Source organism: Perca flavescens, chromosome 11, assembly GCF_004354835.1.
Source record: "Perca flavescens isolate YP-PL-M2 chromosome 11, PFLA_1.0, whole genome shotgun sequence".
In the NCBI taxonomy this organism is placed as follows: domain Eukaryota; kingdom Metazoa; phylum Chordata; class Actinopteri; order Perciformes; family Percidae; genus Perca; species Perca flavescens.
The window spans coordinates 18,456,500-18,579,805 of record NC_041341.1 but is presented as its reverse complement, the minus strand read 5'-3'; the positions used below and the strand labels follow the sequence as shown (position 1 = coordinate 18,579,805).

The 123,306-nt window shown below is 40.5% G+C and overlaps 9 protein-coding genes across 15 annotated transcripts; 6 read left to right on the top strand and 3 right to left on the bottom strand.

Annotated features, from left to right (window-relative positions):
* The first annotated feature begins 704 nt into the window (after positions 1-704).
* Positions 705-3,206, top strand: LOC114564646 (helix-loop-helix protein 2). Its single transcript, XM_028592108.1, has 2 exons — positions 705-982; positions 2,388-3,206. The coding sequence occupies exons 1-2, from the start codon at positions 974-976 to the stop codon at positions 2,787-2,789; spliced, it is 411 nt and encodes a 136-aa protein (XP_028447909.1). The 5' UTR covers positions 705-973; the 3' UTR covers positions 2,790-3,206.
* A 3,047-nt stretch (positions 3,207-6,253) lies between these two features.
* Positions 6,254-28,941, top strand: LOC114564183 (vang-like protein 1). Of its 2 annotated transcripts, none has more exons than XM_028591410.1 (9): positions 6,254-6,393; positions 11,463-11,712; positions 12,734-12,905; positions 19,015-19,443; positions 20,109-20,284; positions 22,832-22,965; positions 25,354-25,504; positions 26,409-26,643; positions 27,135-28,941. In XM_028591410.1, exons 2-9 carry the CDS (start codon positions 11,642-11,644, stop codon positions 27,393-27,395), a joined length of 1,629 nt encoding a protein of 542 aa, XP_028447211.1. In that variant the 5' UTR covers positions 6,254-6,393; positions 11,463-11,641; the 3' UTR covers positions 27,396-28,941. The 2 variants fall into 2 exon arrangements, with proteins under 2 accessions (XP_028447211.1, XP_028447212.1); XM_028591411.1 differs by having other exon boundaries at positions 6,254-6,397.
* A 1,617-nt stretch (positions 28,942-30,558) lies between these two features.
* casq2 (calsequestrin 2) lies at positions 30,559-35,792 on the bottom strand. The gene is made up of 11 exons (XM_028591528.1): positions 35,235-35,792; positions 33,492-33,576; positions 33,258-33,358; positions 33,034-33,145; positions 32,495-32,568; positions 32,280-32,410; positions 32,130-32,175; positions 31,972-32,026; positions 31,254-31,354; positions 31,078-31,152; positions 30,559-30,989 (listed from the first exon to the last, which is right to left on the bottom strand). Exons 1-11 carry the CDS (start codon positions 35,469-35,471, stop codon positions 30,717-30,719), a joined length of 1,290 nt encoding a protein of 429 aa, XP_028447329.1. The 5' UTR covers positions 35,472-35,792; the 3' UTR covers positions 30,559-30,716.
* A 1,290-nt stretch (positions 35,793-37,082) lies between these two features.
* LOC114564572 (potassium voltage-gated channel subfamily E member 2) lies at positions 37,083-38,480 on the bottom strand. 3 transcript variants are annotated; one of them, XM_028591981.1, is made up of 2 exons: positions 38,446-38,480; positions 37,083-37,583 (listed from the first exon to the last, which is right to left on the bottom strand). In XM_028591981.1, exon 2 carries the CDS (start codon positions 37,581-37,583, stop codon positions 37,251-37,253), a length of 333 nt encoding a protein of 110 aa, XP_028447782.1. In that variant the 5' UTR covers positions 38,446-38,480; the 3' UTR covers positions 37,083-37,250. The 3 variants fall into 3 exon arrangements, with proteins under 3 accessions (XP_028447782.1, XP_028447783.1, XP_028447785.1); XM_028591982.1 differs by lacking the exon at positions 38,446-38,480 and adding an exon at positions 38,250-38,277; XM_028591984.1 differs by lacking the exon at positions 38,446-38,480 and adding an exon at positions 37,965-37,981.
* An 11,900-nt stretch (positions 38,481-50,380) lies between these two features.
* Positions 50,381-55,572, bottom strand: slc5a3b (solute carrier family 5 member 3b). Its single transcript, XM_028591271.1, has 2 exons — positions 55,287-55,572; positions 50,381-53,535 (listed from the first exon to the last, which is right to left on the bottom strand). The coding sequence occupies exon 2, from the start codon at positions 53,233-53,235 to the stop codon at positions 51,103-51,105; it is 2,133 nt and encodes a 710-aa protein (XP_028447072.1). The 5' UTR covers positions 53,236-53,535; positions 55,287-55,572; the 3' UTR covers positions 50,381-51,102.
* Positions 55,573-56,121: 549 nt separating this feature from the next.
* Positions 56,122-85,155, top strand: dop1b (DOP1 leucine zipper like protein B). Of its 2 annotated transcripts, XM_028591269.1 has the most exons (39): positions 56,122-56,308; positions 58,470-58,535; positions 67,318-67,495; positions 68,022-68,203; positions 68,307-68,477; positions 69,618-69,807; positions 69,975-70,073; positions 70,420-70,543; positions 70,619-70,728; positions 71,167-71,278; positions 71,410-71,530; positions 71,664-71,783; positions 72,103-72,211; positions 72,901-73,137; positions 73,229-73,539; positions 73,635-74,038; positions 74,143-74,414; positions 74,517-74,669; positions 74,844-74,944; positions 75,405-75,595; positions 75,686-77,279; positions 77,815-77,914; positions 78,011-78,202; positions 78,380-78,502; positions 78,610-78,744; positions 78,869-78,924; positions 79,013-79,117; positions 79,350-79,416; positions 79,517-79,676; positions 80,558-80,640; positions 80,733-80,842; positions 80,940-81,089; positions 82,100-82,161; positions 82,531-82,659; positions 82,787-82,923; positions 83,021-83,076; positions 83,167-83,310; positions 83,745-83,877; positions 84,792-85,155. In XM_028591269.1, the coding sequence occupies exons 3-39, from the start codon at positions 67,358-67,360 to the stop codon at positions 85,047-85,049; spliced, it is 6,939 nt and encodes a 2,312-aa protein (XP_028447070.1). In that variant the 5' UTR covers positions 56,122-56,308; positions 58,470-58,535; positions 67,318-67,357; the 3' UTR covers positions 85,050-85,155. The 2 variants fall into 2 exon arrangements, with proteins under 2 accessions (XP_028447070.1, XP_028447069.1); XM_028591268.1 differs by lacking the exons at positions 56,122-56,308; positions 58,470-58,535 and adding an exon at positions 64,161-64,408.
* A 4,103-nt stretch (positions 85,156-89,258) lies between these two features.
* Positions 89,259-100,659, top strand: morc3a (MORC family CW-type zinc finger 3a). Its single transcript, XM_028591270.1, has 20 exons — positions 89,259-89,822; positions 91,195-91,267; positions 92,181-92,313; positions 92,533-92,759; positions 93,047-93,203; positions 93,573-93,720; positions 94,082-94,210; positions 94,311-94,430; positions 94,537-94,634; positions 94,772-94,879; positions 94,963-95,091; positions 95,880-95,954; positions 96,136-96,178; positions 96,363-96,443; positions 96,566-96,686; positions 96,771-96,827; positions 96,895-96,982; positions 97,064-98,180; positions 99,532-99,734; positions 99,876-100,659. Exons 1-20 carry the CDS (start codon positions 89,784-89,786, stop codon positions 100,048-100,050), a joined length of 3,321 nt encoding a protein of 1,106 aa, XP_028447071.1. The 5' UTR covers positions 89,259-89,783; the 3' UTR covers positions 100,051-100,659.
* A 3,428-nt stretch (positions 100,660-104,087) lies between these two features.
* Positions 104,088-113,796, top strand: chaf1b (chromatin assembly factor 1, subunit B). 2 transcript variants are annotated; one of them, XM_028591188.1, is made up of 14 exons: positions 104,088-104,166; positions 104,576-104,725; positions 105,842-105,974; positions 106,134-106,254; positions 108,351-108,454; positions 108,611-108,707; positions 108,842-108,926; positions 109,320-109,413; positions 109,543-109,612; positions 109,705-109,796; positions 109,936-110,095; positions 111,074-111,643; positions 112,339-112,427; positions 113,271-113,796. In XM_028591188.1, the coding sequence occupies exons 2-14, from the start codon at positions 104,600-104,602 to the stop codon at positions 113,348-113,350; spliced, it is 1,821 nt and encodes a 606-aa protein (XP_028446989.1). In that variant the 5' UTR covers positions 104,088-104,166; positions 104,576-104,599; the 3' UTR covers positions 113,351-113,796. The 2 variants fall into 2 exon arrangements, with proteins under 2 accessions (XP_028446989.1, XP_028446987.1); XM_028591186.1 differs by having other exon boundaries at positions 104,099-104,189.
* Positions 113,797-115,592: 1,796 nt separating this feature from the next.
* Positions 115,593-123,009, top strand: si:dkey-229b18.3 (uncharacterized). 2 transcript variants are annotated; one of them, XM_028591877.1, is made up of 7 exons: positions 115,593-116,996; positions 117,351-117,424; positions 117,640-117,868; positions 118,791-120,760; positions 121,059-121,271; positions 121,629-121,770; positions 122,019-123,009. In XM_028591877.1, the coding sequence occupies exons 1-6, from the start codon at positions 116,651-116,653 to the stop codon at positions 121,731-121,733; spliced, it is 2,937 nt and encodes a 978-aa protein (XP_028447678.1). In that variant the 5' UTR covers positions 115,593-116,650; the 3' UTR covers positions 121,734-121,770; positions 122,019-123,009. The 2 variants fall into 2 exon arrangements, with proteins under 2 accessions (XP_028447678.1, XP_028447677.1); XM_028591876.1 differs by having other exon boundaries at positions 121,056-121,271.
* The last annotated feature ends 297 nt before the right edge of the window (positions 123,010-123,306 follow it).

Here is a 123,306-nt window from a genome sequence, read left to right as displayed (position 1 = left end):
AAGGCACTAGAGTAGCCTTTATTATATTTGGTGTCCATCTATTTTTTCTTGCTTGGATAAATGAGCTGTTTAGATATACAGCCCCCATTCCCTCACCTTCCTTCTCCAAACCCTGGTCCTCCATCAGCAATGGGCCCATTAAAGTGCTGCAAATGGAGAAAAAAAAAAGTGCTCTCATGAAATGAACAGCTTATAACCAAACCGAATGGTGTGCACAGATTACCAGATATTTACAGGGCCATTTAAAACTCTCATCACCAGCTCAGGCTTTACAGATATGACCCCATCTTTCTTCTGAATATACCTTTTTCTGGTTTTTATTTTTTCACGTTTAAATGGGCGGAACAGGTGGAGGCAATTTGAGACTATAACCCACATTTGACTCGATTTTCTTTAGACACAGGTGCTCGCTTGACCTTATACTAACAGGATCCAGGAAAAAATGGCGTCATTGGAAGTTGTTGCCCGTCTAGTAGACTATAATCAATGTACGTTCATAGACAACACGTTTGATAATAAGGTCACTGGGTTGAAACCTTTAGAATGAAACGTCTGCACCTCGAACCAATCTAACTAATAAAGCTCTGCGCACATAGGCGCGTTTCATCTGCAGGGAATGAAAGTGAAAGCTGAGTGGAGGTTTGGACAACAAATGCTCATTATCCCATTGTGCGTGTCGTCACTTCGCTCCAGGTTTATGGGGATATAGGGCTGTGTATCTTGCGCACAACCAGGCAAGGTTAGATGGAAGAAACATGCAGAGCAACAAGCCAGACTGTCACTTACTGAAGGATGTAATGTGCACCTGACACCATGACGGACAGGGAGGAGGACGAGCGGGGCTGCAGAGCTTTTTCGCCCACGTCCGGTTTTCAGCACTTTAATTCGACTGAACTACATCAAAACCAAGACAGCATGGAGGCTGAAGGGGAGATAACTTTATGTGAAATTCAGTTGGCTCAGTTTTTTTTTTATGTGCAAGGTAAGTTAAATGTAATGCGGTTTACTTCTCCTGCACTCCTGCGCAGTTTCAGAGGTTCGAGCTATTCTATAGGCTAGGTACAGATTGCAAGCTAAAATATTTACAATTTTAAAAAGCAAGTTATTACATTTTGAATGCAACAGGCTACTAATCTGCTGAATAAGAAGTTCAGCGCAGAAAATGAAGATATTCTGAGTTGGTAATGTGTTGTATAAAATGTCTTTTTCTTAGAGAAAATGCCTAAAAGTGTTGCATCTATTTCCAGTGTAGATTAAGTACCCATGGTCTCCCTAATGTTTGTTAATTCGATTGTTGAATTGTTATTAGATAACAAGAATAGATCGTTATTTTTACTAAATGGCTTGATTGAAAGTCGCGTTTGTTTTTGTAGCTAGTCTTGATATTGTTTCAGCACCTCGGACAGCGTCTGTCTCTGCGAGCAGCAAATTTGTGGATCTGCCACTAGGGGGCAGCACGAGTCCCTTATTTCAGGGTCCTTTGTCCCTTTTCCTGGGCCAAGTTTTACTCGAATAACTAAATCTGACTATCAAAAGAGCGGCAACCAGAGATGTGATGAACACAAGCAGATAGTTATCATAATGCAAATGTATTTTTTGGAATAGCCCATCATATAAATGTTTGTCTTATTACTAAAATAATATAGGCTAATGGTAGAGTAAATTGAGCACAGTTAACATTAAAGATTTGGGTCACCTTTAAAAGTAAAACCACAAGTTGTTTCAAGTTCAAAGGTCATGCAGTTAAGTATTGGCATCAAAATGTATTTAAAGTAAAAAAGTAAAATTACTAATTTTGTAGAATGGGCCATTTACAGAATAATTTTCTATATATCAAATATTATTTATGCTATTATATTATTCGATTATGATTAGTGATGCATTACTGTAATGTGTACATATACTTTAATATTGCAGCTGGCTAATATATATTTTATATATATTACCTTTTATATATAAAGCTGGGTAGCTTGTGAATTACCTACTGGGGATCAGACTTATTGATATAATATCATAATCTTGTTGATTATAGTTTGTATTATTAATCTGAATCTGGAAAGTAACTAGTTACTACAATTATCAGATAAATGTAGTGGAGTAAAAAGTGCAATATTTGCTTCTGAATTGTAGCAGAGTAGAAGTATAAAGCAGCAGAAAATGGAAATTCTCAAGTAAAGTACAAGTACCTCAAAATTGAGTGTGTGTATAATTTGCTACCATACATATATGCATTGATGTAGAGCACATGAGTTTTCGTGTATGAAATAAAATTCCCTTCCCTTCATTGCTTTTGTCCCAATTCCTGGTAATTAGTCATAAAGTTGAAACAGAATCATTCCCAAAGATCTCAGGATGTATTTTTTACTGACTTCTACTATTTTCTTTAGGATCTTTCCCAGTCTGAGTTCAGAAACATGATGCTCAGTCCTGACCATTCTGAGTCTGACCTGCCCTGGGGACAAGTTGACAGAGAGACCCTTCTGGACACTTTCAATGTGCAGTGTGGATCCATGCCAGCCAAACCTGATGATGGGGAGGGCAAGGCACGCTCTGTGCACGTGCCTGCCCTCAGCAGGGAGGAGAAGAGGCGGAGGAGGCGCGCGACAGCTAAATATCGATCCGCGCACGCCACCAGGGAACGTGTGCGCGTAGTGGCCTTCAACCTGGCGTTTGCGGAGCTGAGAAAACTGCTCCCAACACTCCCACCAGACAAGAAGTTGTCTAAAATTGAGATCCTGCGACTCGCAATTTGTTACATCTCCTACCTCAACCACGTGCTGGATGTTTAGGCTGTGAGGACCAACAGGAGTATGGACTGAGGCAGGAGGACTGTTTGTATGACAGCTGAATGATTTCTTGATATTGATACCAGAAGATTTGAGGAATGCCCTGTATATGGTTGGTTATGCAACACACTGTAGATTACAGTGTATCCTAGTTTTGGGAATATCACAATGATTTTTCATCATGGGAAACAGTTGTAGGACTTCAGGCTTAATGTCATTAAAAGGATGAAAAGAATGCAAATATTTTAAAAGCTGCTGTATATTATATTTCTGTAGCCAAACTACTAAAACATTGCAATGATCGACCTTAAATTTGCTGCCTTGTCTTTAGTTGTTACTTACTGTTAACACCAATTTGTAAATATATTTAATTCAATTACACAAAAATTTGTCTACTGGACATTTGTGTGCTTTAAGTAAATTGTGACAGCTCAAGAAATATTCAAGAAACATGTTTGATGCTGTTTTGATGCCAGTTATGTTGAAAAAGGAGTTTCTGATCTGATCTGTTGGCTGTATTAGATTTTATCTTAGAATGTGACTTCTGAAAGCTCTTTTTTTATTTCAAGTAAAGCCATTAAGAGATACTACCAAACAAGCTGTTCCTCCACCACATGGGAGAGGTCTTGGTATTTGTTGGGGTTTCTCTCCCTCTGGGTGGGGCAGGTGTTTCTCCAGAACTAAAACAACCATGTTATGGCCATCCATCTGCTTCCTCTCTGGGGACATACAAATGCTTATACATACAAATGAGGCAGTAATGTAAACATAAACAAGAAATGATAGTACTCATATTATGATTTTGGCTTTTTCCCTTTCTTTTCATTGTGTTATATATCTTTTTTGTGCACGTTATAGGTTTACAAAGTGAAAAAGATCAAAGTCCACCCCAAAGGGACTTGCCATCTTCCAGAGAAAACACTGTTCACAAACTGCTCCAAACAGATCTATTGTAGTCCAGCCTTTACTTCCGTGACGAACGTGCGTCACTTTGTAACACACGTTCTAATGCTCGTCTAGCTGCTAGCATGGCATGCCCTCACACTCTGCTTCTGACTGGCTAGTAGTCCTTACCTAGCTACTGTGTGACTCCCGACAAAGATGGAAAATATGGTGTTTTTTGATAATGAAACCATGTAAACCTATTCTGTTACAACTTCTAAATACAACTATGAACCTATAACCATAATATGAGCACTTTAAAAGACAAGATTTTGGCTTAGTGTTATGATTTGGTGAAGATTTGGATAAATACTTTTGGTAACTTTAGCCCAAAATATGTTAGCAAAACAGTTCCCACTCAACATTTTGGAATGGAACCTCCCATTATATTTTCTGAAGCTTTTAAAGGTTTGTTTACGTCAGTAGTGTCTGTAAAGCAGCAATTGGCCTTTTATGTAATTTTAATTAGTCGAGGATATGATGTTAGGTAACATTGAACATCTGTGGTCTTTCTCAGTGTTTTGACTATTACTGCCCCAGCTTTGCATATCACCAAAATATGGCATTTATATTTCGTAAGATTTCCATACAAACTCCTGCGTGTCCCTTTGATATCCCTCTCCATTTGTCAGACGCTGACTGTGCTCCTTCTCTCATCCCTTTATGCGAGTCTCTGCGGTGTAATGTGGCCCAAGGGGCTTGAGGTATTGTTCATGTCCACTCCAGCAGCACAAGTGACAGCCCTTTGTCCACACACTGCACATTACACACACTACACACTTGGTCTACACACTGGATACAATAGCTATGTTAGAGAGGAGAGGCCAAGACTAACATCAGATTTTAAGATAAATGGGGCAGGAAAAGTTGTAAAGGCCATACATAGATGGTTATTAATATTCAGTATAGATTTAGCCAATGTGGGTCAAATACTAAAACTAGGAAAGAACTGTAGGCTATTTAAGTCTGCATAGAGCTCTGTCACACATTACTGTGATTGGAAGGAGCAACACTGCCCTCTGAGGGACATTTAACTGTTAAAAGTTTATATTCACTTTTTTCTATATTTTAAATGGAATCTTTATTTATTTAAAGAGGTCTTTCCTAAAATGTATTTGAGACAAGTGTATGGGCATATGTATATGTACCACTAATGCCTGCATGCTCTACTGAGTCATTGTTGGTCATTACTTGATTCTTACTTGATGTAAGAATATTTATGCCATCATCTCATCAATTACAGTGTGTCACTTAAGTTTTTCTATCACGACCCAAGCCAAGTTATAGGTAGAGGTAGTTATTGCAGTTCATATGATATTCAAGGTTATAGCTGCATGTTTTGTTTGTGCCTTGAGCCATTGGAAACAGTGATTTGTTTGCATTGAGTAGCTGTCCTGGAGCGTTCAGTCATATTACATGAGATTCTTCAGCAGATGAAGTTTTCTGTTCAATTTCCAAAACAGAAATTTGATCTGTTGATGAAGTAAAAGCTCTAGAACAGCTACTGAATGAACCTTGAGGTGAGATTTTTTGTCAACTGCTGTTTTCAAGGTCAAAAATAAACTTTAAAACGCAACACAGCTAAATAGTGTTACTGCTATTAGTGTGGTTGTTTTTTCGCTCTTGATGTAGTGAACGTCTTTTTAACATTTAATGAAGTGTTGCAGTGCCACCTGTGGTCTACCTTGCCTTTTTTTTCTGGGTACAAATGAGACCCTTTTCGTAATAATTCCTCAACATTTTGTCTCTGCCATCTGGCCAGAGATTGAATGCCCTAAATGAACCAATTTATCCAAATCACAAGGAATTTGAGGTAGATTTTTGCCCTCCAAATATTTTGCTTTTAATAGTCTAACACTTTTTGTTTTGTTTTTGTTTTTTTTTAACACAAAACTCAAACTAATTACATCTACTGTCCTCATTCTCCATCACTGAAAAATCCAGATTCTATAAATATGCACATTTCAGAAGTTTACCAGCATGACAAAAGATGTCTCCTACTTCACTAAAAGGTCCCTCCTTAGAAAGTTTACACATTACACTTGCTTGAGGACCACAATGGAAATAAGTCTTGGACTTTACTGTGTTTTTATCCTCGATTGTATTTGATGTCCTTTTATCATGTGTAAGGCACTCTCTTACAATTAAATAAATCAAATCAAATCAAATTAAATTGCATAATTGGACCACATTGGCCTCCAAACTAGTTGTGATTTTAGGGAAAGAACAGATTTTAAGGTAAACTCAGAGACACGTTCCCACTTCAGCCCATGTGATCTTCGAATGTCTAACTCTGCACATACATGTAAGTGCACAGTGAAGCTCAAACACCAAGTAGAAGGAACAGTAAGCAGAACACATTTTTAATGGAGGGTATAGTATACTTAGATTCACAGGGAACATAAACCAACTTCCTGCTTATGGCAGGTAAAGGACGTCCTCTTGTGGGCTGCAACTGAAAATACTCATTAAAGGGCACTCTAGTGTATTGTACCTCCATGCTGCCTCCTTCTCTGGTACTGCTAACCACAATGGCCAGGCTCGTATGAGGGAGCTGCCCCTGTCAGTAGCACAGACGGCTCAGCAGCGCAGCGGCTCCAGATTCACCAGGACACTGACACCGAGACGCAAGTGGGGAATATGACACACATCGGAGAAAAGAAAGGTAGGTAAATGAACTGATTATCGTGATGCTGTCTTCATTACACCGGGTACATCTTTGCCAAACGCCTGAGACACAACCCCTCGCAGGAATTACTGATGAAGTTCAACGCTGCCGTCGTGAGAAAAAAAAATGGTTTCCTTCTCAACAGACAGATGTAGCCTTTAGTCATCCTAACCCATATTTGTCTGGGAGCTAACCTTGTAGTTTTTCTTTAGACACTGCCTCAGAGCCTCTTACGTAAATAAATAGATAGAATCAAAGTAATGCATAGGCTACATTATGGTGACCTACTGGGGTTAATGGTGTTCAGGATGTGACTGAAACCAGATCTATTGTAACCGAAACTGCAGCTGTGTAATAGAGAAGTAACATCACATCCCTATCTCTCTCTCAGACCCAGCAGCCTATGAAATAAAGGGCGTATAAGATGCAAACTGCCGCTGCAGGGTGATGGTGTGTATCGCCATCATCTGCAGCTGTCTGGAGAGAACACTGTGCACAGCTGGATGAGGCGTTACTATGACTGAAGCCGCTTCCCGTGCCTCCTGTGACCCTGTCGGTGCTGTCTTCCACAGTATCTTAGAGTCATGATGCTGCAGTGAAACTACAGTTATTTATTATTGATTAGTGCTGATAGGTCCTGTGCAGAGAGGTTTAAGGGCACTGTGAGGTATGGGAACCCCTTGAATAGATGAGTCATCCCCTGGAAGCTATTCTTGCCATGAATGATCAAAAGAAAGTGGTGTCAGCAGCAAGGCTTTTGTCATTGCTCTCTTTTAAACCATGTTTTTTTCTGCTTGGCAGGGCAGAGTGCCACAAGTGTAATGAGAAGTGGAGCTACCTTTAGGCTTCTGAGGAGCATTAGGCTCCTGCAAAGCTTGGATAGCACGCTACAATGCATGATGCAATGTAGAGTAGTGTACAGAAGTGTATTTACAGGCATAAAAGCACTGCTCTTAAAGTAGGAATGGACTGAGTTATCTTTCTCACAAGCTCACTCCTTCTCCCTCTACTGTACTTTTATTTAGTTCCACATGAGCGGATCGGGGGGGAGGGGGGGTTGCATTCCAGAGAACTGTGTCAGGTCTTAACTTTCTCCTTTTACTGTGGTGTGTCAAAGGTCACAGGTTTGATCTCTGCACATATCTGACAAATACCTTTGTGCCAAGAATCAAATGTCAGACTGTCAGCAAACAATGAAAGGAAAATACTCAGGAAACAAGTTCCTAATGACATCATATGTCCCGGTGGTAAGGCCCACAAAATAATTTCCATGGGAGTTTCATGTCGCTGCATCTTTGGCTCCGTTCGTGTGATTTTGGTCAGTTAACAGCGATTGTATAATGTGTTAATCTGCAGCTGTTCCCCTGGGTTATCTGCAGTTCATGGAGGGATTGGAGATTGTTATCACTATAAATAATATTGGCACACACTTGTCACCCATTATTTGATTTCAAAGAGGTCTTACCCAGTTTTCTGGACTGTGTTACTCACGTGTGTGTCTGTTTTTTTTATTTGCCACTTTCAAAGAACGTCTTTTATTTCACTAAAATAATATTTAGCTGAAGTGTTTTGTATGTAATTACATTTTGATAATCGGTTATTTATTTACGGCATGTATTTAGTAAAAGTGCCAACAATTCAGTGGTTCCAGGTCCTCAAGTGTGACTATTTGCTTTTTTCTTAATCTCCTGTAATCGTAAATTGAATACTAGGGGTGTGAATCTTCACTGGCGTCCCGATTCACTTATGATTATCCTGTCAACGATTCAAATCGATTAAATATCGTGATGCATCACGATGCGTCACCTCCTCAATATTATTATATATTGCTACACATGGTTTTCATCAACAAATTCAAGCAGTCAGATATATTATGAACTCCCCTTTTTTGTATCTGCTCTTAAAAAAAAGACACTTCCTAAATGTAGCGGAGGTTGAACACAGCAGACAACAGACAAAAGGCAATAATAATAATAATCGATTATGGTCTGTCACTGCATCGATGCAGAATCGTCCAGTGATGCAGTGATTTATTTCAACACCCCTATTGAATACTGTTGAAATTTCAACTGTTAGTTCAGATGATCGGTTGACTGTTTTTTAAAGAAAATAATCAGCAGATTAATCAAAAATGACAATAATCATTAGATTTGGCCCTAGAGTAATGTCTGCTGTAGGTATATGTTGTAGATTTGGGTAGCTTGTAGATTGCTTTGAAATTGTGAAACAAACGATAAAGAAAATAAACTAACAGCAGACTGCCAGCTGCTGCGTCTGGCTGATTATGGCAGAATGCCACCAGGGCAGGGAGCAAATGAAGAAACCAAGGCACGAGGTCTAATGGATGTGAGGGAGGGCACAGATGCCATGGTAACCAGGCCTCAACATGCTCTAGATGAGCTAAGAGGCTGATCTGCGCCATTTAGGATGCCAACATTGAATCGGATGCTTTAATGGAATCGCAAATTCCACACCTCTCTTTCTCTGCCCAGATTCAAGGCCAAAGTCTTTGCAGCCAAGGACTTTAAGCTAAAATCCCACATTCTCATCTGTTATTATTAACTGATGAGTTGCGGGGGAAAAGGCTAACCTAACCTCACCTAAAGAACCTAACCTATCAGATGTTAAAGCTCTCCCCATAGACTCACACATACACGTATTTGTTGCAATAGTGAAGCCTGGTTATATTCTCTTTTTGGAATAAAAAAAAAAAGAGTAAAATTATCTCACGTGTGCCTGAACCTCTGAGCCTATGTAGTTACAGTACAGTAGCTCCCACTGTGCAACAGCCTCCTTCCACTAAACAAACACGTTAATGAGTGTTTGTTTTACATTAGTGTCACTTTCTGCCCTTGTGAATCTCTTATCGATGCAGCCAACCAGAACGGTCTGCAGCGAAGCAACTACGCCTCGCTAGCAAATACATTTTCAACACAGTCCCTCACAGAGGACTACTGAATTTTTTGGATGGACCGACTCAGAATAAGCATGTATTCGCCCATCTTTGATGCACTTTGTTATGCTTTATTCATAGTTATCTGATGGTTTGTAACTGATAGTTGTTTTTACCCCGTGGCTGCGATTTTCCACATGGCCTGGTTCACTATGCCTCTTCATGCTCGTCTCGTGGATGAGTGGCTTCTCAGAGGAGTCATCCTGGCCCACATACCACTGCCATGCTCAGAGATCAGCACTCAGGGAGTTAACAGCTTTTATTCAAACCATTGCCTTATCCATTTAACCATACGGGCACTGGGTGTGATGAGAAGCCATTGTTTGCTCTTTGTGCCCTCACACTGTGAACCCCCCACACACACACTCTCACTACTCTCATACACACATAGCACAAATTTACTCTCAGCAGGGGTGATTGATTATTGCTGCTAGATGGGGCCTCCTGCCTCCGATGTTGCCAAGGCAACAGTGGACGCTCCAGATGTGGGTTAGAGATGAGAGATGTGACTTTCCTCTATCAAATCTCTGGTTTGAGCTTTGATGCTGATGAGTGGTATGTTCAAGTACAATATTTATTGAAGTCCTGCATATATATAAAGCTCTGCCTTGTTCAGCATATATTCCCCCTCTTTCAATAGCGGCTGTATTAGTGGAGACCAATGTCCTATTCGCTCTTAGAGAAACTATTCTTTTTGGCATCACACCATCATTTGCAAATTCTAGCTTTTGTCTGACACATGTAATTCAGCCAGTAGTGATATTATTACATCATTTATATGCGTATGTGTGACAGTCCTTGATGGAAATGATGTGGTTTCTCATATGCACGTCCCCATTTCCCATGACGGGTAAAGAAAGGATAGAAAAACGTTCAACCCCGTCTGTATCATCTGAATGGAAATCCGCTACATTGCAGTGTCTTCGTCTAACCATCATTTTCAGAGCATGATCTTTCTGCCGCTGCGTTCATTCACATCCTAATATGCTGAATGGGCTATTTTACTGTTTATATGCACCGTTGGCTACAGAGATAACAAATGGCCTGTAAATGACAGGAGGTAGAATAATCCCGGTTAGCAAAATGAGACTGGGCTGTGGATGGTGATTGGCAGGTGGTTGTTGGGACAACAGCTGGCAGACAGACAGAGTGTAGATTGAGGTCTAAATGAATGGTCATGCATGGTGAAGCCCTGAGTCGTCCTTATGCATCACACAACATACATTATTAAGGCCCAGGAAGTGAGTCTGTCCAACCTCATAATGACTTAAACAGGAGTGACAGGATGTATTGGTTTTTGGAACCTGATGGAAATTTAAATTTAATTCAAACATGGTATGAGTGGATTGCAGTATTTGTTTAATATAGCTTGATAGCACTTCTACAATATGCTATGATTACTTGTCATTATTTCAAATATGATATTTTGAAACACATTTCCTATAATATCTTCAATAGTGCTGGTTAAAAATGGTGGCACTGGCCTCTGTTTTCTCCCTGAAGGTCCTGCATTATGACTGTAGGATTTTGATGTAATTGTTAATTTAATCTATATTCAACCAGGAAATCTCCTGAGATGTATTATTTCTTTTACAAGAGAGACCTGGACAAAATGGCATAATTAACACATAAAAAAACACTCACACACACAATTACTTTAAGAGCGATGAATGAGAAAGCTTAACTTTTTAAAATATGTTGTAAATGTGGCATTTGAATGCCTGGTTTTGAGGCATTGTTTCCAAATAAAGTTTGTCTTGTACATTTTTTCAAGCCTAGTGTGCTGTACAAAAATGATGTTTTGCTAAATTCAGAACAGACTCTAAAGATAATATGGATAAATTATAACTGTTAGAGACAGGGGAAAGCAATTTACAGAGGTAGACAGGAAAATTATAGCTAGCTTTCCACTCCTAAAGCACAGATAATGAAAATGGTGATTACTCTAATATTTGATTACTGGTCATTCTGCTCTTATTTAAAATACATTGAATGATAATCAGCGCAACCCTGTGCAAAAATATATTGCCTGGCTAATATCTCTAATGCATTATTTGTCAGACATTGCAAGTTTTGATGCAAGACTCATAGCCTCTATCTCTCCATCTCTAAGGTCAATGTGGCTATTAAAGCAGCTCTCTGGGGTAGTTATCAGTCGCCGTGGATTCCTGAGGCCTGTCTCTATAGCAACCCATTCCTCCTCCTGAGTGCTGCTGCCAACTTACCCTCTTCACCACACGACAAATCTCTCCTCATCCCCCTGGCCAATCGCCGGACCTGAACTGCGTTGGAATGGACACTGAGTCGACCCACTCGGGCTACTCCTATCACTCCAGCCGCTCGGGGAGATCAAACCGACATGGGTATGTTTCCTGTCTGTCCGCCTTTCCATCTGCTTCTCAGCTGTATCTGTCTACCTCTCCATTTCCATGACATGGGTTTCCGCTAGATCACAGGCTGCCTCTTTCGCAGCACCTTTTGCTAAGGTATTTCATGTAATGACTTCTCTGCACATTGCGTTTGTTGTGTTTATCTTCAGTTTGAGCGGGCAACGGGTTGGTTGTGGGCAAATTAATCAGATGAGAGACTAAGAGAGAGACAGATCAGAGAACAAGCAATAGAATGAGACAGTTTGTGGATTAGGGTCGTCACAGTTGAGTGGCTCTAACCTATTTCAGTGATTCACTCGGTCTATCCTGCAAATGATAAAATAATTTGATCCCTGTCATGTCCATTCCTCAATATTTCCCTCCCTTTCCACCAGCGTTTTGCCAAGTAGGTCTGCAACTAGCAATTTCTTTTTTTAAATATTGAATAATCTGCCTGTTATTGTCCCTATGTGTTGTGTCAGAAAATGATTAAAAAAATAAGTTCCCCAGAGTCCACAGTAACATATTCTATGATTGGTCAGACAAATAATCCAAAACCCATAAATATTCAGTTTACTATCATAACATATCAGACGAAGAAAAGCAGCAGATTTTAAACACATTTGAGAAGCTGGAACCAGAGATTTCTTCTCTAAATGATAGCAAAGATTTAATTGTTGCCCATTCATTTTCTGCTAATCGACTTCTTCTTTCAGGTCTTGTTTTGTGTGTATATATGTATTTGAGTACTCATAAACAAGTAATTAACTAAATAAACTGAGCTTTGGATGAAGCAGGAAACTTGAATACATCAACTTCTCTTTGGCAAATTGTGAAGGCATTTTAACTATTTTCCGACATTTTATAGACAAAACGATTAATCAAGAAAATAATGTCCAGATTAATCAATAAAATGCATATGAGCACATGAGTGTATGTATTAATGATCTTAACTTGATGGGTCTAAATTGCTTTTGTACCGTGCTTCATGTTCATTGTGTTTGTTCAACTTTAGGGATCGAAGTCGCGAGCGGCACAAGGCCAGCAGCAGTAAAGACAGCAGTCGCTCTGAGAGGTCCGTTGTCATCAACCCCCCTGACACGCCCTCCCAGGACTCCCCCGTTCACAATGGAGATCCGCTGCCAGGAGAACCCACACCAGCAGCAGATCTGGGAGATGAGGCCCAGGTATTTTCCATGGAAGTGTACACAAAGCTGTTCACGTGACAAAAATGGGATGTTTAAACTGTGAAGGAATGCAAGCTGTTTGTCAGAGAAGTAATTCATTCCTAATACAGTAAATCAGAAGGCCCAGTAATCCTTCTACAGTATAAACTCGGCACCATGACCTTAAACTCTTCCTCTCAGCAGCTGGCTGCCCATTGCCACAGTGCCTGAAACATAATAACAATGGTGACAAGGGATCAAATAGGTCAGAGGATTAGCATTTCTCTTGTAGGCCTGTAGGGATTTGTACGGACAACGCTGTATTACAGTGTGTGTGTATATGTGTGTGGGTGTGGGTGGGTATAACTGTCATGCCTGATCGCTTTGAAAGCAGAGCAAATTGGTACCAGTCATTCCATAAAGCTGATCTTGGTGAGCTCTGCAAGCAATAGAGGTTTTTAAGTAGACACATGGAGGCAAAATGCTGTGATAATGCAACTCAAAGACAGAATGGATATTGAACCAAGTCAACACCGCAGGGATTAAAGATGCATTCAAATCGTGATCATTATTCAAAGTAGTTCTAATAAATACAAATATACTTGTGTTAGATGGAAGGTCTCACTCTTATATCTGTCAGCTATTGCCAGCAGTTGGTTAGCTTAGCTTGGCTTAGCTTAGCTTAGCACAAAGACTGCAAACGAGGAGAAACAGCTAGCCTGGCTCGATCCAAAAATAGATTAAAAAAAACAAACACTAATTAACAGGTCATATCTTATTTTAATCACAAATTTTTAATGTACAAAAACCAAAGTGTAAAAACAGCAAGTTGTCATATGCCAGACTTTTCTTTTGCCAGGAGCAGGACAGGATTTAGTTATATTATATAGGATATATTGTTCTTTAGCTTTGGACAGAGCCAGGCTAGCTGTTTTCATGCAAGTTAAAGAAAGCTGAGTGAGAAGCAAAAAGACAACCAAAGGAGGAGAAAATAATTACATATATATATATATATATATATATATTGCTCTGCCTTGGGCTCTCTTCACAGTCTTTCTGACCTACTTGAAATCTGTAGTAAAAAGAGAGCATTTTGTCATTCTAAGTACTGTTGGTTTGTGTGTAAGAGAAAAAGGAGAAAACGTGTGTGTATGTGGAGCGTACAAGCTGCCTGCAAAATATGTACTATAGAGTATAGAGTATTATTTAATGTGAATAGGATCTGAGCATGTCTTCAGCCAGACTTTCTGAGAATTTCGGAGAGGTCTGACCTATTTTGCTGTCTTGGCTCAGCATCCCCTTCTGGCTGGGCAGCCACATTCCACGATGTCATGTGAGTGTCAGCTTGTATCGTATGTTCATTGTCCGCAGTGTAAAGTAATCTGCCATTGTATTGCATTAGCCCTCCAGAAAAATGTGTCCAAATGGCACAGCAGCAGCAACATCATTACCACCACCAAAGTCCACCCCAGCCACTGTTTCTTTGGAGCAGCTCTGTTAGATGGCAGAGCTGCTGTAACACTAACAGGCTCCAGTGCAGAGATACATTCTCACAGACTGAGATTAGCCTTAACATCCAGCCAAACGCCACTTTGAGGAAAGCTGATATGAATAATCCTCCATGTTTACACGCATGGCTATGACATAAGGATACGGTCTTGGACCTCAGCTTCTGTGTATGTGTATGAGTCATAGAGAGAGTGCAGAGTCTGTTACTGAGACTGTCCATGCTTCTTTGTGAGACAGGCGCGGTGACTTTATGCCAGAAGGCAGCGGCTTCAATTCACAATGTTAGCTCTAGCAACACCAAAGCATATGGGGAGAAGCACATACTCTTGTTTTGGCATTTTTCCACTTTGCTTCTTAGCCCTTTCCATCGAATTGTTGTACGCACACACATACTTATAGTTGCTACACTCACATCGTTTAATGTAATGTAAAAATAACCACTCAATTAAAAGAATGGAGTAAATTGTAGGTAACCTGCCAGGCATGTTAAACTAATGCCAGTTGTTTTTGTCTCGTAACACCTATGACTCACTTGAACACAAACACATACACAGTGACACTAATACGTTTGCAAACACACTAATGTGCAAATGTCATTTTAACCTCCACCCAGGCAAGTGGGGCTTAGCCATTGTGTTTTGCAGTTGGCAGATTGTCTGGTTTCTGTATGTATGAGTCTGTGTGAACGCTGCTAATCAGTATGTTGTTGTTGTGTTGTGCTTTATGATGGTGGAACAGGCCTAACCATAATCCATATTCACCCTCTGCCAGATGAAAAGACTGCCAAGCAAGCAGCCATGTTGCCCGCCTCTCTCTCTCTCTCTCTCTCTCTCTCTCTCTCTCTCTCTCTCTCTCTCTCTCTCTCTCTCTCTCTCTCTCTCTCAGTAACCTTTCTCTGTTTCATTCTCTATCAGTGACTTACTTTTCCTCCTCGCTTTACTGTATGTAGAGATCAGGCCTGATTAGTGTGGCATTAATCTTTGGGATTAATCCATTGAGACTTAATGGCTGGTTCTACCTGTGTGTTAGCTCAATAAGTGATACAATGTTTCTCTCACTAAATGAAACATCAGCATGAAAGCTTGGCTGTATAAATGCCTTGGGGGTAATTGTTGAGGTGAATTAAATGTTCAGATGCTGATTTATAAGATCAACTATTAGGGTGCATATTTACCTGAACTGTCTCAAATGTCTGATTGAATTGTCCTTTTTCACAGTAGACATTTTGACTTATAACAAAGTCTTGCGTTGCCAGACCTATCTCCACAGCACTGCATCAGTGCTGAAGTATGGTCTGGCTACACCGCTTATCTATTATGGGATTGGGGGAAAAAATGCTCTGACTTGTTCGTATTTCTTTAAACCAATCACAACCGTCCTTGGAGGTGCTAAGCCCTGGATGCAGCCCTTGTAAAATAGATAGCGGAAAGGGGAAGGGCATTACGCTAGATGTCAGGCTTTATGCCAGCAACGTACATTTGTTAAGACAGACTACTAATAACATTAATGATGGCTCTGTTCTATTCAAGTGTCTAAGTGAGTCATGACAGTGAGCCAGCATGCACAATACCAGCGCTTGTGACGTGTACAAATTACTTCCTTGAAAAAGCCATATTGCATGTAGTTGAGCCTACAACACCAAACCATGTGTCACTTTTGGACATTTTTGTTAAATAGAGGAACATTTTATAAGTTAAATTTCATCTTCTTCCTCCTCTTTCAGCCAGCAAAAACATAATTGTGCCTTAGAGCTGACATCTGGTGATGAGTAACACAGACAGTCTGGTTTCTCTGCTGACTCTCAGCTTCTCTTGAGCTCTATCACCCCTACTGTGTTTAAGATACAGCCAAACCAGGTTTAGTCACTCTCATTTGCATATTTTTCTGCAGTATACAATACTGAGCTGATCTAAAGGACATTTATTGGGTGAAATAAACAAAAGCTTAATTTGGACAGAGGGTCAAAATTAAGTAAAAATACATATTTAGCCCACCATGCATACATACAAAAGACAACATCTATGCACAAGTAACAACTGAGCAACCTATCTGCTGATGAATACCCTGTAATGCTGCCAAAAGCTAAAGAACAGGTGAATAAGTTAAACTTAAGTGGAGATTGTTTCGTTAACTGCTGTTTCCACGGCTAAGAATGAAGTGTCAAGCTTAATGGGGTATTGGTTTTGTATTCATACTTGTTCTGCTCTTTCACAGAAGTGTGGAATGACGTTGATTGTTCGCAGAGGTGGGGAACCTGTTAACAGAGTTGGCTTAAAGGTCCCATGGCATGAACATTTCACTTTATGAGGTTTTTTAACATTAATATGAGTTCCCCCAGCCTGCCTATGGTCCCCCAGTGGCTAGAAATGGCGATAGGTGTAAACCGAGCCCTGGGTATCCTGCTCTGCCTTTGAGAAAATGAAAGCTCAGATGGGCTGATCTGGAATCTTCCCTTGACGTCATAAGGGGAAAGGTTACCTCCCCTTTATTTGCTTTGCCCGACCAGAGAATTTGGCCCACCCATGAGAAAGAGAGACATCATGGCTTTCAAACGAGCGAAGCAAGCCCCCCCCCCCCTCCTCAATAGCATTTAAAGCTACAGACACCGAAATAGCACATCCTAAGGAAAGCTCATTGTGGGACTGGCTCGTATTGGCTGTAATTTTGGGAAAGAGACTTCAGATACAGTATTAGGGGACCACTGAGGCATAGTTAAAAGCATCCAAAAAGCAGCATGTCATAGGACTTTTAAGATAAAAAGGGAGCAAAAGAGGAGACATGTGAGAGGAATAGAAATGAGATTGGATACTAAATGGAGTTGACACTGCACTTACCTCCCTTTTTACTTCTATCCCACACCTTAAACCACTGCCACCCTCCCTCTCTCCCTTCCCCTTCCTCTCCTCTTATCCTGCTTATTCATGTTTTGGCTCCTGTTGGCATCCCCTCCTCCAGCATGGCTGAGTTAATTAGCTATAAACAGTAATGGAGGGCAGAATTCATATTTATGCACCATATTCATGATGCATTTTCTTGATTGAAAATATGAAAACCTAATGTAAATTTTATATTTCACATTCCACACATAGCAGCGGGGTTCACTTAATATGCAAACATTACTGTAACTTCTTGCGGTAATAGGTACAGTTTACAGTGCGATACACACTCTAGACAGGTGAGAATTAATGTGACCATCTTCTGTCTGCGGTACCCAGCAGGTTCATCATGCCCATATGGCTCGAGTTTGGGGTTTAAGTGTGTGTGTGTGTGTGTGTGTGTGTGTGTGTGTGTGTGTGTGTGTGTGTGTGTGTGTGTGTGTGTGTGTGTGTGTGTGAACATGTGTGGACCCACGAAGGCTTATCTTTTCAGCTTGTCTTTTTTCTAGCCCTCATTCCTCTCTCTGCAGCTGCTGCTCCTGTGATTAGTTGTAGTTTGAGATATACTGTACAATGCAGTGACACTCTGGGGGAAAATGAGTGGCTAATTACCTGAATTAATGACAGGCACACAAAGAAATAACTGCCTCAGATTTGTCATTTATTTATACTCCCTGTCTCTCTTTCTTGGAAATCTTGGAATTTATGCTTAAAATGACCCTACTTGTTTGAAAGAAAATAATTGACTCTAATTTGCAATGATGGGCCAGGGCCTGGAAAGCTTCAGCTTTTGTTGTTTGTTTGTGTGTGTGTGTGTGTGTGTGTGTGTGTGTGTGTGTGTGTGTGTGTGTGTGTGTGTGTGTGAGACGTTACAGCACTACCTAACATGTCATCTTATATTACTTCAATGGGACATTGAAGGCCTGTCATAATGAGGCAAAACTCCAAGAAAATCAAACATCTCTGAATAGCCTGAAGGATGTGCTGTGTGCATGGTGCATATCTATAATTCGCTCATGCAAAGACAAGAGTAAAATAGGATAATTAAGGCATTGTTTCTTGTCAGTTTCAGGTTTCTATTTATCAATTGATTTGCCAGTTTCTCATTAATTCTACCCTGATTTGGCTATTTTGTCAGCCATTTTAAAATGACAAAGAAACATCTCTCTTACCTCTAGTGGTATCTAGCAATGCAGATAGATTTGGTTTTCTTCGCCCAGGTTATAAGATATCTGTCTCTGACATTTTCTCCTCTACCCCAATACAATACAAGGTGAACAACATTTAGTTTGTGCTCACAGCATTGAAAAATTATATTTAAAGCTACACTGGCCAATATTTTCAATTGATCAATTAACTCATGGGGTTACTCCTACAGAGTATTATCACCCAAATCTGTGCCCTTTAGCTCTGCAGAGCTTTTTAGCATCTTTCTGTTCATTGTTTTGGTTTTTTTCCAGACACAGCAGGCAGCTGTTTTCAGCCATGATAAATCCACTGCCCTGCACCTGCCCAGCACCACAAGGCAGACAGACAAAGTTAGCGACTAGCTGGTGAACATAGTTGAGCATTTAGCAACTAAAAGGAGGATGACTACTGTACTTACATTCATATGAATGGAAATGTTGCCCAGTGTCTGCTGGATGTACGAAAAGGAAGTGTTTTTCTTTCACTTTTTTTGTGTTATTTGGGTGAACACATTATGTGCCAACCCTCCCTTCAGCTTTCTTTCGTTCCTCCCTCAGGATGATAACTGGGGGGAAACCACCACCGCGGTGACAGGCACCTCAGAGCTGAGTATTTCTCAGGAGGAAGTGGTTGGACTGGGGAAGGGAATGCAGGACCGGACCGCAGGCTTCCGCCGTTATCTTCCCCTGGCTGTAGGCTCATGTGTGGGGCTGCTGGTGCTGGCCACGCCCCTGGCCTTCCTGCTTCTTCCGGCTGTAATGTGGCCAGACAGGCTGCAGGCTTGTGGCGCAGCCTGTGAGGGACTCTTCCTCTCCATCGCCTTCAAGCTCCTCATCCTCCTGTTGGCCATGTGGGCCTTGTTTCTCAAGCCAGGCCGGGCAAGCCTGCCCAGAGTGTGTGTGTACCGTGCCTTCCTTACCACACTTACACTTCTGCTCACCATGTCTTATTGGCTCTTCTATGGGGTCCGGATCCTTGATGCACAGGTGGGTTTGAGAGTGTGTCATTAGAGCATTAAAAGTATTTTTATGGCTTCAAAGATCTTATATATTTTTACTAAATATTTAAACAGTGTTGAGGCTGATGCATGGTGCATGTGGTTACCTAGAAATAATGCACAACCAATCAGAATCAGCCACTATCTGCAGCGACTGTATGATCATCTTCTAATGTTATCTCTTCTTATTTGCCCCTTTATTTTGGATTTCATTAATCTAAGGAAAAACATTTTTATTTTATTTTTATTCCTCCACACAAACATATCTATAATTGTGCAGTGTGCACATAAACATAAAAAGTTTATGTGCACATAAAAAGTATTTTGTGGTTTTACATATCTCTGGGGTTGTTTTTAATGTGGCATTTAGGTTGTTTTTAGATTGCAATCTTATTCTAATTAGCCATTTTAGTCATGATTTTGTAATCACATTTTTGTTTAATTCTAATTTTGTGGCATGTTTGCGTTATTTGTGGTTATTTTATTTGCCTGTAACTGGTTATTGCTGCCTATCTTGCTCTTGAAAACGAGATTCTTAATCTAATTTTTAATCTTCAGACTTTTCTGATTAAATATAGGTGAAATGAAATTAAAGAAGAGGGTTTTCATCCAGCAGTGAGTGTTTTCATTAAACCTATGATGTGGTCTGAGCAGGATGAGGACTACCATGGGATCGTCCAGTTTGCTGTGTCCCTCGTGGACTCCCAGCTGTTTGTCCACTACCTGGCTGTGGTGCTGCTGGAACTCCGCCACCTCCAGCCCTGCTACAGCGTGTGTGTCATCCGTTCCACAGACGGCGAAACACGTCACTACAACATAGGACAGCTTAGGTACGCAATCGCTGTTATTACGTACTCTAAGTGATATACATACAGTATATTCCTAATCCCTTTTATATCCTAATATTCCTATTCCTAATAAAAAGATGGATTAAAGAATAAACTATAAATACAAGCTTATTAGCATTTTACATGTGAACATGACTTTTCTGTACAGCACACATTCAGACACTCTCACTGGCACTTGGTTACAGTCATTACACTGTTGAAGTATGTTTGTAAATGGAGGCAAATGTCCACAGGGAAGACACAGGCAGTAATTGAGTTACTCATCAGCCTCCTGAAAATCGCTACCGTGGACTCGCTAGTAAGAGCGACCAATGTCCAGAAAATATAGATGAAAAGATGAAGTCTCGCACTTTTATTGAACTTCAGGACTACGTTGAAAAATGTGTTGATTCTGGATTCCTTCTCTTTATGCTATCTGAGCTCCACTCTTTGTATGTAAATCGACTTCAGAAACTGGGTGTCAGGAAGCAAGTCAACAAACCAGATTGAAAAAAATAATTTGCTTCAACGCTTTCCAGATGCAGAAGAACAATTTGATGGAAGGAATACAGTTCTTGTTTTCAAGGAGGGCATGAGAAATATGCTAAGGGAAGCTCTGAGGAAGAGAGATTTTAATGAAGACGCTCTCATCCTGGCAAAAGCTGCGAAGATTATTAGAAATGACATATTCAACCATACAGGCTTCAAATTCACTGGATCCTTCCCAGAAAGATGTCAAGAAACCTAATTTCAAGTCTCTTATCTCAATGATAATGAATGGCTCCACGTTGAAAGATCAAGAGAAATGTGAGTCTCGGGCTTGCCTCACAGTGGGACAAGGCATTCATTATAATATAAAGAAAAGGGCAACACCCACTGCTAGGATGACCAGACACAGCCTTGAACGTGAACCACTGCTCCCTATTTGCATAGGCCTTAATGTACATGTACAAACCAGAAGCAAGCAACTGGTCCAGCAATTAAACCAAATGGGTATTAGCATTTCATTTGACAGAGTTATTCAAATTGAAGACTGGCTTGCTAAAGCCACATGTGAACGCTTTGAAGTTGATGGTGTTGTGGTTCCAGCTTGTCTCCAGAAAGGGCTCTTCACAGTTGGTACCCTTGATAACCTTGACTATGACCCAAGTTCAACCACTTCTGTAGGCTCCTTTCATGGTACTGGATCAGCATGTTTCAGTTACCAACTAAGGATGACTGTGTTGTACAGAGACCACCCATTATGATACCACCTTTTGAAAATAAAAATAAAGCTCTTCCTGGCACTTTTGCCACTGTCCCTGCTGTAGCTCTGAAAAACACTTCTGTTTCAGTGCCAGAGTGTAATGTAGTTACAGCTATGGGCTTATTGGATTATGCAAGAGAAGAGGAAAACAACTGGGTCAATCATGCACTGCCCCTTCTAGAGAAGACAGAACTGGCCAGTGATGATGCAGTTGCTTGGTCTGCATATCATGCTTCTATGCAGCCATTGGTGGAAGACCCCCGAGCAAAATGTGACCACTATCAAGCACTGTTGATGTTCCATGCCTATTCAGGTTGTGATACAACATCTGCTTTAACTGGGAAGGGTAAGAAGTCAGTTTGGCGGGCCTGGCAAGCCTATGATGACCTGCAAATGTGGCAAAGCAAGTCTAGACTGCTCACTTCTTTGCATATGCAACTGTAACAACTCATAATTATCAATTACAGGACCAATAAAGATCATATTCCTAATACTTTAACGTGTATTGAGGCTTTAGTTATGTAAAAGTTCATAAACATAAATAAACATATAAAATGTTAACTTTGGGATTTATTTGAACACTTTATCTTGTGCAGCAACTTGAAAATCACTGTGTTTTTAAGCATATTTAATTAATAATGATATACTTCTAATATGACATGTTATAAAGTTTTTTTCGAGGGCTCCTAGGCCACAATTACACTATAGACCCTAAGGAAACACCATGCAAAATTTGGTGCTTTTATCACTTCGGTAACAGTATTTTCACACCACCGGACTACAGTCTGCTCAAGGCAAGCTATTCTTGGAGTTTGGGGGGAGGGAAGACAACGTGCCGGACACAGGCGCTCTTCCTTTGGATGTCTTACTTTGTATCTTTTTTAAATGAGTGTGTCGGCACGACTACGAGACAATGTGGTAATTAGATATGGTTTATATGAGGCTAGAAACCTAATAAATTCTTGAAAGGTTGAAACCTGAAATACACTACGGATACATATTTTATAAATAACTTCCAATAACTTTTGTGGAATCATTATAAGGCAAAAGAACTGATCAACAGAATCAACAGAACTACTTCTGTTTGTCTAATAACTCAATGTTCAGTGGATCCAAGGGCATTATTATTATTATCTTTATTTCTTATATAAGTCAGCCATTATGTAAAATGTATTTCTTTTGTCTATGAGTTTAATCTTACCTTCTCTCTCTCTCTCTCTCTCTCTCTCTCTCTCTCTCTCTCTCTCTCTCTCTCTCTCTCTCTCTCTCTCTCTCTCTCTCTCTCTCTCTTTCATCTCACACAGCATTCAAAAGGCTGCTCTGTCCATTTTGGAGTATTACTACAGAGACTTCCCACTCCATAACCCAGCCCTTCTCTCCGCCTCTAAGCACCGGGCTGCCAAACACCTGGCCGGGTTGAAGGTGTACAATGTGGATGGTTAGTCGCCTCATCTGTCCTATATTGGGGTTTCATTTGTTCACAAGGGCCTGTTTCACTTAGTCTGTGCTAGGTTTCAGATATACAGAGACCAATTTATTTTAAGCCTAAAAAGTTACAGCAGTATCCTTATCGGTAGGGTTGGACATCGTTTGAATTTTAACAATTCTGATTCCAATTCCGGTTCTTATCGATTCTCTATTCCGATTCTTTGAGGGCTGGAGTTGAAACGGGTCACATGCCTATTTTCACAAATAAGAGGAAAGTTTTATTTTGATTCAATGGTGGTTTGCAGTTTTACAGGACTTTTTCAACGTAAAATAAGCGATAATCGGATTTGAAATCAAATCCTAAACGATTCCAAACGATTCCAATAAAGAAACGATTCTATTGGAATCGTAATTTTTGAAACAATTCCAAGTAGGAATCGGTTCTCGATGCCCAATCCTAGTCGTCAGTCATTTCTGTTTGCCCAAAGAAACTACCCTGAGCCTTGCGCAGGATTGAATGTTTCTGGAGGTTTTTATGTTGGTACACTCTTAAATGAATTTTCTGTTAGGGAAGCTGTTGAATTCTTCCATAAGGCAAATGTTTTCTGTCAGACTGCAGGGAGCTGAGCGGTTAGATGTGGTTACTAAAATAGTCAAGAACTAGACAGCTTTGTTCAACAGATTAAACTGCAGGTCTGTCTGAAGTCTGATTATTCGTTAAAACTAAACCATAGTCAAAGTCTATCTCTGTGTGAAACAGGTCCCTGTTTTGTCTTCCGCTCCTTCTGTTTTCTTGTTATGATGTTTTCTTTTCCATCTCCATCTCTTCCATGAGCAGCTTTTAAAAACAAACTGAGAAAATACCTTTTGGACAGTAAGTACAGATAAAAGTCCTCAACATCCCTCTACGCAGCATTCTTTCACAGGAAGCCACTAATTTCACGGTTCAGTTCACTCCATCTTTACTGCACTCTGAAGCCACCGTCCCTGAAATAATGTATATATTGCATGTGTGGAAAGCACTGCTGCTACACATACACAAACACGAACACACACACACAAACTCCATCTGTGGTACTACAATGCTTCTGATACATTGCCCTGCACCCACATACACACATCCTGTAATGCCACATATTGCACTTCCTGCAATTAAAAGGGTCCTCCACTCAACACCCATAAATCCTACACCCGCTGCAAAGCACAGTGGATTGGATGATCTATGGCAGGGATGCAGTATGGGATATGGTGTCCTCATAGCACCTCCCATCTACCCCACCCCCTTCCCTATCAAAGTGCAGCGGAGAGGCCTCTAGGGGGCCATGGAATTTCAAGCCCTAAATAATTCATCAGAGTAACACTCATTCCTCACATACTCCCACATCTCTCCTTCCTCCCACTTAGCCTGTCTCCAGCTCGTCTCGCTCTCACTTTCTTTTTTTTACCCTTTCTTTTCATGTTTCACTTACTTCAACACCCACTCACCCCCCTCTCTCTTTCTCATTCACAGGCATTCAAAGTCACTCTTCTTATGGCATTAATATGTAGGCCAGGAAGTTAAAGAGGCTGGTGTTTACCCATATTTTCAGTGAAAATATTTACAATGCTCGCTGTGCAAATTATCTGACGGTATTCTTTCCACAGTATACACTAGGATAGTTTTTCATCAATTTTGTCATGGCTACATTCAGCTTCTCTTTCTCACCTGCACACACACACACACACACACACACACACATACACACACACAAACACATATGCAGATCAGATAATTAATGATTTATATCCTTACCTGACCTGCAGCGTTTACTCTCTATAACGTCCCCCAAACTGTACTGATCTTCATTAATATGGAGCAGACCTTACTCCCCCACAATAAAACCCCAGGAACTCTAATATACTGCTGTACAAGCTCCATTAGCTTTATGGGTTTGTCACACTAACCAGTAAATTCACAGATCAGACAAGAACCATGGGCTTTGAAGTGTAAAATAGTGAATATTTAATCAATCCAGCCATATAAATGTTTCTGCGTCAGTCTTTCTGAGGAGAAACATAGATGCTTCTAGTGGAAATTGCCTCTGTGAGTGCTATGATTAACATTCTCTGTGCCAGAGACACATGATCTGGGTGGATGCCCCAGATAAGTAACAAAGATTAACAACAACTCTTCTGAAATGTTTCTCAAACCTAGGAAATGGACATAATACTGGACAAAGAGGCTTTTTTATATTTATTGTTGTTTTATATTCTCCTCCCATCTGACCTTTGCTGTCCATGATTCAGATTGAGATATAGCCCATTAATTGGAGTCAAGGACCCTGATGGGGTCAGGTGCTACTTCCTCCTGCTTAAACTGATAAAACCAATTTTCCTCTGTCCTCTCCATTTGGTGCAGCTCCGGGGAACACAGCAGCAGCGCAGCCTGGTAATGGGAATCAGTCACGGGCTATGGTTACAGCTGCCGCCAAACGCAAAGACAGCGCCCACAATGAGCTGTATTATGAAGAGGCCGACTACGAGAGAAGAGTCCGTAAACGTAGAGCCAGGTGAGCCACGGAAAACAATTGAAAGCATGTCAAGCGGCTGCTTACTGATCTATAGCCAGAAATGTGAAAGCAATTTTGCACGGTCTGAAGGCACGTCAAGTCTGGCCATTAAAGGTTCCATTCCTAATGTGCTTTCAATGTAAGGGATGGAGGATGAAATCTACAGTCCGTGTTTGGTGCAAAAATGTATTCAAAAGATTATCTGAAGCTAATTTGAGATTCAGGAGTCTTGAGTTAGTCAAGTCAAGTGGACTGTTCCAAAGTTACAGTCGTTCTACAGTTACAGTGGATCTTCTAATGTCAAGTATAAACAGGAGGAATATACATCAAGACCAGTTTCAAAGTACATATGGGCAACTGACTATTGTCTTAAAATAGACTTAAAAAATGAAGAGCACTGTAATAAATGTTACTTAGTTATCATCTCTTATGCACAAAGAAAATTAAATCAGTTTAATAAACCAGGTGATCAACATTGTGAACGCCATATTTTATGTTGATTTTATTTTTTTTATTATGTGTTTATTTAACAGGGACCATACAAGCAAACATAGTTACAATACAAAGCCTGTAACTGATGCGCAGCATATAGAGTTTATAGCTAGTGCTAATTCTCAACTCTTGTCCCTGGTTGGGCATTTCTAAGAACATGATGAGGAGATTATTCTCCTGTAGTCTATAATAATATAAATGTATCCATAATTTTCCCCTCATGCTTCAGGGCAAATAAACTGAATGACAAAAAGCCATTACTTTAACAGATTTATATTATGTACTCCATGTATGAAAAGGGCTCAACAGTTTTACTGATACATTAGAGTGTTGCCCAATGGATTAAATATGAGTGTAGAGAGCCGACTGTAAGTCAACTGCTGTGTGTGTGTGTGTGTTCTCACTTTGTCAGGCTGGTGGTGGCTGTGGAGGAGGCCTTCACACATGTCCGTCGGATGAAAAAAGAGGATGAGCGTGGGACACCGTCTGACATCATGGATGTGCGTGAAGCAGCTCTGGCTATATTTCCCTCCATGGCCCGTGTGCTGCAGAAGTACCTCCGCACCACCAGGAGGCAGCACTGCCACAGCATGGAGAGCATCCAGAAGCACCTGGCTTTCTGCCTCGTTAATAACATGAGCCCTAAGGTGAGTTTGGCTTTGAACCTTGAAATATTTGAATACGTTTTTTTGTGGCCAGGTTAGCTCAGTTGGTGGAGCAGGCGTACATGTGTGGAGAATTTCACCTTGACGCAGCGGCAGCAAGTTCGACTCCGATCTGCAGTCCTTTGCTGCATGTCGTTCCCCTTCTCTCTCCCCTTTTATGTCTTCATCTTTCCTGTGGAATTAAAGGCCTGAAATGCCCTAAAAATGATATATATAAAAAAGAAAATAGAATAGATGTGTTTTTAATATTCCAAGCCACAGAAGTCAGTGTTTACAGGACTTAAACGATAATCCCAAGTTATTAATGTTCATACTTTTGGCCATCATGATATGATAACATTGTAGGCCTACTCACCAGTATCATTTAAACCATCAAACAGGTTTAAAATATAGTTCTCAGTATTGTGCCTTCCTAAAGTGGATTGTCTTGGTGAACATTGTTTTTTTATCATTGGCTGTTTCTGTGTGTCCAGGCGTTCCTCGAGGCATACCTGGCCCCTGGTCCGACCCTGCAGTACGGCCCTGAGCGCTGGATGGCAGACCAGTGGACTTTGGTCAGCGAGGCTTCTGTCACCGGCGGCATAAAGGAGGGGTCAGAGTTCCTGCTAAGATGTCTTGACTTTAGCTTAGCTGTGACTGTCAAGGGCATCCCGTACATCAGACTGACTGAGGAGTACATAGACCCCAAGTCTCACAAGTTTATACTGCTGCTCCAATCAGAAACCTCAGTTTAACGCAGTGGACCAGTGCTGCTGATCTGGACTTACAGGACTGTTACACATCTCCGACTGAATTTTTCAAACAATGACTTTTTGTACTGTTTTTTTTTTTTGTACTTTTGTTTATGTAATTTCCTCACAAAGAATATCTTTGTTTCCTTGTCTTTGTCCCGAGCAACATGAAAGGTGATCAAAGACAGAAAATGGGAGGGAGAATGCTTGGATTTCTCTGTCCTGACGTTTGCAGAACACAGTTCAGGTATTCCTCTATGCACGACAGATGACCCTCACAAATCTTCTTTTTCTTTTTATTTGCATGTGCCAGTGTGTGCCTGCGTGGGGGAGTTCATGATTTTTGAGCAGTGTGTGTGATTTAAGATGAAAATGCATGTGTGTTTTGAGTGTAGCGTACACTCAGGATCTGTCTAGACCTGTCTCTTCTTTTCGCCTTAGCGTTAGTGACTGGGACATTTGATATAACCTGAACCCTTTTTCTCCAAAACTGCTCTTTTAGTTTTTGCAACAATTATTTAACTGCCCTGTATTACAGATGTATGTACAGTATTTATATGTGAATATACTTTATCCTTCCAGACGTTTTATATCAAAATTGTGCATTGCTAGATTCTTTTTTTTTACCTTGTCAAAGATATGTTTTTTTACCTTGTCTGTCTGCGCTGTTTTTGTGGCGATAACTGTACTGTAAATAGATGAAACATGTTTGTAAATGTCAAAATCACTGGAATCTCTTGGACTGAGTGCAACCACAGTACAGCTGAATATAGATGGTTCTAGCCAATAGATTGTGAGGAAACACGTGACTACTTATTGTGTATGTACAGTCAAGTGTGTGCAGTGTACTGATCTTTTTGTAGGCCAGCAGAGAGAACGCTATTAGGTTTATGTGGGTGACCTTTTATATCTTGTGTTAAAACTGTTGCCTTTGTGCTGTTTAATTTTAAAACATATGCCACTGATTTTCATCTTTATTCATCATGAGGAGAGTGTATTGTTGCAGCACCCATCTGCATAATGTAAATCATGGAGCACAAGAAAATGCATAACTTGACCTAACCTAAAGGGATATTACTTCAGCAATTTCAAAACATTTAGGACATCCCTCCAAACTTCTCACCTAAATGAATAGTCACTTATTTCATGCTGGCAAGTGTTTAAACATGTGCTGCAAATGAATAATTTATTGTAAATTAGATCAACCCGGTGTCAGTATTTCTGCTGTCAGTATTTTGTCTCAGTATCACACTACTGCCACCTATCTGCAGCTACTGGAACAGGAACACTGTCCTGAGCTTCAATCAAACTGTTGATTCGTATGAATATTTAATCTGTTTCAAACCCTTTGTATTTATGAGAACTGTTATGTTGTAAATTTATATTTACACAAGTGTTACTGTGGTCAATGATGGTGTAGTTTTGTTTAGGCTTTTAGAGTGTTGATGGTTGTAAATAGTTCTTGACTACACGTGCCTCAGTTATACATATTTAGGATGTGCTCAGCATACATGTACAGTTTTCAAGTGTGTGTGTGTGTGTGTGTGTGTGTGTGTGTGTGTGTGTGTGTGTGTGTGTGTGTGTGTGTGTGTGTGTGTGTGTGTGTGTGTGAGAGAGTGAGAGAGAGAAGAAAGGGAACATAATGAAGAAAAGAGAGATTGTTTTTCGAAATACTTTGTCCCTGTCTTCTTTTATACAACAGAACATGTGAAATCACAGCAGCTGTGTCAAAGTCACATTTGTAAAAAAATAAATATTTGTATCGACCTTTTTACAGCATTTGATTGTTGTAATTTTATGTTACAATGATTGATACGTTTTAGCAGCCTTTCTAGTAGTTTAACTGTTAGTTAGTGTAGTCATGTAACTTTGTTCATGGATAGTAAGTTGTTAGTTAGAAACACATTTTTTTGTTGTGAAATCACAACATCCCACATTAAATGTTTTTCACCAGTGAAAGACAGAGCACCACGACCGGCTGAACCCCTCACAGCTACACATTCTAATGAATGAGTTCGTGTGATATCGTACAAAAAGTTATGCACACTAAAACGTTTGATATTATACAAAAACTAGGAGACTTCCAACTGGTGACATCGGCTACAGAGCGACAGTTGATAACTGTTTAAGCCGCAACAGAGCTTTGTGCCGCCGACTACAGTGCTCTGCATTGTGCTCCGTCAGGTCAGCGGTAGTTGGTGGTCTAGTTACCCCAGAATAGGTGACTGTGAGCTGGGTTCAGAGCACCACGAGCTACTGGTCATTTCGGCAGAGATACGGTTAAGTTTAGGAAAAGATCATGGTTTGTATTAAAACACTCCCAAGGAACACGCTTGTTTTCACCGGGAAGCGAACTCCAATCCCTGGCTCCTGAATGTTAATGCCCACCTATCCTCCTGTAGCAGTTAATGTGGTGCACACAGCAAAAAAGCATGTAAATCATACGAATTACAGTGCTTAACTTTTTGTAGCTTTTCAAATGTATGGTTCATGAGAACAGGCTGCTCACAGTCACCTATTCTTGGATTGAAGTTTTCACAATGTTATGGTTTAAAAGATGAAATAAATAAGTTAACAGAGATAGAACGACTTTAATAGTTTTAATATTAACAGTATTTAAAGGTGCCCTGCCACACGTATTTCATTACTTTGTGGTAATGTCTTAAGTTCTACCATGGACTCTGTAACATGTTTTGTGGAAAAAATGCCTTGGTTACCTTGTTTCAAGCCATTCTAGCGTGGTATAGAAAGCCTGCAGGAAGACTCACCTCGATTTGTGCCAGTTTTCATTAATATTCAACGAGCTAAGCTGCTTGACTCTGATTGGCTAACAGCTAGCCAATGAGAGCCTGGCTATCAGCATCCTTTACCCAGCGCAACTGGGCAAGCTCATGAATAGTAATGAGCTCAGGCAATATGATGTCAGACTGACCAGCTTTTTTAATTGGCCTGATTTCTCCGCTCATCTCTTTTCAGTGGCTAGAGCTGACAGAGGAGGTAGCAGTTCATTTTCACATGCACGACATAACACAAACACATATGGCCCTAACATATTTCAAAAAATACAAGTCTGGTCCAGAAACTTAAGTATGTACAGTCTGTATGTCTTTTATTTTAAATCCTAAAACCTATTCCAGGCTTATTTAAATAAAAAAATGACATTTTGGATATTAAATAGATTTATTATTATTATTAGTGGGCACATGTTCAGTACAAATTTGACATTGTTTGTGAAAGGTTATTTTACTGTCTGAAATCCATGGTAAACTCGGTCAGAAGTAAAAAACCCAGAAGAGTCCACATTTACTAGGATTGCACTATGAATTACTCATCGTCATCATCATCATCATCATCATCATCATCATCATCATCATCGTCATCGTCATCATCGTCCTCATTCTCACCATTATCCTCCTCATCATTGTCATCATTATCTTCATCATCACTACCGTCATCTTCATCATCGTCGTCATCGTCGTCGTCATCATCATCCTCAGTGTTGACTTTGCCAGAGAGTACATCCTCGATCCAGTCCTCCAGCTCATGGGCGCTGGGCAGATCCTCCTCGTCATCCATCTCCATCCACAGGCTGTCGGCCTGCTCACAGACAAAGAGGTCAAATAACGTCAGGAGAAACTCAACACAAAACGTTCATGTCACGCCAGACAGATTGTCGTAGACTCACATCTGTAACGTTGATAACTCCAATCTGTGGCCTGAACAGGTCCACCTTGAAGGTCTTCTCCCAATAGGGGATCAGCTGATGGGGGTCAGCGAAAAAAGAAAAGATGCCATTAGACCTCACATGCAAAATGTGAGCTAAATATCTAGCTACGTTTTCTTTTTCTTTTGACGGCTCACCAGGGGAAAGTCATCAGGGTCAATCCAGATGATGCTGAGCTCAGGAAGTTGGGTGTTGTCTCTTGCGACCTCCTTCAGAATCTCCAAGAACTCAAAACCATCTGGAAGCAAATTCCCACATCAATTGATACAACACTCTGCTGCCTAAGTATTGACTACTAGACCCACTAGGAGAGAGCACATTACAACCGATTTAAATAAACATTTTCACATTTAGAGAAATATGCTTAATCCTCGAGAGTTAGTACAATTCCATCACCTTCCATCTAATTCTTGGCAAGAAATTGAATAAGCATATCTCCCAAAATGTTAATATTAACTAACTATTGCTACAGTATAAAGCCAATCAGTTTTTGTATTGATAAGTTCTGCAAATTCTCTTACATTTTGTAATTCTTTATTGGGATGTTTTCTGAACATTATTATTACATTATTAGATTTTCAACATTACATTTAAATCTTGTTTTTAAATGTTTTCATTGCTTTATATATTTTTACCATTTCAATTGTACATGTTGCATTAGTCTCAAATTGTCTTACTGTTTTATTTTTAGCTTGTTAGTCACTAACCTGTATGAAAGGTGCAAATATTAATTGAATATCAGGACACAAGAGTTACTGAGCTAGTTGCTGTATAACTAAAGTGTGTAGATTGTTCTAGTCTCATGTTTATCCCCTCCAATAAAAAATAGTGGTACAGCACATAACAGGCCCTTACCGGGGTCCTCCTCCTCTGCAAAAGCCACAATGTGGATCCCCTCAATGTCATCCTCCTGCGAAGAGGCAGGGAAATATAAATGTCACATTACTATACGTGTCAGGGAAAATTAAATATAAAGTTGGTAATGTTGTCCGCAGCCAGCCAATCACACTCACCCAGGTCTCAAACATATCTTCTGCACGCAGCTTTCTCAGAGTTGGTCTGATGGCACAGAAAACACATTGAATGTTAGAGTATGTATTTATACAATATTGGTTAAAGACACATTTGTCTGAGTAATTAGTTCAACATTGCTCTTTGTTTACCGTCTGTGTTCGGTTATGAATTCCACAAGTTCCTCTTCAGAGTGAGGCTTGCCTGGGATGGTGACTGGCTCCTCCATGAAGGGCTCATAGAAATCTACCTCATTCAACTTCAGAGTCAGCTCCTTGGCCACCTGAAGCAACAAAGACAGATGACTCAAGAATAATAATGCGTCGTTTTTTTTATTTATTTATTTATTTATTTATTTGTTACTTACAGATTTATCAAATGTGGCAAAGAACTTAATATAGGGCTGGAACTGCTCTGCGGCTTCTTTAAATGCTTCGTAGTCTGAGGATGAAAAAGTAAATATACAGTGTTATTCAATTGTATTGTGTTCATTGTGTGTACAGGGTTTTGTTGTACTCTTGTTTTCCTGGTCACACATCTGTTTTGTGCTTTCTCTGGCTGTTGTATACATGATATTTGCACATAAGGGAGTGGAAATAGCTGAACTTTCACCTCCACTTAATGCTCCCACAGTTGGTGAGATGGGATGTCGCTGCAGTAAACTACTCTAGACTCAGTTCTTCTACAGCATGTGAGATGGGAGCAGGCAGTGGCAGCTGTGTGTGCAGCAGTGGTAAAAATGGATCCGTAAATCCGTGGGGATGAGGGGGTTAAAATGCACTCAAATTATAATGAAGGGCATGTGCCACATAAAGCCCATCACAGACCCAGCTAACAAGCAAAGTAAAAAAAAAAAAAAAAAAAAGTTTACAAACATCATTCATGCCATCAGCCTGACACACTCACGCTCAGAGTCCTCGCTCTTGAAGTAACCAATGAGGCGGATGTCTTCCTCCATCCTATCAAAGGCTCTCAGCTCCAGAGCATTTCCTATCACCTCCACTGGCTCCTCCAACAGCTAGAGACATACAGACAGAGTGAGAAGTACTGGGGTAAGCTTGTAACTTTGGCAAGACTGGTGTTGATTAGTGCCAGCAGCTGGGAATCTGCTTTTAAATCAGTCTACTCACATCCAACAAGAACTCCACCAGAACGTTAGCCGAAAGCAAGCCATCAAACTCAATCACCCGATCGGCCTTGAAAACATACACACTGCCCTCCTCCTCCAGGCCTGTGATTGAAGGAAATTACATGTTATTATATACATTTACAAACTACTCCTAAAGTTATATGACTTGATTAAGGGCATATTTTAGGAATTTAGTATCAATCAGATAAATGGTATGCTGCATTCATATACTCACCCAGTTTCTTTGCCACCTTTGCATCTTTGTGGGAGTCGACCATTCCAAACCCAATGTCCTTCACCTCCATAACCTGAGCTGCAAGCTGCAGCCAAAAAAGGAGAGCACAAAGGGCTAAATGGTAAGAGCAGGGTTGTAAAGAAACATAAGATGTAAAGAAACAAGACTAACATTATTCATTTTGGGTTCTGACTTCTGAGAACAACAATCACAGTTTAGTTGAAATATTCATAGAGGCAACTTTTGTGAATAAAATAAATTAATGGGAGCTTTACTGAGGTGTTGGGTATGGTCTTAAGAAGAAAAAAAAATACCAAAGTTGGCAATATGACAGAGGTGCTCAAGCTGCCCAGGGGCCACGGAGATACTGTTACATAATCACCCTGGCTGCCTTGTTCTAAATATAACCAAAGCCACAGTATATATAATTGTTCTGGCAATTGTTCTGTGAAGTACAGTAGTTGAGAACTATGAGACTCTCCTGCCGGAAATGATCCTTACACAGATGGAAAAAGCGTATTCAAAGTATGATAAATGTGCAGTGTTCAATGCACAGTAAAAGCCTGAGGGTATGACGTTAGGAACTCTATGCAGCAATGGTTTTCATGTTGTTCATGCACATGTGTGAGCATGCAGGCTGTGCGATTCATTTCTTGCCATTAGTTGCAAGCTATTTTACTGAATGTCAGTTGGTGGAAATAACATGCCAACAAACGTAGCAATGCACCAACAATGGTAGTGAAGAAGAAAATTGCTTGTCAGCAAACATGAATTTAAAAAATGCTATTTTTTTGTGTTTACAAGAAAACTCCACAGGGCACCTTTAAGTTATTTTCCATCAACTTCAAAAAGGAAGTAAACTGATCTCAAACGGTTTGTAAGGCTGCAAAACCATCTGCAAATATGTCAAATACTATCAGCTTTGATAAGTTAATCTTCGTACATGGATACTGCACCTGGGTGCCTGACTCTTTAGTAGCATGGCCCACCTGTGCTGTTTCAAATAAGTGAAGCTAATATCAGGACTGCACTGATATGGACTGGGCTCAGATTACCTCTGACAGATCAGAGAGCAAATGCCATGTGTAACATGAGACAGGGCACAGTGTGCACTGTTTCCTACTGTATGGGATTCAAACAAAGAGATTTATTTAATCTATCAACTAGATTTGTATTTAGCTGAGCCTGAATACAAAATAACTTATAGCTGTCTTTTACTGTTGCTTTGAACATCAGAGTCCACCAAAACACTACAATAAAGGAGAAGGTAGCTGTGCCTTCACATGTATTGCTCTAAAACATAATACACATGAGTTTATTTCTGCCAAAAGAGGAGAGCCACAGGCAAATTCGGAGTGACATATTTCTAAGGGATAGAAGCACACATTGATTTAAGGCGATAGAGGACACCTTAAGTGACAGCACTGCATCTTACTGGACTCATAGAGTACAAACATATACGCATTGACCTTGACGAAACTCGTCAACACATACAAACATTAAGATGGAGTATATCTAACCAGTTGGCACTCTGATTATTTGAGCACTAATGTGGAGTTATTATACTCTAAATCTTTTAAATGGGTCTGGTTAATTTGACTATTAGTGTCCTTTCCCACTGGCACCAAAACAAACTGTCCTTTCAATTACGTTTATGTCCTTGTATATGTATGTATCTCCTGTAGCAACAACTTTCCAACCATCCTGTTCCTCTACCTGCTTTTCCTCTTCTTAATACTTTACCTCCAACACCAACTCAGTCATCTGGTGTCGTTTTTGCAGCTCCTTGCTGTCTGGTATGGGCCCATGATAGAACATGCACACCATGCTGTGTTTCTTCAAGGCTTTCTTGTAGTTCCTGTCATTGATGTCTAGGACACGGTCTTTTCCGTCATACTGTGGGAACTCCAGGCCCTTCGCAGCCGGGGCCAGAGGCACAAGGCTCAGGCAAGGGAGCAGGAACAGGCACAGGGAGAGCATGGTCCAGAGCTACCACACACCCCCGAAAGTTAAAGTTTGGTTTTAGTCTGACAGTATAAAGCTGCACAATCTAAAAGGTCACCTTAGCCCCGTAGAAGGGTAGGAAAATTTAGGAAATGCTTCAGAAAATGTTGGGAGGTAAAAGTTGGTCCGTCAGTGGCAGTTCTCAAGCATCTCAAGCGGTTCAGAGAAATCCAACTTCTGCAAGCATCCTCAAGAACTAGCAACTGTTTCTCCCTCTGTGATCACTACTACACGCCTTCTCTCTGCAGACACAAAGGCAAAAGAGGAGTACTGCCAGGCCTGAGAGATACCAGGGGGGTGGATACCATACATAGCAGCGCTCGTCTGCCACTACTTGTGCAGGACAGGCCCATTTTTAGGAGCCCAGTTGTTTGAATGCTAAAAATAAAGCGGCAAGTGAGAAAGAGAGATAGCAAGGGGGGTTAATAGTGAGTACATTTCTTGCTCCCTGTGAGAGAGTCCGTGATGTAGTGGAGAGAGTTGAGCCCCAGAGATTTGGTGGGTTCAGTTATTTTGAGGTGTTTAAGTCTGTGAGGATGTTTGATTTGGTGAGTACAAAATGGTGGTGTATTTTAAGTGACAGCTTATGAGACAATCTGCCAACAGGTGTGCAAAGGGCAAATCAAATAATCTGCAGATGTGGTCTCATGATTTTAGCACGTGCAATGTCTGACTATAAAGTGAACATATTGTTTGATTTGTTCGATTGTCAGAATGCAATGTGCCTTCTTGATTTCTCAACATTTTTTCCCATTTTGCTCTTCACAAGCCTACACATTGACTCAGAGATATTCCTCATGAACTTTATATTTAATCTTCACATTCAATGATATTACACTATTGACAAATTCACAGCAGCTGCACCATGGATGTACAGCTGCACCTCTATTTTTGCCTCCCTCTTTAGTCTTCTTCATCTCCACTTTCAAGTACAATAGTTTTCTAGCTGCTTGGGAAGGAGCCTCTTCTGCCCTCTGCAGGTAGAAACCAAGTATGCTCTGATGACTAATGAGAGTTACAGCGCAGCTTGTGGAGGATGGTCTGGCAAAGCAAGACTAGAGTTACAGTAACACCACTCCTAAAAGTTTAAGATGTGCTAATGGTTCCAGGGTGTGCAGGGGATATATGAAAGAATCATGGAGTAGCTCAGCTTTTGGATAATAATACAACACACAAATAGGATTATAATTGGTGTGAGGTTGAATTTTAATATATTTATTGTCAATAGCCCTTTTTCACAGTAGGCGTGTTGACTTGTAATAGCATGAAAATCAGCAGTTTTTTACTAATACCATTAACAATGGCTTTGTTCTATTAAGGTGCCCCAAAAAGTAATGTCAGTGGAATGGAATTCAGCCATTTTTTATTTCATTATTTCAGGGTCACTATAATTTGTATTCATTTATAATTGTAATGAAATTCAATTTTATATAATGAACAGTGTCAAGTAACATTCTCTTTAAAATTAGGGTATGGGTACTTGATCTGACAGAGCCATGGCAAAAAGGTTGGGAACCTCTGCCCTCATGCCTTATTGATGCTGATGGATGAAAGATCGAGGTCTAAACTGCTGAACCACACGTTACATACACAATATTGATTAGATTTTATTATTATGGTTACAAATTTGACCAGCATGAAAAGCATTCACTGAAAAAAAAAAAGATATTGACTTGTGGAAATCTTTTATAGTTATGCTGATGCTGCTTCTGCTGATAATAATGATCTGCTGCGAATTAAATGTCTTTGCTTGCATTATACAGCTGCAAAGTTGTGGACGACATCACCCTGTTGTATCTGGGCAGTCCAGTCCTCCTTGATGTATTGGTGGTAGGGGTCATTAGAGTGCTCTCTCCTCTTGGATTTGACTGTGCTCACCAGTATAGCCACAAGAATGAAGGCAAACATGCCAATCATCACCGCCAGATACCAGATGACGTTCCTGAAGTTCTCCTCAGCCAGGGTCTTGTCCAAAGCGTTGGCTGCAGCTGTCATGTTATGCCTCCAGTTGTCCAGGTAATGACCCAAAGCACTGGTCAAGGACCCCTCCAGGTGAAGGGTCAGGTTGGACCAATCAGGTGCACTCATCTAGTTGGAGGAAAAAACAAAGGATGATTTGCTGCAATGTCCAGAAAGTTTAAGACAATTTCCACTTGTCTATGAAATAAATTAAGTGCATAGTATCCAAATTCCAAACTTAGACTTGTGCAAACTCAATTTAAGCACAAAAGAGAGAGAGAGAGAGAGAGAGAGAGAGAGAGAGAGAGAGAGAGATAGAAAGTAGATTTTGGAGTAAATAATTAATGTGCACATTTCACTGGAAAAAGACATAAATCCTCTGAAAGTATTTTTCTACACAACAAGATAGTCATAACTAAATAAGCAACAATTAGATTTAACGTTAAAGGTGCAATATGTAATATTGTATGTAATACTGGCAGCTAGCGGTTAAAATAGTTACTGCACTACCAATTCAAAATACTGGAGAGTCGTCTCCCCCCCTCCCTCGTGCCCAGACTCGAAGTTCACGGAGGTTGCCAGGCTGAGACCACAGCATTCACAACAATGTTGCTAGACGCTTTTCTCACATAGCCAGACATTACTCCACAGCACAGCCGAGTAGCTAACGGTAGATTCTGGCTATTTTGACAGTCATAAAAGCCCGTGCTCACGCGGAGCTCTGTAACCAACTGACAGACACACTTTTTCGGCTTAAAATGACAGTATGAACCGCTAAAAACACAACAACCTCACCGTCCTCTCCACACGCCAGTCAGGCACACTTCCTCAGCTTAGAATTACAATACGAAACGCTAAAAATACCACTACCTTGCCGACGGAACACACTTCATTGGCTTAGAATTACGGCAACAATCACTAAACACACTGCAAACTCAAAGTCCTCTCTTTCCAATTTACAGCCCCCCTCTCGTGGTTTAAAATAACTCACCGTTGTCGGCTGCAGCCGCTGAACTACACGTTGTAAACAGCCATGGGCTGCTTGCCTGGTCCTCCCGGTAACGTTAGCTAGCAGTTAGCATGGCGGCGTTAGCCAGGACCAGTCGGGATCACTTTACTGGCTATGTCTCAATTGTTTTTGCGAGTAACCAACTCGGTTACTCTAGCTATATAATTCAATGTGAGTACACAAATGTTGAAATGACAAAAAATGCCCATCCCTAGTAGCTGTGATAAATTAGCCTGAAGCTAATGCTTACCTGTTCAGGAGAAAATAAGCCAACTCTGCGTCCTTTTGGGCTCTAAGCTGTCTCCATCTTTCAAATACATCTCCAATATTTACCAGGGGGTTGTTACGTCTCTGGTCACGCAACTGTTAGAAACATGCTGTTTTCTTTTTTTATGTCATGTAGAATCAATCTCCGTTGATCCTGTTTGTTTGTTTGCTGCTTTCATGGCTGTACTACCGTTACAGCTGTAGCGTGCTGGGTTTACGTTTTTACAGGTATATCTGGCAACCCAGCCTGCCTGTCAAACTGGGCCGTTGATAACAACACACAGATCAAAACATAAACATAAATTCCGTCACGGAATGTAAATTTCAAAAAGAAAAAATACTGACATTAGCATTGTTGTCAGAAAAGATAGTATTTCATTTTAACATGTTTCCTAAATATCTGATGAGGCATTGGTGTCAATTTTGGATTTATTACAGTACAAATATTACATATTGGACCTTTAAGAAAAAAAACATTCTTAGGAGTTATTTAGTTATTTCTAAGAGTTTAACAATAATGTATAGGTTAGTCTTTAAAGCAGAAAGCAAATAGTAATAGAGCTCTAAAAAGCCAAATCATTAGGGCCCAAACTGATATTGAATTGCTTCAGTCATTTATGCGCAATTCTACAGTAAATCATTTAAATAACATGAGAAACAGGTTTAGCAGCTTGAATTTCATTTTATCATTTAACTAAACAGAAATGAAGAATATACTGTACCAACCGTCTGCCAGTTTTTCAAAGCCCGCATAATGAAATTGGTCACCTTGGGGTGAAAACAGAACAGAATAGCGAATTACTGACAGAGAGCCAGCCTGCAACAGTAAGAAGCAAAGTAATTAGCTCACAGGAACAAAGTCAACCACTGCTCATTCTTTGTTTACTTTTTTAATCTTTTCTCCCTGGCTAACAGTGGGTTTAGAGGTGTGTGTGTGTGTGTGTGTGTGTGTGTGTGTGTGTGTGTGTGTGTGTGTGTGTGTGTGTGTGTGTGTGTGTGTGTGTGTGTGTGTGTGTGTGTGTGTGTGTGTGTGTGTGTGTGTGGCGGGGGGAAAGATAGTGGGGCATGACCTTAAAAATGTTAGGCTTACAAAAAGTTAATGTAGCTGATAAAGAAAATTGAGTGCTGGAAGTCATTATAACCTGACACACACACACACACACACACACACACACACACACACACACATAAATATGCATTATTATCCATATCCAGCAACAAATGCAGGGCAGGACATTGAATAATTAAAGATTGACCTGACCAGTGTGTTAATCTGCCTGTAATTCCTCATCTGCCCACACAGAGTGCAAGAGGACAGTTATTGCTACTCTGTAGTAATTTTACTGAAGCTCTCCCTAGATGGCAGCAAAATGCAACATATTTTAGAGTCATAGTCACATGCACTTAAAAAATTGTATCAGAGAAATTAGTCAATGATTGCTTCATTATCAAATTATCAATTTAAGATTGTTTGTCTCCCTGTTCTATAAAAAAAGCAAATGTGTGCTATTTGGTTAAGTAAGGAATTGAAATGGGGTTTTCATTTGAGGTCAATTGAAATGATGTAGCGGTGTCAGTCACAACGCAGCACCGTTAAGTCATCAAAGATCCATTGTCTTGCTCAAGGACACTTCAGCATGGTATCTGCTGACAATAATGCTTGATACTTGATCCTGTGTTTGAAGGGCTGGTGTTTCATTCCCTGGAGTGTTTCTCTCTGCTGGAGCAGATGACTCCCACCACCTCTGATCAGTCCCAGATCATGTTTGTTTGTCCAGTGCCAGCGGGCGGCTCTGTAAAGTGAAACAAGAGAAAAATGGAACAGTATGCACAAAGAAACAGATGCACATACATACATATAAAGTCGAGCTGAAAATGAGCTTGGGACTGGTAAATTCACAACCTAAAGGAGTTGTGATGACGAAAGGGGTGAAACGTTAACAGCAAGACCCTAATTGGATGTGTGTGCATGTCTTGCAAATGTTTGAACTGTTCTATGCAAAAGAAAGTTTTGTAAGATAAAAAAGGGAATGTTAGTACATTGCAAATGCAAGACTCTCCTAATGCAAACCTTAGTATAAGGTGTCTTACGGAAATGAAAATTTGCATGTGCAAATATCAGGGCCTTTCCGTGTGGAGCTGGGTTATTGAGTTATTGTTTCCTCCCGGTGCCCTGATTTCCTCCCACCACCACTGTTTGTCAGGTTAGTGCTCCTGTCAATGCCCCTTGACCAAAAGGCTCTGGCAAAAAAGACTGGTGTTGGTCGCCGGGCGCCTGTGGTTGCCCCCTGCTCCTATAAAGGCCTATAGGATGGGTTAAATATGACTGATTTAATTATGTTTAATAATTAGTTATGTATAAAGTACAATCAGTCAGAGCAGTAGCAGACACATATTTTACAATGATAAAAGTAGAAATACCCTCATATATGCAATTAATGCAACATATTTAAATGTTGAGGGTAAAATTCCAGCTTTAAAGAATTATTCTGTAAAAAGTTTTTTATAACTTTCTAGTAAGGCACCCTTTAAAGGTCAGTAGGTAAGCCTTATAACACTAACTTTCTGTCATATTTGCTGAAACTGATCCTATGTTCGAGTAGAACTACATGAAGCAGGTAATCATAACCAATCAGGGCTAGGGGGGGTGTCTAACTGAGTGTCAATTACTGCTCATGCACACACATTCATTCTCCCTTGTGGGGGGGAGGGGCTCAGGAGACCGTTTTGGGCTTTAGCGGAAAGGGGGGAGGGACTGAGAAGTTGTTGATCACAATCCTACCTACGGCACCTTTAAAGGAAGGTATTTCCTAAGGTATATCCTAAGGCTTGTTTGTTTTTACAACCTGGCCCCCAAAAGTGGTTTTTAATAATGGATCATAACTGATAACCTGACTCCGCCAGATGGATTGCTTTGCGTTTGCTTGGCATATCCATCTGGGAACTTTCCGTTGGAGAACTTTTGGGAAGGGGCGAAGATACTGGTTAGCTGATTGGATAAATCATCTGTCTATCATCTGTCGATAGACGGGCCAAATCAACCAATCTGATCAAACTCTTGCCGAAACCAGTCGGGAGAAGAGCAAAAACATCTTTTCCTCCGAGAAAAGCCTCCAGTGCCGTTTTTTGCTCTTCTTTCAATGAAGGAATACTTTCTAATTTGGATAAAACTTGCGCGATAGCTACGCTCATCTCATCCACGGAAGCTGCCATGTTGTTTAGACTAACAAACGCTTCTCGTTGCGTCACACCTAAACCCGCCTCAAAACCAACACTGATTGGTCGGTCGTAACGGCTCCAAATTTTCTCTATCTCAAGATGCCAGACTGATCTGCGAGTGGAAAACTGGAGCTCGCGAGATCAGGACTGTCTCATAAGGCTACATAACTGATAAAAGCATTAGTTAACTATCAATAAAATAGTAAATTACAACTTATAAACTCTTTATAAAGGGTACCTTATTATCTTACCGGACAATACTTCAAAGCTGGATTAATTTTACCATCAACATACAAGAATTTAGAAAAATACATATATTTAGTTTATATAATTATGATACACATTATTCTGTTTAGATTACACTGTTCCAACTGGCTGTCCAGTGCTTAAAACTTCATAATTATGTTTGCAGATAATGTCATTTGTATATTTCTAGTTTTCTGTCAAATTAACTAGAAACTACAGACACAATTTAATAAATATAAGGATGTAGAATGTATAATACCAGCATTGTAAGTATATGCAGATACTTGATAAAGTACACCGAACATGTACAGCTCTTCCTGGTTGTAAACAAGTTAAGGACAGCAAAACTATGACGTAACTAACCTAAGGGCACCTGACATCATTCATCATCACAAGCCTGGCTGAATTAAACATCAGTGGTCAGAGACAGACCAGAACAGCAACGGAAACCCCCCAAGGCAAAGAGAGGGCAGTGCCACTGGAGCCAGTGAATCATAAACCCCCTGATAGGCTTGAATGTTACATAAACTCTGAAATGCAGATTCACACATATTGACCAGATATACTGTGCATACTTATTTACGCACACATAGGCAGGAACATGCTCATACGTAGTGTGTTTTTGTTACCTCATATGTTAAGTGTGTGTATGTGTGTGCTCGTGGTCATTTGGGTTATGTCATTCATAAAGCGTAAACACAACCAGTGAGTCACAGGAGTCAGGATACATGCTTATATAAACGAGTGAAAATAAAAATGATCATTGGTTGAAAGTTAGAATGAGACTTGTCCTGTTTCATCACATTCATTTGTTTCAGTACAGTCTGGGGTGTCTGGTAAGCCTGTACAATTTGTACATTTTGCATAGCTGAAGTGTTAAAAACAATGACATAATACAGGTGCAGTTTAGCATTATTGTACATACATTAGGCTACTTTCAATACTGGGAAAATACCATGTTTCTATGGTACATAACAACATGACATTGCGTCATCCAAGAAAATGCAAAACATTGTAGAAGGAGAATTCAGGTCCTGGAGGAGTTACCCAAGACAATAGGAAGAATGGAAATATTACTTGCTTTTTATTTTTCTAAAGCTGTGGCAATGAGTTCATAGTCCCATGTTATTAAGTGACCATGTGGGAAATGTCAGATCAGGATCAGTTTTCCTCATGCATTATGACTTGCAAGAATTAAATCTGTTGATAAAGTTTGCTTCATCACTTAATAATAATGTAAGCTACTGTTTTTTCTGCATCACATCAATAAGTCACTTTTTTTTTGAAGATCTTTATCAGAAGTTCACACTTAATATGTCTCTAGTCAAGAAACCATAAGGCCTTCTTATTGTTAAACAGTTATATTGTACATGTTTGTTAAGGTTATTGTGTGTTTCCTTGTAAGTGTTACTTAAATCATATTCTGACTCTGAAGAATGTTGTTGACATCAGCCAGTTTGGCCCAGACGAGAAAAGGCCTCAGCGGTGTATGCTTCATTGATTCTCATTTATAATGTCACAGCACTAGACACTATTCTTTTCGCTGTTATTAACAAGGGAGGGAAATGTATGGGGTTTCCATTTGCCATTGAAGCCCAATTCCATGGATTAAGGCCAGAATACCAGGCATGCCATCATAGTTTAGTCAGGGCTTTGCATAGGGAATGACTGGAATGCATTACTGGCAAAGTAATTAGGACATTACTACTTTTAATGTAGTTACAGTGAATAACAAAAGAAGAGCAAAAAAATGAGTTCATTGTGGTGGGAAATCAAACAAAAAAGCTAAGTAGGGTTACATATTAATTGGCTGGTTTTCACGTGCTCGGCCATGACCGGCGACCACAGGTCAGTCTGACATATGCCGATTTCATGCCGGTCAATGCTACAATTAACTGACAACATAAGTTATAGGAGTTACAGTTCTCAAGGACGCACACACACACGGACGCAAGAGCACAGTCTCTTTTTCCTTTCTCTCAACTTTTTGAATTAACCTGCAACATGTCAGCTGTTTGGAAATTCTTCAAGGTGTGTGCAGAAGATAACAAGTTTGCAATAAGCAACACCTGCAAGGAAAAAGTAGGGTGTGGAGGGACAACACCAAAAACCAAAATCTAAATTTTTTAGTTGGATATTGGATGTGAAAATAAGGAAATGGTTCTAACATTGCACTTTAGATGTGTGTGAATTTCCCACACCAGGGGTACTTTATATAGTTCTATTTTATAGTAATCCATTATCTGTTCAAAACATGTTCTATGTTCTGTGCAAAAGGTTCTATTAAAGAAAAGATAGAAAAGAAATATTTGTGTGTGCTGTAGAGTGGTTAGAAAAAATGAAATCGGAATCGGCTAAAATTGGTATCGGCTGGCCTAACTCAAAGAAAATTGGAATCAGCTTAGAAAGTTGTAATCGGTGCATCTCTAATACTGAGTGGATTATACTGGAGGGAAGGATGGGACATTTGCATTGTTCTATGAGATAAGTCAACAGGCCTGGCATCCAATTGTCCACCCCTGTACTGCCTAACTGCCACTTATCCCTTGTGAGCCAGCTATTAGCCTACATGAATGGTATTGCCTCTCTGTTGTCACAGACATATGGGGTTCAAGGCATTCTGACAAGGCAAAGTTGTCACATCCTCCCCATCTTGACAAGATGCAATGTGCACTCCCCTGGATGCAGCTGCTGGATCACAGAAGAGTGCATCACCACTGTAACACGTAGGCCTGACACAAATACAAAAGTGAAAGCACAAACATTAAGAAAACAGTTCAAATTAAGAAATTATACAAATAGGCTACCCAGACATAACATGCAAGCATTGATATAACTGATACCTTAGTAATATAGTTTTAAATGCAGCTACCTCTGTGTTATCTGTATATTTATTATTTTAATGGGGGGGGGGGGTTACTCCCCAGTCCATTGTACAACCACCACCTTCAAAAGAGAATAGGGTTAGGGTTACATTTTATTTCTTTGGATGGGGGTGGATGAAGTTTCCTAGGGGGAAAAAAAAGGTCTTCAGATCCTACTGGGGAACCAGGCAACAGGTAGAAGGCCAAAGTCTGTAAACCATCGCATTGCAAGTGTATTCCTGTGGCGCTGCACAGTGGCAACTAGCATCGCAGTAGTTACCCTGGATGTCATATAATTACATTTGCAGATGATACTGCTGTGATCAGTTTATTGGAGCGAGATGAAAGTGAACATGGTCCAGTGTTGCAGGAATTTGCTGACTGGTGTTGCAGTTGAATACGTCCAAGACCAAAGAATTGGTCTTTGATTTTAGACATGGGGCTCCCTCACCCACTCCGACTCTGATAAGAGGAGAAGAGATAGAGATGGTGACGGAGTGCAAATACCTCAGTCTTATTATTGATCATAAATTATCCTGGGATCAGTGTGCTGATGCCGTTTTTAAAAAGGGCCAACAACGTTTGTATTTTCTTAGGAAACGTAACGACTCTTTTTTACAAGTCCTTTATCGAGAGTATTCTTTCCTACTGTATTGTATGCTGATATGGACATTCAAAAATTACCCATAGGAACAAATTGGGGAAGATTGTTAAAACCTGTGGAAAAATCATTTGGTGGTCAACAGTTAGACCTGTACCAACTATATCTGAGCAGATTGGCACAGAAGGCGGACAAGGTTTGTCTGCATACAACCCATCCACTTTTCAGTGGAGTTCAAGCCGCTCCCTTCTAGTCAAACACCCCAAGGCTGTAGTTGTCAAACAGATCTACAGAGATGGAACACATCCTGCTGGAGGCAAGGGCACAGCCCTAGCCCCGCCCCTAAAAACACAAACCCAAATCGTCCATACGTCCTGGGACTGGAGGAGGCTTATGAGTTTCAGTGGAACTATTGCAGCTGGGAGATCTAAGCTTCTCCCTCTCAGTCGTCAAATCATGGGGCGTTTTTTTTTGTGCTTTTTCATTACAAGGTGGTTTCATGTGGTACCTGCTTCGTTTGATCCAGGCCATATCTGAGGGGCCCTTTTTTTGTGTCTGCCGGGCCCTTCGCAGCAGATAATTTGTCTGGCCATTCAATCCTCTGTGTGACCTGCCTGTTCGTATCAGATTGGTTTGAGATGGTACTTTTGAATGTTTAATCGAACACATTTTGTCAGCTCTCTTTGAGGCCCCCAGGGGCCAAATGCAGCAGTGGGGTTCTGGCAGACATCCTTATCTGCATATGAGAGGTCATCCCCTGGATGTCCCTGTGCTCAAATGTTGGTACTCTTTTTGTTTGATCAAAAGGCTCTGGGCTGCCGGACTATGGGGCGAGACACCTCGGTACCACGTCTCTGGCAGGTGCTCCATCTTAATTCTGAGGAGCAACTACACCAACAGACTCAAAGGCAGGAAGACATGGAGAATGCTATGAGGCCATACTGGATGAGTGTACACAAAGTGGGCCTGCACAGGCATGTGTGTAGACTCAGGCAACCAAACCTACTGTAAACAATTTTAATGTCCTGAGTTGAACCTCTCAGGCAGTCCTAAATCCTGCCAGGATTGATAGAATTTAACTCCGACCATCTTTATCCTAAGACATTTGATTACTATAACTTGTTGGAAGAAGTACACAGGATGTCAGTAAAGCACTGTCTTTAGAGGATCAGTTCAGGGCATGAATTACATTTTTAATACATCCCCTGCGAAAAGATTACCACCCTTAAAGATCCCAAACAGCAATAATAAGAAGACATAACATAGGGAGAAGGCTGAGTCACTGCGATCACTGACACAGATTACCAATAGGATGCAAATAAAGACTAAGCAGGTTATGTTAAGGGTTAAGGTGTTTTAATGGGGAAAGTCCTGCTCAGTATGCCTTTAGGAAAACAAATGCCATTTTATCTATAGAGTTCATCTGACACTGATATGTTGTTATGCTACAGACAGTTGTATATTCTAAGGTGTGTAACTTTACGTATGCATGTTACACATAGCTATTGACAGATTGTAAAGGATACAGCCTAATTAATCCCATCTAATAATATCATCATTCCAACGCCGTGAGGCTATTTGGAGCAGTTGTTTCAGGCTATTGTTCGTGTTTTCACTCTCCAAAATAGACAATGAACAAAGCATGGCCTGGATGCCAGTACTTTTCCACAAGGACAATATTATTACTTCCCTCTAGTAAAGAGGGAGGGTGTGAGTTGGATGGGGGCTAGTGGAGGAGTATGCAAAGCATGTAAGAGAAATGGAATGACAAGTGAAAAAGAAAATTCAAACTAGTTTGAAGTACAGCGCTGTCAAACTCGAGGTGTGTGTTGTATCTTACAGCGGCGATGTAAAATAACACCAACAGAAGAGAGCTGAGGTCCTGGCCTGCAGCTTTAATACTATCAGAGAGGAAACACAAGGACATGTTATTGTGCACAGGCAGACTATCAATTAGATGAGTGCTATTACATGAGATCTATCCACCTCCACTACTTAAATAAACAGTGGTGGAAGAAGTATTCAGGACATTTAAATGTAGTTTGACACCTTTGCCTTTTACTTAAATTTCTCAACAACTATTTTGATTGATGTGAAATTTGGTGCAGATATCCATGGTGCCCAGAACATGAACACTAGTGACTTAGGTGCTTACCTGACTTCCTTTAGCAACACCAGGTCAAAGTTTTCACTTATGTGTGAAATATTTCAACATCTCCTTGATGGATAGGCACGAGCTGTTATCTGACGTATACGTTCCCCAGAGGATGTATCATATTAACTTTTGTGATACGTTGACTTTCCCAGCACCAGCAGCAGCTTCACATTTGTGGTTTTGAGTGAAATATTTCAACAACTATCAGATTGATTGCCATGAAATGTTGACATTCATGTTCCCCTCAGAATCATTGTTCTCACTTTGATGATACCCTGACTTTGCCTCCAGCCCTATCATTAAGTCAAATGTATTATTTGTCCAATAATTTGGTTTATGACCAAATACCTTAAACACAAACAACATCCTCAATCTGTAGTTTACATTTAGTGATAGTTAGCTTTACATTTAAACACGTACGTGTGCTTTCAACCTCAGAAAATAAAAGCACTAATGCAATATTCGCAATAACATTCAAGGGACTAAGAAGGCATTTTCTGATCAGCTCAGAAACAACATAGTGAGACATTTAATCTTCAATAATTTTCCATGGATCATGCCTGAAAGGTGTAAAGGAGTGTAGCTTTCTTTTAGCTGAGGTGAATTGAGGTCATCCTTACACATGTTGAAACATAGCCATTCATGATTGAGTGAATGATGCACAAACAATAATCACATCTTCCTGCACAGGTCAGTATTACACTATTATAAGAGAATGTGCTCTTCCTGCTGAAGGTAAGGTTTTAGGTGATACTAAAAGAAAATCTTCCATTGAACAAATAAATAGTTATTTATTCACCTGCCTTGCAAAGCACCTGCTGTCAGGAAAAGTAGGTCATATTCTCAATTTGTTCCTGACTCCTACCCACCCACCGCTTTGAAGTGTGCGTGCTACATCTTGACTTGTTGCAATGGGTAGTCATAGGACATCAGTGATAGGACAGTTCATGGTCTCTAAATGCCACAACAGTGTAAGTTGTGTCACTGTTAAAAACACACTGTATTCGTCAACACATTACCTAACCGTATGAATCATTAAGATATTGCTTAGTTCTGCATTTTGGCCTCTGGGCTTCCTAACAAGCATTACATTTTAAAGTACGCCTACATGTTCACAGGTTGTTTAATCCACTCTTATTTAATTAGAAAGTTTGAGAGGTGTAAGATTTGGTCGTCTGAGGATAGAGGAATGTATGGAGCTAAACTGGTAAGAAGTTGAGATTTATAAGCCACTGATCCTGGCTTTTTGATTGGCTGAATCTTTTGTAAAGAAGCCTGGAATCACCCAATGCTCTTTTTGCTCTGAGCAGATTAGTAAGGCCGTGCTGGGGTTTATGTTACCCTGGTCAATGTCAGACAGAAAGCCCCGAAATATATGGGAAACACTAAATGGGAGGGTAGGTTTGTTACCACCCAAGCCCAGTATGAATTCTTATAACTAAAAAGCACATTAAAAGGGTAATTTATTTCAAATGTTCATGTTGAACCACTGTTACATAAAAAGTATTAGTAAAGTATTTTTTCCAACTGTTCCTCTTTTTTACTGTCACAACATAAAGAATGAGTACACATTTGTCTTTGTCTCCACAGAAATTTTATTTTCAGTCTCTAAGAATCCATAAAAAATAACGCACTGTATATTTAAAGCTCTTTTCCATACAGAAACCATCACACATTAATCCTCATGTTATTAATAAGGATTGGCTTGTCACATTATTACACCGACATTTTAGACAGATTCCAAAATACATGTAAACGCAGATATATTTATTTTTCAGCAGGGGAGGTGGACACTGACTTTAAAATGGGAATGTATAAACTAAAACTAGACAGGATATACACGACAAAGTTGATTTATCACATGGCTTCAAACAAATATGGTATTCACTGCACAACATTTTCAGGACGTTTTTTTTGTTTTGTTATGAAGACACCTTTGGTAAGAGGTTTATAAAAGATGCACTTGAAACGAGATCAAATGCACTGCAGTGCACTAAAGGTACATTTACACACAGTAGATATCTAACAGATAGCCTGCTACAGAAGAAATGTATATTGTGAATGATCCAATGAGCCCTGAATTATATTGTAGGTTACAGAATACAGACTCAACACACTTTTCAATGATGTAACTATAAAATTAGATATGTATTAAATATAAATTTAATAAAATCATGAGCATTGATATTTGTGATTATTATAATCCAACAGTAGTGCATAACAAGTGTGTGTGTGTGTGTGTATATATATATATATATATATATATATATATATATATATATATATATATATATATATATATATATATATATATATATATATATATATATATACATATACACAATTTCTAATATTGTGCTTTGTTTCATTTCCTGTGCTGCAAAACACACATAAGCTTGACCTACCTCCAGTTGCCTAAATCAAACCCGTGATTATGATAATCACCATAAACATAATAGTACCATGTAACAGCAACAGAGAACTAATGTTTTTAGAACTTAATATTAACTTGTTTTAAAAACTTCATAATGGTCCCCTTAAAAAAAAAAAAAAAAAAAAAAAAAAAAAAAAAAAAAAGAGAGTTACATATCATTTCTACCTATTGTCCCCAGGAAAACAAAATGATATTTATTAGGTGATTTACTAATAACCTTGAAATGAAAGTTCAGGGCACAATAAAAATTAAATAGTAATCACATACTCAAAGTTCTACTGATACAATGCAGTAATAATACTGTTTCAGTGGCAGAAACTTGTTCAAAAAACTGTCATGGCCTATAACCTAAAGTTTGTTTGACTACAGCTACGAATGCTACGCCAGCAACTAAGCCTACAGTCACTAGCAAGAATGGGGTGAGAAAAAAAATTAAAAAATAAATAAAAGCATAAATCACAGGATACATTTATTTTTCACAAAAAAACAAAACAAGACCAACAAGTGCATATGTCAAATAAGGCAAATACAAATTCACTAAGAGTACAACCATTCTAAAAAAAAAAAAAACTCTGTACATATTCTGAATGCAGGATTAACAAGCGCTGTACAAAATAAAAAAATAAGCTTCATAGTCTTAAGGAATACATTTGTTTGTAGAGAAAATTTAATCATTTAAATAAATGATTAGAATAAGCTTAAAACCCTGTTAAAGAGCTACACATGACAACTGTAAATATTACAGACAGCTTCTCAAATCTTTGAAAATGCAGCTGTTCGTTTAACAGCCCCCGATCCCCCCCACCTTAATAAAAGCCCCCACACCAGTCAGTTAGTTCAGTGCAGAGTTCAATTACAGTGAGAAATAAACAAACATAAAGATGCCCAAACAGCAGACGAACACCAGACACACGTTCAGAATAACTTTATCTCTAGGTGACTCGTACAGCATCTCTGCAATAACCGTTGCATCCTCCTGCTGTACTTTTTGCTGATCGCTCTGTGCTCCGTCCTTACATCCACAAAAACATTCCAGTACACGCATACACCTGCCAGTCTCGTGACAAACATTGCTGCTTTCTTCTCTGGTCAGCTCTAGCCTTCCATTACCAAACTGCTCTGCAGGGGTGGTGGCAGGGGATGTTTCTGTACTAGGGGTTGCTGGGTCATGGTCAGTGGATGGGACCAGGAGTTTGACATCCGCCCCATCCAAACACATCTCCTTTCTGATATCTGGGGGCATCTCTTTATGAAGTCTCCCATCTCCACTACATTGGCTCTTTTCATTCAGCCTGTAGGTCTCCTTTCGGTCCTTTGTGGGAACCATTTTAATGTTGCGGAGCCCCCAGAATGTGGTGGTGCGAACCCGTTCCTCATCTGGTGGAGAGGTGCAGAGGCTGACCACCACCGCCACCGCCCCTGAAATCCAGAACAGCCCAGCGGCAAAATACATGTAGTGAACATTAAAAATGAAGGCAGGCCTATCATCTGGCTGATCACAGCGAGGCTGGCGGTAGATGAAAGCTAGGATCAGTCGTAGGGCACCGAGTGTGAAACCTGTCATGCCTCCGCAAAATGCACCCGTCTCATTACACCGTTTCCAGAACACACCTAACAGGAAGAGGGCAGCGATTGGTGGAGTGAGGTAGCCAGCAACTTCCTGGATATAGAGGTACGTCTGTCCACCTTGCATATTGATAATTACAGGGACCCAGGCAATGCTGATTGCCACCATGGCAACAACAAACAGGCGGCCCACAGTCATCAGCTCACGCTGAGACGCGTTCTTTCGAACCGTTTTGTAGATGTCCAGTGTGAAGATGGTGCTTGCACTGTTGAAGATAGAGTCTAGATCACTCATCAGGGCAGCGATCATGACTGCCATCATCAGACCCCTTAGTCCAACAGGCATCACTGCCATGACCAGGCGTGGGTAGGCGAGGTTTGAGCAGCCAGCCTGAGAACCACACACAGCCATGCAGTGCTCTGGCCCAATGCAGGCAATCTCGTCCGCAAACAAGATGCGGGAGATCATTCCTGGAATGACTATTAGAAACATGGGCAGAATCTTGAGGAATCCAGCCATTAGCGTAGAGCCCTTGGCATGAACAATGTTCTTTGCTGCTAGTACTCTCTGAACAATGACTTGGTCTGCACACCAGTACCAAATAGATGCAGGGGTCTGGCCAAGAATGAAGCCTGGCCATGGGATGTCTTCATCCATGGGACCTCGAAGGATGCGTAGCGAGTTTGGTTTGGGCTCAATGCGGCAGGAAGGAGAATAGGTGAAGTTTCCAGTGGCCATTATAGCAGTAACATTGGGAACTGCCAGCATGTACTTAGTTCTAACACCCTCTAGCCCGCCAACTTTGATTAGGCTGAGGATGGTTAAGGTTAGGGCTCCACCAATCATCAACACTGCCTGAAGTGCATCCGTGTAGAGTACTGCCGTCAATCCACCAGTGACCGTGAGCAGTGCAGTCATACTGATGAGCAAGACGATCGACACATAAAGGTTCCACCCCAGGGACTCCTGAATGAAGAGAGCTCCAGCATATAAGTCCACAGAGAGCTTGGTAAATATGTAAAGTAACACAGACAAGAGGGCAAAATAAACCTTTAGCCTGGTGCCACCGTAGCGTTTTGACAGGTACTCCGGCATGGTGTAGACTCCCGAGTGTATATACACAGGGATAAAAACCCAGCCAAGCAGCTGAAGAAGTAGAAGGGCATTAAATTCCCATGCTCCAACAGCAAAGCCACTTGCTGCTCCTGACCCAGCAAGGCCAATGAAATGTTCACTGCCAATGTTGCTGACAAAGAGTGAGGCACCTACCACTATCCACGTCATGGAGCGTCCAGCCAGGAAGTAGCCACTCACAGTGCTGCGATTGGCTTTCCACATGGCAAAAAACCCAATGGCTAGCACCAGGACAAAATACAGTCCTACCACAGCTATGTCCACCGTTTCCATTCCAGGACCCATTTTTTACAGATTTTTTTTTTTTTTTTAAGCTCTTGGCTCAGAGCAATACAAATCCTTACAAAAAAAAAAAAAAAGAAGAAAGGAATACAAAAGTCAAACTTAAAGACTTAATTGTTCAAAAAGGGGCAATGGAAATGCTTTGCTTTGGTTTGCTGTCTGTATGGAATCTGCAGTATCCACCGTCAGGTCAAATTCACTAGGTGTGCTTCGGAGGGGGTTATCAACTGGCACTGAGGTCGTTCTAGTTTTATAGGAGGATGTTGTAGGCCTCTGGTCTAGATAAGCCTAGAGTTAGCATTCCTGCAAGACAGCAAAGACAACGAAAAACACCTCATTAGGGGTCTTAATTTAAGAAGGAAAAAACACACAAATGCTTAAGATTTACAGCCTCTCAGGATAGAACTTAAAAGTGAAGTTTAAAAATAACCACCATATCACAATCCATTACGTAAAATTATCAAAAATCACTAATTAAAGAAATGGTAAAATATGGTATAGCACTCTATAAACCACATGCGGTTTAATAAGAATGCGGATTATTCAGTTTTGCAACTGCAGTATTTTTCCAGCATCAGTCCTTTGGTTTAGCCTGCCTATGACTTTCCTCCTTAATCTTTTTAACACAAAGAACTTAAGCTGTAAAGTTCAATAACATTATGCAAGAAATCAAGAAGAGTCAAGAAGGAACAAAAACATGTAGCCAAAGACTATTCAATTCCTACATTACCTAATAAGTGGCCTGACTTAAATCATCTTCAAAATTTTGCAATTCTTGACATGCCTCAATGTAGGTAATCTTAAGCATTTTTGGAAAATGCTAAAGACTACAAAATCGTGGTATGCCGTTTTATGGTTTAAAGCCATAAATGAAAGACCACATGGACGTACCAGGACCCCAAAAGGACATTTAAAATCCCATTTTCTAAATGTGGCCATACAATAATCCATGCACAGCAGACTCTGGCTCTGAAATACAGCAATGTCATGAATAGATTAATATTGTATTTGCAAAGTTATATAATTTGGGATTCAAACATAATCACTACCAGCCACACTCAGGTTTCTGCCAAAATAAAAAAATATGGTGCTGCCACTGTCACAGGGACACTAATTTAAGGCCAAGCTGATTCATATAACTGGGTAAAACAAAAACCAACAAGTGCAATCCGTATATTCTTTCCCTTTCTGTAACAGATTATTGACTCAGGCAAAGCAAACCACTAAGTTCCACCAGTAGTGAGGAAACTGGAGCGCTGCTATAAGAAAAGCTGAATTAATGAGACTGTGCCAGGTAGTCTAAAGCCAGGAAAGATGCCAATGCAAACCAGCCTTGACATGCATAAAGCCAGGAGGTATATTGCTCAACCACAAAGGAGCTGATGACTTATAATTTTTTAACAAGTGAAAGAAATTACAGATTAATAGTACTCTTGCACAAGTCCACTTAGCTTGAAAGGAGAAATTGAATGCTTCACCTTTGCTTTCAAATATACTAATTGATACATGAATTAATTAAACATATATCCAAGCTGCAAGTAAATCCCAGCTGCCACCACGTTAAAACAGTGGCATCATGGATACTTGGTGTACAGAACAATTGCTGCTTTACTTAATGGGCAAGTGTGGCTGACAGTCTTTGTGAAAACAAAGGAGAGGTGACACCAGTCCAAGCCATGCATGTGGTGCACAGACGCACCTATCAGGAGTGTGGAAATTTCTAGAAGTGACTCCGACTACAAGAGCTGCGCATCTTCAAGGACCTTGCATTCCTCAATAATAGCCATCTGAGATGCACTGCGGGATTCATTTTTAGATATATATTATAGCATACAGGAAAGTCTGACATAATGTTACAAAGGGTTTCTTCCTGGCTGAAGCCAGCGGCCAGATCTCAACAGCATTTGACACATAATTTAAATGGTACATTCAATGTCATTCCCTAAAACACAAACGCACAGCCTTAATGCTATGACCACATATTTAAAAAGTCAAAGTCACTCGAGCACTCGCCGGCTTAACTGTTTAAACACAGATACACATTAAAGATGTACCTTGTTGGCTAGTGTTAGCATACACGCTAAAGATGCTAAAACGACACTCCACGACACAGAGGGGAGATGTGAATGATGAAGTGAGTCCTTCCTGAAGACCGGTCCTCCCAAAGGATAGCTGCGTTCTCGTACAGTGCTCCTTCACAGACGCTATGTTCTTATGACGTTTGCAGTCCGTTTTCTACTCCGTACCTTTTACATTTCACAGGAGACGTGATACCCGCTAGACGTTTGCTGCCACTCTTCTTTATATGAGCCTGTTCAATCCACGCCCCACCACCCACGTGTACATACACACACATACACACACAGCCGCGAGGCTTTTGGGTGCTAAACGCCAACTGGAAATTTCTCAAACTAATAATCCCGGACTCTTGTATTGACCTAAGTGTTTACATTAACTAAAAATAATATAAAAGGAAGCGTTTATTTAAAAAAAACAAGTGGCCAACTAACATCTTCCAAAGTTTGTTTTAATTGAGAGAAGAGAATTTACCACTTTGTTTAAGGTGCTTTTCCCATAAAATAACTTATAAACTACACCTATAAATTGTATCAAACTAATCGGAATTAAACAATGAAAACACTGTTTACTTTACTGACAATGGCGATGACGATGACATTTGTAGACTTATAAAGATAGTTGTATGTTTTTTGTCTATGGTAAATGCAATAGCCTACGCTTCAGTATAAACTACACTCCTGTAACCTACCAAAATACCTCATAATACAGTTTAGATAATCTTCTCCAGCATGCAACCACAGTAGCCTATATATGAAGTTGGCTTATTAACCTGAAATAATACAGTTGTAATGTCTCAAATCATAGAAACTACTAGAAACCCGTTCTCTGACTGATTACGGAAGTCTAATTTTTAATCGGATTTTAGAGTTGTAGCCTAATCTGGAACCATCCAGAAACGTTCCTGCTGCCTCTTTTCAAAAGTTCTATTTTTTCTAAAGCTTCCCTGAGATGGAATTGTATCCTGCATACAAATGAAAAGCCCATAAGAGACAGTAAGGTATGCATACTTATTTCTAGCAAGCACAAATCTTTTTGTTTTACAACAGAGATGAACCTATTGAAGAAGCATCAGGCTAGTAAATGAGGAAATGGATGTCATTTTAGGGCCATAGGAGGAAATTTTCCGTTAGCGCTGGCTAAAACGACCTCATTGGGGGGCACCAAGCATTCCTCTATGCAGGAAAAACCCCGTCTATATAGGCTAATATAGGCTAAATATAACTGGCAACAGCCTCAGCAGTCACATGGTTGACTTCCAACAAAACATCCTGCAAAGCAGACATGCTTTGCATACTACCGGGGGAGGGAATCAGTAAATTTCCACTCACTCTTCTAGAGAGCTATTTTGGAAAATTCCATTTCAACAAAAACTCCATTTCCCAGCAAACCCTGCGCGTCTGTGTGCGTGTTTGTCTAGCGACATCAGGTCACTCGAGGAAAAATGGTAGTGTGATTTGTTTAATTAATTAAATGTATGAATTAATTCATTTTTTTTTTTTACCGTGTGGCTCTGTAATTGTTTTGCTTTGAAAAGCTGATCTGATTATATTTTAAGTATTGATCATTGTGCCCTCAAATCAAATGCACTTATAAAGCAAACGTTTCTCACATTAGGCTACAGTAGGCCTATAGTTATGGTAGCCTATCCAGTGGTGTTGTTATCTAACGTTAACACATTCTAGAGAATACATTTGACTCGTTCATTCTCTACACTTACCCAATCCACCAGTATTTTTAAAACACAATATAGCCAATCATGTAAAAAAGGAAAATTAAGTATCCTATATTATTCCAGAAGATATCCAACAATAATATGTAGAACTAAATGAGTACTTAAACACAGCCTCATATGAATACAAACACATAAACAAGTAGTAGGCCTATTTACATAAGTATTAATGGAACATTAAAGTGGACATATATGCATAAATAATAAAAAAAGCCCAACTATTTTAGTTTATCTTGCTTTTTTACTCAATCTGAATTTAGAAATCGAACTTCTTGACTCAATGTTAGTTGCAAATGATGATATAAAGGACAGTAGCAAACAAAAATGAAAAATGTTAAATTATCTTCTGTGTGATAGGCCATGGTAGAATTCTTTACATTATATTCTGTGATAATCACAACAGCATTTATTCTTTAATTCTCATGTTAATTAAAAAATAAGTAATTTTACCTAGAAATTCCTTGAACTTATTCCCATCCCAGAATACAGAAATTCTGGTTAAACATTCTCACATAATACAGCTGTCATAATGCAATAATACATAAAACAGCAGGCCTTAGAAGCAGTAGATACAAAGAGAGAAGTAAAGAAGAAGTAATTTGTCAAACATCAGTAAATTGTTGGGGTTTAACTTTAAGCTGTATTTTATTTGAAAATCCCCACATTTTAGCACATCATATCATTGTAATAATAATAATCATAATCATTTTAACAACCATTAAAACAATTTAAGAATCGTGCACTTTAGTATCTGCAATATATGGAATAAAGCATTTTTTCATCGACCACACAGTGGTTATTCAAATAAAGAGTATGGCCTATGTAAAACAATACTGTTGATTAACCGGGTCAGTGAGTACTTAGACTGGGGAAAGATCCTGGTTTCCCATCATGCATTAAGGTTTTACAGTTAGGGAAGATCAACTGAAGCGTCTGGCTCTACAAACTGCCGTCACTTTAATCTTTTAAGATTATCATTGCTCATATCATGCAACTAATTTACATGCATTGTGCAGTGAGTAATTGATCCTGTAAAGGCCTGTTTACTTTGGCCAGGTTTTGCCTCTTCATCCCAGCGATAAGACCTGTGGTGTTAATTAGCATCATGTCTCAAATGATGTTTTTTGTTGTGTGTTACACTGAGAATTCATGACAAAATAGTTTAGTTTTAGTTCACTGCCCAGCAGGTTATTTATAAGTAGGCCAAGTGGAGATATCAAATGTACCTCATGTATTATATTTCAAAACCTTTTAAAGTGATTTGTATCATCGCCACAAAGTGGTCAGATTTCTCAGTCCATAACATAAATGTAAAGTTGGACTGACCACTAATTAGCTGTTTATTTTGTCTGTTATTGGTTTGCTATTTTTGTGGTTACTGACAGCTTGTATATCACCTTCTTTTTTCCCTCATTAACCTCCCATTCAGGTTTATGGAGGAAAAGGCCGCAATGCCACAGCTCTCTCTTTGCACCAGGAACTGGCTCCAGTGTCGGTCAGTTATTTTCAGCGGTCTTTTTTCTCTAATCTGTCAATTTGGTCAATGGTCAGCCCTGTGGGTATTTCTGCTCAGATATTTAACAAAACCACCTGGCCACTTAACATAACCAAAGCCTCGTTTTATTTATGGAAAAGTCTCATTATTATGTTCCATTTCTCCTCAATCCAGTATATATATATATATATATATATATATATATATATATATATATATATATATATATATATATATATATATATATAGGCTACATTTAAAAGTTTTTCACTTGTGACATTACACTGCCAAAAAAAGAACTCATTTACAATTCATTTGCATGCTCTCAACTTACACTTTCAGGTGAAATTGGCATGCATCATAGCAGGCCTTGGAGTATAAGCATCCTTGCAAATCCACGTCATGAGCAGCATCCTAAAAATGCCCACCAGGCAACCCAGATAGAACCCACACAGTGCTGCCTCTCCTCCTGATACAGACTGTAGTTGACTCCACCAATTTCTCTATTTTTGTGCTGAAGAAGCCAGTGCTGAGAGGGGACGTTTTGGACATAATTACCTTATTCTCATATATTAAGGTTGAAGAACTTCCTCAACGTCTTCCTAAAATGACAAGTGTTAGCCTGTCTTACTGTAGTTCTTTTATCAAGATTCAGCATTATCAATACATTTTTAATTTGACAGAACTTATTCAGGAACAGATTTTTTTTAACTAGAAGTGTAAGATAATGATTGCTGTGCTCTTGCTCTCATGTCAGAGTACTCCAACATTGTAGTTGATGCTATTTACAAATGCCCTCCCATTCAATGACCAGGGGTTAAGATAGGAAGTGGAGGAAAGTGGAAACTAGAATACAGGATCATGTTTACCATCACCTTGTTTTCTCAGTGAGATGGGGGCTTGATTTTCATTGGTAATAAGTACTCAGTATGAATCCCCACAAAGCTATTTATGGACAAACATCAGGAGGACAAGGGCTTTGAGTATGAACAGGAAAGCACCTTTCTGTATTGTGTGAATTATCTCACCTTACTTTGTTGTTAGTGCTAACACTGCATGTGTAAAAGACATATGAGACAGTGAAAAACATTTGGCTCTGGCAATCATCTAACTCACAGAACCATGGTTAGAGTATATACTTATACTGCAAATGCTGCACAATCTTCTAGATTTCTTTAGACATTTTTAATATCCATCTGGATCTGTGCAAACTGAGTTTGGTACAATGATGAATTGTGCAAACTGAGTTTGGTACAAAGGTGAATTGTGCAAAATTCCAAGTGAGTTAGTTTTATGACCACTGAGATATGTTTTGTTTAAATGTATCATGTTGCGTTAGTGCCACCTAGGCAAATTTGGGACATCAGGATCTCTTTTTTTGTTGTTTAAATTGCACAGTGCTTAAGAATTCTGGCAGTTTGTCAGGGAGGCAACTTATTTAGCAACCCGTTCTAGGTCAATGTTGACCTGTGAACATGTCACAGGAAAAGCTCTAGCATTGAAATACATAAAATCTAGTTTTTGAGATATCTCTTTAAGTTCCCCCCTTCCTCTAGTCCACCTTGGTTGTGGCTGATATGAAACACCAGTGTAATAGTAATTTATACTTTATTAATCCCGCAAGGGAAATTGCAATGTTTTCACTCTGTTATTATTATAAACATTACACAAAGGCCTAAATTACACACACACTCAGTACCTATATATACACTAATGAAGAGATGTCAGAGTGAGGGGGCTGTAGCTGTCTAGGAGGTGAACTGGCATCTCTCCATCTACCAGTCCACCACCATACTTTGATCTGTATGGGGACTTGAACCAGTGACCCTCCATTTCCCAATCCAACTCCCTACAGACTGAGCTACTGCCACTCTTCATGTGCTATATATGCAAATTGACCTTTGTGTCACAAAGCACATTAGCCAGATTATTTTTGAGTTAGCTGACATCACAAACTTGAACATAACAGGTTTCACAGGGCAAGTTACCACAAAGTGTGAACTCAGGAGTAAGGTCTGGCAATGCAAGACTACAATGTGTGTAACTCTTTCCAAACCAGCAATGAGCTTGTTTAAGAAGTGACATTTGTGACAAAGTCAGATCAAGTGTAGTGCAACTACTGTAAATCAAATAAATAGAATGCCATCAGAGAGCTCATGCATGTCATTTTGTGCAAATAGGCCATACCTCCAATAATTTGGCAATCACTTGTAGAAAAACAGAATGCAATTCCAAAAATAAATTCAAATTATTTGTTCAGATGTTTGATTGAACCAACCGACCAAATCTAATGAAGATTGGACGAAATTTGTAGTGAAAAAATTCTGAGATGATCCAAGGAATACAGATCAAATTTGCTTATTTGCCACAGAGTTTAGTAGATATTTGAAAAATATAAAGTGCTTTTTAAATGGCCACATGGTGGTGCTGTCCATGCCAGAACCTACTAGGTTCTTCCTTGGTGCATGACATAGCCTTCTTAAATTTTATTGGACTCTTTAAACTAGATTTTATGATAATTTCCTAAATAACAGACAGACAAGCAAGACTGAAAACATAAACTCATATAGGTGGAATTGAAATGGTTTAATGAAGAAAAAAAAAGTATCATAAATAAGTATGACAAATGAAAAACATTTTTTAACAGTGAAAAGTACAGTGTCCCTTAGAAGCAAGGTAAGAGAAAAAAGTTGGCGGACAATGTTGGCAAAAAACTAAACCTACGAAGGAGAAAGATATTACTATGTAAACAGTAAATAGTGCTTTATGGAAAAATCTCACATTTCTATTATGTTTTGCAGTAGACATTTGTAGTTAGTTAACTGAGAAGGTAAATATTTTGTTTGTGCTGCATTTTGCTGAACTTTCAATGCACTTTGTATTGTGCACTAGATGCTTCATTCTGCATGGCTTTTTCACTCTCAAAACAGCTTAATTAAGCCTATCCTAATATTTTTTGAGATTTAACACCAAACTAAAGTGTATTTTAGGTAATACCATGAATGCCTTGGAAACTAAAACAATCACCGTACTACAGTCAAAACAGTTTTAGATAAGTTAAAAGCGTATTATTAAACTCATTTTTAAAAACTCAATTCTGCCTTTCTAAAAATGTTTTGACTGTAGTACGGTGATTGTTTTAGTTGCCAAGGCATTCATGGGATTACCTAAAATGCACTTTAGTTTGGTGTTAATGAAGCAATAACAGTCCCCACTTTTAGAGCACTGTGGGCAGGTACTTTCTCACTCTTTCTATATACAGCTTTTCTATTATTGGTAAATACTGTATTATGTTATTGAGTCTATAAAAAGATGTTATATTATTAAATTAGATGTTAGATGTTAAATAATATTCTCTGGTGCAAAAGGCTTAGAAATAGTATTGTCCACTAGCTGCGTCTTGATTGTTAGAATTGTGAAACAAACATGTATAATATTTGATGTAATACTGTAGATTGTCAGATGTTTTACCTAATGGTCTGTAAAATTAGCTTTTTCTACAGTCCGATATTTAACAGCCTATTGAGCACTTATAAAGTATATCACTTTCAATTACACACACACATGCTACAGTAAACAGTGAACCACTGTGATGTCCGCTTATCAAAAGAAAGCATAATATAGTGTATAATAAATATAGTGTATAATATACAAAACAAAACACTTCATAAAGGTAACACTAAATTTGAAGGCTAAAAATAAAAGGCAAATGTTGTTGACTGTAAACAGCTTTACATCAGATAGAACATGTGGGTGAAAAGTCACAACTTAGAAATCTTTGTTTGAGTTCAGTTCTGACTCACAACGTCAATATATTCCATGAACTGTCACAAGAGAAGAATGACCAGTATTTGTCAATCCATAACTGTGTTGTACAAATACTAATAGGCCATAAAAGGTGGACATTTTGCAGTCAATGAATTACAAGTGTTTAAAACAAGCAAAATCACAAATCCCTTTTCTAATAATTTCACTGATTGATGTCCACCTTTTAGTTTAAAAAACGTGTTCTGTGCTGTATATTTCATAATGTGCAGCATGTATGCAGTTTATATTTGTATTGATACTTTTAATATAAAGCACTGTAATTGGCCATATTATCTGAGTTGTGGCAGTTAAGTACAGGCACGTTAGGAAATGTTTGTATAATACAGGAGCTCCATCTAGAGACCAGTGCCTTGTGTGCACATACAACCTGTTCAATTCAATTTAATTCAATACAATACAACTGTATTACTCCATAAATGCAATTTGATTTTGGGCATAAGTCAAAACAGACATATGCAAGGACAGACAATTCCATGCAAAAGAGCTGTGTGGGACTATGTAGAGCTATAGTGCAGTATCATTTAAAAAGTAATAAAAGACATAATAAAAATCATTCCCTTCACCATACCTAGAGATTGGCATGGGGTACTCTCCATAAAATCATCTCTCAATGCAAATCAAATCAGCTATTAAGCTAACTGACATAAAACCATGCCAATCTCTAGATGAAAGGTATGTGATGATGTGGGCTTTTAATTCCAAAGGCCAAGGGAACTTGATCAGGATGCATAGTATCCTGGATCCATGAAATTACTGGCCTTTAAAAATAGTGAACGACATATTTAAGAAGACATAGTAAGCACACATCCACAACAGGCTTATCACAGATTTGTCAGCCAGTAAGTAACAATAATTAGCAGTATCCTGTAGTTTGTCCACCACAGAGCAGGGGTTCACTTCAGCTTTTAACTTAAATATCCTGCACAGTATTGGTCAGAATTCTTTAATAACCAAATCCAAGTGATATTTTAACAAATTTTTGTTATGCATTTATGTTTAGAAAAATATATACCAGCAATTATATTGAAATATGGAATGTAACTACAAAATATTACATTCACTCAAAAGTACATCAGATGGTACTTAATTTTTGGAGGCACTGTTAGAATGTACATATGAATTTTTACTAAAATTGTGCAACTTTATACTTCACTCAACTACATTTCAGAGGGAAATAGAGTACTTCTTCCATCACTGATTTTTTTAAAACTCAAAATATTGATACCAGTATCGGCCCCAAAGTTAGCTGTGTGTGCTTTTCAAGCTGTCACATGTCGTCTGCTGTGAAAAGAGCCCATATTGAACTGTTTATCTCTGCCTAATTTAATTGTATGTAGGCCTATTTAAAGTGTATATTACATCAAAATAACCCCTAATTAAATATTTCCGAACTAAACAATATCAAAACAACACACAAACGTTTTTTTTTATTGTATTTGCAGTGACAAGTATGTCTTAAGTTGTGTTTTAAGTTTGCTAATGACTGTATCAAAGATTCTCTATAACTATGGTTGCAACACAGTAGTGTGCAGTCCACAGTCAAATATCTGGCAGTGAAGTGAAAGGTTTGTAAACACAGCACATCCTGGACTATACCAAGAGCGAGAGCAGTGATTTCGTTATGTCTACATCTACATTTTAAAGATGCACGAGGAGAAACTTGTTTATTTTTGCTGTAAGGGAGAATTTGGCTTACGTTTTTCGTGTATTGACTTAATGGCGTTGGTTTAAAGACAAAAACAAATAATGTTATTGTATAAAATACTCCCTCCCCACCCCTTCTCTATCAGGAAGTGGACATTCCGTCCGCCTTCAGCTCTGAATCAGCTGAGTTTGAGGATCCCGCCCCGTTCTGACTATCAGCCATCTAAGGATGTTTAGTGACACACGACTCATCCTCTGGACAAATAACAGGTTAACGATCTCCTTTCTTTGAGCTACGTTAGCGTGAAGAATGCACTATGAGGACCGGGCTGTCGCTTCTTTGAGTCGGACTGCTTTGAAGCGAGGGTGCTTCGGCGCATCGTGGGTTTGTTTCGCAGTTGGTGAGTCATTGATGCACCTGATAGCTAGCTAATTTTGTTTACTGGGCGATGCTCTAAGGTATATGTTGTCTTGTTTTAAACAGAATACAGTAATATTTCTTCTGGCACTCTAAAAAAACGAGATCCTGACGTTAAAATAATTACGTTAACGTTTTTTTTTTTTTTTTAAATAGCTAACGTAGCTGCATCTTTGAATTTCCCCTAACGTTAGTTTAATTTCGTAATGACGAAAATGTGCATACGCCAACCTTAGCATTACACAAACATATTTAACTTTCTGTAAATATAGCTTACTTGTTTCCTAGTCTTGGAGGCAGTAACATCATCCAGTCTCGTGCAATTACATAATGTACTACTCAGCTCCATAATGCTACAGTATATCCTCACAGGCCAAAAGCTGCAGCAGCCAGCTGTCAATTGGCCACAGTTTGTGTTGTCTTCTCATCTGCTTTCTCGCAGCGAAACCCCGTCACATTACAGCCTGCTGTGGTGTTGGTGTCAGTCAGGTGACACAGTCGATAGCGGGGCTTGTTGTGTGCCATAGTGCGTGTGTCCACCCTCAAAGCACACACTCCGCTGCCTAACACCAGTCTGTAGAAATGCATTGTTTTATCGCACTTGCTGTCCTGCGTATACATACAATGAGGAAGTGAGAATGTACATTTAGTTCTGCTTGGCCTACACAATTTAATTATCTAGCTGTCAGCTGTGATCAGACGGGGCTTTTAAGGATCCTCATTTGCTTGGTTTCACACAAATAAATTCTCTCCTTGCAGGAAGAATGATGGTCCATCTGAGCAGGGACTGGGTAGATTAGCAACACCTAACATGTGGGTGGTTTGCTTTGAAGGGGTGACTTTTTTTTTTACACATTCTATCTTTAACCACTCTTAATTTTGATAAAGCTGTCAATTTGGAAGAAAACGTTGGAAAGGTTAATCCACGTGTGACAGGGTTGTCGCCAGGAGCTTTCTGCAGTCACGAGTACTGCATGTGGCTTTTAGGGATTAGAAGTTTCTGATGTCATAAATCTGTTTTGGTCAGAGATTACAAACCGGTTGGCATACTTTTTTTCTCTCCATTTGATCATTTCCAGACATGTGTTTTATATCACTGTCACATGTCACTTTTTGTTCCTTTGCTTTTGTAATCTCTTGAGCTGCTGTAATGTGTACATTTTCCTGGTGCGGGATCAATTAAGTTTATCTTGAAATGATATATATGAAATGGGTAATAAGTGGTAATGGGTGCATGTATATTGCATGTTCTATCAATCATATTCAAGAAAGAACATGGCAAAAAAGCATACTATTACCAAACCAGATTTTCCTAAATAAAAAGTTTGCAGTTTGCTAAATGCAGTTTGCTAAATGTGCCATATCACCTAAAAGCCAAGGTTAGTTTATTACAAATATGTCTATGTGTTAGCCACTATGTAACAGGAAATTGCATTACAGAAATCCCCAAAGAGTACTGGTAGGCCTAATTGAAGGATAAAGTTATACAGTCTATTTTAACTGATACTAAATCAATTTCCAGTGAAGTTCTTTGTTTAAAATGTTTTATGTTATATTTGCTGTTAGTGTTATGTTTTATGACAAGTTAACGAATCTGCTACAAAATGTCCTTTTCAGAATATCTACTTGTTTTGATCACTTAATTGTATATTCTTGATATATCATTATCAGATCACTATTGGTATTGGCCTGAAAAAATTCGGTATTGGTTGGGCTAGAACGAGAGTGTAATTATTTAATGGAAGGATTTTTGGAGTCAGTGTAGAGGTGTACCTGCTGCTGACTAAGGCTGAGCCATGTAATGAGAACAGAAATAATCTTGATTCTTCATCCTTCTTCATCACTTTGACACTTAATTGCTCGCTCTCACTCTCCTGTTGTTTTTTCCACAAGAAATAAACCCAACTCATCCTGTCTTATTCACATTTATTTATTATTTCACTTTTTATTTTCATTGTTGATTAAATTTAACATATTGTTTTTACAAGTATTTATTATTTGTTTAGTCTGTAAAATGTAAAAAAAAAAAAAAAAAAAAGAGTCGCCCTGCACATGTTGTTGGGTTTGTCTGCGATGGTAAAGCTCCTCTCAGCTCAGGCACAGGGAGTCCAGATGTCTGTGCTTCTCTAATCCTGCCGTCGATTTCCCCACCCATCTCTCAAATACACTACACACACACACACACACACACACACACACACACACACACACACACACACACACACACACACACACACACGCATACACACCACCGCCTTTGCCATGTGCTTGAAAGCAAAAAAACTACTCTTTCTAGATTATATAGTATATTTAGCAGTTGGCTACTTGTAAACAGAGCTAAAAGGAGAGTGAATATTGGACTTCAATCCATCAGGTGGCCAGAAACACATATCCGAATGAATGCTAATGTTGCTCTGTGCCTGTTGGATATTTGCTATGACAAAATTATAAGGTGATAATGTTGCCCCATGTTTGCCCCTGGGCCAAAAAAAAGCCTGTTATTGCTGCTTTAAATGTTATTGTGTAAACAAGAGAGAAAACTGTATCCCTCTGTTTGTGCCCAGTCCATAACTTGTTTTTTTCTCTGGAAGTGCATGCATGGCCACACAGTTTGTGTTAGCAGGACTCCTCCCTCCTCAGACTGAGAGACAGGTCAATCAGACAAACACTGACCAGTCATGAATGAGGACATTTGTCTTCATAGCCTCAGAGCGTGTTAGTGAAGGGAGCTAATTGGCTAATTTTATTTGCCATACACAAGTCTAAGAGGCAGAAGGATTTCCAGGAGGCTGCAGACAGAAATACTACCGCAGAACTGAATATTCTTTTGAGTTTGAAACGCATACATGTCTCTTTCCTCAAAACCTCTTATTTGTCTCACTTCTTTTCCAGAAATATTGTGCTGAACATGCTAGCATCAGACTGATATATCATGGATCCTGAGGAGTTAGAACTGCAGAATGACTACCGTTATCGTAGCTATGCGGTGGTCATTGAGAAGGCACTGCGAAACTTTGAGTCCTCGAGTGAGTGGGCAGATCTCATCTCCTCCCTGGGCAAACTCAATAAGGTACGTTATGATGCACAGAGTGGACCTGATGCCATGGAAATACTGTAACTGCTAATGTCTGTATATGGATATCTCAGTATGGCCTGCTAATAGTGTAAAACTAAGTTTGTAAATGAAGAACTTTGGTCTCTTGGTTTATCTGAATTTACAGCAGCATTTGCGGTTGTCAACTTCACAGCTATTTTGTGTTTTTAAGTTCTCTGTACTTACAGTATGAGGAAGTTATTGTTGAGACTCTATCTGTGTTATACACCCTTAATGCTCAAGTATTCTGGCTTTTTATTTTTGGGTAATAAATGTGCCATAAGAGCATATGTTTACTTTGGAGTTTCAGTGTGTGTTGATGCAAAAACATAAGTCCGTAAAGTACACAGAGAATGTGAGGGAACGACTATGACAATATGCACAAAATGTCCTCAATATGCCTGTAGGTTTATTGGTTTTATTGGATGGTTGTACAAAATTCTTATTTTATATGTAAACTTTTTAGTAATTGCCCAACCCAGTTTTTTTGTCTTTCTTTCAGGCTCTGCAGAGTAACCTTCGCTACTCCCTACTCCCCAAAAGGCTGATCATAGGGAAGCGTCTCGCCCAGTGCCTGCACCCTGCTCTGCCGAGCGGAGTACACCTCAAGGCTCTGGAGACCTACGAAGTCATTTTCAAAATCATTGGAACAAAATGGCTGGCCAAGGATCTTTTTATTTACAGGTAAAGAAATTGGCATGAATTCATTACTGCTTCGAGGAGAGAGCTGGTCTTATTATGTCTGCAGCTTTTTATGATATAACTCGTGTGTGTTTATGGTTTTCAGCTCAGGATTGTTCCCGCTGTTGGGCCATGCAGCCATGGCAGTGAAGCCAATGCTGCTGACACTGTATGAGCGTTACTATCTCCCGCTGCAGAGGGCTTTGCTGCCCAGTCTTCAGGCATTCATAACAGGACTACTACCAGGCCTGGAGGAGGGACTGGAGGTTTACGACAGGTACGTAACATGACTATATTCTATATTTCTCTCATTGTAAACAAATCCCATTAAAAGACCAAAACCAACAGTGATCTTACTAACAAGTATTGTCTATGAAGCCAAATCCTGATAGCTTATTCCTCTGTGCCATAGAGCTCCATTGTTGTCCAAAAACTATTTAAAAAACCCACAAACATCAAATAGCCACACTGTTGAACTGGGTGACATGTTCCTGCATTATGATGAACATGGGCACTGTAGTTTCTAGGGCTGCCACCTGAATGTTTATTAATCTGCAGCCGAAAATACTCAAATAGTGCACTATTTACTCCTGTTGTAGTAACGTTTGCTAAAACCTACAGTGAACAGCTGTTTTAGAAATCGACTTTTGGTCTCTCTTGAGAATGAGACTGCATTTCTGAATGAGATTACCTGTCTAAATAAAGGTTAAAAAAAAAAAGAAGAAAAAGAAATCCCCATCCTGGGATCATTTGGCAACATAAACCCTGGATTCCACCCAACACACCTGCGCTGCATTCCAGCTGAGAATGCGGCCACGGAGCTGATAGCGGCCACTCTAGACAATATTCCACAAACATCCTCATTTATTTGCACATTCTACAAAAAACATCAACAGTGCAAAAAAGATTGTGAAATAATTGTGTGACTGTGAACTAGCTAGACACCGAGAGAATATATGATACCTTATAAACCATACAACCACACAAAGTGTAATTATATATTTTCAGTCTGTTGTTAGTGTTAAGGAATGCTGTGTTCATTTTCATTAAATTGCCTTTTTCTGTATTGTTTTTACATAAGTTTAAATATGGGTCACCAAAAATGTACTTTGGCAACCAAATTTAAGGGCTTGGTGGCCAGTGGGGCCAGTGCTTAAAAAAATGAGTGTCTATCCCTGAGCTAATATACTGACAACAACATGCTTTTTAGGGTCATTTTCGGTCAGTTGACTCCTTAGGATTGTATACTGCCTAAACCGTACTTCTATTCTGAAACAACAGAGGATTTTGATCAGAATTATATGGTATGACATTACTAACTACAAGGTCAGCCTGCCACTCAGAAATACAGATTTATTAATGGCATAACAGGGAGTTCTCTCCATTTTGTACTCTCTCTCCCTCTCTCTCTGTCCAGAACTGATGCCTTGCTGCTCAAGTTGTCACTGCTGGTGGGTCAGCAGGTGTTCTATGGTGCACTGTGGGGCACTATGCTGGTCACCCCCTTGGTGCGACTGCCTGCATCGGTCTTTATAGTCACACATTTTGACTGCATGGCGTCCCTGCGCCAGCAAACATACATGCTAGGCTATGACCACCGACTGGTGGTGAGTGTTTGTCTTACTGCAAAAATGTGGAATGAAGTACATTTAATAGTTATGGGGATATTGTTGTATTGTGGACATATTTCAGTCATGTTTCAGTTCTGCTCCATAACCCATCTTTTTGTCATCTGTCTGAACTTCTGAGCTTCTCGGCTTCTGTCTGTCTTCAGATTAAGTCGGTGTGTCTTTCTCTGCAAGATTCAAATGTCCTGGTGCAGAGGAACATGCTTGAAATCCTGCTCTACTTTTTTCCATTTGCTACATGCCTGGTAAGTACACACATACACACACTCACTACCTGTTTTTATTTGGACATCTTTGGTTCTAAGTGATCTAAATAAAGTGTTTTTCCATTTCCACTCCTGAAACCGTTGTCAAACATCATTATATTCAGGTTATGTATGAGGAAAAATGAATTACCCTGTAATTATAATTATATACTGTATAAACAGCTGTCGCTGCTGCTTGATAATCTTGTGCATTACTTTTGTGAATTGTCTCCAATACTACCTCTTTACCTTCTTTCCCATTGAACATAGTGCCTGTCCTGTCATTATGCTCCCTTCTTTCCTGTTGTTCCTCAACCAACTGTAACTCTGTGTGTTTTTGGTTTAGGACCCAGTGGAGTCTGGTATTGCCATGAGTGGTAAAGACATGATAACAGTGGTGTCTGCCGCCTCGCTTACACTACTCCGCAGAGACATGTCCCTCAACAGACGCCTCTACGCCTGGCTCCTAGGTGCCGATCATTGAAATTCCCTTCAGTAATAAATTACCCACTCAGTCTCCCAGTTAACTGTGAACGTGTTTTCAGGGACCGACAAAAAAGGAGGAATGGTGGCGCCGCACCCCACCCTCTCCTCTACCACAGAGGAACATACGTCCTTCTACTTCAACACCTACTCTAAAGATTTCCTTGTGCAGGTAACTCACTCATGTGTTGGCAAGTGCACAAACAAACAAACTAAAAATGCTGTTTAAGAAAAAGTTCATTTTGGGAAATACACTCACTGACTTTCTTGCTACGATTTCAATGAGAAGATTAATACCACGCTTATGTTTGTACTGTAATTATGAAGCTACAGCCAGTAGCAGGTAAGCTTAGCTTTATGACTGAAATCAGGGGGGAACAGCCACCTCTTTTAATTAAGACGTTATATATTGTTCTTAATTATATTTTTAATTATAAAATATTAACTTCTATCTTTATTCTTGGCAAAAAGCAAATAAGCACGTACAGTAAAGTAAATGAGAGGAAGTGGTATCCACTTGTCACAGCTTGGTCAGGTGTATCTGTTTGAACGGTGTACCAATGTTTGTCACGTTTCTCTTATTCTCATTTGTTTGTTTCTGTGACTTCAGGCTCTTATTAACATCCTCAAACAGAAGGATGTGGAGAGCGATCCGGAGAATGTGATTGGGTACCTCAGGCCCTTTCGCATTATCATCAGTCTGTTGGATAAACCGGAGATAGGTAGGTAACACTGAGCAGTACAGTACGCAAACATTATCAAAATGCTGAATTACTTGATCCACCACTCTTGTCAATGTCTCAGCTTTAATCTAAGCATGTTTCACGGTGATAATGACAATGTCTCTGCGTAGGTCCAGTGGTTTTGAGCAGTTTGTTGTTGGAGGTGGTCCGAGCCTTCTACAGCTACTGTCTAGAGATGCTGGGGGAGGAAACCATCGCCAGCTCAGGGCTCTCAGGCAACCAGCTAGCCATGTGAGAGCAATAGATGATAGGACAGATGCAAGGAGGTTCACTGTTGAATTCATATTGAACTGAACCTGTGACAATATTACAACTGACAAATGGAAGACAGCAAAAAAATGTGTTCATATGTTTTCTTAAACAGTAGGATAAAAGAGAATAAGAATGCATCGGAGATCATAAAGACGATGAATATGCTTGTGAGCTCCATGAACAGTGAATACCTGTGGGAGTACATGATGCGACGCTTCTGCACTTCTCTCAGGTATGGCTGGAATGACTGTGACACTCAATCCTTATTTATAAAGGGGAATTTATCAGGTGTTGACTATACAGTACGTTGTGCCAACTCAGAAACATGCAAGATTATAAGTCAAATTAAAAGTTAGCAGTAACATACGTTATATAAACTACAGCTTCATTAAAACATTGAGGTTAAAGTAAGTAAAAGAGTAAATTGTTTCTGTGCAAAATAAACATTGCCAAAAATGTTTACTAAATGTGTGTGAACTTTTTCTTGTTTACCCTCAATTATCAACTGGCAAAGGATCACTGTTTTTATTTTTTTCCTCTTTACTCAATAGTGACAAAGGTGACCCACCAACGCCTCCTCGGCGGGACCGCTGTCACCCTGCTCCGTCTGTCACAGAGATGTCCAATCTCATCATTTTCCTACTTGACATTCTCCCTCTGGTAAACATCTCTCACACTTGCACACCATTAGTTCCCTGCCTTGTGAAACTAAATTGCAAGTAATCATTTTTAAGATTTGCCTAAAAAAACAAGTTACAGGTTTGACATTTTGGCAAAATCCAAATACTAAAAAAAATGTAGACAGATTGAAAAGCTAAGGTATTATTTTGAGAAAAATAGTTAACCTTTTCTTGCATCCCTCTGGTAATCAGTTACAGTTAGGTTTAAACAAATATTGACTATTATTCAGCACTAGTTTGACTCATACACACACCTGAAGAAATTTGTGTACACAAACAGTAGAGCGTTTCACACTGCACAGGCTAAGGGGACCTGTTAGCCTGGGGCTAAGCTTTCACATTGGCCCCATCCTGGCACATTCCAACGGGGGCTATCTGCAGTTTTATCCTTGGGCTTGTAGGCCCTGCTTCAGAGCAGGGTTAACCTCAAGTTTGTGGGGTTATCCCCTGAAAATCAACTAAACGAGAGTATAAGGTTGCCGGTGTGAAACATTGCTAAAGTAAAGTTTTTTGTTGTCCAATCACGTGACGTCTTCGTCATGTAAACATTAATCACTTGTTCCAACAGCCATTTGACCCAGGGCTAGTAGAAGTGGACCCTAAGGGCTTAGGTCAACATTGTGTTAAGAATATGCAGTGTGAAAAGGGCTAGTGTGTTTTTCCCCACAGGAGCTCCATGCTGACATCCAGTCCCAGTTTCTCCCTGAGATGTTGGGCACCATGCTGGGGACCCTGCACAGCCACATGGAATTTGTTAGCCTGGAAGATGTAACACAGGGTCTACGCGCCTGCTTTAAGGTTCTGAGTAAGATCCAGATGCCTGTGGCTTATATGGATGTTGAGGCAGGGGCACAGACAGAGGACGTAGAGTTACAGTCACTGGAGGAGGAAAGCAAAAAGACTCAGGTAAGGCTTTTTACGGTCTGTGCCAATGTGTTTTCTTTTTATAATATGTTTGATGTTCCACTGTTCCTCATATCGATATTACTCTATCTAGGATATAGAGAAGGAAGGAGAGAAAGAAGTCAGTGTTAGCCAGGTTAATGGTGACCATGGAGATGAAGAGCTGAACAGAGATGGAGGAGATGAAGCAGAACCTGCAGATGGTATATATCCAACACTCAGGTCCGAAGATAGTGGATTGGGCATCAGCGCCTCACCGTCAGAGCAACATCTCCTACCAGGGATGGGGATGGGCCAGGAGGGAAATGGAATATGCAAAGAAGGCGAGGGAGTGTGGAGGAGAGGAGGCTGTGTAGACACCATGACCCAGTGTCTGCAGGACATCCTAGCCTTCATAACCACAAGGTAAACCACTTAGCCACTATCAAATTAGCTGTAACCTACATGGATCTCTTTTATTAAGTGTGATTCTTAATATTTTCACTACTACCATGTTTTAGATACCTGCTGGTGCAGGTGGAGGATGTTGGAGGACCGGAGGAAAGACCCCAGTCTGACCTAACTGCTGCTTCTGTGGATCAGAAGACATTGTTGCCAGGCATAGGGGGACGTGAAATTAAAGACAAACTAACTGAACTGTTCACTCAGCACAAGCCTAAACCCTGCCCTACATCTGACAGCCAGCTCTTAGCAGCCCCCACAGAGAAGAAAAAGGAGCGTGGGCGTGTAGGGTGTCTGAACTGGGCGGCTGGCTACATGCCCCGGAGCAGGGCAGAGATCTCTGAGGCCTGTCGACAGGCCTTCACCGCCACCTGCCACCTGCTGCTGGAGTGCACCACCTTCCCTGTCTACCTTAGTGAAGAGGAGACTCTGGTTCTCCACACAGACATGTTTGGCAACACAGGTCAGCACATGCATGTATATGTTATTTATCCAGTTGAGTTAATACTACTGTCAGCTACATACTTGAACCAACACATGTGATTAAAACGTTTTTGTTTTCCATAGGTAGTGACGTCGACAGCCTGCCAGTGTGGATTAGGTCCTTGATGACACTGTGCTGCCTGTCCAGGGACTACAATATCCAGCACACTGCAGTGGCCTCCCTGTTGGAATTCATCAACCACTCCCAGTCCTTAGCACTGGTCATCCAGGACAAGCACAGGCGCTACCAAAAATCTGACTCCAACCCTCTGAGTGGGCGGCTGCAGATGGTCACTGTGCCACCCATCTACCCTGCTCTGCTTCGTGCCATAGAGGAAGGCACAGATTTCTATCAGGTTAGGTTATAAAAGGAAAATTTTGGTGTAACTCAAAGCTGTAGTGTAAAGCATAAATGCAGTATTCAAGAGGTTCTTTTGTTTTCTTTTGCTGTGACCCAGAGGGTGTCCCAGGTGCTGTGGAACCAGCTGGACACAGAGCGGAGAGAGCAGCACATTTCCTGTGTGGAACTCTTTTACCGGCTTCACTGTTTGGCTCCATCAGCCTCCATCTGTGAAGACATCATCTGCCAGGCGCTACTGCACAAAGACAAGGTGTTTTTGCCTGCACACACACACACAGACACTCAACACGATTTGTTCGCATATTTGTTCTCCCGGCATCTTCTAGATGTGTCAGTTTGACTGGGACATTTGAACATAGACACTAGAAAATGTGACAAGTTGAGCAAAGAAGCCAACAGATTACCTTGTGTTTGTCTGCCCCAGGCTGTTAGGCTGGAAGCACTACACCGCTTCACAGTTCTATGGCACCTGACCCGGGAGATCCAGACCAACAGGACCGTGTCTCGCAATCGCTCCTTTGACCGGTTAGTAGTACATAGTTGTAAAGTGGGGACAACTTGAGGGTAGTGTCTTTATTATCGTAAATCACTAGGTCTGTAATTCTTTAATACTGTATATTTTGTCTAAGTACTGGATGATGGAAAGTGGCACAACAAAGTTGAGAAAAGTTCTACTTTATGTAAATGTCCCACAGTGTGCAAAGTGAAACCTCCGATGTAACAATAGTACTTGAATACGTAAAATCTGAATGAAATGTCAATGTGATTTATATGATGTATAACATGATCAAACACTGCAGATTGAGTAAGATCTGAGACATAGCCTGCTTCTTCGTATCCGTAACCCATCGTGAGAAGCACTGTGTGAACTCCACAGTTTGAAATCTTTTTTTTTTTTTTTTTTTTTTAAAAGGCATGATTTTAATTTTGTGTTGGGAATCCTTTATTTACTGAATCTGACTATTGAAGTGTGTGTCTCTCTCAGGTCTCTGTGTGTTGTGGTGAATAGTCTAAGCTGTACAGATGGCTCAATAAGTGCAGCAGCTCAGTGTTGGCTGGTCAGGGCTCTTTCCCTTAATGACGTAATTCGAATCCTGGAGCCTATTCTGTTGTTGCTGCTTCACCCCTCCACTCAGCGCTGCTCCATTCAAAGCATCAAACAAAATCTCACTGCTGGTAAGTGCATTTGTCAGCATATGTTGTGTAAGTGAATACAATTTCGATTGGATGAACATATGAATGTGTGTTTTGATTTGTTTCTTAAAGGTAATCTGAAAGGTCTAAGCATCAAAAGTCGAAGCTCCACCAAAACATCTGGGACATCTGCAGATGCCATGGCAACAGAGGTCACCAGCTTTAATCTCATGAACATTGTGGACCGGGAATCCCTGTGGGCAGAGTTAGACAGTGGCCCGGAGGTGGCCAAACCACCGGACACTTTAGTGATATCTAGGAGTGAGAGTGAAGCGACAGAAGAGGAAGAGGATGGAGAGGAGGAGGAGGAAGAAGCCGAGAGTGAACACACTGAGTCAGCTGACACTAGTGGTGCCCAGGTATCCACCGAGAACTCCAGCTCAGGCTCTGTCCCCTACCGCAGCATTGAGGAAGGAGGCGTTGTCAACGGCCTGCGGAGGGCAGAGTCCGAGCACACACAGGCATCTGATTCACTGTCAAGTGAGGATGAGGAGGATTTAGAGCTGGAGGCCATGGCCAGGTCTCGCCTGTTAAAACAGGAGCGTGAGAAGAGAGAGGCCATCGACTCTCTGTTTCGCCATGTGCTTCTGTATCCTGTGGCAGACGGCTGGCGCCATCTGCTCCAAGGCTTGGCACTGCTAGACAGCCTGCTGCGGAGCAATGCTGAGTGCTTACTGGTGGATGCCCTCTCCTACACTTCTCTGGACACAAGCTCGGCTGCACATTTAAACCTGGTTTCCAACCTCTTGCAGCGCCACCAACAAGCTCAAGATGGTCAGGGTTTCTACGGCGGCCTACTTTCTCCTTCATCCTCCCCCTCTTTGCCCCCATCCCTGCTCATTGAACTGCTGGTGTCCTTGTGCCTGCGATTCCTGCGCTCTCAATACCCTTCCTATCTGAGCCTGGGTCCTCTTGACCTGCAGGGAAACAGGGAGGTTCAGGTGAAGAGTGTGGAGGTGCTGACCCGAATGGTGAATCAACTTGGCTGTATGGCACGGGGACAAGAGGGCAATGGGGCCAGTCTGGAGCCTATCCGCAGACTCCTCTCAGGATGTAAAGTGCAGCAATATGCTCTGCTTACACTTTCTGCATCCATGTATGTCAGCCAGAGGGGAACAGACAAGGGACCACCCAAGGGTCTGGAGCTGCTGGATGAGCAGGGATGCCTGTCAGAGGAGAGTCTGGTGAATCTTGGAGCAGGAGGTGGACAGGAACAGTACCCCTTACAAATGGAATTACTGAAACTCCTCCAGGCTCTCATAGTCCTGGAGTGCCAAGTGTGGCCTGGTGGGGCTGTCTCAGCAGCTGGTGCAGTTGGAGCATCTGGCCAGACCGGGGAGCCTCGTGAATCCCCAACTGCCACCACCCCCCTTGCTCGAGAGTGGCAAACGGCAGTTCTTTTCCAGCAGTCTATCAAGGCAGCACAGTACGTCCAAAGCCACCCCATCACAGCCCAGGGAATGTTTGTTTCTGCCGCAGCCAGGGCTCTGCAGCCGCAGTACGGCTATGCCATGCACCCCCACTGGGTCTCACTGCTGTGCTCCTCTCTGCCATACTTGGGTCGCTCATTAGGCATCATTGTGGCTCCACTCATCAGTCAGATCTGCAGGAACTTGGACGAGCTGGTCAAGCTTTACGAGCATGATGGAGGAAAGACAAATCAGAGGTAGACTAAGCACCACTGGAAACCTAGGCTCTCACTGATATAGTTTTGTACACTGTAACGATTTGACATATTTAAGTTTGTCCTTGCTTAAGTTTAGGGGTGCCAGTTAGGTCTCTCTCTTGCCATGTAGGATTTTATGTCTGTCTCAAGTCATCCAATAGTCAAACCCACGTAGACCCAATAACTATAACCAATGTAAAAAAGTAAGTAAAGTCATGGAAGAAAATGTTCCACTTCACAATATAAAACAGTACGAATACACACTGCTTTGTTTGCCAATAGTTTTTGTAATTCAAGAGGTTAAGCAGTGTAAGTAGTTATGTGGACCAGTGTGTATCATGGTAAATATGCAAGAACCAGCAGCAGCCATCAATTGCAAAAATCCCCAAATTTTGTCTTTTAAATTGTAGATATGTTTTATGTTCACTGCTGCATGCTAATTTAAAATCTTCAAAAATTAACAGTGAGGACACTATTGTGCTTTAAATGTTTTTTATATATGTATTTGATGTATGTGTTTCTGTCTTCTGGTCAGCCTGAGTGGTAGGAGGGAAAACATTGCTCCTGACTACCCTCTGACTTTGCTAGAAGGCCTGACCACCATTACACACTATTGTCTACTGGACAACAAGAGGGTGAGGAATTAAGCATAGACACAGATATGTAGGCCTACCTCTTTTATGTATGAGAATATAAATACCCATTTTCCTCTCTCTTTCTCTCTCTGTCAGTCCTTGGTTGCCTGTGATCCTGTAGATGTCCGTAATGCACGCAACGCTGTGATCGAGGCACTACCGCACATGCTCAGTAGCATGGCATTGTTATGGGGGGTGGTCATGAGGGAAGAGCTTCAGAGGCGGGCATCTGACACTGCACAGAGCAGCAGACACACTTCTAACTCTGTCTACTTTAAAAGCACCAAGGTGTGTTACATACGTGCATATTTTCTTCACTTTTTTATACAAATTTATGTAATAACAGATCTGTGTAATTTATGCTGTATGTGATTGTTGATCCGGCACTTTCACATTTTCTCCTGTTTGGCCATGTGCATGGGTTATTATGGAAAATGTCATCCATTCATTTTATGGTGTGTTTAGATCTTACGGCAGCGGATACTGGAGTTCTTGGTCCCTCTAACTGGGCAGTATGGGATTCAGCTCATGGCTTCACTGGGAGCAGTGTGGAGCACCAGGAAGAGTAAAAGGAGACATAAAAACAAAGTAAGAACTGCAGTGTTTCTAGAAACCTAGAAAAGACACCGTCATATAAGTCTCACTGGAAGGCTTTAGTGCATTTGTTGACATCATTACACTCCTGTCTTTTTTAGGTTTTACCTGTGACCAGTGAGTCTCGTCTAACCATTGTGGCTCTGGTGAAATCATTGCACACCTTGCACACAGATGCCATCCTACAATTGGTCAAGGAGGTTGTGAAAAAACCACATCAGATCAAAGGAGAACAGGTATACAAACCTACATATATGCACAGCTTTTCAAAACTATACTGTATGCTGTATACGGTATCCTGGAAGTTTCTAAAGTCAATTCCCTCATTTTTGTAACTTATTATACTTTTCTCTCCATCAGAAGTCAACCCTGGTAGATATCCCCATGTTACAGTTCAGCTACGCCTATATCCAAAGGTAGGTAGGAAATACAACGCAACCTCAGGTTTAATGAGACAATTCTATAAATGCTCACCCTTATAATCATTTATGTTGCTGTATGTAGCATTTCAGCTCAGACTCTGCAGGAAAACGTGGCTCCTCTCCTCTGTTTGCTACGGGAGTCTGTTCAGCTCAACCTAGCCCCGCCTGGGCACTTCTTGTTGCTGGGGTCAGTTTTAAACACTTTCATTACTTATTCTAGGTTCATTTACTGCCAATGCACAACACAGGGTTGCACAACAAAATGCAGTTGTTGTCCCTTTATTCTAAGAAAAACAAAAGTTTTTAGAAATGTCCTGCAATCCATGACATTAACAATGATTGGCCTGCTGTATCTGCTCAACATTTGTTAGTTTCCTTTGGGAAAATATGATACTCATTAAAAGTTTTCTGTGTTGCAGAATACTGAATGACATTGTCAATAGGCTTCCGAACCTGGACAATAAGAAGGACACTCGAGATCTGCAGGTATAACGCATGTTGTATTGCTCTAGCTATGATTGAGATAGCGAGCGAGTGCGTGCATGGGAGATACTGCGGTGATATTGATGGTGTCATTATCATGCAGGAGGTGACTCAGCGGATCCTCGAGGCAGTGGGCGGGATTGCAGGGTCATCTCTGGAGCAGACCAGTTGGCTCAGCCGCAACCTTGAGGTCAAAGTTCAGCCACAGGTTTGCCCTGAGGCGGACGAACCAGAAGACGTAGACGTGGATGGTGATCATTATGGTAACTTCCTTTGACAAATACATGCAGGCATGACCTCATCCTATCCACTGGTTGAGAAAGTAAAACCCAGGCAATCAATATAGCCCTCTGTCAGATAGTAAATAGAGCTTACAAATCACTAATGTTGCCATGGAAACACTGATCTTTATATAGTACACAGCTTAGTATACCATGGATGAACACAACTTTTTTTTTTTTTTTTTTGGAGATTTGACTTAAGGGAGTTCACTGTTTGGGCCCAGATGGCAGGCGCTTATTTGTTATAAAAACCCAAATGGCTAACGCTTAATTAGGAACAATGACTAAAGTGACATCTGCATTTAGATCTATAGGAACAGTACAGACCTGAATGCTTGAGATTGTCCTGATGCTGTCTGGGGCATTTTCCTGCCATAGTTTGGGACTACCTGTATTCTGAGTGATCACTTTTATTCTATGATGAAACATTTATTTTAGGGGTGGGAAAAAAAATTTGATATAGTATAGCGATATTTTCCATGGCAATACTGTATCGATACACAGACGACAAGTATCGATCTTTTATTATATGCGTTTTTGCAGCAATAAAATTGAAGTGAGATGAACAAACAAAGAAATTAATCTTTTTAGATAAAACAGATGTTGACAAATTTTCCTTTTGGGGACATCATTTTAAATTGGGAAAGATTTGTTGGAAAAAAGGTAATAAATTGCAATATATCGTAGAATATTACAATATGTTTAAAATGACAATAATATCGTATCATGATGTAAGTATTGTGATGATATCGTATTGTGAGGCCTCTGGTGATTCCCACCCCTAATTTCTATATATAATTGTCACCTACTTGTCACTTACAAGTAATGTCACCATTCCCTCTCTCCTTCATCTCCTTGTCAAGAGTCAGTGGCTCAAGCTAGCACCATGGTTTCCTCTTCGGCTCCCTCTGGTTACAGCGTGCAAGCTCTTGTACTCCTGGCTGAGGTAGGGTTTTTTGAGGTTTTATTTATGCTGAGGGAATGAAAGTGTGAATCTTTTTGTGTTTGTATTTTCTCACACATTCTCTTACCGTATAGGTCTTGGCACCTCTTCTGGACATGGTATACCGCAGTGATGAAAAGGAGAAAGCCGTTCCTCTAATTTCTCGGCTCATGTACTATGTTTTCCCCTACCTGAAGAACCACAGGTAACTAGTGTGCAGGGCTATCTTTATGCTAACATATAACAGCTTTGGTCTGTTTGGTCTCAGTAGACTCCATCTATCTTGGACTTTTCTCCTCTAGTGCCTACAACATGCCCAGCTTTGAAGCGAGTGCTCAGCTGCTGAGCAGCCTGAGTGGGTATGCCTATACCAAAAGGGCTTGGAGGAAAGAGGTCTTTGAACTCTTCATGGACCCCCTCTTCTTCACCATGGCTGCCTCCTGTGCTCCCAGGTTAGTATGTTTATTTGTCACACACACACACACACACACAGAGGAGTTATATTAGCTCTTACAAAAGAAGAGATTATACAGTACACACCTTGGAAAAGTGCAATTAGCATAATGTAATGGATAGATGTTATTTATGGCAGTGAACATGAAGGATGACTTCATCTAAAGTCCAAACATTCAGGACTTGGGGCTTGCCACTCGGACAGGAGAGTAGAAGGGAGAGTAGTCAGTCTGCTGCCGCAGATGGGAAAGTCTGATGGTGACCGAGCTGATTTGGCAATCAAATCCAGGAGTTGACACACCCCATAGTTCAGAGAGGCTAAGAAAAGTCCAAGTTGTTCTTCTTACTCTTTTCATGTCAGTAACCATATGGCTTAAAGGGAGATGGTGACACTTATTCATAAATGTGTGTATATGTGGTATATCCGATCACTGTAGAGAGTACTTTCTCCAGAAACTCAAATTTAGTATGAAAATATCTACAGTATCATATTATTTTGTACATGCAGTACTTTTATAACTATAATTACTCAGTTACATAAATGTTCTAAACAGTTTTTTTGAGATTTTAAGGATATGTTGAAGGGATAACTGCTGTTGAGTGTGTGACTCTAGGTTTTATGATCAGAGCTTACAGAGGGATGAGTGAGTCAATGCTTTAGATTGACCACCCTAATGGATTAGGTGTTCTCACTTTTTTATTTTTTTTCACGCATTTAGGATTAGGTATTGGATAATCCTGCACGTGTTATCAGTGTTTTTGATATTTTTTTTATGACATTCTTTTCTTTGACATTTCTCTTACTTTAATCTCATCTTTGTTGCTCTGCATGGAGGCAGTTGATAGAGCGCGAGAAACGTGTCAAGCTCACACCTCTGGCTGTTGGAGCAGGGAAAAATGTGTGCGCATACCATGTGTAAAATGATCTTACTGCATCATTATATAGAAGTGTATTTCATTTTATTACACTTCTAAAGTCCTGTTGTTGATTGCCCTGTGTTCTTTATAGTTGGAAATCCATTATTGACCACCTGCTGACTCATGAGAAGACCATGTTTAAAGACCTCATGAGTAAGTACAGCCTTGAGGAAATGTTTGTGGTGCTGTAAAGATACAATTGTAATTTAGTGAGAGGTAAACCGTGACACAGAAGGTTCATTTGTTACTTTTAACGTCTAGATCATAAAATGACGATAATGCAGAAGCTTTCCAGGCAAAGATTTCAGGGAACCGATACATAGTGATGGAGAGAACTTATGGAGATTGTTAAAAATGATCAATTCCTCCAAGTATTTAAAGATAGACAGGTACAGTTTAGACAAAAAATGAATTGTTTTCAAACCAGAGCAGTCAAAATGTCACTTCTGGAAGTGGTGTGTCAAATTACAGACACATTTTTGATTATTTGCTGTTACAAAGCTGTATTTGTTTCTGCTGTAGGCATGCAGAGTGGCTCCCTGAAGCTGTTTGCTAATGTAGACCAGAAACCCATGCTGCTGAAGCGCCAGGCATTTGCCATGTTCAGTGGAGAAGTTGACCAGTATCATCTGTATCTGCCCTCCATTCAAGGTGTGGTGCCGTTTCTCGATATTTCTGTAGATTTGTATGTCATTATGTTCAATTAAGTGGTTGAAACAGACATTCAAATTGACTGTGTTCTTTAACGATTATACAACTTTACTCCCCCTCCTTTCAGAGCGTCTCACTGAGGCTTTGCGTATGAACCCTAGCCCTGGTGTTTCAGCCCAGATGTTCCTGATGTTTCGTGTTCTCCTGTTGCGGATTTCATCCCAGCACCTCACATCTCTTTGGCCAATCATGGTCACAGAACTGGTACGATCCCATCTTCTAAGAGCCTGGCTTTATATACTGGGCGGATACTGTTCAAGTGTCTATTTTAATTTTTGTTAATGGAAACTTATTTTTGCAGATTCGCATATTGGCACGTCTAGAGAAAGCTCTGCAGTTAGATAAAGAGGTCTCAAAGTGAGTTGATTTATTTAATTCACAAGTTCACATTTCACTGACATTCTGTTGAGGCTCTCATTCAAAAGACTTTCCTTGTGTACCACCTAGGCTGGCTAAAGTGGTGCGGGGAGCCCTTGATAGGAATGGACCAGTGAATTTCTCTCAGGCGGAGTTGGACATGTACCTGTCAGCCTGCAAGTTTCTGGACGCCTCCCTGGCTTTTCCTCCAGAGAGAATGCCACTCTTTCAGATGTAAGAGCCTAATTCAGGACAAAATGACTTAAAAACATGCTAACATATGTCTTTGTATACGTTGTGGTGTTGCATTACTTTTTTTATTGCGTGCATATTGGGGTGGCAGTAGCTCAGTTTGTAGGGAGTAGAGTTGGGAACCGGATGGTTGCTGGTTCAAGTCCCCATATGGACCAAAGTATGGTGGTGGACTGGAGAGGTGCCAGTTCACCTCCTGGGCACTGCCAAGGTGCTCTTGAGCAGCCCCCTCACTCTGACATCTCTCCATTAGTGCATGTATAGGTACTGAGCATGTGTGTGTAATTCAGGCCTGTGTGTAATGTGTATAATAAAAACAGAGTGAAAACATTGTAATTTCCCTTGCGGGATTAATAAAGTGTAAATTATTATTATTATTATTATTTTCTGTCTTACCTTTTCTGTTCCATGGGTAGGTATCGTTGGGCATTTGTCCCTGAAGTGGATGTGACCCGCTACGGTGGCCCAGAGAATGCGCTGATAGAAGGCGAGCAAGAATGCACACCCCATGTTGTCCGAGTACTGGAAGGGATACAGCAGCGATACAAGGTAAGATCATACATGGGTTAAAAACAGCCAATGTCAAACTTTTAAAAGTCCACAATATTTAATTAAAAAAAAAATTTTAACGGGGGACATCTCAAACATACTTTAAGTCATCAGTTTAACCATTCTAAATCATTGTGCAAGTTATTAGATTGTGAGTAACCATAGCAACAAAACCTATGTGTCATGCTTTAACATCTCACTGGCGAAATGAACCTAAACACAGCCTTCCCCTTGTTTTAATAAATGATTGTTGAATAAGTGCAATAATGCCATCTGAGATGTCTACATATAATATATGAAGGGTGTATAAAGGGTTCTTCCCTTCCCCCTTGTCAGTTATTTCCCTAAATTGGGACACTTGGTCATGCATAGTCACATAATTATTGATGATGTTTATTTTGGCGCCCTAGTCTCAGATTGCGGATATGTTATCATGGAAATGGCATAAGTATAGTGAATATCCCAGTGTCGGTGATAAATGTCAGCTGAAACTGAACTGTCAATATTGTCTAACAAAAGAACATACAAAGTCCAAAAGTCACATTCATTTAAATTGTGTGCATGCAGCGACCGGCAGTAGTTTATCACTGCTGTAAAGCCAATTGTCCCTCTGGGGACAAATAAAGTTCTACTTGAGTGCTCAGAAGTTCAAAACAAATTATGAAGGTGCTCTTTGGAAAGGGAACAAAAGCTTCAAAGAAAAAAAGGATCCAAGGCACTCTTCTTGTGAAATATATTATAAAAAGCCTTTATTTAGATGGCTATTTCATATTGAAATCTTACTTTAAAAGTAGAACTGCCCACCTTTTTATAATAATTTTCACAAGAAGAGTGCCTTGGATTCTTTTTTTTTTCTTTAAAGTTCTACTTGACTTGACTTGTGAAATGACCACATCTCACTCTTGTTATTCCAGATGCTGAATGGGCTGAGTGAGGAATCTTCCACAGAGCATTTGACGTTCCCGCTCCTCACTCAACGCTCACTGTCCTCCATCACCCAGCTGTTGCCTTTCCTTCACACCCTTTGCTGTTCTTTCCAGGGCCCTCCCACCAATAGCCACTCTATACCCCATTTCCCAGTAGCAGACTACCCAGCAGCCAGTGCAGACACAGTCCTGAAGAGGCTGGAGTACATCACTGAAGAAGAGTTCCTGGACTCCATGGAGAGTTAGAACTCAAGCATGAAGCGTTAAAGGACAATTCCGGCGCAAAATGAACCTAGGGGTTAATAACATATGTGTACCCAGTCGAATGTTCTCTGAGATCTGTTTTTAAATGCTAATCGAATGTGTCTCTAGCTTTAAACAAGCTAACGCAAACCGGTGGTTAGTTGCTAACGCTAGCTTTTGGGGCAGATGGTAAATCACTATTTTATACCACTAACAAGGCTCAAAATAGCACCCCACTTCAGTCATGAGCAGTCGGTTACTGGTTGCACAGCGTTCGTGGTTCGACTGCTCATGACTGTTTTCCAAGATGCCGCCCTCATGTAAACATGAATGCTACTGTCTTTATAATCTATCTTTTTAATAAACTTAGTACACTTACAAAGTTCTCCATGCTTCGGTTTACATGTAGGGACGCTCATTCTGCTACCGTTGAAGTGTGGTGCTATTTTGAGCCTTGTTAGTGGTATAAAATACAGATTTACCATCTGCCCCGAAAGCTAGCGTTAGCAGCTAACCACCGGTTAGCGTTAGCTTGTTTAAAGCTAGAGATGCATTTAATTAGCATGAAAACAGATCCCGGAGAACGTTCGACTCGGTACACATATGTTATTAACCCCTAGGTTCATTTTGCGCCGGAATTGTCCTTTAATGAATTAAGTCCTCTTCTCAAGCTCTTAGACCTGCAGCCATACAAGTGGAATACCTAAAATAGGCACAGTTGGTGATAATGTTGTATTGTGAACTAGAATCAAAAGGAAATGTTTTGGAATTTTGTTTTTTAATGTGTTAACTTGTCTGATCTCCACATAAAAGCGTATACATCTGAGATGCTTTCACACTGAATCCGTATTAGAAAAGCCTAGGCCTACTTTGTTGTTGTTATTTCAGTTGACTTTGAAAAAACATGGTAGAAGTATTAACTACAAATTACTGTGGAACTCTTCTTTCTCTCTCAAGGACAAGTATCATCTTAGTTGTAAAATATTCACACATTGAGATTGCGTACTTACTGCTTCATATGGTTTAAGACCAAAATATGTTGCCATTAAAAATGGTTATTATGTAAACCAACATCAAATGATTACCTTCTGTTATTATTAGGCATGCACCTTGTAATAACAGTAGTTCCAGTAAATATTTTTTAGTTTGACACCAAATAGCAGATTCACTGTGAAGAACCCTTATTAAGTATTGTTAATGTGTTCTTTTCACTTTTTCATAACTTCTGGTTAACCACCCTTTCTGGTGCGTGCATACTTATGTTTGTCTGACTTTGTAAGAATGTTAAGAAGAATGTAAAGACTACAGTATTTGGCTGCTGTTGAAGAGGTTATTTCTCTTTGTTATTGTTATTGGATGGATACATTGGACCTCACAAACCTTTAGCTAAAATTCCTGTTAAGAGTTGTATGAGTAAGGTACTGAATGTAGTTTAGGTACACCACAAATACCCTTTGAAAAATTATTGGGTGTACCCTGCTAAAATACATGCTTGCCATTTTCTGGTGTTTAAGGGAAATCTGCTTTCTTTGTCATTGTTCATGGATAGTTTTTGCAACAGCCTGTTGTCTTTTTTTTCCACGATGCTGAATGCTTGAGTAATTTATTTTGGATGTTTAAAAGACCATGTCAAGTTTTTGAATAAACAGAAGACTCATTAAAATAAATATTACGCTTAAATAATGTGTTTTCAATTTACAGCTACAGTTGCTTATTTTTCTGCATTTGTGTTGGAAAGAATTTGCTATGGGACTCAAAGCTGTGACAAAGCTAATCAAATTGGCGGTTTCAATCCCTGATTCCAACTGCCCACATATTGTGTTGGTCAATATATAATCTATTTCTACTATTGTACACTTTGGTACCAGTTTGGGTTTCTCTTGTAATCTTTTCTACAGACGGGGGTCTGTGGATGGCATAATGAATCTCCATTGAGGTATAACTGATTTTTTTAGACTACATAGGTCTACATAGCCTTAACATTCCCTATTCACCCAAAACTGTAAAAACTGAACTCATATGCCTTGAAGATTAACACAATATGTCAACATAAGCTTGTACTGTACTGATTCTTTTGTATAAAAAAACTTCAACTGGGCCAGAAGTCTTCAAGTCCTTCACCAGACTTCATAACTCAATAATAACTATATATATACACCTTTCAAAAGTCTTCAATAATCAAAGACATACTGGATACGGCAGAGTGCAATAATTCACTGTATCATACGCACAATACAGAAGCTGTTTGAAATAAATACAACTCTAACATGATCACTCTTACTCTTAATGAAACCCCTCCTTCTGTGGGCTACTCTGAAGTTCCGCCTCATCTCCAAAATTTTAGGCATTTTACACCATTAGATGATCTGTGTCCTTGAGTCTCTCATGCAACCTTTTGGGGTTCAATTTTCCACTGAATACTTATTACAATATTCTGTACCCACTTTGTCACCTGGATCATGGCTGCAGCTGCTGCCCTGGTCCTGCTCTACACCCACTGCTACTATTAGTATTAGTCATAGTTCTATTATCTTTACTGTTACTATAAATGCCATTCATATGTTATTGCTGTGCATCTCTCTTTCCCTCGCTCCATGGCCGCCTGCCTATTAAGCAAGGTTCTGTTCGTTACATTACATACATAACTCATCCCATTTTTCACAAATGTTGCGACCCCTCATTCCCGGTTTCCTATTATTTCTTATTGCAGTTTAAGGATAAAATTTGACCGCTTCTGGTCTGGCCCCAAAGGCCAGAGTCTCTCTGACTCTAATTTGGTCACCTCAAATACTGCTCCTTTAAGTTTTGTGTTCGTTGAATGTTAGACCGGAAAATCAATACACAGGATTCGTTCAGTTAGTCTATAACAAACTTTAGTAAATGATATTGCAAGCAAAATACAACTTATGCATAAGGAATCAAATTTCCTTCAAGACCATTATCTCTCACCCTAACGCCAACAGTCTCTTCAGAATTCTGAATTTCCAACCTGACCTTTCCCTCTCTCTCTTTATCCTCTTCAGGTTTCCTCCTTCCACAGGGTACACCGCTGCTTATCAGTGCATCTGTTCCAGACGTCCGGTTTCTCACAGCAATTCGCGCAAACCTCATGACTAGACTATTGTTTTCTCTGCTTCTCTGACCAAAGTAAATTTTGTTACTGTGTCAAATATTTCCTGGGTGCTTCTCCGGTCCAGCTGCCCCCTCCACAAGTCTTATCACTCCCAGGCCTATTGAAACAGAAAAAGCAAGGTCAATGTGGCTTAAGGCCTCTTACTAATATTCTACAAAATATATTCTTCAGTAACCATATAAAACAAATCCCTTTGTAGGTCTGTATATATTTATGGAAGCCCATTTGAGAAAAGTGATTAAAAAAAAAGATCCTGTAAGTTATAATTAGAAACTTTCTCTAAATAATGACTTAGTATCTCAAAAATGACGTTAGTTTCTTTAAATAATGTCATGTTTTCTTAAAATAATGAGATAGTATCTAAAATGAGAAACTTTCTCCAATTTATGATTTAGTATCCCAAAATAATAAGTCTACTCAAAATCACATCATTATTTTTTAGATACTGTATATCTAAAAAAAAAAAAAAAAAAAAAAAAAAAAAGACTTGATTACTAACTCATTATTTTAATAAAGTGTATCACTATTTGAGATAATATAGTCATGTGACGGCTCCTAGGCCTTAAGACCTGTAAGTCCCTTTGGTTGCTGGGATCTGGGGATCAGCTAATAAGGACTGATGATTGACACCTGGATCAACTGATTGCTCACATGTCCATAAATAGGAGTGCCTGGGCAGTCACTCTCTCTCGCCCTCCTCAAGGTTGCTTGGTTTGTTTGGATTTAGTTACTTTTGTGTTCTAACATTGATACACCTACACACACACCCATACACTACACCCATTACTGATAAACTGATTGCATGTTTACCGTTTTGTTTATTTAAATAAATTTGATTTTATTAAGCAAACTGTGTTCTCCACCTTTTGTAATACCTTTGAGCCAGGTCATGACAAGTCATTATTTTGAAATTCTAACTCATGACATACATTATGCTTTATTTTCATCACATTGGTGGACATGGGTTTTTTCATTTAATTAAACTTTTTGAATACTTTGGCAAGGCCATGTCCGTCTCTGACATGGTAGCCTACTAAAGGATTTCAAAGATGGTATGTGTGGTGTGCCCCTAAGGGTACTTTGGAGGACTGCAGGGGGTACGTGACATTTTTTGCAAAATGTTTTTCAGTTACAAGGCTGTAGTTCCTTCTACTGTCATTTTCCTGGTTTTTTTTCAAAGGTTTTGTCCCTGATTTTGAAGGTTTTTGAGTCGCTTGTTTTGACCAATTCTTTCTTTTGTTCCTTAGTTTGTATTACTATTTTCGACCTATTCTTGCCTTACTTTCTTCCGTCTTTCCCCAAGGTTTTGTTTAAAAAAAAAAATAATTTTAAATGTTGCAGTTGTTTTGTAAATCTATCGCTGTATTGTTCCTCCTTTTGACTTTCCTTTTGTTTTTCTACTAAAAACTATTCGCGCTGGTTAGGGGGTACATGGCTTAAAAAACTGTTCAAAGAGGGTACATTATTGAAATAAGCGTGACAATCACTGCTCCAAAGCTCGTCTGAGGATTCTAGGCAGTTCCTGTACTCACGTGGGCTTTACAGGAACGCCCGACCGTCTCCTTCGGTCGGTCTTCCGCCTATAGCTATCCGTGTACGGAAAGATGGCGGCACAAACAGACCGCGGTGTCCCACTCAGTACGGTGAGTAGAATTTACTCATTGTTTTTTTATTTTGTATTATGACAGTTATACTATGACGTCAACGGTTCAACTATCGTTATAGCTAACGTCATGTGGGTAAAGAGGTTAAATATGTCGTACGCATAACGTTACTGATTGAAATTACCTTCTTGCCTTTAGACTCTCTGCAGAGCTCTGCATTTCAGCTAACCCGTATAATCGTTAGTATAATGCTAGTAAAGGTCTACATTCTGGCAAATATATCACTGCTCGAAGCTGCACTGTCAGGGGGGTTTGACTTCCGGTTCGCTAATTAACGAGCTACTCTTTTGTTATTTCAGTTTGTATGCTAATCAAGAAAACAACGTTACATGTCGTGCACCGAGCAAACTGCTTTTTGAAACGACAACGGCCAATCTCAATCGCATGTGTCATTTTAACACAAGGAAAGTAAAATGTTTTCCCACACGTTTCCTGCATTTCATTGTTTACGCTGTGGGACAAAAAGTTTGACAACACCACATCACAGAAGTGTCAACACCACGTGTGACTCGTCACATTATGGGAAAACAAAACTGTTTCACATTCAATTCTCCTTCCAGACCGCATACGACATCGGCTGGTAGTAGCCATACAGTAAGCCGTTCATAGTTAAACTGTGGGCGTACTCTGACTGGGATCATTGTTGCATGTCACCCCCCTCTTTCTGCCCACATTTCCCATCTCTCCTCACATGTCAGATAAAAGCAGAAATTACCCAAAATAAGAAGACTGAATAATTTGCCGTCCATAAACACAAGCGTTAAGACTCAGTTTACAGATCATTAGCTTCAGATTTTCTATAACTATAATCCACATCTATGTAAAGTGTCAAAAGTGCATTACTTATTATATTGGTAGGGCTATGAATTACAATCTTTTTTTTGTTTTTGTTTGACAGAACAAGAGACATATTTTTTAGGTTGATCCCATAACCCTAATTCTCTGCTTCAGAAATCCTTTATTTTACTTGCATACAAATGGTAATGCACTGCATCTCTTCTCAAAATGTTGACACATTTAAGACTACAATTTTACTCTGGGGGATCTTGTGCAAACTAGCCCTGATCAGAGTTACTCTAGGTTTAAACCACAGATTTAACCTTCAGTAATGACTGCCAGTCAAGTCACATTCATTATTTGTGCTATTTATATGAAGGCAACGACCACCATTAGTCATACAATACTGATTGACAAGCGCAATGCTCGCAATATGTTGGGTAAAATCACTTTCTGAGACTTTAATCATCATTTCACTGCATTGAGTTAAGGCCACATTGATTGAATTTGAATAGATTGGGAGAAAATAAGGCCACTTTTATGTATTTATTGTGTAATTTTCTCCAACTTGCAGCTTTGTCCTAAATTTCTTCATACCAATTCCACTAGCCACACCGGGCCCTTCAGCGCCATAGCTGAGCTCATAGGTGAGTCATCATCATATGTTGTATTTTCAAGGAAAACAAATTATTTGAAAGCTGAGCATGAAGGGTTGTCTGTCTCTATAGCCCACACTTTTTCCATAACCAGGACAGATTTCCATCAAATTGAAAGGAACATTTTAAATATCTCTTTCAACGCCAAGATTCTTCTCAGCAAACAACCCACCAACTACATTAACCTGTAACAAACATTTGAATTTCACAATACTCCCAAAGACTTATAATTTGGTTTTGAGACAAAACACTTAGTGATGCACAGTGGTTGCCAATGTATTTAACCACTCACAATGTTGTTGTAGTAATGATAATCGTGTCACTACTTAATAAATATTCCAAAAGGTTTGAATTTGTTAATGTATTTATGGAGGAATTTAGCTGAATTAAATGTCCCTTTACATTAAACATTTAAAAACCAGCATATTTCAGATTATGATTCAATGTATGCTTAAATCACCTCTCTCACTGGTGCGTGAAAGCTTTTTGAATAGCGATGAGCTCAGGTAGAGAGTGATAGAGCTGATGCCTCACTAGAATGCTGAGGTAATGCAGCAATAATATATTGTATAAAAAGTGGGCAGTGGCAGTACATTTGTAGTTTTTGTTTTCTGATTCAACTTTTATTGTTTTTCTTTCTTTTCTTTTTTTTTTTAGGATAACTATGGGGTACACACTCTTTGTCAGGTGTGATTGAGATTTCCGTAGTATAAAAGGCTGTCTTAAGAGGCAGAGAATACCTTTTTATTACTCTTTAGTACACTGTCTAATCCTCCTTTGCAGTGCAATAAGAAGAAAGATGCAGTCGCTAAAATGATTATTTTCACCTACCCACATGCAACACTTTGAGGTTGAGATTTTTATGTGAATTTAAGTTGCCCCTAAAAATAGTTTCTTTTGACAGACAATGCCTATGATCCAGATGTCAGTGCCAAACAATTCTGGATTGATAAGACTGTGGTCAAAAAAGAAGAATGCCTCACTTTTATGGATAACGGAAATGGACTGGACCATGAAACAATGCATAAGATGCTCAGGTACAGACACGGCTGCTTGGTATTTTTTGGAAATTTTGGAAAATGTGTTATGGCCCACTGGATGTTGACATTGCACTGCCACTACTGGCAAACATAATGACCACTGCCTAAAACCTTTACAAATGAATGTTGCATATGATGCTACTTTCATGTATGGATCATGATGTAATTCATATACTCAATTAAGAATATATGCACTCTTCCCCCCCCCCCCACCAGCTTTGGGTACAGTGACAAGACTGCTTTAAAGGGTGTGAAGCCAATTGGCATGTATGGCAACGGTTTCAAGTCTGGATCCATGCGTCTCGGCAAAGACGCCATCGTGTTTTCGAAGTCAAAGAGTGTGTCATGTGTTGGGATGCTCTCTCAGACCTACCTGAAAGAGATTGGTGCTAACCAAATAAGTGTTCCTATTGTCTGCTTTGAACGGAGAGAGAAAAACAAGTATATCCTTTGTCTACTGTATTAAGTAAATCTTGATTTATTGACATGATGAAAATATTCTGTTTTGTTAACTGGATTGGGTACAAGAGGACTCCAGTAAACTTGTAGAGAAATCTGAATAATACTCAAAGATTGGATTCACCAGTGTAGTTGTTCATGCTGGATAAAATTCTACATAGATTTTGTATCAGTTTGACTTGTTTTAGAGTAGCACATCTCAATCATACACCAGTCATATTTCCATTTGTCCTAATTTTATATTGCAAGTTGTCCTTAACTTCAACTTTACTCAGTGTAAAAGAGGAGCACAAAGCCAGTCTGCAGGACATCCTGCGCTATTCCCCTTTCAAGACACAGGAAGAGCTGCTCGTTGAGATCGATGCCATCAGTGCCCACTCACCCATAGGGAAAACTGGCACTCGGATCATCATCTGGAATCTCCGCAGGTCTGTCTGTACTTTATACAACATTATCAACAATACATCATCTATGTTTTTTCCAGAAACAAGGTGCTAGTCTGTGTAAGTGTCTCAGATTTGTACAGTGTAGAACATTACGGAAAGTAAAAATTGTCTTAAATGAAAGAGAAAGATCCCTATGTGCAGGCATGCTCCTGAACATTACCATTAGCCCTAGAGACCGGCAGGTTTAGGCTCCAGAGGAGGATAGACTGTTGGCTTATAATAGAGAATACTCTAGTGGGGTATTTCCATGTGTTCAAGAATCCCCAATGTTAGGGAGATTAGAAAACTTAAAGACCTCACTGTGATGGGGGCCCATTCACCTATATACGTACATGTTTATGATTTCAACAGGACATCAACTGGAACATCAGAGTTTGATTTAGCCAAGGATCGTTACGATATCCGAATACCATCTGATATCTACGAATCAATGAAAGACACTTCTCAACAACCAGACATTGTCACGTCATACATACCTGAGAGTTTTTACTCACTACGGGTAAGGAGCCGCAATGTGCATGTCTTCAAACAATTTCTTAATTAAACCTATAAGGTATCTTTTTTTTTTTTTTTTTTTATGCCTTATCCACAACGTCACAAATTCTTTAATGTTACGCTTACAGCAGTTGAACTTTTGACATTGACCACATTTGCACATTCACAGATTTGTGTATTTTTCAAGTAGTATATGTAGTTTTAAGTCAGTTTTTTCAACAAAAAAAAAAATAAAAAATCAGGTAATCTGTGTTGTGTCCCTGGGGAAAAAACACCATAGAATTGTTACAGTTCTGATACTGACTCTTGATCTCACTTTCGATTTGCATGAGTAAATAATTGATACTTGTTTTTATTGGTTGTAGGCATATTGCAGTATTCTCTACCTGAAGCCTATAATGCAGATCATCATACGTGGTCAAAAGGTGAAATCTCAGCTCATTGCTAAGAGTCTGGCCTTCGTCAGAAAAGACCACTACAAGCCCACTTTCCTTGTATCCTTTCATTGCAAAGTATTAATAAATGCATTTAATTTGGGACAATTTGAATGTGCGCAGATAATGTTTCTGGAGTTTTCCTTAAATGTTGTCTTAGACCAAACGCATTCCTATCACTTTTGGCTATAACACCAAAAGTAAAGACCAGTATGGCATTATGATGTATCACAAGAATCGGCTCATCAAAGCCTATGAACGTGTGGGCTGCCAGCTCAAGGTAAGTAAGTTGTTTTGGTCAGCTTGTCTGTTCATAACACATATTTTCAAGGGTTTCTAAATGGTATTATCCAGTGTTTGTGCTTCTGAACCTTTGACTTCTGCAGGCCAACAACAAAGGTGTTGGGGTCATTGGGGTCATAGAGTGTTACTTTCTGGAACCGACCCACAACAAACAGAGCTTTAATGAGACTGATAAGTACAGGTATTGGCACAAATGCAGCATTCTCTTTTGATAACATTGGTCTGATTTAAGGTCTAAATGAGTTTCTGTAAGTTTGAATCTTTCACACAAAAAATATTGTTGTAGTCTTAATCAAATTACTGGATTTCATGGTACAGGAAAACTATGACTAATTTGGGGACCAAACTGGAGGAGTACTGGAATGAAATATGTTACAGGAGAAAAACAGAGGATCCAACCAGCACCATACCAGTGGAAGATACCAAGTTAGTACATTTTGCAGTGATTGACATGATGTATTCTACACGTTTATTCGTCTAACCATACTTGCCTCTATCTATGTCCTCAGGAAGCAACCAGATCAAAACTGGGTGCAGTGTGATGACTGTTTGCGCTGGCGCAAACTCCCTGATGGGATCGACAGCAACAAGCTACCAGATAAATGGTTCTGCCGTATGAACCCTGATCCTCAGTTCAGGTAACTAGAGCCTTATTAGAAAAAAATCTGTTGCAATAATCGTAATGTCATGTGATAAAATAAGCCAATACAAATGGGAAAAAAGATACCTGAGATGATGGTGGAACATTTGAAGCAGGAGGAAACTTCACACTGCTCCAATGATCTGTTGAAGATCTGTGTAAAGATGAGGGCCAGCTGGTCAGCACAGGCTTTCAGGCAGGAGGGAGACGTGCCGTCTGGGTCTGTTGAGGGTGCATAGGGTTGTTAGATGTCAGAGCGGGTGAGGGGTGTGAATGTGGGCCTATCAAACCTGCAGTAAAAATGCATTCATGTCGTCGGCCAGTTGAAGGGTCTTTATAGTGTCGGGGGGGGATGGTCTCCTGGAGCTGGTTATGTCCTGCAGGCCTCCACACAAATGCAGTATCGTGTACTGAGAACATGTTTTTCAACTTTGTGCGACTGTGCCTTGACGTTGCGTCCCCCGGTGCGAATTTGCATCTATTTGCATTGACTGTGCGGGACATGGCAACCCAGTGGAGCCAGCCACTGTGTGTTGGCTTTAAAGGTACTTTAGGTTAACAGTGTCACCTGTGAGATGGCTCAGTAGATTTATGACAGCAAAGGTCAAAACATCATTTAACATGAATACTCCCCCAACTTTTGGCACATTTCTCTGTGTATTGACAACTAGAAGTACCCAAAACACATGCACATTATTGATATTGTATTTTGTCAAAAATTGTGTAACCCGAATGTAGCTCGGACTCAGTGGATGTTTTCAATCTCTATCTATTTTGCCCTCCCAGGAGCTGCCAGGCAGAGCAGGAGCCTGTGGACTCTGATGAGGAGCAACCTTCATACTGCAAAACCTATAAACAACAGTGAGCCCCATTTCATTTAAAACCACTGTCACAACTTTCGCCCAGAAATAAATGGAATATTTAGACTTACTAAGAATAGCATATTTTTATATAAAGCTGCCAAATCTGCCCTAATATATTAACTGAGCATAGTAAATGAAGTGACTTGTCTAACCTTATCTCTGTGATGTATTTTTTACAGGGAGAGGAAAGACAAAAAGAAACAAGAGATGGAAAGACAAAAAGTAAGGACACATATGCTGTAAATTACCTGTCATTTTCTGCATGCTATTGCAGTTTCCTCCACATGGTACCATGCAACACCTCCGCATGATTTGGAATAAATAGTTATTTTTCTGATAATATTGGTTTTGGATTTCATGAAGATCGACATGTGATTAATAGCGCTTTTGGGAATTGTTTTTCTAGGCTGAGGAGGATCGAAAGCGTAGGGAAGAGCAGCGTTTGGCTGATCTCTCCAGGCAAAAACAGGCCCAGAAACGGCTAAAGGTTGGGAATGATGGTTGTGTTAACAGAAGTTTTAATAAATACATTGCAGAAGGTAGATATGGGGTGAGAATATTTAATAATTGCAAATTAAATGTTTTTGTTTTTATTGTACTTGTTGCCAGACTGTCGATTCCCCTTACATCCCAACTACTCCAAGGAGTAGGTTAAACACTAATTTAACACAAGGGGGTGCTGCGAGAGCTGAATCCTCTCCACTGAGGTCCTCCACCATTTCACAAGCTGGTAAGAAAATGTGGTCTGTGTTAGAGAGAGTGAGAGTGAGGGAGAGATTCTTCAGAGAAAAATGTCTGTTTTCTTCTTTTTAAGGGGGTGCTGTGAGAGCTGAATCCTCTCCACTGACATCCTCCATCCTTTCACAAGCCGGTAAGAGAATTGAGAGTGAGAGAGAGTTCAGAGAAAAATGCTTTTTGTAATTTTTCTCTCTCATTAGCTTGCAGCCCCTCCAGTAGCAGTGGTCTTCCAGTTATTTCTAGTGTATGCTCACTGTCGCCAGCTTTACTGTCAACAGGCCATCTGAGGTATGACTTTGTGTTGTTTCTGAGCTTATCCATTTTACTTTGTTTAAGAAGTATATTAATTGTGCTTTGTGTGCACTGCAGGGGGAAAAGATCACAGCCTGTTACACCCCATGCAACGCCCAAAAGACCTAAAAAGATGAATGGCTTCCATCGTGGTAACTCTAATAAATCCACATTAGTGGATGTGAGCCCAGTAAGCTCCCCATCAGTGCTCATTGATGATGGTGATGATGATGATGATGATACTGATGATGACATTTGTATCTTGGAGGCTGTCAGTGCCCCCAGGCCCAAAAAGCTAGACATTGATTTGAACAAAGTGAAGACAGAACAAGAGCAAAGTGATGCTAATGTCGGCATGCTGATGGAGTGCAGTGATGATGCTGCAGTGGATGACACCTCGGAGATGAATGTTGCAGGAACGGGCTTGGCAAGGTCTGCTGCTGTGGCAACCAGTCCCTCCCCAGTACCCTCCACAGGGGTGACCAGCAGCACCACCCAGACAGAAGTATCCAAAGTGAAGCAGGAAAAAGAGGTCCAAAATCAAACTGAAGTGGAGGAGAAAGCAGGGCAGAGTACATCTAATGAAAGAGGTAGAGAACAGAGTTCAGGTGTAGACATGGGTGTCTGCAGTGTTGAGCAGCAAAGCGTTATTAAGCAAGAGAGCGGAGACGGAGACGCTCGCAGTGAGAATCAAGGAAAGCAGACCTTTCAGAATGGCGTGATGTGTCATCTGGATAGTGAAGAAGATGCTGGACCTTCCTGTTCAAAGAGAGACTCTCCACTTCCCTACCCCAGTGGGACTGAGCTACAGGAACAGCAAGACCAGCTCATAGAGCTTATGCAGGCTACAGCTCAGGAAAGGGACTCCTTTAAAGAGCAGGTCCATACACTTACCTGCCAGCTGCAAGGCGTGCAGAGCCGACTGCAGGAGCTGTCTCAGATCAATGTAAAGAAGGAGTGTTCTCACCAGGCCAGCCAGACGGAGAAAACTGAGGAAGGGGAAGACTACAAAAGTCTGTTTGAGAAGGCAAAACAGAAAGTAGATGAACTGATTAAGGACAAAGAGGCTTTACTGGCAGCCACTGAGCCCAGTACTGCCCAAGGTGATGACATGGATGAGATTGCACTGCAAGTTGACTCTCTCATCCGGAAGCTGGATGAAAGAAACAAGGAGATGGATGAACTGCGCTCACAGGTCAGTGTTCCAGCCCCCCTCCCTTCAAAAATGTGTTTTTTTTTAAGTTTATGTCCCCTACAATGTTTTACCTTGACTATACTGACTTGTATTTGTGCAAAGTTTGTCAATACAGAGGTGTTTTCACATTCCTCTTCTAAAGGGGGAGGTGACTGTGCACTAGTCTGAAATCTGAGATTTAAACTAGGGCTGACACACAAACAACATAGACAAATAAAAGATGCTAACTACACTTACCATTCTGATATGTCTGCTAGTCGCCAATTTTAGTGCACAACAGACTCACGTCTGTCTGGATCTGACTGATGGCGGGGTTCAGACAGAGCGAACAAACTATAGTTGCAGACCGCATGCTCACCTAGCTCTGCAAGCGGGCTGCCCGAGCAGGTGGCTATGTCATGGGGCACCGTGAGACGGCCATCCTCCTGTCTGAACCCAGCGTGAGGCTCAAACATGTAAACTGTGGCTGAATCTCTGTTTCTAGTCATCTAGATGTGCACTGCTTTTTTTTTTTTTTTTTTTTTTTAACCCACTTCTTTTTTGCTCTTTTTCCTTTCATTTACCGGTCAACCTAAGGTAGATGCTAAATGTTGTCACTGAATGAGTCTCAACCAAGCACGAGCACGGTGGGCAGGGCAAAGCCTGATCCAGAATTACTCAGTGAGGGAGAAAGGGTACATGTGCTTCCAGTCCCTTTCCATACTTTTATTTTACTTTTTATGTGGGTAAACCAAATTATTGATCATAAACAGAGTACTTTTACATACTTTAAAATGAGTCTGAAGTGGGACTTAAAAGTACAAGCCTGGTGATACTCTTTATTTTTCCTATTGCCAACAAATTCCATAAAAAGACCAAAGCCAACAGTCTCTCAGTACTTTACGACTTCCGAGATTGGCTCAACATAACCTAAAGTGCCCATGTTTATCGTAATGAAGAAACGTCAACCAGTACAATCATGTGGCTCACTGATGTGTTTTCAGTCGTTTTGAGGAAACTGTGGCGCTCAATGGCACATAGGAATAAGCTATATCAGCTTTGGCAGAGGTTAGAAGACAGTAAGTTGAAAGCACCGAAAGGCTACAGAATGGACTTTTGAGCTGAGATTATTCATCCTAAAAATATAACAACAAAGCCGAACATAAATCTGACTGTGCGCTTAATGTAAAACAAAGTAACTAAGTTATATAAGGTTGTATGGTTATATATCATTGTCTTTTGTATAATTTACTCTCTCTATACACTTTATTTGCTTTGCCATGTAGATGTACCTTTATTTTATTAATGTTGCCTACCCTCCCTCCTTTATTCATTTTTGTTTCTCCTGTGGTTCACTGTGTTCTGCCACCAGTTGAACAGTTTGGAGGAGGAAAAGGCAAACCTGGCATCCCAGTGTGAAGAGCTCAGGTTGAGCCTGCAGCAGCAGAGGGAAAACGCACAAGAGAGAAGCCCAACTCAACACAGAGTGACTGATTCTACTGTACAAACCGATCCAGAGGAGGCAGGAGGGACAGCAAACTCTGGCATAGATTCAAGCTCAGATGCATCTCGAAGGTTGGATTGTTGGAAAATCACTTTCTCTCACATGTTGCATGAATTATCACAATCCATTTCATCTGATTCATGAATTTAGCCACCCAGCAGAATAACAATGTAAATCTGATTTTACACTCTGTGCTTCTCTCCTCTCCTCAGTTTGATTGAGCTGAGGCATAACATTGGGCGCCTTCTCGTCTCCTTCGTGCCTTTTCTGGAACTGGACCAAGTGAATTATGAGTGTAATGTAATTGATGAGATCCTAGAACAGGTTCTCTCCGATGTGGATGCTATCGCACCAGTGGTGCTGAGGAACAGAGGGACGGAGCAATAAATAAATATAGTAAACAAATCATAGCATCCTGGACTTAAGTGTTGCCCTCCACCTGTAAATAATTCATACAGAATGAGTGTGGGAAATCTAGTCTAATTTATTTTAAGGTGTGTAAATATGTTTTTACAGTTTTTGTATTGATAAACCATGAATTCAACACACTTATGAGCAGCTTAGTACTATTTCTTTATCTCATTAAATACAATATAATCACAGTGTACTTTACATTAATGAATGTTACAAGCCGATTACTTTGCTCTTGAGTTTCTGGGTAGAAAGTAAACTTTTGTCTAGGTTTTCCAAACAAACAGGCTCTTTATCCAAATTTGTCGATGATTGACATTGACACCTGACTGTTTTCTCTTTGGTTTGAATTGAAGCATATGTTGGATATATGTCTTTTTAATATATTTTTTATATTTCCTGTCTTTGCATTGTGATTAAATGCTCTATGGCACATTATCATTGGTATCCTTCTGTGAACCTTTCTGATTGAACAAACTTAGAAACTAGGGCTGTCCAGCTTTATATTTTGTCTAGCTTCTAACTAGTCTTAGACTATGTTTCTGAGTGACACAAACTAAACTTAAAATAAAAAGTAAGGACATTTGTGTTTGGTGGATTATTACTCTGTGGTAACAATGCTTTTTGGCAATAAATCTCATACCGTTGGAAAGCCTTTTTAGTTCCTTTCAAATGGTGCCCCATTTGTAAGGAACATGCATTTGTGGAATGAGCAGCATCTCTGAGTATGTGGGTTGCGCCCGTGAAAAATTTGCCAAATCTTCTCTGCCAATACCAAACAGCTTATTCTGCCATTGACTCGTTTGGTGGATTGGATGATTGAGGTTTGAAGAAACAAGACATATTGGCAATTTAACAATTTATTCATTTCACAAACCGGAGCCTCAGTAGCATGTGGAAGAACCATACACAGCCACCACGGCCCGGCACCTCCTCCTCATGCTGGTCACACACTGCTGTGGGATGGCATCCCATTCTTCAACCAGAATTTGTTGGAAGTCAGCCAATGTGGTTGAGTTGGTTACTCCGGCACGAACAGCACGCCCAACCTGATCCCACAAGTGTTCAATGGGGTTGAGGTCAGGACTGCTGGCAGGCCATTCCATCCTCTCCGCTCCTACATTCTGGAGGTAGTCTCTGATTAAACCCGTGGGGGTGAGTGTTGTCATCTTGGAGGATAGAGTTTGGTCCCAGACTGTGGAGATATGGGATTGCCACCGGTTGCAGAATCAGGCACCTGATTGTCAGGTTGGGTACCAGAAGCTCAAAACAAGAATCAGTAGCAACGGCAAAGAAAAGCTGTTTGGCAAATTTTTCATGGGTGCAACCCACATACTCTGGGCTGCTGCTCATCCCACAAATGCATGTTCCTTACAAATTGGGCACCACTTGAAAGGGAACTAAACAGGCTTTCCAACAGTATAAGATTTATTGCCAAAAAACATTGTTACCACAGAGAAATAATCCACCAAACACAAATTTCTTTACTTTTTGTTTTAAGTTTAAAACCTAAAGGGATAAATTAAGCCATCTGTCATCTTTGTATCTGATACCTAAAACTATAGATATCAGATTTTGACAGGCATGTATTTCACTCAGTTCGGCATGTGACGGTGAAGGGATTTTTGGGGTGCATATGTTGAGCTGTGTTTATTCAGGAAGCCTCATTAAGATTCAAGATGTGTTTGGTGAGAGAGAACAAATTACATGTATTCAGTATCACAAGACACACAAAGCAACCATGACACACAGACACACGAAAACAAATGCTTATTTTAAATGTCATCTATGTTTTCATGTACAACCCCAAATCAGAAAAAGTTGGGACAGTATGGAAAACACAAATAAAAAAAGTAGTGATTTCTAAATGTACTTTGACTTGTATTTCATTGCAGACAATACAACAGCACATAATTTAATGTGTTCCTCATGATTTTTATTGTTTTATTTTTCAAAAAACAAAATTTCTATTTTGGTTCTTGCAGCACATTTCAAAAAAAGTTGGAACAGTAAAGCATTTACCACTTTGTAATGTTGCCATTCCTTTTCACAACACTTAAAAGACGTTTAGGGACTGAAGACACCAAGTGATGAAGTGTTTCAGGTGTCATTCTTGCTGCAAACAAGTCTTAAGGTGGGCAACAGTACGGGGTCTTTGTTGTCGCATTTTGCGCTTCAAAATGCACCACACATTCTCTATTGGAGACAGGTCGGGACTGCAGGCAGGCCTGTCAAGTACCCGTATCCTCTTCCTCCGCAGCCAGGACTTTGTAATGTGTGCAGAATGTGGTTTTGCATTATTTTGTTGAAATATGCATGGAGGTCCCTGGAAAAGATGTCTTCTTGAAGGCAGCATATTGTGCTCCAAAATCTATATGTACTTTTCAGCATTAATGGTGCCATCACAGAAGTGCAAGTTACCTTTGCCAAGGGCACTGACACAAACCCATACCATGACAGACCCTGGCTTTTGGACTTGTTGCTGGTAACAGCCTGGATGATCCTTTTCTTCTTTGGTCCGGAGCACACGGTGTCCATTTCTCCCAAAAAATACCTGAAATACTGATTCATCTGACCACAGTACACGTTTCCACTGTGTGATGGTCCATCCCAGATGCCTCCAAGCCCAGAGAAGTCGACGGCGCTTCTGGACACTGTTAACATAGGGCATAGTACAGTTTTAACTGGCATTTGTGGATGTAACTACGTATTGTGGTACTTGACAAAGGTTTGCCAAAGTAGTCCTGAGCCCATGTAGCGATATCACTTATAGATGAATGACGATTCTTGATGCAGTGCCGCCTGAGGGATTAGAGATCACGGTTGTTCAGCTTAGGCTTGCGCCCTTTACGTACTGAAATTCCTCCACATTCCTTGAGTCTTTTAATTATGTTATGCACTGTTGAAGGTGAAATAAGCAAATGTCTTCCTATCTTTCTTTGAGGAACATTGTTTTTAAACATTTCAATAATATTCTCATGTATTTGTTGGCAAACAAACGATCTTTGCTGTTAAAGGACTAGACCTTTCTTGGATGCTGCTTTTGTACCAAATCATAATTACAATCACCTGTTGACATCACCTGTTTCAAATCACATCATTATTTAACCAATTTACCTGATTACTAGCCCTAAATTGCTCCTGTCCCAACCTTTTTTGGAATGTGTTGCAGGTCTGAATGACAGGAAAGGATGTATATTTACAAATGAAATTAAGTTGACCAGACAAAATATTAAATATTTTGTGTTCCCATTGTCTGCAATGAAATACAAGTCAAAGTACATTTAGAAATCACTACTTTCTTTTTTTATTTGTGTTTTCCATACTGTCCCAACTTTTTCTGATTTGGGGTTGTAACTCGCTGAGTGTGACATGTTTTTGGTAATGAATCAAATGTCACTGTTAGTCCAATGTGTCAAAGTGTCCAATGGTAATGACATGAGCATACAAGATATCTCAATATCCAGTGTATAGAATGGGATGTTTTTTTTATACCGGCATTCTAGTAAACTAATACTTTGAAGGGACTCCCAACCAAAAAAACAACCATTGTGAGGCTGACCTGTAGAAGAATAGGTCTACATTTCCGTGACATTGTTTATTAATCATTTAACAAAACAAATCTCAAATGGCACACATGATAATGTCCTCTCAATAAGATTTACATACTTTAAACTACATATTACAGGTTAATAAGTGAAAACTGTGTGTGTGTGTGTGTGTGTGTGTGTGTGTGTGTGTGTGTGTGTGTGTGTGGTGGGTGGGTGGGTGGGTGGGTGTGTGTGTGTGTGTGTGTGTGTGTCTAATAGGCTTATCCTTGATTCGTGAATAGAATATCCCCCAGAACGTTTTGTAAAGATACATGTAACTGTTTTACAAGCAAGAATTAACCAAAGAGTAGCGTAAAGTAATTAACACGAGTCTAACTGATACAAGTATGGACATACATGGAAAAAAATAGATAAAAAAAATTGGACAGACAGTCACCTCCCATTTCACGTTTTCGTCCAATCACTGCAGCCTACTCGACCGGAAGTTTTGAAGAATCGTACGCGGGAAATTACTAATCGCTTCAGCTGGGCAACAGAGGAGGTAAAACACTAACTTAGTTCGAGGTAACTTTAGTTCAAACAATGAACAGATGTAATGTTAACTATCTGTAGTGAACATGTCCTTATCTAACAGGAATTTATGTACACATGTACATGGTTTTGTCATTTGTCTGTAACGTTAGCCACAATTCAACTCGACAAATCCGCTGCATTTATTGCTAACGCTATTAGCTAGCTAACTTTGTTGTAGCTTTCATTTCCAGTGACTGTGTGGCCAAGTTAGCCGCTTTATCAATATATATATTCTTATGTAACACGTAACACAGGCCCCATATTGCCCAGCATGTGGAGATAAGTCAGTATTAGCAGCTTCGCTAATATCAGCCCATTTGAAACTGTCAGTATTATCGTATTTACGTATATTTATGTTTTTCCCCCCCCCTCCGGAGGTCTGTTTTGGATATAAAAAAAAGATGAAGGTGGTAACGTGTGAGATTGCATGGCACAACAAGGAGCCAGTCTACAGTCTGGACTTCCAGCACAGTTCAGATGGACGCATTCATCGGCTGGCCACAGCTGGAGTGGACACCACAGTCAGAGTGAGTGGAGAGGGAGGGATGAGTACATCTGGTTAATTCAGCGATTAACCAACAGTTTTGTAAGAAAACAAACTTGTCTTCCCCAGAGTCATTTTAATGACAATGTGATAAATGTGTAAATCGGTGCACATGTATTTGTATTGGAAATGAGCAGTGTAACACAAGGCATATGGTACTTAACCTGTCTGCATGAAGTTGACAATAAAAGCAAGCGTCATGGTTGCAGCTGTAAAGGGCAAATGTGCAGGCCCAAAGAAGTGGGTTCACGCTTTCTGTTGAAGAAAACGTCATGTCCACATTTTGACATCAATGGTGCTTTTTTACAGAATATAATAATCTTGCATTTTCACATTGAGAAACTTAATAGGATATTATTTTGGCTTTTCCAGGAACTTAAATGGGTTAATGCGTCAGAATTATCCAAACACTTACTTCAGTAATCAGATTTTTACATATTTAACCTGTAAGTAGGGCTGGGCGATATGGAGAAAATCAAATATCACGATATTTTTAACCAAATACCTCTATCGATACCGCAACGATATTGTAGTGTTGACTATTGACGCTTTCACAAAATGTTTACACAATGAGATTTTTGATAAATAATCATCAGTAATGTGGCATAATGTCTAAGTGGGTAAAGGCAAATAATAGAACAGTTACAACAGTCTGGTAAGTTCAGAAAATGACATCACTCTACTGTAATGCAGCCTTTAAAACCAGGAAAAGACAACAATTATGCCATATTACGATATCCAAAATCTAACACGATATCTAGTCTCATATCACAATATCGATATAATATCGATATATTGCCCAGCTCTATCTGTTAGTACTATGAATTTTCTCCCACCAAACCTACATCAATGGGTATGATTAAAAAGCAATGAAATGTTTTTTTTGTGTTATAAATTGGAGTATACCTTAAGCCAGGTCCTTAAACAGCCATATTTGGAATGGAATTTCATAATTGAAAAGTGAATAACGTGCAAAATATTGCATTGAGTAAAATATTACTTTGTGAGTAGTTTTTTTTAACCTGCAGCTGTAGTATATAAAGTCACAGTTGTGTACAGAGTTTGAGATTAATTACTTTTTGCTTTGATGCTGATGCAGTTGTGGCGGGTAGACACGGGCCCCGATGGGAAAGCAGTGGTGGATTTTTTGTCTAATCTGGCTAGACATACCAAGGCTGTCAACGTAGTGCGCTTTAGTCCCAATGGAGAGCTGCTTGCCTCAGGAGGAGATGGTATGTCAAACATAACACACAGATGTTCGATCAAATATTTGCTATGTAATATTTTAGGAGTCAGTATTTAAAAGGCACTAGTAATGTTATTCTCAAAATGGAACAGGTATTTTCAAAAACAATGGCCTGCAGTAATCGTATGGTTTTTATTTGGTACAGATGCAGCAATTCTGCTGTGGAAGCTCAATGACTCTAAGGAGCCTGAGCAGGCACCCATGTTCCAGGAGGAGGAAGATGCTCAGCTCAACAAGGAGAGCTGGTCTGTGGTCAAGACGTTGAGGTACACATCTCTGGTTCACAACTCTGGCAGTTTCAATCCCATCAAGTTAGAATGTAATTAATGACCACCACGTTACCTTTTGATTCTAAAGACTCTTAGGCTGTGCTCAGACTAACAATAGTGCAGCCTCCTTATTCATTTTGATGTTACCGCTGGGTGGCACAGTGCTGTCAAAACAGGATAAAATGATTCCTACTAAGATGATATTTTAGAGTTGTAAAATCCTACCCTGTAGTATTATAAACCGCTGTGCGGCAATTTGTGTATAGGTCATATTTATCTTCTCACTGGTGTCTGCGTCGCTCAGTTTTGCTTACTTTGCAAGCAATTGGAGATGGCCCGATACCATTTTTTGCTTCCCAATTCCGATACCTGAACTTGCGTATCGACCGATACCGAGTACCGATCGGATACCAGTGTGTCATATATTTTATTACGTTTACTAACTGTATACTTCTATCCCTGTATGGATGTGATAAGATTTCTATCTTTGTTGTCTGTCTGGCTCAGGTTAAACTCTTTGTGAAACATGAACAAATACAAACAATGAATGTCCCAGAACTTTCTTTTATTATGCAGTTTGACAGTCGGTTATAATGGAAAAAAAAAAAAACTACTTTAACGTAGATTTTCTTTAGGGCTTTATTACGTGGTATCGGATCGGTGCATAAACTCCAGTACTTCCTGACACCAGCGTTTTGGGAAGTCTCGGTATCTGCTCCGATACTGCACAACACGCTGGTATCAGAAAAGGTCTGGTGCATAAACTCCAGTACTTCCTGATACCAGCGTTTTGGGCAGTATCGGAGCAAATACCGAGACTGGTGTCTGTATTGGAACATCTCTAGTATCAATGTCTTGCTCAGCATTTAAAATCAGTGAGGTCAGACATAGGGGTGCTATTTTAGATTTTTTTTTTTTTTCCTGACTGATAGCTGACCATCGTTAACCAATCATTAACCGTTAACCAACAAGCAGGCATCGGAGACCCAGTTCGGTCCAGGTCACTTGGACATATACTCTGGAGACAGCTGTGGACTACCGGTTGAGCAGCCACGATGTTACTTGCGTTATTGTGGACACATGCTGCCACTTTCCTGGAACCGCGTACACATCCGTGCGACCGACACAAGTCTGCAGCTGTCTGCAGAGCATATGTCTGAGGCGAGCCCATCTCCACCACATCCACTGGTGAGGTTGTCAGCTGTGTGTCTGCCTGGCATACTCAGTGTGTAGGACGGCTGATGTAACCCGCAAGTCCTCATTAATATAGTGGCATGTGTAGTTCACCGCTGTGAGCGCTGTCCCAGCAGGGAGCCACAAACATAGCAGAAAAAAGAGTTAAAAGACTTAAAACGCAACGTAACTAGCAGTTCAGAAATAAACTGTATAGCCTATTTTTCTTTTACAATGCAAAACACTTTTTTTGATTAGCTTTTTTTTTTTTATATAATTTTGTTTTTAACGGATAGTATTAATCTGTCAAACTTCTTATTGTTGATTACCGGTTAATCATTAACATCCCTAGTCAGACAAGATAGTCAACGTTTCAGAATTACAAGAGAACCATTACTTTAAGTAATTGTTAGAGTAATTTCATTATCAAGAATAGACAGAAACCACTGCAGTTATTTCAATGTTTATTTTTACTTGCGAACACAACAAGGAGCCATTTACAGCACTCCACAGAGTACAAATAATGCCTAACGTAAGCTTCAAACCGTAGCTTATATATGTGTGCAATGCAATCCTAATACAGAGTTGATGTTGTCAGTTGTTATCTGGTCAGAGTCGATGACGTCTGCCTTCTCTGGTCAGGGAGTGCGTGTTCTTTCCTCAGCATCACACCGTGCTCAAACAAGGACACACAGTGGCTCCATGTGGTCTTGTTTAGAGTACTCAGTATAATATCTCATTATTATGCAAACAGTTTTAATAATAATGAGACAAATTTTTCTCACAGTAATATTTTAATTAGTCTGAGTATGAAGATCTACTTGTTTTTTTCCATTTTGCAATTTGCTATCTGATTGATGTAAATGTGTAGCAACAGTGTGGTTATACAAAGAGATTTTTGGTCTTTCATTTGTCTTTAGGGGGCACATAGAGGACGTGTATGACATCTGCTGGACACGGGATGGAAACTTCATGGTATCTGGGTCTGTCGACAACACTGCTATTATGTGGGACATCAACAAAGGTTTGCTTAGACTCATAGCTATCTGTGTGTATTCCATACAATTTCAGTTCCCTCCTATTATATTTGTATTAGTAATGCAAATCCACAGCATACTGAGAATATATCTTATTTTGGCTTTGTATATATTATGTTGCTTGCAACTGTTTTTGTGTTTAGGACAGAAGCTGTGTATCTTGAATGACCATAAGAGCTACGTGCAGGGGGTGACCTGGGATCCTCAAGGGCAATATGTCGCCACTCTCAGCTGTGACAGGTAGACAGACGCCTCATGGCATGCCTAAGGGTCTAATCTTTAAATCACTGTAGTTGCTGTTAGTCACTAATCAGCGACAGTGGGTCTTGAGGAGCTTGGTGCTTAATAGGTTTTTGTTTTTCCCTCCCTTTCAGAGTGATGCGTGTGTACAGTACTCACACCAAGAAGAAAGCCTTCTGTATCAGTAAAATGAGCTCTGGGCCACTTGCAGAGGGAGAGGTCAGTAGAAATGTTGATTATGATGATACTTAGTTGAGTCATTGTCTTAGATGTGACTAAGGTCTTAAATTCAACAACTTTTTCTTTTCAATCATGAATTTTGTCTGAATTAGTCATTTACACTGAACCTAATATCTTATTTGTACCTTTTGCAGACACCTTTTTGACATTATTTTACTTGAAACCAGCTCTCTCTGTTCTCGCTCATGCTCGTGTTTTGGCCACCTGTTGACTAAAAACGTGTTTATGACGCTTCAGGAATGTTTGTCTTCCCTTTTGCTACTAAAATTATTAAATTTACTCTGTAATATCTTCAGAGATCTTCTGCCCTGCTGCCAGGTGAGTGAGGCCTGTAACACGCGCTCTGTTCAGCATTTCTCTTTATCGTTGCAGGTCAAGCAGTACAGAATGTTCCACGATGACAGCATGAGGTCCTTTTTTCGACGTCTCTCATTCACACCAGATGGGTCTTTCTTGCTCGCACCAGGTACCTACACTGCATACTTAAAATGTTTACCTGGCTTTTTTTTTTTGGTAATGTTAAGTGTTGTAATATCCTAGTTATGATAGTTGATATAAACTAATTTCTGTCTTCTGTCACCATTTTTAACCTCAGCTGGATGTGTGGAGATCGGAGAAAACGTCATAAATACCACATACGTCTTTTCCAGGAAGGGCCTCAAGAGGTAACTTTAGGTACATTTAGAGTTGTTCAGAGTCTGGGTTGGGTGTATTAATACTAGTAATTGATGTACAAATCTCTGTCTGTGTATTTCAGGCCCATCGCCCACTTGCCATGTCCAACTAAAGCTACGCTGGCTGTGCGCTGCTGCCCCGTCTACTTTGAACTGAGGACCAAGAAGGCTGAAGGTAAGAACATATGCCCCATTAGTTAACTGACAAGAATTATCATTAAGGCCTCCCATTTTTTATTGTCCACACCCTTTATGTCCCTTTTTATGTTTTACTTGTATGTGTTTTTCATTCTTCCTCCATGTTTCCTGTACAGATGGTTCGAGTCAGGCTCTTCCCAACGTATTCCAGTTGCCGTACCGCATGGTGTTTGCTGTGGCATCTGAGGACTCCATCTTTTTGTATGACACGCAGCAGACCCTTCCTTTCGGCCTGGTGTCCAACATCCACTACCACACACTCAGCGATCTTACATGGTAAACTAGGGCTCTCTTCTATCGTCTTCTTTTGGCTTTTCGTATTGTGCAAGTATAAAGATATTATGATGCTTCAACAGAGGGAAGATGGAATTTAGATGGAAGATACCGACTAAATATTGGTAATTAGAGATTGATTTTGGACATTGGGATGTATTTTTACACGGAACAAGAGCTGTGGATCTTGTCCCCCATATAAGTATTACAACGATGAATTTAGAACTGTATGGGCGTTTTTTCCATTACATGGTACCTGCTTGACTTACCTCCAATTTACTCGCCTCGGCGCACTGTGCGTCCCTTTTCCATTGCAGATTTTAGTACCGTCTCAGCGTAGCTGGTCGTCATAGCGACTGCCGTGGGCGTGGCTTGGTAGCGTTGCATTTCCCCCAACTGGTTCTCTTTTTCCATAAACATGAAATCAACAAGATAGTTAACTTTTCCTGCTCCAGATTTCCCACCGTGGTCAGAAAGAACAGGGGAGACACTTTGTTTCTCTCACTATATGACTCTAGAGTCACTACTCGCTGCGGAGCTAATCGCCGTCACTCTCTCACTTCTCCCTCGCTCACCAGCTCCCCACACACACACGGCGACTTGACACACACACCAGCGCACAAGTATAACCATCAGGCCACTTGTATGCTATGGAGAAAGCTCTGCGTGGAGCCTCCGGCAGCAAAAAAACACCGCTGGGTAAACTATTTAAAAATGCCGTCTGTCGCTAGCAATGCAGTGATCAGTGACGATTCTTTCCGACCAATCTGTAGCCTGCAGGGTTTCACGTCACCTTCTCGGCTTGCCTCAGCTCGCTTGGAACCTCGACTGAGGAGGTACTAAAAAAAGTACCTGTTAGCAGGTACCAGGAGCTTTTTTTCGTAATGGAAAACCAAAAAAGGCGAGGCCAGTAGGTACCATGTAATGGAAACGTTTTAGTCTTCCACACACTGACATGTTTTTGTATTCTATCCACTTTAGGTCTCGTGACGGTTCCTTCCTGGCTGTGTCCTCCACAGACGGCTACTGCTCCTTCCTGACCTTCTCTCCAGGGGAGCTGGGCACTCCGCTGAAGGAGCCCCCAACTCTGGAGGTCTTTATCCCAAGCAGTGGTGTTGAGAAAAAGGGCAAGAAGTCGTCAGCGGCCAGGACCTCATCTCCTTTGACCCAGACACCAAGCTCAGCCCTGACTCCCACATCCCAAACCAGCCTTGGTAAAGATGCCCCCTCTGTCACCCCCCCAGAAGAGAAGAAGAGCACCCCGAGTGTCAAGTCTAAACCCCAGCCCCGGAGGATCACCCTCAACACCCTGGAGGGTTGGGGGAAACCCTCTAATCCTAAAACCACAGCACCTCAGACTCCAACATCTGCAAGCACAAGCGCACCCTCTACTCCCCAACCCCGTATTACCCCTCTCACCCCAACCAACTCCTCCACAACCCAGCTACGCATCGCCCCTCTAACCCCCTCCACCCCTAAAGCCCCCAACAGTGCTGATGCTGGGCCCACTACTCCTAAGGGAACAACCACCCCAAAGGGGCCCGCCCCAAGGTAAATTCTTTTATTATTCCTAAACCTTTACTTCCACTAAGGATATTTAAAACTCCGTTAAGATGTAGTTCGGATGGTGTGAAAAATGCAGGTATTTCCGCATACAAGAGTGCATATGGTAATTTATGGAAATATTTGAGTTATTCAAATGTGTTGTGACTGGTGTCAGACTGTGAAGAAAACCACACAGAGCACACTGTCCACCTCCCTCCCCCCTGATGATTAAAGTAACTAAGCTGATTATCTCTAGGATAGATGCAGTTTACAGATGAGTACTAAATGTAAGAAAGCACTGTGTTCTTTTAAAATGTGTAAAAAAACAACAACTAAAAAGTCAAATATAAATGGCTGTAATGGGCTCATGATGTTTGTTTGTATGTGCTCAGTACTGGCAGTAAGAACAAAGCCCTGTCTGGTATGAGGGATCCGTTGGACCCCCCACTGACTATAAAATAATAATCACTCCGACAGACTGCATGTAGACAATGGCAGGTCTGCACATGCTTTTGTATTTGCCTTGTATCTGTAACTTGGAGCATTTGCCTAAGCTCGTTTACTTGGCAACAGCTTAATCAGAAGAACAAAAGAGAAGATGAATAAAATGGGACAGTGATCAACTTTTCACTGTAGATGAGTAATATTGTGTGCTTGAATGTTTGCTGTTAACCATTTGTGCTCTTTCCATTTGTTTACAGGAGAGTATCTCTGACTCCCGTTGCATCCCGATCTCCAGCTGTTGGTTCACTCTTCCGCACCCCCTCTTCCACTGAAAAGGCCAAACATGGTTAGTAAGGGCAACTGCTTTGGCTGTTGTCCTTCATGTTGAAAACATCCCAACAGAAGTTTTCTGATTGGAAAAAGCATGTATGATTACTGATGGAAAATCCATCCACCCTCATTGACAGTAGGTAATAATTGTAGAGTAGATGAGATCTGTTAACACAGCAACAGCCAACCCATTTTGTTTAGAGGTAAAACTGGAAGTCAGCACACGTGTGTGTGTGTGTGTGTGTGTGTGTGTGTGTGTGTGTGTGTGTGTGTGTGTGTGTGTGTGTGTGTGTGTGTGTGTGTGTGTGTGTGTGTGTGTGTGTGTGTGTGTGTGTGTGTGTGTGTGTGTGTGTGTGTGTGTGTGTGTGTGTGTGTGGTGTGTGTGTGGTGTGTGTGTGGTGTGTGTGTTTTCAAGCAATGTAAGCCAGTTGAACCAGGAACTGGGTCTATGAACTGTGATAACTACATTCGCTTTAGTGTTCTCTTTGGAATGAATTGTGCTAACCTGGAGGTTTGTTTAAAACCTGTATAATCGTCTGACTGCTCATGCTTATTGCCCAGTCTGACTTTTTAGCCGTATTGCCACGTTCACAAATCCGGTAAATAACCTGGTGAATAATTTAGTTATTAGTGATGGGAAGAATGACCAGAACTGTCAAAATAATTTTCAGTTGTAGTATGATAATCAGTGTATTTCACAGTGCATATTGACTTGTTAGTCTGCTACATAAATGTTGACTAAATTATATCTAACAAAGTGTTGCATACAGTTTCTTACATCAAAGCAGAAGACTGAAAAGAACCATGCCATCATGTGTAACTGATCCTGTCACTGATCCTGTCACTTGTATTTCTCCAGAACGTCCTTCTCCTCCCACTGATCCAGTGTGCCAGCCTCCAGAGTCCAAGCGGCCAAAGACCACTGGCACCCAGACTTAGTGTCTACTGGGACCAGTGTGCTGCTTTGACATCGGAAAAGAGTACATACAGCAGAGGGTGACGAAGAAGCTTCAGTACAAAACCACTGAGGCTCCCCATGGATGTAACACCATAGGGCAATAGTATTGTGTGTGGGTTGATATTGTCCATACTTGAGTTAGCTGGATGAAGTTTGATATTTGATTTGTTTGACATTTAGATGCTCAAGTACTGTTGTACAAAAGGAAAGTTCTGTCTCACTTCTTTCCAAAGACAGAAAACCGCTCCAAACCTGAAGAAGAAAGTGGGGGGGGAAAAAGCACCTCAAGGTTTAGTGCCTTGTATATAGCTTTGAATATACAACCACTTAATTTGCTGAAGACTGCGGGTCAGCAGCTTGAGTGAAAAGCTCCAAATTGTCAAGTCTTTTTGTCATTGATCTAATAAAGGACGTTTCATATACAGTGCACGGAGTCATTGGCTGTGGGATGATTCATGCTTTCTTAACTACAAGCAGCTGACCGTTATGAAAACCGTTATTTTCTTTCAGGAAAAGGATCATTCGTGGGCTGTCTTTGTGTTAAACCTAAACTGATTTGATGGCGTCCATGTCTTGATCCATCTTTACAGTTGACGTGAGGTCAACTGTAGAAGGAACATGTATGATGTTCACGGCTGTTTGTCTTGATGTATTGAGGACTGTTGCCAGGATTTAAAAAGAAATGAGGTCAGAAGATCAAGGCTGACCTCCAATTTTCCTCTTTGGATTTTTTTAATTCAATTAACTGTTACTGTTATGTATATTTTCTGATATAGATTTGAATATGCTACATGAGGGTCTAAATGTTCTCCACGCCAGGAGAAATAATGAATCTATTATATCTGTTGTAAAATAAGTACCATTTAAACATTATGCATCTTTAAAAAAATAAATACAGGAATCCTTCAGTAAGTGACCCATCATGTGTACATTTATTGTAGAATTTAAACCATAATATAGTCTTCTATGGTTGCTTTGGCTTAGTTTTCACAGCCTTTTTATTTAAAGATCCAACTAAATTGTTGCCTTGAAACACAGGATGCTGTCTTTACAAAGTGCAGGACTAAATTATTGCATTCATTTAGCTGATGCTTTTATCCGAAGCGACATACAATAAGTCCATTCAACCATGAAGATGCCACCTACAAATAGCAAGTATCATGCACATAAAATGTATCAAATAATCAATCTGATGCTCTGTCCTCGGAGTACACACCTCATATTAGCATGTTTCATTTCTTATTAACTGCACAAGTTATTGAATAAGTGCAGCATGTGTTTACATGCCTTTTAACATTACCCTGGTAGTTGCTAATGATGTGGCAGTGGTGGAAAGAAAAAAGGAAATACTGTTCTGTTCAGTAGCGTAAATTGTGGTTTAATGTTATAGCTTCCCAGCATTACAGTTCAGCTTTCTGTATTTGAGATGCTTACTGTAAATGTACAAGTGATTGTATAAACACCAAAGGATTGGTGTCTTGAAGTCAAAAGCAAACTTGGTGATCAATAATACAAGACAGACACAGTAAACTGAAGTACCATCACAGTCATCGTTTTGCCTTGCATACATGTGTGTAAAGTCAGACTCTAGACTTCATCATCTGTATTTACAAAAGTAGCCTACAGCAGATCCAATTCATAAAATGAAAGTCATTGTTAGAGGTCATTTTAAACTATGCATACATTGCACATTTTTTTCTCAATACTATTTGTATAATCTTTAGGAAATTGCCACTGTTTGACAGCAGTATTCAATAAGACCCTTTTCATTTTCTGTTCTCTTTTGTGGCTACATTTCAGAGGGTTACATTTTGTGTTAAAAAGGTTGTAATAACTGAGCCAAAGTAATTGTAAAATGATTATTTCAGTATATGTAATTGACATTGAGATGATAGTGACAGCTAACATTTTGCAAATCTGAATCATTTGAAAGTATTTATTATAGCTAAATAACGTTAGGTAATTTTCAGAAGATAAAAACTGGATAACCTTAATTTAATAGTATCTGGGGTTTTTTCTAGAAGTGAGGAAAATACACTGGGTGTATCATGTTTATTTTGACAGTGCTGCAAGTGAAGCAATTAATACTACAATACTACTGGCATCGTGTGCGAACAACCAACCTTGCTGCTAGGGGAAGAAAAACTAACTTGAGTGGCAGCTCTGTCAGCAAATCACAGGTCGTCTAGCAGAAGTTCTTTAACGCTTCTGCTAATGGCCTTTGTGTGAAGGCGGGGATGACTTGTCTCGGTTAGGCTGCTGATTAGCAACAAACAGAAGGTTACGAGTTTAACAAATTGGACTATTTGACCCGCCAGACTGCTTTTGCGGCAACGAGAGAGGTATGAACTATGTCGGGTACCTAACCAGAGCTTGTTGGAACGCTTTTGAGGGGACCCTGCGGTGATTTGCAACATTTCTGGCTGATCGCGGAGACAACCTCGCTTTTAGGTCGTTCCAAGTGGCGATGCTGAGCTGATAGCTGCGTCATCATGTTGCTTCCGACTCGAGTTGGCGAAAAGAAATCTCAAGTTAACGCCAGAGGTGAGGCTGCCCGCCGTCATCCAGCCCCGGAGGCCACTGCCAGCCCCTGAAATAGATGGAAGACGGGCTGCTGGTGAGCGCTTTGCGGTGGTCGCTGTGAATCTGGTGACTTTAACGTTAGCTACATCACTTGCTCGGCGGTGTTGGCGCGATAACGTTCTCTCCTGGCTGCATTTATTATCTAGCTACACTCGGATGGACAGTTAAAACATTTCTATTGATGGTGCGCAGCGTTAGAAACCGCAAACATTGTACAGAAATGTGTTTTCAAACCGAAAGTGGCACTGTATTGATATTTTAGGGATGCTAGCCACAACAGTTTGGGGTAGTGAGAAGTGATGCCCTCACTGACAGATAACGTTAGGGTACAAAGCAGGACCCTTCAGTGAAATGCTGCTGACTCACATCTGGTGGTGACTTTATTCTTCTGCGCCAGATGAGAAAAAACAAGCTTTAGTGAGGCATAATGAGACGTTGCGGTTAATTTGAGCTTATTGGCTAATTTGTAGCTTTCCACTAGGCTATGTCAGACTTTTAGCAGGCGTGTTTAGTTGGGACTTATTGTTAGGTCGGTGGTTTGTTGTCTGCTGTCACCGTATCCACGTGGACTTTGTTTCTGGTCGGTGGGTAAAGTTTGGCTCGGGGTGACCCGGCACTGTAAAGCTAAAGGACTGAGTGGACAAAGTTACATTTTTTTTTTTTTTTTTTTTTTACATCCGAATATAAAACCGGATAAAATGGCCGGCGACTGCACCCACACCAACGCTCATTACGGGAACTCCGAGACGTTTTGTCCGTCCAAACCTTGGTCGGATGCAGCCCGAGAGAGAGCCAGAGAGATGGAGTCAGCCGGGAACTCGAAAGGGCGTGGACTTCCAGCACAGTGGTCGTCCAACTTCGAGACGATAGACGGGCTGTTGTACCGCAAGAAGTTGGAAAAGGGCTTCATCAACTACCGGGAGGTTTTGGATGAGGAACGGAGACATGAGGCCCTCAACACCTTTCACCGGCGGAGGCTTGGCCAGCGCCACCTCTCCCTGGAGGAGACCTACAAATGCGTGGCTGAAAACTACTGGTGGGAAGGTATGAACTCCACTGCCTGCCTTCTCATTTGATAGAACAGCATGTGGTTCTTGGCTCTGTAAACCCACTTCTGACATAATACTGGTTTTCTTATCTATATCTAAGGGTTTATTGATTTCGTATTGTGAGGAAGTGTAAGGACATTGGAAACCCCTACACACTAATGATTTGATCAATGATTGATCAAAGATCAAGAAACTACTTACACATGAATGACAGCAGTTAATTATGACTCTTGCTTTTCTTATTTGTAAGACAATACATTTCAGCTTGTGGCTTTCATCAGGGTCAAAAGTCAATAAGTGTTGCTGGAGTTTTGACCCTTTAAATATTTTGTCTGTATTTTCTTCACAGGGATGTACTTTGAGATCAGAGATTTTGTCCTGGGCTGTCTAGAGTGTAAGAGCCAGCGCACCATGAACATAAAGGTATAAAATACTGTCCTAATGTCCTTTTATTTTTAATTCATGCTTTTGTCAAACTTTCAGCTCCAGTCCCTAATTTTTTTTTTCCTCTTCATTTTCACACTTCCTCTGTCATTCTCACTTAATCCTGCTCTCACACTTGAAATGCTTTCTGCAAGTGCTTTCTCACACATTGTGTTCTTATAACGATGCCTCTCTATCTGCTTTTTATCTCTCAGGAGCTGGGTGGCAGAGGATGTGTCACAAAGACGATGGTGTCCCACAGCGCCGACATGCTGAGCAAGCTGAGGAGTCAGCGAGAGGCGGGCCTGTTCTGTGACATTACACTGCGGACGAACGGGCGATCCTACTCTGCCCACAGAGCTGTCCTGGCGGCCGTCAGCGATCACTTCCAGGAAATCTTCACAGACATGGACTCGAGCATGAAAGCAGACATAGATCTCACTGGTAAGATTAGAGGCCAAACTGACACTAGAAGACTTTGCTTCTTGTGTCGGGGCTGGATCTGGACGTAAAGACCTGACTCAGTCTGAACCTTGTCCCCAGAAGTCTCCCATTATTCATATCTCCACAATATTTGATTATCATTTTCTCTGTAAAATGTCATGAAATGATGAAAAATGCCAATTATAATTTGCCAGAGGTAGTAAACTGAAAACAGCGTTTGGCATTTCTGCTTGAAAATTGATTTAAACAATTATTCCATTATCGTTATAGTTGCCATTGAATCTTCTTTTGATTGACTAATCAGTTAGTCTAGTTAATGATAACTTTAGTTATAATCAACCATGTTTCTGGAATGTGATTTAGGCTTACATGTCCAGGTTGGTGCAAACAGGAGTTAATGCATGATTTCTGTTATTTAGCTCGTGCACTGGCTTTCCCATCGACCTAGTAGTTCACGTGCTACATTTATCAGTGAAATTCTGTTTATATGCAGTCACAAGACTTGAGTTGACAAGGTTCATCTCTCATTCAAACAATGGATTGTATGTAGGAGGCTAGGAGCTGCAGATGATCCACTGGTCATTCAGCCAAAAGAGGCTGTATTTCTCAGCTGCTCAGTCCTTTTGAAACTGGTCTGGCTTGGCAGTTTGTTATGACGTATTTGTTTTAGAAACTTGGAGTTGGAGGATCCAGACTGTGAATTGGGACACGGCCATAGTCTGTCTTCTCATTTACGTATGTCTTTGATGTGTGGCGTCAGATAGGAGCAGAAGTGGCCCTGATTAAAACAGTTGTTACATTGTCCCCACCGCCATGTTTGTTTGCGGTCTCTCTGATCCTCTGTTTATGTAGTCGCTTTCATCTCACTCACTCATTGACCAGGGTTCAGCATAACTAATTAAAGGCTCCCTTTTCCTTCCAGGTTTTAGCGAGGACAGCCTTTTGTCTCTGCTGGATTTTTCCTACTCCTCCACTCTGTGTGTTCGCCAGGAGGACCTACCTGAAGTCATCGCCATGGCCCGCCACCTGGGCATGTGGCCTGCAGTGGAAGCCTGCTCCGCTCTCATGAAAGAGCAGGAGCAGAAACTCCATCCTGGCAAGGCCTTTACCTCAGCCGGTGCTGGTGCGTGTCACGAGCGTCACCGGCAGCAGAGGGAAGGCAAAAGGAAAAGGGTTTTGGGATTAGGGGACAGTATGGACCACGGCTTCAGTCTAATGCTGGATGCATCGGATGAGTCTTTAGAAGGAAGTCCAAGGTCCAGTTTGCGCCGGACACCGAAAGCCCAAGGCCATAATGGTCTCCCTCTGAGCCCCTCACACAGGATGAAGCTTATGGACTTCAAATCTCCCTCTTCAAAAAAAGCTACTGCACCTCGACACACTATAGCCACCCCACAGTCACAGACTTACTCGCGCGTATCGCCATCAAACACCCGTCTTCTCCGCTCCTCTCCTGGGGCGGCCAAGAAGGTTCAGAGATCGCTCTCCATGCCAGAGAGCCCCCGACGAAACCGAAAACCTCCCTCTAGGGTTACAAAGATGGCCGTGTGCAGCCCTGTGAGGGTAAAGCAGGAAGTAGAGGAGGTTGGAGAGGATGAACGGGATTATGCGAGAGCACAGGAGAAATACAAGCTGATGAATGTTCTTGGGTTACAGAGGACCGCCCTACTCCCCAGACCAGAAGATCTGATTGGCTGGAGACAAAAGAAACGACTGAGAAAGCTGAAGGCCAACAACTATTCGCTGACAAAGCGCCGAAAACCACGCTCCACCTCCCCAGGACTACCATATGGTGCTGTGACACTGTCCCTTCCCCTCTGTAACCCCATTAACACTCACCTCCTCAGCAAGTCAGTAAAGACCAAGCCTCTGGGTCCAGTCGGCAGAGATCCGATGACCGCAAAGAGGCCAAAGGCCGTCCCGCGACAAGTCCCTCCAAGTGACCGGAGCATGCGAAGTAAAGGTTTGTTACCAGACGTGTTTCAGCCTGCGTCCAGGCCTCCCTTCGGGGGGAGGGAACTCAGATGGTCCGTGAGGAAGGGTGACGGTGTCCATCTTCCTACCCAGCGGCCTCTGCGAGGCAACACCAACAAAACTCTAGTGAGAAGCGCAGTCAGGATTAAGTCCGAACCAACTGAATACTCCATCTCAGGTTTCCCTCTTTCATCGAACAATCGCTGTGGCCACACGCCTCACAAATCGCCGCCTTCGCACAGGACACGGGCCGGAAGTAAGGTCCCTGTAGAGGCGGTCAAAACGCTGCGGTACAACATCAGCCGGCCAGCCACAAAGACCAAGCTTAGGCGGGGCTTCACGAGGGAGGTGGAGAAGACAAAGTGTCTGCCCAGAGAGCAGGGGAGGAAGGTGGGGCTCATGGACACTAGACCGAGGGTGAAGGATAATGAACCTGGGGGGCTCCAGGTTTCAGAGCACGCACCTCCGCCGTCCATCTACAATCACCCTCTGTACAAAGTCATCAAAGAGGAGCCAGCAGATCCCTTGCCAGTTGGAGGACCTTTCCCTGATCTTCCCTCACCAGACCTGGGCAAGCGCCAGAGCAAGCCCCCCATCAAATTACTGGACTCAGGCTTTTTGTTCAGCTTCTGTCGGCCAGCAGGAGGGCCGATTGCAGGACTGAAGAAAGAGGAGGAGAGCGTGGATATCTGCTTAACGCGCTCGGTGTCACAAGTTGGTGAGAAATTTGGAGCGGAGGAGTCCCCCCACAGGGCACTGAGAGCCAGAGGCCCCCCCACCCTGCCTGTGGTGAAAAAGGAGAGGGAGGAGAGGAGCGTGAGCCAAAGCAAGGTTCAGAGACCCAGGCCAAACTCCCGAAACGGCCCTCTTCCCCTGGCCAAATCTGCCGGGTCAAAGGCCGCACGGACCATGCCAAAGGTAGGGAAAGGGACGGTAGTGATTTTATGATGATGATTTATTTAAGGACCATAAAGCATCCAGGAAAACTGCAGTAAGGGAGGGGAACACTGTAGAAAATTACTAATGTCACCTTCTACCTGTTGCCATAGTATATAATTAAGTATCTGTAAAAACTATAATTAAGGTGTCATTTATTCATCACATTTTAGCTTGTCATTGCTTACTTTAGTCTAATCATTTTGATTTTACATGAATATCTTGCATCTACAAAATTTGAGGCTAATACCTGTCTTTTTTTTTCCTGCATCTCCAGCAGCAATGTAAACTCCGACTGAGCAGCAGGAGCTGTGTAATGCTGGATGCTGTACGTCGGGCAAGGCTAAAGCAGCTTCGAGGGCCTCGTAGTCAAGTCCCCAAAGTCCCAAAGGCGTGCCATGCCTGTGTGCAGTGCTCCGCCTCCTACAAGGACTGCGATGCTCTAATCATGCATCGCCTCAGGCACATCGAGGGCAAGCACTGGCCATGTCTGGTAAGCCCCGGCTTTCCTAAACCTTACCAACCTAGAACCACACGACTCTAAGGGATCGAAAAACTTGCAGATTTATTTTTTTCCTTTTTTCCCCAACCAGCAATATAACACGTGGTTTTAGTGTGAAATCCAATTGTGGAATCAGATTTAGGATGGGTATTTCTCTTCTGAATGAACTGGGTGCTCTGCTAGTTGACTATTCTTTGTGTGGATTAAGCCAAAGAGATGATTTCTCAGAATGTCTATTGCCATGGCACCGCATTTGTATCCTCAGTATAACCCAAAGCATCTCTGTTGTCCTACTCCTATTCATTTTATATGCTGTTAACCCTTCGTCTTCTCATTTCTGCTGTGTAGCTCTGCAGCAAGACGTTCTTTCGACTGAGGAACGTACGGAACCACATCCGCACCCATGACCCAAAGTTGTACAAATGTCGGAGCTGCATTGCTGCTGGTTCCTGAGGCAGCTGGGAGGCTCTGCTGAAGCAGTGAGACTGAGGTGGGTGAAAGTGACACCTTTTTCAAGGCTGAGCTACACTTAGCTGGTTGGCTAATATGATTGGCTCATGCTCGCTTTGCTCATCTGTTGTCTTTTGTGATGCTGTCCGACAGTGAAAGTTTTAATTGGCGATAGCGTGTATTCCATTGTCCCTCCTCAAACGTCTTGCAGGAAGGAGCTGTCAATGGACTACAGTGCATTGTGATCACACATGTTCATCACTTGAATCACTCGTGTTTATTTTCCAGGATGAAGACTGTCAGTGTCTGACACCAGCGAACAGGCTGAAGCCAGAGGCACACGATCGATCGGCAGCTTGTACATAATGCATCTGTCACTCACAAGCACAACAGTCTGTGGAAAGGCATAATTACTCTGATTCTAATCATTGCCGTCGTCAATGATCGCTAACGTTATTTAAATAACCAAACCAAGGTTGCTGTCCTGTGTGCGTTTTCCGTAGTTACAGAAGGTTAAACTTGAACATTACACTCAGGGGGGCGGGGAATGTGATGCTACGGTATAAAGTGATTTAACGTCACGGTTGTGTATAAAATGAAATGTAAAGTGATTGTTATACCTATTACTGCTACTTATTGTTATTATTTTTGTATGTATAGATGCATTTTGAGTGCACTTATATCCTAGCTTATGTTGTAAACCTAAGAAGTGGTGATGAAGTTGAAGGTTTGGAGTCCGCGGTGGGAATACTTGAAGCGACGCAAGTGCTGGAGGGAATACTTGAAGTCAGCGGGGGTCTTAGGAGCGAGACTGTCCTTCGGGTGTTTCAGTGGGTCTTTGTCTTTTGGTGTGCTAACTTTTACACGACGTGACCAGTCTGTCCCTCCTTTCCTATTGATCGGCTAGTCTCTCACAGTCTGCGAGTCGGGGATTTGACTCGGGGCTGGTATGGTGACACCACTGCATGAGTATTTGCAGGCCATTTGTGGTCTACTGTCTTTTCTAAGGCTACCAGTTTTAAAAGGGGAAATGTGTCCCATTTTTAATGTGAATTTCTAAATAGTAATCAACAGCTGTGTCATTACAGATGTTTTATTGATCTCCTTTTTCACTTTGATTCATGAGAAGTAGTTTTTCTTCCCCTTTAAATTCCCCTCCTACTGAATAAATGCAATGTTCACATAAAGTGATGTTTATGTTTCACAAATTGATTTTTAGATATAAATGAGCTGTCTATCGCTATCTGTTAAAAAGACGGAATAAAAATTTGCCTTGTTATTCTTGCTTTTAATTACATATTTTATAATTTACTGTAACTAAGATAGGCAAAGGGCAGTGCCAGTGTGACGCATTTCTTGACAATTAAATCTGGATTACTTTCATGATTCAAACTAAATTATATATCCAAAAACATTTTAGCCAGGTCACAAGAGGAGCCAACCTAAAGTTAAAGGGCATCATTTCTCTTGATTTAATTGTTTTGCTGTCAAAAATGACCAAAACTTTCTTTCTAAGGTTGTTGTTTTGTTTTTTTTACAAATTATCTTGTAAATGGTAGGTGTCAGCTTTTTAAAA

Bases quoted from the DNA above. Each gene is read 5' to 3' on its own strand.
- si:dkey-229b18.3 (XM_028591876.1), top strand. From the start codon at position 116,651: ATGGCCGGCGACTGCACCCACACCAACGCTCATTACGGGAACTCCGAG. The intron at 116,997-117,350 runs GTATGAACTCCA...TTTTCTTCACAG, and splicing joins TGAAAACTACTGGTGGGAAG to GGATGTACTTTGAGATCAGA. The intron at 117,869-118,790 runs GTAAGATTAGAG...TTTTCCTTCCAG, and splicing joins AGCAGACATAGATCTCACTG to GTTTTAGCGAGGACAGCCTT.
- slc5a3b (XM_028591271.1), bottom strand. From the start codon at position 53,235: ATGGGTCCTGGAATGGAAACGGTGGACATAGCTGTGGTAGGACTGTAT.
- morc3a (XM_028591270.1), top strand. From the start codon at position 89,784: ATGGCGGCACAAACAGACCGCGGTGTCCCACTCAGTACG. The intron at 94,880-94,962 runs GTTAGTACATTT...CTATGTCCTCAG, and splicing joins ATACCAGTGGAAGATACCAA to GAAGCAACCAGATCAAAACT. The intron at 99,735-99,875 runs GTTGGATTGTTG...TCCTCTCCTCAG, and splicing joins AGCTCAGATGCATCTCGAAG to TTTGATTGAGCTGAGGCATA.
- casq2 (XM_028591528.1), bottom strand. From the start codon at position 35,471: ATGCTCTCCCTGTGCCTGTTCCTGCTCCCTTGCCTGAGCCTTGTGCCT. The intron at 33,577-35,234 runs GTAAAGTATTAA...TTTTGGCTGCAG, and splicing joins TGACTGAGTTGGTGTTGGAG to CTTGCAGCTCAGGTTATGGA. The intron at 31,153-31,253 runs GTGAGCCGTCAA...GACCCCCATCAG, and splicing joins ACCCTGATGACTTTCCCCTG to CTGATCCCCTATTGGGAGAA.
- LOC114564572 (XM_028591981.1), bottom strand. From the start codon at position 37,583: ATGAGTGCACCTGATTGGTCCAACCTGACCCTTCACCTGGAGGGGTCC.
- LOC114564183 (XM_028591410.1), top strand. From the start codon at position 11,642: ATGGACACTGAGTCGACCCACTCGGGCTACTCCTATCACTCCAGCCGC. The intron at 12,906-19,014 runs GTATTTTCCATG...TTCCTCCCTCAG, and splicing joins ATCTGGGAGATGAGGCCCAG to GATGATAACTGGGGGGAAAC. The intron at 20,285-22,831 runs GTACGCAATCGC...CATCTCACACAG, and splicing joins TACAACATAGGACAGCTTAG to CATTCAAAAGGCTGCTCTGT.
- chaf1b (XM_028591188.1), top strand. From the start codon at position 104,600: ATGAAGGTGGTAACGTGTGAGATTGCATGGCACAACAAGGAGCCAGTC. The intron at 108,927-109,319 runs GTCAGTAGAAAT...TTATCGTTGCAG, and splicing joins GGCCACTTGCAGAGGGAGAG to GTCAAGCAGTACAGAATGTT. The intron at 111,644-112,338 runs GTAAATTCTTTT...ATTTGTTTACAG, and splicing joins CCAAAGGGGCCCGCCCCAAG to GAGAGTATCTCTGACTCCCG.
- dop1b (XM_028591269.1), top strand. From the start codon at position 67,358: ATGGATCCTGAGGAGTTAGAACTGCAGAATGACTACCGTTATCGTAGC. The intron at 78,203-78,379 runs GTGTGTTACATA...TGGTGTGTTTAG, and splicing joins TCTACTTTAAAAGCACCAAG to ATCTTACGGCAGCGGATACT. The intron at 78,745-78,868 runs GTATACAAACCT...TCTCTCCATCAG, and splicing joins ATCAGATCAAAGGAGAACAG to AAGTCAACCCTGGTAGATAT.